The 133608-nt window shown below is 34.2% G+C and overlaps 1 protein-coding gene across 1 annotated transcript; it reads left to right on the forward strand.

Moving 5' to 3' along the window:
* The first annotated feature begins 30054 nt into the window (after positions 1–30054).
* LOC143239108 (protein Wnt-16-like) lies at positions 30055–101725 on the forward strand. The gene is made up of 4 exons (XM_076479939.1): positions 30055–30490; positions 58274–58557; positions 72326–72615; positions 99216–101725. Exons 1-4 carry the CDS (start codon positions 30414–30416, stop codon positions 99672–99674), a joined length of 1110 nt encoding a protein of 369 aa, XP_076336054.1. The 5' UTR covers positions 30055–30413; the 3' UTR covers positions 99675–101725.
* Positions 101726–133608: the final 31883 nt, after the last annotated feature.

Genomic DNA, 133608 nt, shown 5'->3' on the forward strand with positions numbered 1-133608 from the left:
CATTGTAGATGCTAACACTCGAGAACCTTCTACAAATTTAGAAAATAGGTGGAAATTTCGCAATATATATTCACCAGTATAAGTTACACATATGTCTAAATATATATTTAACTAAAACAAACGTTGATATTAAAATGAATATATAACAGTAAATATTTTGCGTTATAAGGGAAAATGCATATTATACCGCTTATTTTATTTAATATAATTGTTGTTTGGAATTAAGCACAAAGCTGCACAAAGGGCTATCTGTACTTTGCCCACCATGGGTATCGAAACCTGGTTTTTAGCGTTGTAAGTCCGCAGACATCCCGCTGAGCCACTGGGGGCGTTTAGTTAGTCTAAATTTGATTTTAATAATGATATTACAAAACAAAACACTATAACATCAATGCCACACTAAATGTATGTGTCATTGTGGTACTGTTTTAAAAAACAAGAATTGAAAGATGGCGTTACTTTATATTAAGCAGTAAATCACGTACACGTGTCATACTTCAAAAATTTTAAATTCTTATTCTTTACAAGTGTTTCAGCTTAAGGTCAGTTTAGTGCCTCACCTGGGTGACGATTCGTGCATACTGAAATACTTCACTTTGCAAGCAATAACTTAAGGGTAAACAAGGACAACATTTGCATGGTCTGATGGTTAGGGCACTCGACTTATAATGTGATAGTTCCGGGTTCAAATTCCATCCCCGAACATATTTGCCCTTTCAGCCGTAGACGCATTATGTTACGGTCAATCGCAGTAAACGTTGGTAAAGCGTAATCTAACGGTTGGCGGTGTGTAGTGTTTATTAGCTGCATTTCCTCTTGCGTATTACTTTAAAATCAGGAGCGGTTAGCGCAGATATCGCTCAAATAGTTTTACGCAAATAATACAAAAAATAAAATAAGCTGACAGTGAAAAACAATAACAACAAAGAATGACTAAGAGCCCTAATCTGTTCTTTGATTTGCTGCTTACGTTGTAGCAGACGATTCTCACCGAATTCATATCTTGATAATGCTGCTTGGAAGATCGAAGCAAGTAAAGTTAAGCCTCGTGCAGTGGTAAGGTACAACCAGTCTGTTTGTTTATTCTGCATAGTTCTATACTCACATATAATTTATTTTATATTATTTATTATTTATTTTAGATAATTAGTTCTGACTAAAGAACTATGCATTGTAAACATAGAAACTGTAGTGTGCTCAGTAGCTAGAAGTGATCCAACAAAAATGTGATGTTAAACACTTTTACCAAGTAAAAATAGGATTTGAATGCAATTATTCACATCGGATAATAGTGATAGGTTTTTGATTTTGTAGTGTCTCATCTACTATAATTCGTAGTCTAGTCCAAAAAATAAGGCATAAGATGCCTGATTAATATTTCATCTGGAAATTTCTCAGTCTTTTATAGAATCGTTTTTATCGTATACAATCTTGATCGAGAATTTTGGCAATTTTTCTGTACCGCAAATTTGAGATAGACATGAAGTTAAATCACCAGTCAAGCAGCTTCTTGAAATTCTATATCTCAAGCTTTTTTCTTTCTTTCTTTTCTTTTTTATTTCAAAAGAAGGATGATAAAACAGACTTACACAATCACCGGTTTCAGAAGCTACAACATTCCCGGAAACGGTATCATCAGAATAAAAACCTCCCATCTTCTTCATCCGTGGGTGGTCTTGTAATAGGCCTCATCTACCGACTGCCCTCTTTCCTACCTACGTCTTATCTAAATGTTGCCACTATGCTTTTGAAACAACTTCGGTTATAGAAGGAAATCTAGGAACGGAAAAGCATGCCTGAATTTGTAAGCAGGTGTTTTCTAAAGCTTATTGTCTCTAAATTTACAAATATAATATCGTCAGACATTGGAATCGACCAAATGACACAAATGCTTCTTCTCGAAAAAGAAAAGTAGATAATAACTTTTTAAAGAAAATTTTGCTGAGATACAAGATTGTAGAAATTAAATATACATATTTTAAAGCATAGAAGAGACGAAATTTCTGAAAAAGAAACGTTAGCACTGTTTGTGAAGCGAAAAATGACAACTCAAATAAAAATTGGATTTAGATACGTTTTTTTTATCGATTATACATTTTTTGTTTGCATAGAACGACCATTATTAGGTTTGATCTCGTAGAAATACAACGTTTGAAACATTATTAAACATCCACTTACTTTAATTCAAAATTTTCGTACACATATCATAACGGATTTACAACGCTAAAATCAGGGGTTCGATTCCCCTCGGTGGGCTGAGCAGATAGCCCTTTGTGGCTTTGCTATAAGAAAAACACGAAACACACACACACACATATCATAAACTTTGTATATATAACAATGTATACTTTAAAAATAAATAATATCAGAAGTGGACTATAGTTTCATACTATGAATCGAAGAGTCCGGGTTTCAAGATCTAATGCCTATGAACACATTTCACATACTTTCAACTATGGGTGCGTTATAAACATAACAGTAATTACGTTATTCAGTTCAAGAAGCCAGACAAAACCCTTACAACGGCAGGTATTATTTACCAGCTAACTTCTCACAGGTCAGTAGCTCAAAATGAGAGAGAACTGTACGTGTCAACACCTTAGGATTTTATGTGTTTTTAGAATTTTCTTGCAAAGCTACACACACAAAGGTGCATCTGTTCCTAATTTTAAATTGATTGACTGAAGGCAAAGCTTTGGCTACTCTTCTTTAACGGAATGATAGTATTTCATTATAAATCCTATATCACACCAAAAGTCCTAAAAGTGCGGAGGACTTCTTGTTGGCAAAAAGTGTGGATACATACACTAAATCACTAGAACACGCCCAGTCCCTATTGATGTCTGATTCATTCATTCATCCCACAGGTGCATAAGATGGCGTTTACGTAACAAAATTCCGATTAAAAAAATGAATAACTGACATGTTTTCTGTGAGACTATGGTATTCTACTGGCATACCGGTTAATTTTGCTCTCTATTAAGTTCGTCTTTGTCCAACAAATCGTTGCCAGAAGCGTCGAAACCAAAAATTGATGTCATCTTAATGGTGGTCCTTTTTATCAGCTATTTTTGTGTCATTTACGAGTAATTTACTATGATTTCTTATTCTCGATTGTTGCAAAACGTACCAGAAACCTTTTCCATTAAATACATGCAGATTCTTCTGTGTTGTATTTCAGAGCGTTGTAGATGATTGGATGGTTTTTTAAATCATTTTTATAATTGAGCTCTTCGTGATACTTTCATAAAAGTTTTATCTGCCTACTACACAGTATGTGATACATGTATATATATATATTTGAAAAATAAAGGATAATTAAGTTTCAAAGGTTTTTGATTGAAGGTATTCTATATTATCTCTAGTATATTCAAATTCAGAACCTTTCTTGATCAAAACTTAAGCCTAAATTAAAGATTTAAAACATTTTTTGGTTGAAAATATTCCATATTATCACTAGAATAATAAAGTTTAGAATATTTCTTGGTTAAAAGTGCTCTATATTATCCGTAAAATAGTTATTGTGAAGTTTCAGACTTTGCTGGTTTAGGATATTCTAGATTACACCAGATTAATCACGGTGGCTATAATACATTCGTCCAAGATATTATACATTATCACTGTCCCCCGCTGAGACAGCAGTAAGTTTACGAACTTAAAACGCTAAAATCAAGGGTTTGATTCCCTTGGAGGACACAGCAGATAGCCTGATGTGGCTTTGCTATGAAAAATTACAATCAACACATACAGATTATACCTGTAAAAGCTACGTTTAAAACATTTCTGTTTGACGTATTCTATATTATCTCAATAATAGCTTAGTCAAAAATAATTCTTAAATTGAGATATCCTCAGAAAATGTCAAGTATAATCAATGTAAAAATATTTTTTGCTGTGAGATATTTTAGATTTACCCATAAATCTAAGATCATAATATTTATTGGTTACATTTTTATCACTCTTGCCCCTAACTTCGTAACACGTGAATATGCCATGTATTTCTTCCTTCTTAAACATTATAGTATTTTTCTGACTTTTATTCTGTATGTGTCAGTGTATGTTTAACACGTAGTCAAATAAACTATTAAGTTCATTTTGTTTAACTACCTTTGCTCCTTTGTCACTCCCTGTAGACAGCAATGCTCTGTTAGTGTGAGGAGGTGAGTCATATTATTCAATATTATACGTTATGCAAGAACATTAGGTTCTACAATGGTAGTTGAATTAATATCTAGAAGCTACAGCTTCACTCACGTTGCAGTAAAAATGACCAGTCACGTCGATAACGCTAGTCGCTCTGGGTAAACGCGAGATTTCTTGCGAACTAAGAAACGTTTCGTACTAGCTGCATGGTTTGGTTTGTTTGTTTGAATTCCGTGCAAAGCTGCATGGGGACTATCTGTGCTAGCCGTTCCTAATTTAGCAGTGTAAGACTAGATGGAAAGCAGCTGGTCATCACCACCCACAGCCAACTCTTGGACTACTCTTTTACTAACGAATAGTGAGATTTATGTCATATTATAACGTTCCCATGGTTGAAAGGGTAAGTATGTTTGGTATGACGGAGACTCAAACCCACGACTCTCAGATTACGAGTCGAGCACCCTAACCACTTTGGCTGTGCCAGGATTGACCGTATGGAACAGGATTTTCAAGAATGGCTACTGAAAGCATCCAGTAAAAGCAACTGCCCATTAGATTCTAAACTAGGTTGTGAAATAGCAAATTATCATTGCTTTCTTTTTATTATGGTTGTGTTTATCGTTCATATATTATTTATTATATCGTTTAGTTTACCTATGAACATTTACTTGCATTAAAGTGCTAACTTACCTTCTATATAATTATTTGTATTTTGAGTAAATATATGCATGTGTATATTACAAAACTGACGCTAACTTCCCTAGCGGTGACGTACAAATACTGTTAATTTATGATCACATAAGGATGTACTCTCGTAACCTACTCTGTGAATAAATACCCTACCATAAACTTCACTAAGATAGAGAGTGAGAGTCATAAGGTAGTTATTAAAGGTATAGTTACTTTTGTTTGTGACTCGTTATTGATATAAAAATATTTTTGAATACTTTTTTTCGCATTAGGTTTTTCTTTATTATTCTTTTTTTCTTGATTCCTTTATTATTGATTAATTAATATTTATGCCCCCCGTTAGTACAGCGTTATGTCTAAGGATTTACAACGCTAAAATGAGGGGTTCCATTCCCTCGGTGGGCTCAGCAGATAGCCCATTGTGGCTTTGCTGTAAGAAGAACATCCACGCATTAATATTTATGATAAAGTGTGTATCAGTATTGGTGCAAAATCATTGCTAAGCACTTGATAAAGTTGTATTTTAACTGTGTTTTGTTAAGTGTTGAATTTACTTCTAAGCGTTGTTATTGTGAATACATTGTGCTTTGTTGTTGAACTCTGATTGTAACGGCGTGTTCATTTCAGCTCGTTACAAGGTACACATACACACAATGTTTGTGTTTAATAAAGGATGCACATTTTTATATTTCTCTTTGTGTCTAGTTTCATTATTGACCGAGTTACTCGAGTACTTAATATTGTTTTGTAATCGATACTTGATCAAATTTTCTGTTATCAAGCAGACCTATCCAATATCAGTCGAAAGCTAATTCAGTTTTGCACGGTCATGAAAAATCTCTATCTAATTATCTTGTCCTTATTTTGTTTACATCGGAATCCCACATTAAGTTAAACGAATCACTATTTTTGTTGGTGAAAACGTACTTGTTAACAGCTGAAGGTTTTCGTGGTTGTTTCTCTAGATTTGATTCGCAAAATTCATAGGAATATTTTCCTTATTTACATTCAGTAAGTTGTAATTAATAGTTGTATATATGTTTGATAGTACATTGCAATAAGATAATAATGGGTCGAGCGTAGCTAAATGACTAGCGTTTTCCATTATGAATTAGTCTTCCTGGCTCGCGATTTGCTGTTACAAAAGTTTCGCTACATTTCAGAACCGTGGGTGTATTATAAGAGTGACGGTCACATTTGACATTGCGACGACAACACAAGAATAGCCAAGAGTTAGGAGTGGGTATTGTTGACTAGCTATCTTCCTTCTAGTCAATCAACTCATTATTTCTTTGTGAGTGAAATTCTGACGCAAAGTAAAATAATCATATTAATTTAAATACTACTTTTCTGTCCTAATACAGACTTCTAGTGAGAAGACTGTTTGTTTGTTTTGAATTTCGCGCAAAGCTACTCGAAGGCTATCTGCGCTAGCCGTCCCTAATTTAGCAGTGTGAGACTAGAGGGAAAGCAGATAGTCATCACCACCCACCGCCAACTTTTGGACTACTCTTTAACTAACGAATATTGGGATTGACCGTCAAATTATAACGCTCCCACGGCTGAAAGGGCGAGCATGTTGGTGCGACGGGGATTTGAACCCGCGACTCTCAGATTACGAGTCGACCGCCTTAGCCCACCTGGCCATGATGGGCCTTATCGCGAAAGAAATGTTTATAACTGAACAATCTCCTTTGTTTCTTGAATATACAAACATTCCTTTTAATAGGTTAGGGCTACATTTTATAAATTTCTTTGTTAACATACTTCTTTAAAATTAACAGAGGAATGATCTCGAAACTTCAAAAGTAAAAGATACAGATAGCTAGACCTTCTGTAATGATTTTAGTTGCATAGACATAACAAATTCTACATAATTCTGGTCTAAAGACAGGGATGAAATCTAAGTGAAAATAAGAAACTGATGTATTCTGTGACGTGTGACACATAACATAGCCTATAGTGTTATCATAAACACTGAACACTTTCGATTCTGTTGGCTAATAAAGCAACAAAAGGAAAGTGTAATGCGACACCATAAAAATAGCTAAAATGAATTATATTCTATAGAAAAATGTAGCTGAATAACTTATTTTCTGTTGCCTGCAGGTTAACTTGTCCTGTTTTAACCCATATAATTAAGATTAAGCTATTGCATAAAAACGAAAGGTTTTTTTTTTGTTTGTTTGTTTGTAATTAAACACAAAGTTGCACAATCGTCTATCTGTGTTCTTTCCATTACGGATATCGAAACCTGGATTCTAGCATTTTAAACCGCAGACATACCGCTGTGTTATATGTGAATAAATCATGGAAGAAAAGAAAATTTATTATTTTGTGGAAAATTCTAGAATCTTTTTAACTAATTGCAATACAATGTCAGATGAAAACTGCAGAGATAAAAAAAACAAAGAACATTGAAGCATACAAAGTATTTCAGCAGCATGACCTTCTCAAGGTAAAAAATCCTTAGGAGGCCAACAAACAGAATAGAAGCAACACCTGCAACTCATAAACTAAGAGTTTATTGTCACGCGTTTCTGCTTTTTCTACCAAAATAAATTTTTCCAAAATATACTAGTTTCCGGCTGTCACCTATTCTTTCAGTTCTACGCGGCATTCTTCAGGTTTTATTGTTTGTTCACGAGAAATTTTTATTAGTTTTTCGAACTGATCTGCCATTAAGCTTTTCTTAATTGGATTGTTCAATATATTCTAAAAGAAAGTTCACTAAGAATCTATAAATCATTTGGACTACCGTAACAGAGATGAAATAATATAAATAATTATAAGTTACTGAACAACAACCACAAAAGCTGCACTTAATACTAGTCGTAAGTTTCGATCATTTTAGTACTAACTACAAATACAGACACTTCGCCAAATATAGCTAGGAAAGGAATTAATTCAATAACTGTCGTTTCTTCATACGTTCTGAAAGTCGTTGCACAAAAATATTTCATGACTAATATTTCAGATAGACTTCTGTCAGATTCTTGTCCAGTGTTAATAAAGAAGTAAACATTTACGTTATGAGTCTGATAAAAAAATACCTTTTTTCTCTGTCCAAGAGTACATGTGTACGCACATGGCATATCTCCCTTATTGACATAAAATGATTGGTCAATAGTTTATTTGTAGGCCTTACCTGAACTTTTTTTTTCCAATATAATTCAGCTCTTCTGTGTCACGAAAAGAACCACATTTTCTAGAGATATTGAGAAAGCAAACGTTAATTTTACAGCAATACGGAAATATGGATGACTGGACAAAATAACTACAGAAATTAGTTCTATAACTGAAGTAAACGGTCTGCTGAGTTTCAAAATAAAAAATAAAAATTTATTTTATACGTTTTCAAGAGAAATAAAGTACATTACCAAGAAAAGGTTGAACTGATAATGGACCTCGCTTTTTATTTATATACTTGTGTCTGTATGTGTTTAAATATCAGTCATTTGTGTGTGTTCGTTTGTTTTTGGATTTCGCGCAAAGCTACTCGAGAGCAATCTAGTCGTCCCTGATTTAGCAGTGTAAGACTAGAGGGAAGACAGCTAGTCATCACCACCCACCGCCAACTCTTGGGCTACACTTTTACCAACGAATAGTGGGATTCGTGTCTATCATAGGAGATAATAGTTGAAGTAATTTCCAGTTTTCTTGCTCAATGGATACAGTTTACTATGTGACACACCCAGGTCAATAAACAATGGACACATTGTCGTACGGAGACTAATATTTTCATGAAACAAATCTTCAGATACAAATTGATCATTATTTGCCAACTTATAATTTATTATAATATTATAATTTATTCTGATCATTTATTAGAAAACTTAATTAGCTCTCGTTCAGTGCATCACTGGCAATAGAATACAATACGTTTCTAAACCCAACATCAGCAGACCATCTTTGTTTGATTATTCGACTTATAATTTATTAAGCCATCATTGGTATGTCCAGTCAAATCTCTTTATTTAATTACTGTAATTCTCCTAATCTTGAACTGGTAAACTAGAATGAAATTAATCAATAACAACCACCACCAACTCATCCCCATGAATAGTGGGATTTAAACATCGTTTTTACAATGTTCCCTCGTCCTAAAAGTGCAAAAGGTCTTTTTTACAAAACGAAACCAAAAATAAGACTCTTCGGACTCACACTCTGGGCACACTAATGAATAGGTCACACTCGATTCTCTTGCAGTGCACTCTCATGATCCAAAGTCCTCTGGTTGAAAAATTAAAATTAATAATTATATCTTATAATATAATCTATGTTTGAAGTATCTTACAAGAACTATAATTGAATTAGATTAATTTAAGATAAAAAAATTTGTCCTATGTTTGGTCAGCAACTAGTTTACGGACTTACAACACCAAAATCCGATGTTTAATCCCGTGGTGGACAGAGTACAAATAGCATATTTTGTAGCTTTACTCTAACAAGCAGCACCACCATAATAACTTAATTTTAAATTATTCAAGAAATACAGATAAGTAGCAAAGAGTTAGAATATTTATTTTTCTGTATAATTCCTGTTCTCGGATTGTGTACAATGTTACCGAATTGAGGGTTAAGAAATGTTTTATAACATGGAAAGAGAGTATAAGAGTTAATTAAATATCAAGTTATTTTTTAAGGACATCAGTATTCGACTATTTACATATTAGTGAGTAAGAAGTTTATTTATACAATACTACAAGACCAATGATAAGTGATATCAATAGTTAAACATAAAACATTTCAATAACCTATTTCGAAACACTCGTTTATTTTCAATTCCATCTTCATTCTTGTAAAATAGAACGTTACACCTCAAGATCAAAGGTTAGAAGTAACAGCTTTCAACATTCTAGATTGTGAGCCAGTTATGAGTTGTGCAAGATTTGTAATTCCAAAGAGAAGGGCACAGACAGCAGGAAGTAATCCTCAGAGGTCGAAATGTCCCTGTTAAAAAAAAAGCCACAAGAAAGTAAAAATCATGTTTAAAAGTGTACAGCCCTTAACAGCAAATATCATCCGCTGAGGTTTAGTAGATTATTTGTAAAATCTAAAGAAGCGTTTAAAAATATATTAAGCCTAACAGTAATGTCGTATGATAAATGTAATTCATTTGTATCTTTGATGGTGTTTAAACAAATGTTGTTGTTTTTTATAAGGACCCTCATGAGAGGGTGTTTGTCAAAAATGTGTTTCCAGTGTTAGACGTTCACTTGCATTAACATGGTTGCATGTAATCGAATCCCCCATTTCTGACACAGTGGTGAGTCTACGGATTTAAAACGCTAAAAATCAGGGGTTCGATTCCCGTCGGTGGACACAGTAGATAGCCTGATGTGGCTTTGCTATAACAAAACACGCACGCTTATAATAGAAAATTCGTCCTTTTTTTGTTTATAGCATCCAAAGTCATTATTTTCATGCAACATTGTTTTGACTAAATAGTCGTTTACGTTTAAACCTTAAGAATGTGTTTGTTTGTTTGTTTGTTTGTTTTTGAATTTCGCACAAAGCTTCTCGAGGGCTATCTGTGCTAGCCGTCCCTAATTTTGCAGTGTAAGACTAGAGGGAAGGCAACTAGTCATCACCACCAACCGCCAACTCTTGGGCTACTCTTTTACCAACGAATGGTGGGATTGACCGTTACATTATAACGCCCCTATGGCTGAAAGGGCGAGCATGTTTGGCGCGACGGTGATGCTAACCCGCGACCCTCAGATTACGAGTCGCACGCCTTAACACGCTTGGCCATGCCGGGCCGTAAACCTTAAGAGAGTTAAACATCTTTTTAGTCGCTTTTATATGTTACAAAATAAATGTACGAATATGAAACTTTAAATATCTGATTTTTATGAGAGATAATTTTACAGTGTAACTCAGTATCTTTTCATTTCAACTGTAAACATGGATCACCTAAATTATTCATTTAGTCATTTTTTGAGACCTTCAATCACGTAATTTTCTAGGAAAGTGGGAGATTGTCTATCGGCTTGTTTCACTGTAAGAACAAGTATCATGATCACAGACACAAAACGAATTTTATTAATACAGAAGTTAGCCTTCCACTATTCAAACCCCCGCATAACGTATACTCACTAATTTCAGTTCTACTTTGTCTTCTAGCCCCAATTTATCAGTTCTCTTTCATGACACCTCTTCCTGATAACATGGTGGTTAGAGAAACCAGATCGTTAGTTCATTGTGAGGAAGTGGGCGGTAGGTATCATGGGGCGGAGCTATGTGTTCCTCTACAAGTTTCTATCGTCGGTGAATTAGCAGCTGCAAAAAAGTCCGTTTGTCTTTCAAATTTACGGCATTCTTTTCCACACCGTCCGACTCGCAAGTACACAATAAGATTTTCCGCGATAATTACTGACATTATTCACAAAGAAAACGTCGTCGGAATTAGTTCAAACACTGCCGCAATACAGGGTAAGAGCCATTCAAGGGTAGCACTGTATGCAGCAATACTACCTGATTTTTGCGACCACCCACTTTGCACCGAAGTGATGCAAATCCGCTGAACAGCGTTGTTTATATTACACTCACCTCGCGTCTCTGAATGATATGTACTAAATATTTAATAAAGAATCTACAGACTTAAACTTAGTAAGAATTAATATTCAATGAATATTTTACTAAAGCGGTTTAGATATGTCTTTTAGGAAAATCAATTAAAAGACAACTGTTAACTCTTTTCTTACTTTCGGCGTAGCGGTAAGTATGCGGACTTACTACGCTAGAAACCGGGTTTCCATACCCGTAGTGGGCAGAACACAGATAATCCACAGTGTAATTTAGTGCTTAATATCAAATAAATTCTCTTATATCGCGGGGGACTCCCCCTCTGGCCACATCTTCTGCTATATTTGGACTAGTTTCCTGAACCCATTTAAGTTTTTTTTCAATGAGCTTAGCAGATGTGTTTTCTTCTAAAAAGGAAATAAATAAAGTAATCAAAGGAAAAACGAGCCTCCCTTCTTTCTGATGACACAGCAGTAAGCTCGCAACGCTAATATTTAGGTTGCAATCCCTACATTAGACATAGTGCAGGTAGTCAATTTTGTGGCTTTGGACCTTAATAAAATAAATTCAGATGGTAACAACAAAAACCACTCATACTGTAAGAGTTAGGCAGGCTGCGGATATTTGATTTCAAGCAACAGTGAAATCTTTCATTTATGTTGAAAGTTTGATATTAACGAGTATGATTAAAACGTTCAGCTTATAATGTAAGTTAAGCCTCGTCTAAGTACAGAAAGCCACCACTAAACAGCAGCAAATCTTTAGCACCATCGACTACGTGAAATAATGAAAGCCCTTGTATGATATATATGTATATCAGTCGTTCTATTTCGTGTTTATTGTCAGTTTTAACTGTATGTTATTTGTTGATTTGTTTTTGTTACAGTTTTGACAGGATTCCATCGAAATTGAAATATCGATTGCGTATATCATAGGTTCTCTGGACCTGTGGTCAGAGATACCCAATATTACGTTTAGGGAAAACGTGTAAAGTTATATGAGTAAGTCTAACAGGTTTGACAAAGAAAAGAAATAGATTGCTATTGGTGTAGTGAAACGAAAGCATAATCAAGAAGAGTGTAGGTGCGAAACATACCATATCTTTCTGTTTGGTAATTAAGTGGTAAGTCGAACGACGCTAAAATTTTAAGTTCGATCCCTACGATAGGACAGTGCATGTAGCCAGTTGTACAGTTTTGCGTTTAATCCAAAACAAAAACAAGTAATCTCTATTCTCTAACCCACATAACAATGGTAAATTGAGGCTAACATTAGAAATTAAAACGCAAAACTTTACTTGTAAAAAAAAAAAATATGTTCTGAAGTGCCTCATCGACAATTTTGAGGGTTTCTAATGCTAAAAAGGAATTGGTCTTCGATATCCATAATAAGTATAGCACAAACAGCCCGTTGTGTTGCTTTGCGCTTAACAACAAACAAACCAAAAGCTCTATAACATGTGATTTAGAGGCAGACGAGAATAAATGTGAACTAATTTATATGAATATGTTTTATTAATTCTTATTCCAGAATGACCCTGGTATAACTGTATTATTTTTGGAGAGAAACGCTTCTGTACGAGGTACTTGGTATGGGACATTCAGATCACGTTGTTACCTTTCTAATTTAACGGTTACTCACATTTTATATCTTAAACGTCAGGACTATACCTAGTTTAATGATAAAAAGAAAAATGAGAGAAGAGAGAATCTGGACCTTTTGTATTCATAGTTTCAAAATGATCAGACGATATTTGCTGTTTTTAATCTATCACGCGCAGTCAAAGTATTATACTTGGAAAATGTAAAGAGTGAAATTTTGTTAATATGTATATTTTTGGAAGGCTCTTCTTCGAACAAATAATGAACGCTCATACTAAGTATATATATATATATATTCAGGTTTAGTTAGCTTCTTAACTTTTCATTTTTATGTGTTTCACTTGAAATCATAGTTCACTTTTTTAAATAATGATAGTATTGTTTGGTTTTCATGTGTCGTTATGTTTTGTGTCTTTTTTGTGACCAGGTAACTCAAAAGCTGGAAGTACCCCGAATCTCTGTGAATTTCTGAGAGATCCTGTATACATTGTTCTTAAAAGTAGATGTACCTGACGTTTTCCTTTCATTAATAACACTAAATTTGACTGAAAAACTTGTTTTGTCTGCCCTTTTAAGTGTTGGCAAAAATTTTTATACATTTTGTTTTTCGTTCACGTTTCAGGTTCCTTGCTGAGTTCTTTTTTAAGGTAAACCAAATGAAGAACCTGAAGTATTTTAAACATTATGAATATACAATTTCAATCCAACCTGAAATGAAAGTAGCTCTTTTATCTGGCTAGAATGGTGGTTATTCACATAGCTCTATGGTAATATATCACATAATTTTGTCTTGAAGAAAAAAAAATACATGCAGCAATCTTACAGATTGAGTGTTTACGAAGAGAGTCTCTGACGTCAGAGAGTATGTTCGAAAAGCACTCGAAACTTTGGTAGAAGAAGATTATAATCAGTCGTTTATTGTTTTTTTATTATTATTATTGTTATTATTGTTTTATTGTTATTGTCTTTACTCGTCTCACGAGACTGCTTGGCTTTGTCCTGCTTCGCTCACGAGTGTAGTTTTTTAGGCCGACAGAAACCTTCAGCTGACTTATCGCGTGTTATTCATACCTATCAAACTGGGCTCAGGCATTCACTAAGATTATTACCAGCTGACTTTTTACTTTTTTTATTGCTTTCTAACTCTATAAAATGTAAAATGTTTCTTTTATGAAAATATATAAAAATGTTTATTATTATTTATAATTCATTCCTATCGTTTACAAAAATGCGGGCCCGGCATGGCCTAGCGCGTAAGGCGTGCGACTCGTAATCCGAGGGTCGCGGGTTCGCGCCCGTGTCGCGCTAAACATGCTTGCCCTCCCAGCCGTGAGGTTGTATAATGTGACGGTCAATCTCACTATTCGTTGGTAAAGAGCAGCCCAAGAGTTGGCGGTGGGTGGTGATGACTAGCTGCCTTCCCTCTAGTCTTACACTGCTAAATTAGGGACGGCTAGCACAGATAGCCCTCGAGTAGCTTTGTGCGAAATTTCCAAACAAACAAAAACCAAAATGCGAAAAGCAGAGCAATTGCGCTTGATGTTTGTAGTGAATATCTAAAGAAATTGGCAGTAAGTGAATTTTGTTCTTTAAACGTCGAATGTCGTAGCTCAAGAACTTAGATGACAATATTAAATCCATAGAATTTCTGCAAGCAAAATCCATCTTTAGAATATACACAACCTCGAGCATTACGATGGATTTTACGAGTTTAAACAGATTACTTGTGCATCAAAATAATTAGTGACGTAATTTTTATCCGTAAGGACATCTTGAGGTTTTTATCTTTCAAATATTTCTATTTTATAATTTACATCAATGAGGAGAAGCGTTCTCAACCGGCTTCGTTCGTAAATTAAGAATTTTATTTAAAGTTACATTTTTTCTAGCGAAGGCTACCTGTGATAAAATAAATGTTAAATGAAAGATAGTATACAACTAACTAAAAATATTTTATTGATTGTTATATGTAGTTAAGCGCAAACATACCAAATGGGCTATCTGTGCTCTGTCCGCCACAGGTATCGGATTTATAACGTTGTAAGTCCGCATACATTTCACTGTGCTAGTGGCGGAAAAAAAACAATCTATGCCTAAACACTCAAATATTCCTAGTATTTTTTATACATAATTTTTAAACTAACTCATTAGTCTTAATCAAATTGTACTTATAAATATAAAATTATTGATGTATATCAATAATTTTTATAGTTATTGTTGCAATGTAGAATTTGAGGTTTGGAATTCAAGAAACACTCGACATTTAAGGAAAAAAGCTTGTAAGTAAATACAATTGTGTAACGTGAAGTTTAAAGTTGGCCTTTAAGCCGATTTGATCACAATGTGAGGTATGTTTGTTTGTTTGTTTCTAGAATTTCGCGAAAAGCTAAACGAGAGCTATCTGCACTAGCCGTCGCTAAGTTAGCAGTGTAAGACTAAAGGAAAGACAGCTAGTCATCACCACCCACCATCAACTCTTGGGCTACTCTTTTATCAATGAATAGTGGGATTGGTCGTAACTTTATAATGCCCCCATGGATGAAAGGGCGGGGATGTTTGGTGTTATGAGGGATACAACCCGCGACCCTCACATTACGAGTCGAGCGCCTTAACCATCTGGTCATGCCGAATCTTCTTAAAGTATGAAATACTGTTATTTATTAGATCATGATAAGAACACTGTGATGTGATAAGCCATCAACTAGATTACGTAAACACTGGCGACCAGATTATGTTAATTTAAAACAAATACAAATATTTTATAAAAAATATTATCAAAAATGTTGTTTGATACCAAGTAAATTAACATCTTATTTTTCCTGTCTTATTTCCACGTTTTCAACCCTTGCTATGTATATCTCTAGGTAATTAAGGGACGCATTATTGACAAGTAACAAGTAATATGTTATTTGATTAATTGGATAAGAGATAACTAGCATTTTACTGACCAGAAATTAACAAATATTAAAGTGGCGAAATTTTTCTTCTATAAATCAATCAAATGAGAAATGAAATTTATGGCAATCGCTAATTTAAGTGGTTAAACCAAACCCCTGCCAAATAGTCACACGTTTGAATCTTGCTTAGTTTCAGTTCATACTTCTTTGGAAAATATCAATAAAACATTAACTGCTAAACATTCGAACAATAGTCCAGTTTTCTTTACCTATTATGTTTTATTTATCACCTAACACCACCACGCATATTTTAGTTATTCATAGCTTAGAGAATGTGACACAAAGAAGCCTAAAGATATGTCTAAACAACAGAATCAGTAGATCTCATTGAACAACACTTCTCAAATATCGACATATTTTTCTGCGCAAAGTTTCAACTCTTCAGTGACTTAAGTGAATAAAAGCCCATTAAGAATTATAAGAAACTTATTTATTTTGTACCACAAATGTGCTATAGTTCCAAACGGTTATACATATATGTATATATAAGATAAAACACTTGCTCATTTTATAAGCTGCAATGATAAGTGTGACAATGTATACGAGCAACGTTTTCTGTAAAAGTTATATTTAATTGTAGCACTGGGAATAATATTCAAAATATTTGTTGTGTCGTAATCCGGTAATTGAAAATCTACATCATTTTCCTTCAACAATTATACATTTTTTAGCTGGTTTTGTTTTTGGAAATAAATGAAAATTATATTTTTACAATGTATCACGTCGTACTTTCATTTAAATAAAAATAAAATAAAATATAGATAGCTGTTTAAAATAATAGACTGAGGCTAAAAATCAATCGTTCATCAAATAACCGCACAGAGTAATAAAATCAACTGTAATCCTTATTATAATAGTCATGTTTATTTTATATCATTTTAGTTATGATTTTCAAAAAAAACAGAGTTAATACACAGTATTTAGTTTGTTATTGTCAATAAGTTAAACTGTCTCGTATAAACTAGAATTAAAACGGATCAAGACAGCAACTATTTAATTGTTTTTCATGATATTAAAGTAAGTCTCACTAAGTAAAGTACTTAGCTTTAATTCGATTAAATAAATCACTAAACCTACTGATGAAATGTTCAGACCTCACAAACGAATTGTGTAAAAAAAAATATATTTGGGCGTGTGTGTGTGTTTTCTTATAGCAATGCCACATCGGGCTATCTGCTGAATCCACCGAGGGGAATCGAACCCCTGATTTTAGCGTTATAAATACAAAGGCATATCGCTGTACCAGCGGGAGCGTATATTTGGGCAAAACAGAATTTGTTCTTTTTTAGATATAAACTAAATGTTAAAACTCAAGTGAAATTCTATAATAATTCTCAAATCTTTATTACACTTTTTAATTACTTGACATTAGATATTTATCTCCAAATTTTACAATCGTTTTACTTAATGAAAGACGAAAATTAATATTGAAACTTTAAAAGTCCAGAAAGTAACGTCTTTTGACCAACTTAGCAGGTCCGGCATGGTCTGATGGATAAGGTACTCGAATCATTAGCTGCGTGAGGGTCGCGGGTTCGAAACTCCGTTACACCAAACATGCTCGTCCTATCAGCCGCGGGGCATTATAATGTGACGGTCAATCCCACTATTCGTTGGTAAAAGAGTTGGCGGTGGGTGGTGATGACTGGCTGCCTTCCCTCTAGTCTACACTGTTAATTTAGGGACGGCTAGCGCAGATAGCCCTCGTGTAGCTTTGCGTGAAATTCAAAACAAACCAATTTAGCAAAAAAATGAAACTAAAGAAACTGGTAATTAGTTTGAACATTCCAGAAAGTGACGTCATGTTATCAAATGTTGCCTAAAGAATGTGATTCGTGAATTTTGAAGTGCATAAGAAGTATATTATGTTATGTACGTTCTAATAATTTTAGGAATGAGTTCGGCTATGATGGTTCATCAAAAATGAAATAAAAAAAGTCTTGATCAAGTTGAGAAAAGATATTGATTGAATTGATCATAATAAATAGAAGTGAGTAAAAAAGCTAACACCAATACTATGTTAACATAGAAGGTGGTTCGACTAGTTGGTAGTCAATTTGTTCAATTATCTTTCGCATCGAAACTATAAACATCACTAAGAGACCTACAAAATATTGCTGGTAAAATTAGTCTCTTTGTTGTATAGTACTTTTCTCAATACAGGATTTCAAGAAATATATAGATAGAAAAATATGTTAAGTTCACATGTCTTAGGCCTAACGTTAGTAAGATTTATTTATTAAATACGGCCTATATTCGATAAGAGATAAATTACCATTGTGGGTGTAACTTGTGTACGTGTTTTGCTTTAGTTTAGTTAAGTACACTTTACAGTATACTCAATGTTTTCAATAAATAAAGTTATATTGTTATTCTACGACTTATCTCTAAAACTCGTAAAACTTTGATAAGCATTTAATACTTGTGAAAAGTGTCTGTTAAAGGATATTCACATACATCATTTGTTTACATTCCTTCAAATGAAATGCGCATTGCACTTAGATATTAAGGTAGGCACACATTTTCAGTACAAACGGAAACTTTATTATTATAATAGATATTTTAATGCTCCTGTTTTATTTTTTGCCAATGTCAAGAAACACGTATACATTCAAACACGTCTTCGTAGAGACAAAAACACAGACATGTGGTGAATAACAGAGAATATCAACTTATCAAGGCTTGAAATGTTAAATTCGATGAAATGACGTCTTATATTTCTTATGAAAAAATATCTTCCAGATGGCGCCATAATCGAACAGGTCTATTGGTATTGAAATACAATTTGTTTTCATTGGATTTTAGATTATATTAGCTTAGTCCTGTTTACGAGAATCGTTGACCGTATACCTGGCATTATTCAATATTTTCTGCAACTGTAAAATTACATAAGATCAAACAGTCGAAGCTGACTCTGTGGCCTCGGTTAGTGCAGCAACACAGAAGATCAACTGAATACAATTTATTAAATAACATACGATATAAACTGTCCAAATCCGCGTTTCATCGGTGTTTAATTAGATCATCATTCACTAATAATAAATGATATTTTTCGTGATTAAAATTTAAATATGAATATTTTAAGAGAGTACAGCACATAAGTGTCACTACCATTTTTTTTTTCTCACCACTCGCTGTGTTGCGTCTGTTTAATCTAGAATTACTTCTCCCCTCAATTTAAAGAAATATTTATAGGAAGAGCGCAAAAATTCACAGAAGTGGCTACTATGTAGCAATTTTTTTCCTATTGCTATTTTGTTTACAAGTAATGTGAGCAGCCTTTTAAAATGTTATCTTGATTTAGTTTTCGTGGTGCAAAATTTATAAAGAATCTTTCTTTAGTTATTCCCTCCGTACCTAACCCTTAATGTTGGATGTACATAAAACATTTGTGCGGCTTGGTTTTCTTAACTTCTCACGTTCGAAACCTAAGGGTTAAGATAACAATTACGTTGAAAATCACACCACAATAACTACACAGTTGGAAAAGTTTAAAACATGAATAATGTTTTGTAATCATACTGTGAATACAACAATCATACAAGTAATCAACAAGAAATACAATTGTATCAACGAATTATATATTTACACACGATTGTTGTAGGCTTAGCATAAGATGTTTAGTTAGTCTGTTTTTAGGTTCTTCGAGAAGCTGAGTTTTTCACAGTGAATAATCCAACCCTTTCAAACCGCTGATTTTTAGCGTTGTAAGTCCGTAGACATACCACTGTACTAGCGTGGGCGGGAGGGGGGATAAACCTCCCTAATCATATTGCTACTAACCATAGCCACGTACGTAGAATGTTTAAAAAGGGGATCAGATTTGTGAAATTAAAAGCCGACACATATTGTACAAAGCACAATAGCCATGTAAAGCATGCTAATGCTACGGGTTTAAGGGGGCATGCGGCTATTTTTCCAGCCAAAAAAGGAAACACGAATTCTTCATCAGAACAATGTAGACTATGTAGAAAACGTAACTACCATACGCATCTGCGTTATAACTATATAAACATAATTTTCCTAAAACACAAAACTAGGGGGTTTAAAAGAACTTCCTTGCGTACGTACGTGATGTTTCTCTCAGCACTTTTTACGTTTTTAACATGTGTACCTCGACAACAACATATTCTTAAATAAAAATTTTAACATTTTTATTTTCATTGAAATAAGTGTGGACTTAAAATAAAAGGATAGTATAGTTTAAATGATATAAATCGAAGCTGCCATTACACTTCACCTACGTTCTAATGGTATGGAACTAAATTGATTACGTTGGTTTATCGAACAGCTGTACAATAGTTCATTAAACACCACCTAAAAGTCGTTCATCTGGAAGACCCATCCGGGTTTAATGTCACTTTCATCAACGCTTGAGGACTTATAAAACCTCACTTTAATCACCCAGTTTCTATACCCTACATTGCTCATAAATTAATTACTTAATTTATACACAAACATATTTCATGTGACAACTGAAAGAATATGATATACATTTTTGTGATATCAAATCCTAAAGTGGTATTGACAATTGCAAGAGTGACACATATCAAATTGTGTCATCAGATTCTTAAAATAATATCGACAGATGTAAGATCGTGATATACGTGATGGTATCGACAACTAATATACAGAAGTGATTACATCTGGCTACTAATATGACAGATACTGTAACATGAGAAAAAAACAACTTGATATAGTAGAAAATAATACACTTTTAATCTGCTGTTTCTATCTCCTGACTGTAATCACACAGTATCGAAAATATTTATCGAAACAGTGAAATAAAGGGTAAATAATGTAAATTTATCGCATGAAAAGTCATGTACTGATACTGGCTATAATCCAACCAATAATAACATATTACTTCAGAATAACGTTTACATAAGTGATATAAGGATCAATTTTGAATAATTTGAGATATATGCTTCAACGGCTCCTACTATCAACAGCACGACTTCTAATGTGATCAGAGTTTCCATGCAGTTTTTCTCAAAACATGAATTTTTTCTTTCCAATCTGTCGCATGGAGTAAGCGTCATCAATCAAGTTTATGTTTTTTAAATGATACACGATGATCCAGTACAAAACTTACCAACAGCATAACAACTGTAAGCACCCGTGTAAATATTACCTTCGAAACAGAAAGATATACATTTAAACAAAATAGGCTCAATGAATAGTAACTGCTTTAAAACTACATAGGAGAGATTACTAGACTAAAACATTGAACGAGCGTAAACATCAAACTATGGGATGAACAAAGTTGAAGGAGAGAGTTTTTTCCATGTTAATCAAACTCAAACAATAGTAAGTTGGATGGCAGAAGTGGAAAACAGCATTAAGTCAATGTAAGAAATCTATGGTTAAGCATGCTGGGAAAGCAATTCAAGTGTAGGCTACATCTTAACCAATGATGTTGGAAAGCCACATATTCACAAGCACAGTTTTATCCCTCACACCATTCCTTCAAGAACAAGACTTGTTGGATACGAATTAATCTTTCAACAAGACAGCGATGCGTAATATGAAAAGAAATAGGGCGAGCACACATAATCATGTCTTAGCCAATAAAAAGTCCTACTACGAATATTATTTAAGACTATATGAAGTTATATTAAAACTGTGTATGTTAAACGGCAAAGAAACAAATTGGCTGAATTGTTGGAAGTTGTAAAAATATTTAGAATAAGCCTCGTATTTCACAGTCGTGCACTGATAAACTTACATTGCTCTGCTCTGATTAAAGCAAATACAAAATACTAATGTAATGTACAACGTATTTCCTTGGTGTTAACCTTTGTTTGTTTTAGCAGTTCTATAGTGGATCGATTCGCAGCATCCACTACGATGAATCGAACACCGCATTTTAGCGTTATAAGGTAAATTTATCGCTGTCCCACGATGAGACTGTATTTTATGTAACAGTGAGTATTGTACTACTGTTAAATTTACCATTTTATTGTCCACTACACATTATTAGTAACTCCTGTGTGTGTATCACCTCAGCGCTTTCATAATTATTTCAAATATTTTACATAAGATCTGTTTATGGTTTACAATTGTTTCCTTGTGTTCAACACTTGGTTGCCATATAAAGTTATTTCCTTACATCCATTACCAAGCGATTATAAACACTCATTTCTGTACACCAATATTTGAGTTATTTGTTTGTCATCAAGCACAAAGCTACACAAAGAGCTATCTGTGCTCTGCCCATCGCGAGTATCGAAACCCAGTTTATAGATGTATAAATCCGAAGATATACCACTGTGCCACTGGGAAGCAATATTTGATTTAGATAATGACAGTGAAGACTGATTCATATTCAAACTTAATCTTAGGTTTTTTTATTTTGCCAATTTCTTTGAATTTTAACAATTGTTCATTATTAGAATGCCAATTTCACCGAAATGTTGTAATCTAAAGCATGCACAAGAACACTAAATCTTACATTGATAGTCTTCTTTTTGTATTCCTTAGAACGAGTCCTCAATTGGACTGTCATAATATAAGACATTCACAAGGATAATAAATCTTACTTTGATAGTCTTCTTTTTGTATTCCTTAGAACGAGTCCTCAACTAGACTGTCATAATATAAGACCTTTACAAGGATAATAAATCTTACTTTGATAGTCTTCTTTTTGTATTCCTTAGAACGAGTCTTCAACTAGACTATCATAATCAAAGGTATGCACAAGGATAATAAATCTTACTTTGATAGTCTTCTTTTTGTATTCCTTAGAACGAGTTCTTAACTGGACTATCATAATCAAAGGTATGCACAAGAATAATAAATCTTACTTTGATAGTCTTCTTTTTGTATTCCTTAGAACGAGTCCTCAACTAGACTATCATAATCTAAGGTATGCACAAGGATGTTAAATCTTATTTCGTGGTCATCATCTTTTGTTCTTTAGGATAAATCTTTAGAGTTCTTATAGTTGAGGCGACATTACTTCAATTACAGCAAGGACACATGTATACGCCTTGATAATACCAAAGGGACGGTTAAACAAATTTTTATCCGTTAAATTAAACAGATATTTTAGCATTAACTGTGGTATAGATACAATGCTTCACTCAATCTGTGAATACGCTCACTCTCAATTTATGGTTTGTTTTCTAGTTATTTTTATACTGTTAAAATGTTGTAACATAACGAGGATAGGAAAATAGTATGACGTGTAGACCAAATTATTTCAATTATCTACAGAAATATGCTGATAAATTACATGAATTACCACATGTAAACATTCCTTAGCAGATATTCATTAACTGCAGATGAAAGAAATAAACCAAAAATTACTTGAAATTAAATAAATTCTGAGTGTGTGTTTTCTAATAACAAAGCCACATTGGGCTAACTGTGGAGTCCACGGAGGGGAATTGAATACCTGATTTGAGGATTGTAAATCTAAAGACTTACCACTGTACCAGCTGGTTACAATAAATTCTGTATTAGTAGCAAGAATTAAATAATTTTAAAAAATTGAAATAAAATATTTTATGTTTGTTTGAATTTCGTGCAAAGCTACTCGAGGGCTATCTGTGCTAGACGTCCCTAATTTAGAAGTGTAAGACTAGAGGGAAGACAGCTAGTCATCACTATCCATCGCCAACTCTTGGGCTACTCTTTTACAAACGAATAGGGGATTGACCGTCACATTATAACGTCCCCACGGCTGAAAGGGCGAGCATGTTTGACGTCGGGGATGCGAACCCACGACCCTCAGATTACGAGTCGCACGTCTTAATACGCTTGGCCATGCCGGGCCCAAAATATTTTATAGTTGAAGTGCAAGTTAGTCAAAATACTTTTGTGATAACATTTGTTGAAATAAAACACTTAATTAACAATTCCAGCAAAAAAAAGATGTGAATGACATAAATAACTAGGATAATAATTATTTAAGAAAGCTATTAATAGAAACATTTTAAAACGATTCTATTATCTAAATACTAAAGCACTACTATCATCATAACTTTTATAATTATTTTGTCAAAAATTCAAAAGAGATTGTTCCTATAAATATTTTAAAAAAGAAAAACATTTAAAAACTATATAGAGGTGATGATATTTGATCACATAAGATTCTATTTAAAAATTAACTAGGACTACTTAGTGTGAAAAGTAAGTGATCTCTGAAAATAATGTTTGAGGAATATCTTATGTTTCTTTATAATTAAGCCCAAACCTACACAATGGGGTATCTGTACTCTGCACATCACGGGTATCGAAATGCAATTTCTAGTGGGACGAGTTTACAGACATACCGCTGCGCCACTGGTTGTTTATGCAAATTTAAATATTTTAAAGAATATGTTAGTTGTAAGATGTATAACGCCTTATTACGGGATATTGGCGAAGAAATATAGTGTAAAAATGTGGATGGTAGAAGTTTTGATCAAACTTTAGAATTCTGAAATGTAAAGACAGTTTAAAACTGTCGTTTAGTATTGATTAATTAAAACTTTGGGGTTCTGTTCCATGCAGTGGACAGAGTGAAGATAACTCATTGTTAGTTTTTCGCTAAAAAAAACAGATCATTTAAAACAAGGACTACAAGCCCACCAGATCATGATTACATGTCTAGACATTACTAATTGTTAATCAAATGCTTGTTTGTTTTTGAATTTCGCACAAAGCTAGTCGAGGGTTATCTGTGCTAGTTGTCCCTAATTTAGCAGTGTAAGACTAGAGGGAAGGCAGCTAGTCATCACCATCCACCGCCCACTCTTGGGATACTCTTTTACCAACAAATAGTGGGATTGACCGCCACATTATAACGCCCCTAGGGCTGAAAGGGGATCATGTTTGGAGAGACAGCGATGCGAACCCGCGATCCTCAGATTACGAGTCGCACGCCTTAACACCCTTGGCCATTCCGGGCCATGTTAATCAAATGCGATAATTATGTTTATGAAGCTAGAGCAGTCCATCCAAAACACAATTCTGTGTTGTATTGATTTATTTGTTTTGGATTTTCCGCGCAGGACCCCACAAAGAGCTGTCTGCGCATTATATTCCCTAATTTTGAAAATATGGGTTAGAGAGAAGACTTTGGTTTTCCATGACTGAGTAGAGGGATTTGACTGTCACTCTTTTAATGTAACAATCGCCCTAGAGTACGGAGAGCATTTTTAAGGTAAGAGGCCATAAACAATCAGAGCATGCTAACCGTTAGAGTACGCCTGATCACTACTATGGTAATCTAGTCTTGTACAATTTCTCTCTCTGACTGTAACACCCTTCTGAAGTTTAATAAATATCTCTGCAATTTATTCTCTCCACTTGATGTCATATGCAAATTTATTTTTTAAATTTAATCTCATCGCCCAAGATATTAAGAACTTTAGAGTTATAATTGGAGAAATTCAAAAATACAAACTATGAAACTTATAAAAATCTGACTTATTATTTAACGTCTTTCTAGATTGTTCTCCTTCATATATATAATATTATAAACATTCAAAATCATGAAACTAGTTAAAGCTAATTTCGAAATTTTAGATAAAGTTTGTGAAAAGAATATTTGTTTATCATATTGGAAAGTTCCACCATTGGTAAGTTTGTGGGCTTATAATACTACAATTCGGAGTTCAATTCCTGAGACGGGAATAGCACAAATATCCATTAAGCAGCTATTCACCCAAACAAGTAAGCAAACCATATCGAAAAACATTTTAAACATTGTAGAAATACTCTTGTGGCTCAGCGGGAAGTTTGACGGTTTACATCACTAAAAATTAGGGTTCAGTACTCGTTGTGGGCACAATTCAGAGAAGCTCATTACGTAGCCTTGCACTTAAATACAAACAAACAAGCATTTTAAGTATAAACAAATATCCGCACACATTCTTTTTTCTTTGGGGAAAGGGGTTGGAGGAATGAAAAACTTTAATCATCTTTGATCAGGCTTAACTGAAAATGTTTCAATTTGTTCATTGTTTTTTGTGCCTATTTTTGTTGTTTTAAATTAGAAAGATGACCTTTCACACCGGCATAATTTTCATAGGCTATGTGAGTTATCTACCGCAATCTTTCTTTCAAGAACTGAACACTTAAAAATAAAAAACCATCGTGTAACACATCCCCTTCCCAACTATTGAAACTAGGGTTACACCACTGACAATTCATGAAATGTTTATTGTTATCATTTTTAGTCCAGTGGTTTAGATATACTAAGCCAACAGAAATTACCTTCCTTCTTTAAATGGACTAAAACATGTTGTGAGTACATCACGTGTTTCCGTTAAATATCAGTACGAATTCTATTGAAAGATAAATTTAATCTTAAAAAAATCATTCTACTAGTTTTTATAATATTTGAACTATTTTACATTTTCCAAAACTACTACAAGATTTAGGTCTCTAATCAGTTATCAGCCGGGCTGAGTGAGACCTGCCTTCCCTCGTGGAACCTTACTTCTGATAGTCCTTGTAGTCAACATCATAAGTTATTTCCGCTTTTTAATATTATTTTATTAGTTTATTTCATTAACTATGTAAATTATATTACAAATTATGAATCTAGTGGGTTTCTTTTCAATGGTCTGAATATTACACCTATTTCGAGGAAACGTTACGTTATTTAGAAAATAAAACAAAAACAGTAATCGCACCCAGTATAATTATGACTGATGTAACATAGTGTTTTATTATAATCCTCATGTTTTAGATTGTTAAGTTACTGACAAAGGTTGTGTATCGTATATATAGTACTAGTTATGAAATTAAAAAAAGGATGCCAATAGTATATCCCCAGAGATTAATATGAAGCCTGATTAACAAACAAAGGCGAAAGGAGCAGCAACCGTCTTGTTGAGTGTCAGACTTGTAGAGAAAGTCCTGCAGTACTAACCTACAAAAGTAGCACATACGGAAAGGACTATGTTTCGAAAGACTTCAGGTTCGTTTCCATATGTGCTACTTTTTTGATTAGTCCTCCAAGACTCTCTCCACAAGTTTCACACTGCGCTAGGCAGTTGCCGTTCCTTTCGCCTTTGTTTGTTAATCAGGAAAGTTACCTAAATCATCTGTAATATATATACTTACAGTTGACATAATCAGGAAGTAGCACTTGACAACAAAACTGGTTAAACCTTATAGTTTGGAACCACAATATCAAATTGTCCTGCAGAGAAACATCCAATAGGTTAAGAACTAACACGCTTACATCACCTAAACCCTTAATCCAATATTTACCACTTACATGATTATGATGTGCAACTGTGTTCAATACCAGACCGTGACACACAGTTTTTTTTCATATGTCAAGAACTTGAGCATAATAAGGGTATGTTTGTTTTTTTGTTGTTGTTATTTTATCTTCGGTGAAACAGTACTGGACACATCAAATAGCCTAATATGTGTTGTTTATATTTCTCGAAAACAAACATAGAAAATGTACTTAACATCTGATAATTTTATATAATAGTTTCCGTGGAACTAAAATCTGATTTTGATATATGATTCTTTCCTTGTGCCCAACATCTGGCCATAGTATACACGAGGCGGAAAACATGTTCCGTGCACGAAATATTTTTGTGGTTAATATCTTGTTTTTGAATGCCCTACGTTTATAAAATGTAAATGCACAGCTGTGCATTTAAAGTAGTTAACATAGTTAAGCAACTTGCCGAGACTAATTAAGTACGTATTGTTGTGAACGGATATGATTGCCGTGCGGGCATCTCAGTGGTCGCGAGGTTAAAGTTAAACCACAAGAGGTGATACTCACCGAACACTTATAGTAACGAAGATACTTCGAACTGAACGACCTGATCAAAAATGACAAACTGATTGATCCATCTAGTAAGAGGCACCAGATCTGGTGAAGCTTTCAAACCCTGAGTATCGGAGTTCAATATAAAAACTCAACAGAACAACGGTATCAGTACTTTAATAAGTTTCTATGAACAAATGAAGAAATTTACACAAAACCTTAACACACAGACGCTAATGTCTGATATGGGGCTCTGAGATAAAACAGATCTGTTTCCCCACTACCTTTCCCTTAGCAATGCATAATATCATTTACACCCACACCCAGTCCTTACGCATATGGTGACGTCGTCCGCACTTCCCTATTCCCAGTTTCAGTTTTGCATGGTTTAATGACATTTAAAAAGCTTCCCACGCAAGCACACATGACACTCTGTTAATTATATAGATCCTTGTGCCTCATATCTTATAATGACGTACAACCTTGATGTATCCAAAACTTGATCACGTTATAATTGTTTTCTTATACTCAACATCTGACAGCGATATTCAATAATATTTTTGTGTTCATCTTTTGATCCTGTTATAAAAATAACCTGTGTTCAAAACTGGCCATCATATGTAACAATACCTTTTCACTCACACTACGTTACGACATATATATTTTACTTCTGCTTATTCTCTAATAACCCTGCTGCTCATACTGAGCAGATATTCAATTGGCCACTACAGGAAAACACATTATTGCATTGTGGAAATTGCTGCTCATTCACTGCGTTTACAATACGTCATAGTTATCTCTACTTAATTACATCTATGATAGTTTGTGGGCATTCATTTCTATCTCACTGCGTTAATAACGTATCATGGATATTGAATTTTATTTCACTGTGTTAACATTAAGAATACACCATGGGTATTCAGCTGTACTTTATTGCGTCAAAATAAATCTTTGATATTCGGTCTTGTTTCTGTGTGTAACAATAAGTAATAGGTATTCTGCTCTGTTTTATTTTGTTAATAATATATTCCAGGTAATTGAATATATTTCATTGCGTTAAAAATACACAGTTAATACTCAGATCAGATTGGTGTGTTTTAACAATGCGTCATGGGTACTCAGATTTTACTCAATGTGTTAACAGTATGTCGTGTATATTTAGCTTTTCACATAGTGGGTTAACAACACATCACAACTGTCTGTTAACGAAACATAGTGAATACTCAGCTCTATACTGAGTTGAATATAGAATAACATATTTCCAAGTGTGTTTATTTGTTTAGTTTGACGCTTTACAGCGTGATACTATTATAACGATCACATGACAACAACTTGGTTTGACAGACAGCTTATAAGGTCTAGATCTGACACTGTGTTTTGAAAAGACGTGTAATTCGTGTTTTTTCGTAATAGAAATACCAGTTATGAATCCTTACATCGCTCTCGTGGCAGCTCAGATCCATCATCCGGTGATAAAAATTCTTACACAATGCTGTTTTTTCATACAATATGCAACCAGGACGAGCTTATCTTTATCGTAATTACAGCATAGTTGAAACTATATTACTAATAATGAAGTTCATCAGCATCGTTTATTTGTATTGGGTTGATTTTTCCTATACATAAAATACGTGGAAAGAATTAGTTGAAAATCCCATTGATCGGCTTTAAACTTAGATACGTTTGGGTAGTCAATTAGTTCAAAGTTCTGAGTTTAAAGCACTGACTTGCGTAAATAAACACTAAGTGTCATCAACTACTCCAACTCCCAAATCAAGTGGCCAAAGATCAAGATAGTAAATTCATTTTAGTTAAAACCTTACTACTGGAGGTTTTAAGACCTCAAATAAATGCCTAATTTTAATTTTTTTTTTTTTGGATATGCTGGTATAAAAGTGCAGCCTAATAATTAAATAATAACAATTAGTGCTATTTACCTTTATGTTCATTGTCCAAACGATTCGTATCCTAAACACCAGATTAATCGCTGAACTCGTTTCATTAAGGAACATTAATCTTGGATAATCATAAAGTCTGTTTAGACATAATACGTGTCTGTTCTGTAGGGTATATAATGAAATATAAAGTAATACTGTTAAGGTAATAGTTTACTGCATCTGATTTAAAAAATGTCTGTTTATTTTTTTGTCTGCCTTAAAATATGCTTGCTTTCTGCGTCTGCCTAAAAGTATGATTTTCTGCGTTTGCCTTAAAATATTTTGTGTTTTGAGGATTCTAAGCATTCAGGTATCAACCAATCCCAGAAACTCTGACAATATAATGATCATCACCTGTCGGCAAGGGTCAGTTTACTAACCAATCAGAGACGCTGGTAGGCAACTTGAGTTCGTTATCTCGACACATGTAACTCGCGAGCTACACTACCTTTGTTCCAAGACTACTATCTACTTCAGACATAAGGTTCAGTAGTTAAGCATCTGTCGCTACTGCACGCGCTGGCCTCGTTGTCACACAGTAGGGATCGCTTTTAGTAACTAGCGGTGACTAGAACAAGGTAATCGACCACAGATTCTGGTTATCAGTTTCCTCAAGCCCGTGCTTAGCTGCTCAAACAACCAGAAACAGCATCGTGTCTGCTATGGGCTGAAGACGGAATGCAAACAAGTTAGCAAGCCGTGGGTTTATTGGACTGCCATAAACGAATTCTGACTGCTCTTCTCCCTCGAGTTTTGGTATCAGTCCACTTCAGAACAACACATAGGAACAAGTGGTCCTGCTTTCAGCTGTTCAGAGCCTGAAATGGGCCGAAGAAAGTGGACCGCTCATTTCGCCCTAATCGTGCTGTTTAGGGTCAACGTTGTCCTGGCTAACTGGATGTAAGTAGAAAAAAATTCAGTATTCTTCTGGTAATTTAATAATAAGACGACGAGTTATCTTCCTCTGCGAAGCTTTGACAGTCGATGTTGTATTGTTAGAAAATTTGTTTTCCCAGATTAAGCGAACTTATAATATCTTATCACTTTGTTGTTTTAGAACATTTATTTGATTGTACAAGCAATATTGCGGAAGTATCAGAGAGCAAAGAAGCACTTTCTGATTATCAGAAGTTCTGATTTAATAGAGGAAAAGAGAATCGTTTTTTGTTGACTAGTATACTGATCTAACGGTTACAGTGGATAAAATATTGTTAAAATTGGTGTTTTAGTGAATTAAAAGTAATTGTTGTCTTGTTGGTTAGTATAATGATCTAACAATTACAGTAGATAAAAATATTGTTTAAAATAGTGTTTTAGTAGATTAAAAGTAAATGTTGTCTTTTTGGTTAGTATAATGATCTAACAATTACAGTAGATAAAAATAGTGTTTTAGTAGATTAAAAGTGATTGTTGTCTTGTTAGTTTGTATAGTGATCTAACAGTTACAGTAGATAAAAATATTGTTAAAACTGGTGCTTTAGTGACTTAAGAGTAATTGTTGTATTGTTGGTTAGTGTAGCAATGTAACAGTTACAGTAGATAAAAATATTGTTAAAATTGGTGTTTTAGTAGATTAAAATAATATCGTCGATTGGTGGTCATTCCTACTGGTGTATCAGTTGTAGAAACTTAAAGCTATACATTAACATTAATAAAGGCCTGTTGTCAAATATAATGTTTTTGTACATCAAAAGAAAATCTGTCTTGTTCATCAACATGGTGATCTATTTGTGACACTAGTTAAACATATTAATAGAAGTTGTGTATTAAAACATATTTGCTTTATTGATCAATATAGTGATCTAACAGTACAGTGGTTAAACGTTTGTTCAAAATATTATATTTGTGCATTAAAAGAAAATATTAGTTGTATTTTTATCAACACAATGCTCTATCAATTACAGAAGTTAAAAATACTTCTAGAAAATTTGTTTGCTCACATTAAAGGAATTTCTAAACAGTGTTGTATGTTCAATAAGTAAACGCTGCTTGTAAATTATAAATTTCCTTAAAGCGCATTATAAATTATGTAGCATATAACTGTAAAATAACTAAAGTTGTTCTGCAGTTATTCAATGAACTTCTGAAAAGATGTATCAATTACTTGTAAAAACATACTGTCCTTAGTCACCAAGAAACAGTTCACCTAGCAACTTCCCACCAAACACGTGACATAACATTTTACCCATAATAAATAATCTTATGAATCGGTATAACACATTCTCTATATAGCACATCTTCCACTAACACAACACTTTATTCAGGTATTCATAAAGTCCTCTAAACTCATTATGGTGTTATATCTAAGAAACAGTATAACATATGAAGATGTAAGTTGGAACTGGATTATTAGCACATGAAATACGAGGTGATCTGTTGAAAAGAAATTAATGTGTCCTTTTTCACTGCCAACTACATTATCCATTCGAGAAAAAATACTGAAAACATCCCATCACATCATGTCCAGAGGAAAACCACTAACTTTTGTCAAATTCTTTTCTTCAACCTGCGTGTAACAGTTAAGTAAACACTAGCCTTGAGGTGACTCCATCACTAATAATTTGCTGGTAAACGTGAACCTTTACGCGTCTCTATATTCAGTAATTTGTCGAATTTACAGTTGCTGCTAAACATGGGTCTTGAGGTGACTATATCCAGTAATCTGCTGAGTTGAGGCCTGCCTATAGAAACAAGCCTTAAGATGGCTTCATAACCAATAATATACCAGATTTTAATCTGCCAATAAATACGAGCTTGAAACTCCACGTGCAGCAATCTATAGTTAGAATGAGTCTTCAGGTAACTCCAAAACCAGTAATCTACAAGGTTGAAATCTACCAGTAAGAACGAGCCTTGAGGCAATTACATAACCAATAATCTGTCGAGTTGAAATATGCTTTTTTTTTGTGGAGCCATGCTGATAGTTCTTATAGCCAGCATCTAAGTGATTTCAGCCTGCTTCAGTATTTATTCATTGACTAATTGTTGAAATTACACCTAGAATGGTGAATCTGATGGCAAAATTTATTAATGTATTATTAATGGCTCGTTTTGTCTCCAATGTGCCGAGAATGATATTCCACATTATTAACTTTCATAGGTTATATTATAAGCCAGCTATTGTACTAATAAGTAGTCAAAAAGCTATCCACCATTAGTATCAGCCGATTATGATAAAAATAGAACTTGTTGTATCAGTGCTAAAAATATTGTTAGATATATATAGGTAATTTTATTTAAAAAGGAGTTACGTTTTTTACGATATAACCAAACGTTTATACTTGGTTTCAGATTCCTTTGCAATATGATGGCACAGAGCAGAAATAGAAGTGTTGAAAACTTTATAGACTGTAACTGCCAGTTTAATGTGACGTTTTACATCATTCAATAGGCATTTGCAGTCCTTTAAAGTTCTCAAACCTACTAACCAAACAGCAATAATAGCAACAAGATGATTAATTACTATATAATATAATATAATATAATATAATATAATATAATATAATATAATATAATATAATATAATATAATATAATATAATATAATATAATATAATATATATAATATTTTACAAATAATCAATATTTTCTACTCTATTGTTCAAAGAGAAACTGAGAATTGCCTGCTCCAATAATCGTACGAAGAAAACCTAACTGTAAGGCGAGTTCCGTAAATTAATCTTTATATACACAACTATGGATAAAGATAACAATTACAGTAATCCAAATACGGGTTGGTACGTTTACCAAAGGTGAATTTTTCTAGAGGGGATCTTACTGAAGGAAAGCATTGTTTCTATAGTCATGTAGCTGGGTAAGAAAATTTACCTTTCAACTAAGGCTACTGTCTCAACAGTAATTGCAGTAGTTTCTAAATTATTTTAAAAGATAATTATACGATATTTATAAGTTATTGAACTCATTTAAGTTGATTTTGTCTAGCTGTCATTTCCTTTATCATTCTTATATCCTAGTTTAACTTACTATGTTTTCATTGTTACCCATAGCTGTAAGTAATGAATAAAACAAATTGCACTCTAGATGAAAAGTCCTTAATCATTCTGAATACAATAACTCCTTTTTATCTTAAAACTTGCTATATCAGCTAAGAGCTGGAAAAAGTTATGCTAAGTAAGCTGTTAAACTAATAAAGACCCCAATTTTAATAGCCCTGAAAATACTTTGATTGTTAGCACAGAAGATGGTCTTTTGTTGTTTAAATTTTAATAGACTCTCCATGACGCGCTTCGTAATGATCTTATTAGTGCCAAGCTGTTCGTAGTAAAACTACGCTTTGTGAAAATCATTCAAGAGTACATAAATACTTACTAGGTTAATGATGTATCCTCCAGTATCAGAAACCCTTCAACGTTTAAATATGATGCTTTATAACAAAGGTATTATTGTAACCTATTACTGAATATGAAATGTATAAAAGAGCCTTTTACGTGAAGTTATATCCTTTGCATATCGGAATTCTGCTAATTTAAACACCCTATGGTAATGAAGCATAATTATCTAACGAAGTTCACTTACAGGCTACAATTTGATGAAGCTAAGTAGCTTAAAAGTTATGTTTATCGAAAAACGCGATTAAAATTAATTCAAGAAATTATTACACGTATTTCATTCTTTTATTTTGGATGTTCGCGCAAAGCGGTATAATGCTTATTTGTACCAGCCGCCGTTAATTTTAAACTTGTAGACCAAACAAAAAGTGATTAGTCAACAGTATCCATCGCTAACTCTTGGACTATTCTAATTTTAAACTGCTAGGCTAAAGGAAAGGTGATTAGTCAATAGTGCCCATCGCTAACTCTTGGACTATTCTAATTTTAAACTGCTTGGCTAAAAGAAAGGTGATTAGTCAACAGTACCCATCGCTAACTCTTGAGCTATTCTAATTGACTAGTGTGGATTTGGCTACCTCTCTTATAACGAACCAAAGGCCCCAAATCTCGGAACTTGGTTTTGGGCTAACGGGTCTTGAACCAAGTACCTTCAGATTCCAAGTCAGGCATCATAACTACTAGACAGTGCCCAGTTTGTCTTGTAACTAATAAATAAAGAACACTAGATTGTCTGAAACTTTTCTACAATAATATTTTTTAAGTGTATGATTAAGAGAGTAGCGTATTACTTCTCTGTTTTATTACTGTCTTCTGCTTCCAGAACCATGAGAGGACTACTTTGGATATTGTTTTTTATTAAGATAATTATACTTAGACCTTTAGCGGAGTTTAATGTGAATAGATATCCAGACTAACATAAAAACACATCTAGTAACGTAGCAGTTAACCCATAGCACCTCTTCCAGTAACATAGATATTCATTCACTCCATATAACAGTACCTCACCCCGTAATGGTATCTTTACTCAGCATTATAGCACGTCGCCTATATTACTATATCTTCTCACACAGTAACGTGGCGTCTTATCTAATACTAAAAGTACCTCTTTCAATTAAACAGCATTCCTTTCAATAATACAACACCTCACTTAGAAACAAAGAAGTTTGTTTGTTTGTTTTAAATTTCGCGCAAAGCTACTCGTGGGCTATCTGCGCTAGCCGTCCCTAGAGGGAAGGCAGCTAGTCATCACCACCCACCGCCAACTCTTGGGCTACTCTTTTACCAACGACTAGAGGGATTGACCGTAACTTTATAACGAACCCACGGCTGAAAGGGCGAGAATCTTTGGTGCGGCCGGAATTCAAACCCGCGACCTTCGGATTACGACTCGAACGCCTTAACGCGCTTGGCCATGCCGGGCCTAGAAACAATAGAAACAAATGACTTTATTGACTGGTATGGTACCTCTTCCTGTAACATGCATATCATCTCATAAGATAGTGTCTAATTTACTAATATAGCCCTTCATCTAATATCACAAAACCTCACCAAACTCACCTAGCGACTTCCCACCAAACCTGTGATATAACATTTTATCCATAACAAATCACCTTATCATGTGGCATAGCACATTCTCCATATAGCATATCTTTCACTAACACAATTCTTTATTCAGTAATATATTAACGAATCTAATAACACAGAACGTTTATCCACCACTCATCCAATGACATAGTAGTTAACGGAGTGACATAGTACCTAACCGTGACATACCACTTCATTCAGTTACATATTTAACTCGTCCTGTAATAAAGCACGTTATCTTGTCCCAGGAAAAACATCTTCCACAAAAGCGTATCATCTTATGCTATAACAGAGTGCATCATCCAGTAAAATAGCAACTCGTTTAGTAACGCGCTACCTCATTCAATAAAACAGTAACACTTCTAGTAACGCAGCGCCTCATTCAGTAAAATACTAACTCGTCTAGTAACGCGATACATCATTCAACAAAATAGTAACTCTTTTAGTAATGCAGTTCCTCTTTAAATAAAATAGTAACTCATCTAGTAACGCAGTGCCTCATTCTATAAAATAGTAACTCGTCTAGTAACGCGGTATCTCATTCAATAAAATGCTAACTCTTCTAGTAACGCAGTTTCTCGTTCAATAAAAAGTAACTCGACTAGTAACAAGGTACCTTATTCAATAAAATAGTAACTCATCTAGTAACGCAGTGCTTCATTCAATAAAATAGTAACTCGTCTAGTAACGCAGTATCTCATTTAATGAAATGCTAACTCTTCTAGTAATGCGGTACCTCATTCAATAAAATAGTAACTTTTCTAGTAACGCAGTTCCTATTTTAATAAAATAGTAACTCGTCTAGTACATCATTTAATAAAATAGTGCAGCAATACATCATTTAATAAAATAGTAACTCGTCTAGTAGTGCAGTACATCATTTAATAAAATAGTAACTCGTTTAATAACATGGCACCTCTTTCAGTAACTACCGTGTTTCTCCGAAAATAAGACAGGGCTTATATTAATTTTCACTCCAAAATATGACACTAGGGCTTATTTTCGGGGGATGTCTTATTTTGATATATTAAAAAAATGAAGTTACAAAGTAAAACTATTAAACTAACCATTTAAAATAAACTATTATTAAACTATTAAACTAACTGATTAATACTTAAACAAACTAATTAACTAACTATTAAACTAATTAATAAATTATTTTTTTATTTCTTTCCTCTTCCTGCCACTCTTAACTAGGGCTTATTTTAAGGGTAGGGCTTATATTAAAACTATCCCCAAAAATCACACTAGGTCTTATTTTATGGGTAGGTCTTATTATCGTAGAAACACGGTAGTAACAAATTATTGCATTCAGTAGCGTAGTAACACGTCCACAAATACATTACCTCATTCAATATTATAGTTATTAATCCACGAACCCAGTATCTCATTCATTAGTATAATAACTCGTTGACTAATACAGTATCTCCTTCAATAACATAGTAACTCATTCACTGACACATTGTCAAGTTTAATACCATAGTAGTTCGCCCACTGATTCATTAGCAAGGCTTTTAACGTGGTTAAATCAGTAATTTAGCACATTTATATGACAACGTATTTTTACGGGTTTTTATAAAATGAATACAAATTATTCCAAATATCTCTTTTGACTGTTAAAAATTCGTTTTTCATATGTAATCTACCACGTTACTTATTATAACAGTTTTTATACACAAGCAAAGACAATATGCCCAAAATATTATAATCGTTATTGCGAGAGTTTGAGAGAAATCCATGTATTACAAGTAGCACGTGAACAACATCGCTTGACTAGAATCCACCTATAATTAGAAAGAAGTTTACTTGTAGTGTAATTCCTTCTAGGCTTTTACAGTTGGACCTGTAAAATATAATTTAATCAACTAGGAATTATCTCGGAATCTCGCAAGAAGTTATTTTTTTAATGTATAGATTTTATTGCTCCAATGATGCCTAAATATAGCTCAGTCAGTAGGGGTGATCACTAAGGGTACTGACGGTTGTGTGTGCTTACTTCTGGCAAAGCGATATTGGGCTATTTTCTGTGTCTAACGATGGGACTCGAACTTCCGATTTTTGCATTGTAAATCCAAAGATTTACCTCTGTCCCAGGAACAGTACTGATGAGATGTAATTTGAACCTTTGTGTTGCCACTGGCATTTTCCTGAAAAGAAGAAAAAAAAACTTTTATAAGCTTGTTGTCGTACATTGCACGCGTACATCTGCTGGTACTAATAAATTAGGAAAATGAAATGGTGATAGTATTAACCAGTTATCAAGTGTTTAAAAAAACTAGAATACTTTAACTTTAGATTAAAACACGTTAGGATGATAAGCAAGTTCGGCATATGTTACACTAGATCACGTATGCTACGAATTAACCCTGTTTCCGAAGTAAAAATTACCTCATTTAGTCTACTTGCAATTTGAATTTGTTTTTATTTTAAGATTTAAATATTATTCAGTTATGTCGTGTTAAAATTACCTTGTCACCAGGAATACAGAAAACCCTTTGCAGTTCAACAATATTTGTCCAACACTACACAATGATAATATTAGTTCATTTTGTATTCTGTCTTCTACTTGTTAATAAAACGTTAATAACGAACACTGATTCTTACCTTCTCTCTTTATTGCCATAAAACAATATCGAATTATTTTTAATGCTAAATCACGTCTACCATGTCCACCGCGAGGAATCAAACCCGGATTTTTGGGTCGTAGGATATTTGTTTAATTTGATGTTATGAAGTAGACGAGAGAAGCCCACCAGTGACACAGCGATATGTTTCTGGACTTACCGCTAAAAAGCTGGTTTCGATACCCTTAGTGTAGCTGTGTGCTTAATTACAAACAACGACAAGTGAATCCGAAAATATACTTCTGATAAGTAAGGCAACGGTGAACAGTACTTTATATTTGAAGTTCAGCCACGCTTATATGGCACATATACCAAACGTGCAAACACTCAAGACCATCAGTTATCGGTTTTTGTTCTGTTTTATTATTATAAACTTTCAGCCTCAGGAAGAGGAAGTAAAAACAGTAAATATGCAAATTCATATACAACAACAAAGGGAGTTTTAACACATTATCCCTGAATATCCACACTGTGAAGACTATATTTATAAAAAATAATCCACTAACCATAAAATACTTTTGAGGAAGAAGCTTTGTATAGCTTCTGGTATTTTTCATAAAATAATAAGCAAGGATTTGAAGTGGACAAAGGCTCAGAATATTTCAGCTGCATCACAAAATCAATGGCTATTTTCATTTGATAGATTCCCAGTGAAAATGGGATTATAGCAATCAATTTAGTCATATTTCCTCTCAGGTCTCCGATACAGTTCTAATACACTTTAATATCTTAGTTCTGCGCAAACTATTTTTGAGGGGAGCTGAGTACCATATATACAGAGATTGTTTGTTTGGTTGGTTTTTTAGAATTTCGCGCAAAGCTCCTCGAGGGCTATCTGCGCTAGCCGTCCCTAATTTACCAGTGTAAGACTAGAGGGAAGGCAGCTAGTCATCACCACCAACCGCCAACTCTTGGGCTACTCTTTTTACCAACGAATAGTGGGATTGACCGTCACATTATAACGCCACCACGACTTAAAGGGCGAGCATAGTTGGTGCGACGGGGATGCGAACCCGCGACCCTCAGATTACGAGTCGCACGCCGTAACACGCTTGGTCATGCCGGGCCAAAAATACACCTAAAGGAAACAGTAAAATAAATAAATTAAGATAATATAGAGATATTTAGTGTACGATTGATGTCTACATCCTCCCCAGAAGCTTTTTTACAATGGATTAGAAAACTGCAATATTAGTGTAACAACGGTTATCAGTTTGAGCATGATCAACAATAGGGGAAACAGTTCCAAGAGTAGCAAATGGTCTGGAACCTCGTTCTTTTTAAGTGTGATTCGTTTCAAAATTTCCTTGTAATGTTTGAATAGGAAAACTGCTTCTATAGCACTTTCTTGGCTTTGTATGAAACGTTGCTTTTATTTTAAATTCATTTTTGTTTGGACCACGAATTCCTCTACAACGTTGATTTTGGATAATTTGATTACAACATAGAATGCTACACTCACATTTATCACGTTGCTTTCTTAAGCGGTCATTTATTATAATGTGGAAAATCAACCTTCGAGTGCAATATTTGTCCATTCTACGGGTGTTGTTAGCAATGTCTGTCGAAAACTCGAAACCAAAAGGATATGTTAAATTTCACTATATGTATATTTCATTTCTGTCCTACAACATCCAAATACTTCTATTGTGGTAAAATATAGAGTAATAAATTGATGTAAATAACAAATACTTTATAAACCTTTACAAAAACTACTCTTAAAATAGCCGGTGTTGTTTAACATATTCTAAGAATGTGATTTTTAACTTGGTCCTTATTGGTTATAAATCGACTTATGCGTTCTTTAGTAAGAGAATAAGTCTGAATTTGATAAACAAATTAACTTCAGTCGCTAAAAACGATACATAATTTGTTTTACTTTTAATATTTTAAAGCTTTGAACGTGTTAAATAAGTTTATACTCAAAGAAAACAATATATATTAAACATACGATTATTTTGATTTGTAGCAGAGCCAAATATTTTGTTTTAACTTTCGCAACCAGACATTTTGTATCCGTAGAAATCAGTGAAACTTAGAAGTTTTAAAAAATATATATCAAAAGTTGAATATTTGAACTATTTGTTGTATGTTTTACTGAAAAAAGCCCTACAAACTACGTCACTGATATCAGTTAGAGAAACCTTTATCAAAGTATGTCGATATGGTTTCTGATAAAAGTCAATAGGGTGTAACAATCACCCTTTATGGTAAGCAAATGATCAAAGAAGAGCTGAAGATAGTGGAACGAAACTCTGTAACACCCTGAAAAACCTCGTTCTCTGTCCTCGTTTAATCCCTAAACTTTTTACAGTTCTTTATTTTAGTACTATTTTCATTCAGATTGTCTTAATCTCTGTTCATTCAAGTGTATAAAACCCTAAACACTTTCATGTCTGAGAAAAAAATTTCAAAAACGGGTAATATAAAACTAGAATGTGCATAATATTATGCTGATTCTTTCACCTCTTTGTCATTTGTGAAATGAAATCGGTTTTGTGCAAGTTAAACATACCGAAATAGGAACCTAAGCCACGTGATGTTCACATGTGCATTCTAGTGTCTGGTGTGATGCTCAGTACTTACTTTATTAAATAGATTTGTCATGATTTTTAATTTATTCTCACACTACTGCAACTAGGTTTGTTTTTCTGCTTAGCTTAACATTCTTGTTGAAGCACTTTATTTATTCTAACATTTTGTTTAATTTACAGGCATGTTTCACCTTTGACTATTGTTACCTAAAACCAGGAAATCATTCAAGTTATGATCTATGGGAATCTAGTTATCATCAGACAACATCTATATGCTTTGACTTACCATCACCCATCACGCGAGTTATGCACACACTCACATAAACACCCAAAATATTCATATTGGCTACTCACAACCCTTTGTTTCTTTGTTTTGAAGTTAAGTACAAAGCAAAACGATGTACTCTGTCCAACACGGGTATCGAAACCCGCAATTTAGCGTCATAAGTCCGCAGATACACCGCTGTGCCACTGGGGGACTCTAAGAACGTTCTAAAATCAATAACTTGAAATAATATGTAATGGTAGTAAAAATCTTGAGTTGGTTTTTCAGGAGTCATTGAACGTTTAAAAGCTGAAACATCTAGATTCTACAACCTTAATATGGGAACTTTCAGAGTTTTGGAATATTTATGATATATGAACGTCGGTCACAAAACAAGAACACACATTTCTTTAGTTTTCATTTGTTCGGTAGATGAAGAGCTAAATACAAATAACTGAAGAGGATTAACTGATAGATTTTGTACAGAATTCGTGAGTCAGAATATCAGTAGCTTAGCTTTCATCGCTAAACATGCCAGTCGCTATCTCGTCTTCACAGGCGGGCTCGTAACAATAATAAGGCCTTTGTGTCAGTCTTCGTCCGTCATCACCAACTGTCCACACACATTTCCAGTCACGAGGATCAACTCTAGAGTCCGTTCCACTCTTGAAAACAGATAGGCTGGTTTTGTTAACATAAAATAGCCTCGGCTTCAAGCAGCTGAAACCCGGGAATGTGGCTTTTGAAGCCCATGTAAACGAATCTTTTGCCGGGAAGCAGGTCCTTGATGGTTATCTCAAGAATCTGGCAAACACTAAAAGATTTTTGCATATTTCCAATAGAGTGCAAAATCTGTCCCGTCATCGTTAGTCGCAAAATGTTTTTGTGGCTTTTGATTGAGCGTCTCCTAGAGGGGAACATAATTCTGAAACACCCTGACGGCTATAAAGAACCACAAACATATTGTTTAGGGAGATATTGTACCAGAATTCTAGATTAACATTTTTGTTGTACCTTTACTGAGGCAGATTGTTTGTCTTCTCACTAAAATATCAGTTTCAGAAACAACTCATATCTCACTGAAGATCAGCTCATAAGATCTATTACACTACGTAACAAAATTTTTACGTTTTCTTGTTCCTGGGCAGAAAGTGTTATTTCCCAATTGCTTATGCCTAAAGTAAATGGAAAAACCCATTTTTTTCTTAAAACTTTGCTTTTGTGACCTTGGAGCGTATAACAAAAACATGATGGGAGACTATATTTGGGGGCTGATACGTGAAAGTGATTTACATTACTGTCGCAAATCTCGAAACACTATTCACTTCTAAACATTTTTGTGTAACTTTAGTATAAATACATATAAATTTTGATTCATATGTTGTTTTATGCAAACCTTATGTAAATGAAAATGTGCAAATTTGCCCGTTTTCACAAAGAAAATACGATAATTTCTAAATTTCATTATCCAGGTCACAAAAGCAAAGTTTGAAGGGAATAATGGCCATTTTCTGTACGTTTACAACATAAGCAATTAAGAAATAACACATACTATTCAGGAACGAAACTTGTGTTACATAGTGTTATTTATAGCATGTTGTTTCTTGTTAAAACTGCGTGATAGCCTGACTGTATTGTAGCCACCTTAAGTATCGAACCCACAATTTTAGCGTTATGAGCTCGCAAGATTACACATAAACCGCCGTGGGGACGTGCAATAAATATAGTGAAATTACATTCGATATTTCAAAATAACAAAATAAATCATGTTTACTGAGGAGAACATTCCGTCTTTAATCAAATAGTTCTTGTCATTAAACACACAAGATAAATTTACGTTCCTTCAAAATACTAACAAATATTCTCTTGAACATACACCAATGTTGAAAAGAAACTGTGCCTATATCGCTAATTTGTGAAAATAAATTCCTTTTAGTTCTTAAACTGTAAGAAAAATTAAAATCCAAATTTCAGACCATGTCTAAAGATTCTGTGTTAAATAAAACCTAAAGAATGCCCATAAAGCCAGATATTTACAGATCAACATTACCCTGGAATTATATTTGCTGGAATTATGCCTTTTATTTTCGTAAGTTTTGTATATTTGTGAATATTTTCAGAATTTTCATAAAATTATCGCAATCAGAATGCCTCTTATGAACTGTACAACAAAGGACTTCTGTCAATTAGCTAATGATTCTCAAAGTTTAGTCAAATGCTGATGAAGTTATAGGTAATCAGTACCGACGAAACAGCAGTGGTTTCTGGAAAATATATACTGTAGAAACTAACCAACGATTATTACAAATTTGTTAAATAGTTTCAAGATTGTAGTTTTAGAGAAACATGTAAATATAAAAATACTTAAATCACAACTTTGTTTCAGAAATTTGTACAGAACTACCCAGTGACTATCTCTACATAGCTATCCCTAGTTTTGAAGTGATAGATCAGAGGGAAGACAAAAAATCAACAAAGGTGACCTTGAACAAATGGGTTACTCTTCTGATCAAACATGGAATTTAACTGTCAATTTTATAACGACCCCAAACTGTTGAACGTGATTTTGAAACAACGAATCGCGAACCTTGAATCCTCGCAGGTTATAACCAGCAAAATATCTACAGCTTTTGTGATAGAATTTTCCATGTTAACGAGTTTTTTTCGGGGACGTTATGTAGAAGTATCTAGGGAAAAGTTTCACTTTAATTATTGATTTTTAAGGGAAAAACAAAATCCACTGTTGAAGACAAAAACAGGTGGCGTTATGAAGAACATGAAATGTGTTTGGTGTTAGGTATTATAATTTATCTGGAACGAGTCCCCGATTTATTGTGTTACGTACGTTACTTATCACGATTTTGAACAGCCGGAAATTTTAATTAAGAAGTTATATGAATTTCGATATGTATCAAATTTATGATATTTACCAACATGTTTGATAAACAAAATTTTCTTTCGTATCAGCAATATATTTTAATTATATAAAAAAAATTATATACAAGACTTTTACAAACTTACAAATAATATTCAGTTTTCTCTCTGGTCTGAAACTTAATATTTTATCGTCGGTCCAGGCTCAAGAGGCTTTGTTTGTTTGTTTTTTTTAATTTCGCGCAAAACTACTCGATGGCTATCTTCACTAGCTGCCCCTAACTAAACAGTGTACGACAAGAGGGAAGACAGCTAGTCATCACCACCCATTGTCAATTATTGGCTACTATTTTACCAACGAATAGTGGGATTGACCGAAACATTATAATGCCCCCACGGCTGAAAGAGCGAGCATGTTTGGTGTGACGGAGATTCGAACCCACGACCAAAAGCCGCAAATTACTTTAATGTTGATAGACAAATATGCTTTACTTGATGGGAATACTAGCTAGCTATATCTTCGGTTGGCCTCACGCGGTTTATAAACTCCCTTTTACCAAGAAAATACCGAAGTTAATTCACTGAATTTGAACGTTTATAGTATTCGAAATCTATAAACGTACCTAGTCAACTTCTGTAGTTTTCCGATTAATAAATGTTAATCACAATTATAGCTTTTGAGGTTTACAGTACACTGACTGTAGCTGAAAATCAATAATAATAATATTACTGTCTTTCTGCTAGCTTTTATACCTGTCAAGCGAGATTCTCGAACGTTCATCAATGTTCGAAAACATTTAGTATTTTCGTAAACCACGTATTGTTGATTTTTGCTCTCGAGTATCTTCTATAAATTTAGAGAACAGGCGGACTTTCGCAATACAAATCCAGCAACACACATGTATCAAAAACTACACTCAAACACATGTAGGTATTAAAATAAATGTATAATAATAAATCTGTTACATTAGTCCTTCAGAAGTGAAGACTTAAAACAAGGTTTATTGATATATAAGTACAAACAAATTGAAGTCTGAATGATATCGGAGAATATGAAGCTAAGAAAACTTAAAAAGGAGCAAACAATAAGATTAACACATGTAAACTGTGAAGGAAACTATAATACAATTAAAATAATAAACTTAGTAAGATTAATTAGTTATATTTTGAAAAGTTCGATGAATCAAGTTAATCAGATTTATTTTGAAAAGTTTTCAATGAAAAGTCAGAAGTATCTGGAAATGAAGTTAATTTTTGTCGAGGAAGGAAAGAATTGTCTGTTAATAACTTCTAGAATTTAATTTAAAAAATGTTGGAGTTTCATTTGGGAAAAGCATCTAAAAATAAAGTTAATCAGGTCCATCCCGAAGGTTTTCAAGGATACTTTTTGAGAAGTAAAGTTAATACGTTCGCTTTTTAAAGAAAAACCATGTAGTTCTAAGAAAGTGGCATTAAGAAAATATACTTTATTTTATTTAGTCATAACATTTTTTCCTATATGATCAGCTACTTTCTTCTTTCTTTCTGTAAGAAAGACTACAGAACTTTAACTTCAAAGGTTATTTACAAAAGCTGATTTAGTCGTTTTACCGATGCCAACGCAAAAAAATGAAAATTTAGCTTTGTAAACCTTTTACACCGTGTTACATCTTTAGAACACTCAATGCAGATTCGAAAAATAATTTACATTTTAGTTAATAAAATAATTTTGCTTTGTATTTCTCAGAATTATTCTGCTTGCTGGTCCCTAGAAAGGTTTTGATTTTAGTTTTAAATCTTCCACAAAGCTACACGAGAACTATATACTCTAGCCGTCCATAATTTAGCAGCGTAAGTCTAGAGGGAAGGCAGCTAGTCATCACCGCCCGTCACCAACTCTTGGCCTAGTCTTTAACCAACGAATAATGGATTTATTGCACATTATGACGTCCCCACTGCTGAAAGGGCGAGCATGTTTGGTGTGATGGAGATTCGAACCCGTGTCCCTCAGATTGTGAGTCTTCACCCTAACTACCTGGTCATGTCGAGGTCATGTCGATCTCTCATGAAAAAGCTTGTTTGCCAATCCCCGACGACTTTGCTTGCTACTCATCAGGGGATTTTTATTTGCTATAGTCAAGAAATAATTTTAGGTTACTAGTCATTCGATGACTTTTCTTTTCTACAGTCAAAATATTATTCTTGGTTGCAGTACGGTGGCTAAGCAACAGGAAATGGCTAAATCGTTACATTTCTGACGAAAGTGATTGTTCTGGCCCAGAGATCATCCATCTTTAGAAAGCTACAGAATTCTCTGTTAATAGAACTGAATTGTACTTAATATTTGATGAAACAACAAACAATGTAAATTTGAAGTAATTGTCGAATTAATTTGCAAGGTGTGTTTGTGTTTTCTCATAACAAAACCACATGAGGCTATCAGCTGAGCTCAGCGAGGGAAATCGAACCCCTCATTTTAGCGTTGTGAATCCTTAGACATAACGCTGTTCTAACGGGGGCATAATTATTAATTAATCAATAATAAAGAAATCAGGAAAAAGGATAAAGAACAAAATATTGAAAAATTAAATTGTTTTACCACTTCACGGCCATTTTGTAATAAACAATTTTGGCGAATATGTTTGTCCTCATAACTTTTTTGTTATCACGAGATCATTACAAAACACTAAACAAAACACGGCATTTTTGTCCAGCCCGTGACGCACATTTCACTAAGCCACTACGCGATGTTGTTAGCTGTTCAATGATTCGTCTTTGCTACAGTCAACAGATCATTTCTGGTTGCTGGCTGTCCGATGATTCGTCTTTTCTCAAGTCAGCAGATCATTCTTGGTTGATACTACATAAATAATTTTTGGTTTTCACTCTATAGAAGAATTATATTTGCTAGAACTCTAACACTTTGCTCTGATAGTTCTGAGAAGAATTGTTTTACTATTCTACAAAAAAATGTTTCCTTCTAGTTCCTGAAATTTTGCTACTAAGTTTGCAGAAGAAAAAAATGCCTGTTAGATCCGACTATACTTGTCAGTCCAAAATTAGATTACGCTTACTTGCTTTCAGAATAATTTTTCATGTTACACTCTAGAAATATTTTGCTTGTTACGTCATAAAAGATTCTTGCTTGGTAGTAAGTCCCCATAAGAACTTTCTTATGCAGTGAGTTTAGACCCTGAATGATCTTGCTTAATAATACTCAAAATAACTTTGTTCTCTAGTCCCTAGACGATTGTTGATTGAAGTCTACCAGACATTTGTTGTTTATTAATCGCTAAAACAATTTTTCCTGCAGTCGATTTCCAGACAATGTTTGTTTGCAGTACCTAGGTTAGTTCCTGAGCGATTTTTGTTTGCTAGACACAAGTCGATTTTTGTTTCCTAGTGAGTATGTGTGTTTCGCTTCCTAGTCCCTAGATAACCTTTAACGTCTAATGACCAAAACATTTGCGCTTACTAATTCCCAAAGCATTAAACCAAGTTTGCTTATCAGTCCCAAGACATTTTTGTCAGTCAGCTGCTAAATTTTGTGTGTTGTTGCGGTTGCTGTTAGCCGCCAAACGATATTTCTTCTAGTTCCAAAACATAGGTGTAATGCGCTGAATAATTCTGTGTTGGTTCTAGGACGAAGGATTAACCTGACATCTGCTGTTCGTTAATCGCTTAAATAATTTTTACGCGCTAAATTTTTTACTTGCTAGTCTCAGTTTAGAGAGTATTATATGTACGATTATGTTTGTTTGCAACAATTCTCTCTGTTTTAGTTTGTACATGAAACAGTTTTGTACACATGAAAGACTAGCTTTTGTAGCTACTACTACTACTAACTAAATGTGCTAATAATTAACACTGTGACTAACTATATTACTGACTACGTTACTGGGTAACATTTTGACTAATTATACTAATGATTGACATTATGACTAACTGTATTACTGACTACGTTACTGGGTGACATTTTGACTAATCATACTAATGATTGACATTGTGACTAACTATATTATTGACTACGTTACTGGGTGACATTATAACTAATGATACTAATGATTGACATTGTGACTAACTATATTATTGACTACGTTACTGGGTGATATTTTGACTCATTATATTTAGTGAACAACATTTTAACTAACAACACTAGTGACAAACAAAATCAGTTACGGATTCCTAAGTTATATTTTGTTTTTTATTTGTTTGTTTTTACTTATGCTCTAACACCAAACATTTTATGTTATGGCACTGGTATTAACTTTATCAAAATCGGTTGTAGATTACCTCTTTGTATTACCTTTCTCAAATAAAATCAGTTATGGATTCTCTCTCTTGGTATTAACTTTCTATATGTGAAAATCGATTGTGGGTTTTTGTCTTTTAAGTTCGACATAAAATACAACAGTTTCCTTAAATTAACTGCTCCAGTAAACAAAGTCTTTGTTCTTAGTTAATAATTATTAACTTGTGATTTGCTTTTAATAATAGGTACGTAATCGTTGTCTAAATGTTACAGAAAAGTTAGATTATTACATAATTCACCGAAAGTTCTTACAATCTTTCGATTTTGCCATGCTAATATAAAATTCACGATCCTCTTGCTGTAAAGCTCTCAAAGCAATGAATGTAAATCTCTAACAAGAACATATAACTACAAAACCTGTGAATTTGTTTCTAATTATTTTTAAGGTTATATAAAGGTTAACTACCTCACATTCAGTTGGTTAAAAACAGTTAAAACATGGCACTGATTTCAGGTCAAATATATCATTTAATTATTTCTAAACCAATGCCCTTTGTTTGTTGTTTGTAATCACAAAGCGATACAATGAGCTATCAGTGCTGTGCTTACCACGAACAATGAAACCAAAATTTTAAGGCTATAAGCCTTCAGACTTAGCGCTGAGTCACTAAAGAGGGGAGGGGTGAATCAACATGCATTATCGCTTAGCTATGTCGCCTAAACAACGTTGCATTTTTATAATTATTTCGGGGATCTGTGACATAGTGGTTAGTGTGTCCAAGTATGGATTCGTAAGACCCTGATTAGGTCCTGTTGCCGTAACATTGCACTTCGCACTTTAGCATTATGAATGCGTCATAAGAATAGCGGCCAAACCTCACTATTAGATTACAGTAGTCCAACTCTGATTGCGAGTGAGGTTAAGTACCTACCTTCCATCTAGTCCGTCCATTTAAAACAAATAATAGTTAGCATACATAAGCCTTTGTGCCTCTGTTTTGCGTGAAAATACTGCACTTATTGTTCTGACGCACATGTAGTATTTACGTGTATAATATCTTAATCACGTTTTTCTATCTTGAGTATAACTACAAAGGATTAGCGCAATTATTTCCTTTCTGTGTTGAATATGGGGCTGGGCCCCCTTGTTCTGAAGCCTATGTAATGGTTACGTGTATAATATCTTAATCAGTGTTTGTTTGTCGTGATTATAATAACTACAAAATCTTAGCCAAACAGCCAACAGATTCCAATCAACACCCCGATGTTTATGAACACCTACCAATAAACAACCAAGAAAAGACTTTACTCCCAAGCCGATTAGTCACGTGCACGCTGGCCATCCTATAAAGCGTATAGCAATTAAAAAAAACATCATAAGAATTTTTGCGTGCATGAAATATAAAAGGAAACTGAGTGGAGATGAAACAAAATTTTTGAGATTATTGTCATTCGAGGTTTCAAAGTTTTTTGTTTTTTTTTATGAAGTTAGAAGTTCCCTTTCATATTCTCTGTATAGGAAGAGTTATCTATTATTCATCTAGTTGAATAATTGAGTAATTTTCTATCTATCTAAATTATTTCTTCTATTCTATTGTTACGTGTTCCAATAGTAGAATAATGAAGGTTTATTGTAAAATCCAGGTGTCATTTCTTTCACATAGAAATATTAACAACGTTAATCATTACGTTCTATTCTACCGGTAAGGAAGCTCTAAAGACAGATACATAAGTCGGCGGGTGGTCCCGCTAGCGCCCTGTGGCTCTTTCGGCTTCTCACAGCTGGGTTTCAAGGGCTCATGAACCTTTCGAAACCTGATAGAGTTCTGCCGGCTCCGCTCCGGTAGTTTCAACATTAGACCAACTATGTCGCTGCTTAGCTAAGCCTTATCTATTAGTCGCTACCCAACATAACAAGTACCGCCAACTGAAAATTGAAACTCAGTCAACTGTAAGAACAACGGCGTAGCGTTTACCTTCCAGTCTAATGACGTCACGCTTGGTCGAGAGAGCGCTACCAATTACTGCTTACGAATATGACGTTCAAGTAAAAAAATTATTAATCGATTATTGCATTTACACAACGTATCTTCGTGGGTTTTGTTGTAGTCAAAGTGAAATGTACACGAGTTTTTTGGGTGTTTTTTTTATCGCTGTCTGTTTAGAGCTATGAGAAAAGTACTACAATCCTGTTATTAAGAAAACCATGACTTTGATCATTGAAATATATCAAAAGTCATGTTCGGTGTATTCAGTTACATCCTGTTTTTGTTTTCTTAGAATATAAAGTTGTAACACTCATTTATAACTTATAATAACATTGAAGTAAAATAAAAAAAAAGATGTAATAATATGTCAACCAAGATATCTGCTTTATCCAGAACTGATGAGGCCTTATCAGGCTGTCGTATGTTTGTTTTATACCATCTATTACTTGAACTACCAACTGTTTTGTATGCGCTAGGTGAAATTGGTAAACTGTAATTTTGCAGTTTTTTAATTAATTGATTACACATCACAGTTAGTTTATTATTTTAATTAACACCGAATTGTTTATTTTGTTTAAATTAATCTTACTTATTATTCAGAAGAAGTGATGAGCTATGGGATAATCATTTTTAATCCTAACAGGTCTAGTGACCACAGCGTTATCGGAGAGAGTTTGTTTTGAATTTTACGCAAAGCTACACGAGAGTTATCTGGGCTACTCTTTTTATCAAATAATAGTGGGATTGGCCGTCACATTATAAGTTCTGCACAGCTGAAAGGGCAAGTATATTTGATGGGACAGGGATTCGAACCCGCAACCCCCAGATTGCAAATCAAGCGCCCTAACTATTTGGCCATGCAGGGTCAAAATAACTGGCGGTGGGGGTGGGTGGGGTGGAGACTACATTAGTAATTATAATAATACATGAGTTAAATCAGGGGTTCCCAACCTTTTGGCATTCGCGACCCCTTACCTAAAAGTTTGAAACCCATGTGACCCCCTACTTAGGGCTTACTATCAGCAGCTTAATTTTTCTTTTATTTTCTGTGAAGGAGAGGGAAAGAAACATCTAAAAAAATATTTTAAAATTCTGTAATTATTTATTAGCAAATTAAATCACATTGGTCCAACCTGAATTCACAAAAAGAACATATATTTCTTAAAATAATATTAACATAGGTTTGAACAGCTATCCAACCCAGCTAGTGAGATGCCTGATGTTGCATTTCAGCAGCAAGCTTTGAAATTCGTGGCCGAGCGTTTGTTAGAGCCAGTCTCATGTCATCTCCAACATCCAATCTGTTCCTATTCTTTGTTTTTATATTGATAAGAGTGGAAAATTCTGCCTCACACAAGTAGGTAGAAGCAAATGGAACAAGGACACGTAAAGCTATCATGCTGACTTTGGAGTATGACTGATACATAGCGCACCAGAACTGAGTCACGGATTTCACCTTGAAGAGATCACGAACTGAAGAGTCGTTCCTTAGATCCAGAAATTCATCTTGAATATCATCTGGGATGCTGCATACATCAAGTTCAGTACAAAATGGGTTCCTTACCAGGGCCTCCTGTTCCTGTGATAGCTCAGGGAAGTAACGCTCGACTTCCTTTTCTAGAGACTGAAAATGTTCGGTAATCTCATCCTTGAGGAACTGATCCAGTTGGATCTGAGACTCATCCGTCACTTCACAAAGTTTTTCAAACATAGCGATGTTTCCAAGATTAGTTTTCCGACGCCAGTTCTGCAGTTTGAAAACAAAGGCCCGAAGACTATCTTGAAAAAGGAGAACATGTGTTTCCCTTCCTTGAAGCTTCAAATTGAGCTTGTTCAGCTGGTCAAAAATGTCGGCTAGGTACGCAACCCTTTTATTCCATGCTTCATCTTCGAAGTGAGCTACAAGATCTTTCCTTTCTTGAGTCTTCAGGAATAGCTTTATTTCATTTTTCATTTCAAAGACACGATTAATAACGTTTCCTTTCGACAACCAACGTACTGCTGTGTAGAAGAGAAGGACTTCGTGGTCAGCATTCATGTCTTTACATAGTTCTTTGAATAGGCGAGTGTTGAGTGCTTGAGTCTTCACATAATTTACAATTTTGATTACAGATTCAAGCACTTCCTGCAGAGAGGCAGGGAGAGTCTTACTGGCGAGAGCATATCGGTGAATCATGCAGTGGATGCCCTTTGCTTGAGGTGCTAGCTTCTTCACTCTCGACTGGAATCCTGATTTCGATCCTAGCATAGCCGGTGCCCCATCCGTACAAACCCCACACACGTTTTCCCATTGAAGATCTTCGTCTTGAAAAAAAAAAGTTGAAACTTTTTCCATGACATCATCAGCTTTTTTTGTGGTTTCAAGTGCACTGCAGAATAAGAATTCGTCTTTGATGTCACCTGAATTAATGTATCTCACGAAGACAAACAACTGAGAACATGAACTTACATCTGTTGACTCGTCGAGTTGAAAGGAGAACAAAGGGGAACCCTTGATTTCAGTCAAAACCTGTTCCTTCACATCCATAGACATTTTAGAAATGCGCCTCTGTATAGTATTATTTGACAGGGATACTTGCTGCATCTTCTTTGCACTGGCTTCTCCAAGAATAAGATTTACTGCTTTCATCATGCAGGGTTTAAGAAGTGTTTCTCCAATCGTTTGAGGCTTTTTTTTGTTTAGCAATTTCGAATGCAATCTCATATGAAGATTCCACTACGGCTGCACTCTGCTGCTGAAACGACCCACTTCTATCGATTCTTTGGCTTTTAAGACACCGTTCATGCCGTTTGAAGAAATCCAAACCCTTCTTTGCGTGTTCTGGATGTTTCAAAACACATTATGGTTTCTCGATGCCGTCGTTGGCGAGCACAGTGGTGAAGCCAATGTTGAGGTAGCATTCTGAGTATCTGCGCCGTTTAGCCATGGACACAACTCACCTCTACTGCTTACTTATCTCCTTGTTAAAATAAAATAAAAATGTTGAATAATGAACGCTTTGGCAACTGTAGATCTTACACTGACTACTTGTGGGGGGGGTGCAGGTAGAGTAATGATGGGGTATGTATTGGGAGCACACACACTTAATCACAGCTAAACAGACACACAAGCATACGTACATGCGCGTGCACTCGCATACTCACTACTCACTAGTACACACCTACATACAGTTGCAGACACATACACATTCACACAGGCACTCATACATACACCCATAATATTACCTAATGACATTGAACTAACGTAGCACACGTTTTACTTTGCACCAAAACAAAACAAAAAATGTAAAAGCATGATAATGTAATTGATGAAATAAAATTAATGTTATCCCAAGCTACTTCTAACAAGGCTACGCGACTCCCCTGCCAAGGCTTCGCGACTCCCTGGGGGTCGCGACCCACCGGTTGGGAACTCCTGAGTTAAATAATACACTAACCACACTCTATTTATATATTTATATATAATGTGACGAGGTCTATCGCCTAATAACAGGGTGCATCATGCTGAACGAGATACGACAGACACATACTTGAACAATTGTTTGGGTGTTAACTGGATTAAGTTGTAAACTGTGATGTTTTTCATTTAAGGCATTACACAAAAAAATTAGTTTTAAACATGAAAGTTAGCCATTTTAAATCTATTAGAATTTACATTAGAAAACAGAAACTTGGAGCTGTTGATGTTCTGAGGTATCAAGAACCTTGTACACTTAATTATTTACCTAAACATTCGTTCTTAAAATTGTGATATTGCTGATTCTTACGAAGTTTGTGGCTTGTGAATTTCCAATAAATGAAAACAACTCGCGATTGAATGATCCTACTTTCAGCTTGGTATGTCTGCAGACTTACAACTTACTTATCCGGGTTTTGATACCCGTGGTGGGCAGAGCACAGATAGTCCAATGTGTATCTTTGTGCTTAATTTCATTAAAAACAAACAAATTTTCAGTTTGAGAAGCATCAGTTGAACCGTTAATAGCGCACTCTCGCGTAAATGTTAATATACGTAATTAGTGACGGGATGCTATCAAGATTTATCCTGTAAATAAATAAAAAGTTAGAGCTTGTCTTTCAAGCTCAGTTAAAGACGTGTATCTAGTATGACTCAAAACTGTAGCGTCTACTCGTCAAAGGAAAGAAAACTGAAACCTAAAGAAACGACCTTTTTTTACCCTATTACTAATTAGCACTAATTACTATATTATAATACAGTGCTAATTATATGTCGTAAACAGTCATGCTCTGACAGCCTCTCTCTCTCTCTCTCGTTGTTTGAGTATATGTGCACTTGACCTCTTCCTCCTTCCTTTTCCTTGTTGGTGTGAACTGCTTAGTATGTTAATAATTGCTGCATGATTGCCAGAGTAACCCACTTTTACTCGGGCCCCTATCAGGGCAATGTCCATGTATTTTGCACCATCAGTTCTTCCAGTAATGCCTAGCTCATAGGTGGCCTGTTATTATTTTATTAATTAATTATTACTATTATATATATATGTATATAACTTTTATTTATTTATTTTATTTTTTATTTTTTAATTATTTGATATTTTATCTTAATGATCTAATGTATAAATTCATCGGGGAGATGTGCTTAGGACTATCTTCATCATACATGCAGTACCTGTTGAGTTCGCATATTAGTTCATTTTTTTCTCCAATTTTTATAAAAACATTTTATTGTACTATGTAGGAGACTATCTGCTGTTACTTGTGTATTTGAATATTTATGCATAAACGTTGAAGAGATGGTTCTAGGTACTCGATATGCTATCGTAAGTAGTGTATTTTGTAATGACTGTAGTTTGGTCTTCATTTGTTCTTTGCTTACATTAATCCATGCTGGAGCTGTACAGTCTATTACAGGTCTTATATATATTTTGTATATTTTGAGGACGTTTTCAGGTGTCGCTCTACTGTTTTACCAGTTAGACTCCTAGCATAGTTTGTTCTTCACAAAATTTTAGTTTTTATATTATTTACTTGGTTTTTCCATGTAAGTTTAGAATCATACGTTAATCCTAGAAATTTTGCAGATGTAGCAGTCTGAAGAAGTGCTCCATTTACGTGAATCTAAAAATAAACAAGTATTATCTTGTAACAGCTTGTTTGTTTTGAATTTCGCGCAAAGCTACACGAGGGCTATTTGCGCTAGCCGTCTCTAATTGAGCAGTGTAAGACTAGAGGGAAGGCAGCTAGTCATCACCACCCGTCCCAACTCTTGGACTACTCTTTTACCAACGAATAGTGGGATTGACCGTTACATTATAATACCCCCACGGCTGAAAGGGCGAGCATGTTTAGAGCGACGGGATTCGAACCCACGACCCTCAGATTACGAGTCGAACGCCTTAACCTACCTGGCCATGCAGGGCTGCCTCGGGTATTTGTACGTAAAGTTTGAAATAACATTTCGAGGCAAAAATCCTCTCAGGCGTAATAATTGTTAGTTGAAAATGAATTACTGACATATATCACTTTTCCTTCAGTCTAAATCTAATAAATGTTAAGATATACTACCAGGTAGCGCTTTAATGGATGTACAGTTGATTTCCTGGAACGATTAATATTTTAACATGCTAGATGATAACAGGTATGTTTTATTATAAATACGTAAAGTTAACAGTTCGTGCCATGAGTCTTTAAAATACAGGAAAACATTGCCGTTGTTTATCATTTATTTTTGGCAGTGCAATGAGTGAGTGCTTACTGTATTTAATTACATGGATATTGAACATTCTCCTTGCATGTTATACGGAACAAGCCAAACGGCACATACGTTTATTATTGTTCAGATTCGAGTCTTTATTATTAAATAGTTCCTTTTTTTTTTCGTTTTCCGGTAATGTATTCCATTATGTCCCCAGAAAAAAAAACATATACTCAAAAGTGCAACTAGACTGAAAATCAAAGAATTCATTAGACGGTTGCTTTAGAAATTGCAGTAGATTTGTAGTAGTTTCATTTGTTTTTGTTTCGTTGTTAAACGCAAAGACGCACAATGAGCTGTGTGTACTGCGTCTCTGCAGAGACTGAATCCTGGATTTTACGGTTATAATCCATCAAAATAAACCACCAGGATAGGACCATTCAATTTCTTCATTCAAACAGTAAAACCCTCGATTGTCGTTGCACAATTTTAGAGTTCAATCTTGCGCTCGATAGGAGTAAAAATACGATTAACACATACGAAATAAACCATTTTTTTTTCTTAAACGAAGAGTAATTTCACATGAGAACACAGAACTATCATCAGTGTGTAAGTTATCTCCGATAGGTGCAACTTGAAAATATGATTGTGAAATAAAATATCCGCGTTTAGGTTTAGAGAGAGCCTTAGAAAAAAAGGCCGTTATTTCTGTCTGCCATTGACGTCCGCTATTACCACACGTCATTATTTAATATTTAATTTACTTGTACATTTTAATGTTGTATAAATCGTACAGACGTTCAGTGTTAAGATAGAACGAACACGGTTTTATGTTTGTTTCCTTTTTTGTCTTAAGCGTTGTATTCTTGAATAGAATCACGCTACTACAACGGTTACAGTAGTTTTTGTCTTTCCATGATATATACTTTTTTCTTAGATCTTGTTTGTTTGTTTGTTTTGGAATTTTTCCTACTGAGGCTATCTTAGCCGTAATTTTAGAGGGAAGGCAGCTATCATCTTGAATAGAACTCTTGGGCTACTACAACTAAAGTGGTACAGTCACATTATTTGGCGAGCATGTTTCTTTCCATGACCCTCATAAGCGCACGTCTTAACGCGCTAGGCCATGCCGGGCCCTTAGATCTTGTAAACTCTCAAGTTATTAAGTAAGTAATCTACCTACTTGAGGCTCTATACACAATAATACCACATGCTTTTCTTTTGAAGAAAAGACGAAGTAAAAGACATTCAATTTTCTCAGTTCATTATTAGTTCCATTAGTTTTAAGTGCAGAATGTCATATTGCACTAGAAATATAAAAGCTGTGTTTCTCCTTATATGTATCTTATAGCTAAAAGTCTCGTCCAATAATTGTATGTGTTTGATTTATTCACTATACTAAAAAAAGAAACGGTTTTCAGTCACTTTCGAACACACACATGTTTAATGTGTAACATACTCGCCCTGCCGCACATACACAGTGTGTACAGATTCATCTCTATAAATTCAGTTATCATCGATATACGGTTGAGTTGATAAAAGTCAACTCAACAACTTTAGTTCTCATCAGATCGATTTACAGAATGTGTAATCAATTTGAGTGTTTCATATTACAGCTTCTACCATCTCAAGAGGCTTAAATGTTTATCTTCATAAGCCTTACGGCTGACTAATCTAAATATATGTTTTCAAATAATATTGGTTTTTTTCCGATAACAAATATAAATATGAAAATACATAGACTAATATTTTATCTTTCTCGAGTTTTTAGTAAAACAGCTGGATGTATGGCAAATCACCTTTTCATTACATATCCGTTATTAGACTTTATAAGTCTGAATAAAGGTATTATGTTAACATGTCATTGTTATACTGTATATAAGTCACTTTGTAAACTGAATATAGGTATCGTATTTACATGTTTTAGTTATACTGTATATAGACTATTTTATGGTCCCGAATAGAGGGTATCATGTTACGATTTCTAATATTCATTTTCTAGTTTTACAGTATAAAGCTACCTAGTTTTATATATATGCATGTCTCTGTTGTACCATACATTTCTGTTATACTATATATACGTGTGTATGAGTGTGTTAATTTACAGAATAAAGGTATCGCGTTGCGTATTTACGTTACTTTGTTGTACTGTTTACGTGTTATTTTGTAGGCCTGAAAATGGGTACCAAATTACTTATTTACATTTCTTTGGCAAATTTTTATATAGATCACTTAATACTTCTGAATAAAGGTACCATGTTACGTATTAACATTTATGTGTTATATTGTATAGACATATTATGTTTTGTTATAGTGTTTCTATAATGCGAGTTACTTTATAGGCCTTAAATAGAAGTATGACATTACCTTTTCGTATTTTTCTTTACCTTCATTATTATTACGTATGTTTCCTTATAGTAACTAGAGCGTTTCGTGCTGTAATATTTTAAATAACAAATCACTTTCACAGGGTACTTTGTGAACTCCCAGTTCTGAAACAAATGAAATATTCCGAGAGGGAAAATAATATCAAAATTTAGTTTTTAATTTTACAGCTACTTTCTTGTTTATTGCAGGTATCTGGGAATGTTAGGGGCGTCGGTGCCCTCCGAAGGTCCCAAGAATTATGACATTCCAAGGTCTGACGAGCCTGCTAACTACGGTACGTCTATTTGTTCCAGCGTTCCTGGGCTGGTGACCAAGCAAAGGAACGTGTGTGAAGAACAACCATCCTCCATGAGCGCTGTTATCCTTGGAATCAGGCGTGGCATCTTAGAGTGTCAAAAGCAGTTCCAAAGTGAACGCTGGAACTGTACACCAGAGGGAGATGACAACGTATTTGGATACACGTTAACTAGAGGTGGGTTTAAATATTACTGTATATCAAATTACAGGTGTACATGAACAGAACCTGCCTTAACCACTGCGGGGTTTAAACATCATACAAAGTGTGGATTTACGCAATAATAAAAATAATACTAAAAATATTATTTTCGCACTTGCAATCTTACTCTTTTTAACGCATTTTCACTAATTAGAAAACAAAAAACTGGAACATTGTTCCATATACAAAACCCAGAAGTCCATTGTTACTCTCTTTCCAAAGATCAAGGAAAACAAACAAATATTTATCATTATTTTATTGATATGTACTACAACCATATATCATATATAAAAAAATTCGGGTTATGACATGGGCTATTGGTTAAAGCACTCCACTCCCAACCAATCTGTTCGTTGTGGGATCAAATTCCTTCAGTGGAAATACTCTCCCTTTTAGGCGTGGGGGGTGTTATAAAGTTTCGGTCAATCCCACTTTTCGATAGTAAAAGAGTGGCCCAAGAAATGACAGTGGATGGTGTTGACTCGATGCATTCCATCTCTTCTATCACTCGAAAAATCAGGGGTAAATAACACAGCGGTACGGTAGCTATGAGCGACATTTAATTCAAGAAACAAAAAATATAATATATTGAAATGCATATATGTATTCTTAATTGTACATATGTATATGTACGTACTATGTATATTCTTAAACGATATTATTTGTTCACTGAATCGCTTTTAATGACGGAAATTATTGAAAAAATAAATGGAGTTTGTTATTATTAAAGGGTAAACTGTGTGGTTAGTGGATTTTGCAGCTTCCTTTGTAAGATTGGTTTGTTTTGTTTGACATTTTGTGCAAAGCTGCACGAGGGGTGTCTGTACTAGCCGTCCCTAATTTAGCGGTGTAAAATGAGAGAGAAGGCAGCTAGTCATCACTACCCACCGCCAACTCTTGGGCTACTCTTTTACCAACTAATAGTAGGATTGACCGAACTTTATAACGACCCACGGGTGAAATCTTCATAGGAAGCAATAAAAAAGGTGTATGGTTTTTTATATATTTACAAAATATATATATATATATATAAGTATGCAGATCACCTTATCAACAGTCTTAAAGGCAGCCACATGCCTTGCCTTAAGCCTATCTTTATATCGGAATGGAACAAGTTAAAATACATAAATTATATTTGTTTATTTCTATATCTATATGTATTTCTTAAGGTGGATTTTAACAACAACTCAAAACTTATTATAATGTCAATGTTAAACTTTGGATCTAATAGGATTGACACAATCGAAAATTTGAAAATGGATAAAACGATTTAAAAAAGTTTGTACTGTGTCGGAATAACAATATAAAAAGCTTTATTTTCACACAGATCGGATGCAATGTTTGGAGTAAAGAATTAAGGTCATTAGTTGAAGATACTGTGATTCATGTTTAACACCTCTTATCATCATGTGAATGATTTATTAATTATTTTCCGGACGTTGTGCAAGAAGAGGTTATTAATGATAACGCATTCCTTTTTATGTCTTGATTTAATGGCCACAGGAAAACCAAGTGCGAAGCTTCTACATTTGTTCCTCTGAACTTTACACGTCTACAAACATTTATTTATACATGACTTGGTGGTCAAAAGCTTGATAAATATGAGGGTCGCAGATTCGAATCCCCGTCACCAAACATGCTCACAATTTCAGCCTTAGTGGTGCTATAACAAGATGTTAAATCCCACTATTCGTTGATAAAAGAGTCGTTGGTGGTGTTGATTTGCAGCTTTTCTTCTAATCAATCATTGCTAAATTAGGGACTGCTAGCGCAGATAGTCCTCGTGTAGCTTTGCGTGAAATCCAGACAAACTGTTCCCTGAATTTCCTAAGCTAGATCTGAAAGCCCAGTTGGTCCTGTTCAGTAGAGATTATATTGTCTCACGTATGATTGGCGTAACACATCTTGAATTTGTAAAATGTAAAACAAACCTTTATTCTACTGCACACTTAATCTGAAAAATGTCAGTTTTTTCGGACGATTAGTATTAAATTTGAAATTTTTTTTACCAAAACAATTTATTTTATACTGATCTGTTAATTTGAAAACTAGCATATGTTTAATTTCCGTATTAAAGTTTCAAATATATTAAGCCTACAATTTAGAAAAACAATATTTTAATATTCCCCTAACATTATCAACTCCTTAACTAAATGGGTTTTTAATCCCCTAGCATCACAACCTCTTTCACCGTTATCAGCAACCTGTGATGACTTTCTCGGTTGTATATCTATTTACACACTCATTGCAAATTTATACCAGTTCATGTAATTTTCAAGCAGACAAGCTGGATCATTATGAAAGCATTATTTTCGAAACAGGCAGATAGGGTATATATCTATAATCTAGTATTTATCTGAGGGTCCACGCGTACCCCATAATATCATTGACAATCACTGTGCATGCAGTTTACTCGAAACCATATAAAATAAACTTCTAACCGTTTATTACACTGAATACGCTTTTTCAGAGGATAATTTATCAGAGTAGTACAGTATAATGTTTGATTATAACATCATTATGGTAATCATGTACACACAACTTATTCTCTTATCTGTGAACTACCGCTTGTTTGATAATTGTTGTAAATAATCTGCTTATTGGATTTTCAATCCTTAGCTTACTATAAGGATACATTTGTATTGGGGTCTGATCGGACCCAGAGAAACCCACAACGTACACTTTCAGTTTTCTTTAAGTTGAAATTTGCAATGTTATGGTAATCTCATCATAATGTGGTCGATAATTACTTGAATGTGATAAAATATTGGCATTTTTTAAATCACTGTTTGTTTGGTCTAACACTACTTATTTCTATACTGGAAACAATGTAATTTTCTAATTCCTGATTTATCAATATAATTCATCTAGGAAAACATATGATTTTTATGTTATTTACATTGCATGCTAACTCTAATAAAAACTTGTAACGCAATTAATTTTTGGAATTTCAATTCATAACTTACTGTGATGGTTTAATTTTGTTTGTTTTGAATTTCTCGCAAAGCTACTCGAGGGCTATCTGCGTAAGCCGTCTTTAATTTAGCAGTGAACTAGAGGAAAGGCAGCTAGTCATCACCACCCACCGCCAACTCTTGGGCTACTTTTTACCAACGAATAGTGGGATTAACCGTAACATTATAACGCCTCCACAGCAGAGAGGGCGAGCATGTTTGGTGTGACGGGGATTCGAACACGCGACCCTCAGATTAGGAGTCGAGTGCCTTAACCAGCTAGCCATGTCGGGCCTACTGTAAAGGTAATTTTGTGCTGGGGTGCGGGTGAAACCGAGATGTTCCCAAAATATAACTTTTGAAAGGTATGCTGATGAGGGTTGACCAGATTGTCTTTTTTAAATTCCTTTAGCGTTAGATGTTTTGAACTACTTTGTCATTTTTATCATTTAATCGTGCATACAAACTATTTGCTTATATTTTTAATGTCTACTTAAGTTGGCAAATGCCTTAACAGGTTAGTCTTCCTTAATTTTCCCTTAGCTTTACAAACGTCTTAACTAGTTGTTTTTTAACATTTTCTAAACATTATAACAGAATTCCACTAAAGTTCTAACCAAGTAAAGCTAGCTTAATTTGAACTTGTTTTAATTAATCGCTTATTACAGAACTAAGCGAAGGAAGATCTTGTCCTAAAGCAAAGAATGCTGCTAACAATCCTAAACGATTATATCAGACTTAATTATTTCATTATGAAGATTGGTTAGTTGGTTGGCGTTTTATGTCGCAAAACAACTGGGCTATCTGCGCCAAACAAACGGTAAAAATTAACAATGAAGTACAATTATTACAATTTGTAAAAATGAATCATGTTAAAACAAAAACAAAGTCCAATTTTTGATTTAAAAACTTAAATAGCATTAAAAAGGCCAATGGTTTTTTAAAAAAGTTAAAAACATTTCTAAGGTGGACTGTGTCACCATCGCCAATGACACTGTCCAGCCTCAGAGGTAAACCTGTGGATAAAACAGTGTCATCGAACAGAGTCTTAAAATGTGGGCTATTGTGACTTGAGTGTCACATAAACCACACATTGATGCATCAGTACCAGTTAAAAGAAAACGATGAGTTAAAAAACTGAGACCAATGCATAGTCTAGTTAGGACAGCTTCCTCTTTCCGATACTTACGGAAACGAGACGGCCAAAATCCAATACAGGGTGTTATTTGGAAAAACGTGTTATCACGTTGCTCACTCCAAGCTGACTGCCAACTTGCGCGAAGCCGAGCCTTGAATACAGGACCGTAGTCCATGTATGGAACAGGCACAGTGGTGATAGCACCAGAGCAGACAAACTTAGCTGCAATGTCAGAGAGCTTGTTCCTGCGAATACCAACATGGCCTAGTATCCAGAAGAACTAGACAGAAGTAGATGTTAAAGATAAATGGGCCAGTTGGTTTTGAATATCGGCGAGAACAGGGTGAAAATTATGCATCCCAGGATGGCTGGTATGAGTATTAACACTTTTACTTATAAAGCAGAGGGGCCCAGCATGGCCAGAAGAGTTAAGGAGTTCGACTCGTAATCTTAAGGCTGCGGGTTCAAATCCCTATCGCACCAAACATGCTCGCCCTTTCAGCCGTGGGGGTGTTATAATGTGATGGTCAATCCCACTATTTGCTGGTAAAAGAGTAGTCCAAGAGTTGGCGGTGGATGGTGATGACTAGCTGCCTTCCCTCTAATCTTACACTGATAAATTAGAGACGGCTAGCGCAGATAGCCCTTGTGTAGCTTTGCACGAAATCAAGAAAAAACATAAAGCAGAGAACAACGTTTCGACCTTCTAAGGTCATCTTCAGGTTAACAAAGAGAGATTTTGCAACTAATCATTACCGGGTGCATGTCTTACAGACGAGGCTGTAAACGGGTACATGATTGTAGGGGTGTTGCAGTTAGATGTTAGGTTATTAATTAGTATAGGTTTAAAGGTGCTCCTTTATATTGATTTAATTTTGGTTTTAGTTGCTGTATAACTAGGGCTTCTTTGATTTTGCATTTATTTATATTTGTTTCCCACTTAATAAATGAGTGTTTTTTATACTTATGTTGTGTTTATTTGATTTGCAGTGTTCAAAAACATGTGAAGGTATTGTTTATATTTTTTTGTTTTTTCAATCTGGTTTCCATTTTTCTGCTTGTTTCTCCAATGTAAAGTCGTGACAGCTGTTGCATTGTATTTTATAAATAATGTTGGTGTTATGTTTGTCAGTGTAGTTTTTACATAGTATGGACTCTAGTTTTGAACCTGGTTTTTGAATAAATTTGGTGTTTACTGGAATGTTGTGTTTTGTTATAAGTTTTTTTCCAAATATTGGTTATTTTTTCACTGATGTCGGGAATATATGGTGTGCAGCAATGCAAGGTTTTGTAGTTTGTTGTATCTTGGGATTTATTATCGTTTGTTTGTTGTTGATTGTGTTGTTGATCTAGGTGTTTGTGTATAATTTTTTCCACGGTTTTTGGAGGAAATTTGTTGACGTTGATGAAGTGTTGTTTTATTTTGTTGAATTCATCATTAATTTTACTGGGTGAACATAGTTTTGTAGCTGTATTTATTTGGTGTCTTAGTATGTTAAGTTTTTGGTTTGTTTCATGTGCTGAGTCTCAGGGAATATATAGTCCAATATGAGTGATTTTGCTGTGGATTTCTGTTTTGAATTGTACATCAGTTTTAGTGATTTTGAGGTTAAGAAATACTGTTTGGTTAATTTTTTCCTGATCACAGGTGAACATAATGTTGGGTTGTATAGAGTTAACATGGTTCAAAAACTGTGAGAGTAGTAAAAGAGGTCCAGTTGACTTGGTCCAGCTTCCACCAAGACACGTGGGTTAGGTGGCATCGACCACCTTCAGTAAGTTACTGTCAACCCTACATATAAAGTGGGGGAATAGTGAAGAGGAGCAGACCAAGAGATCAATAACAGTAAAGGACTGACTAGGTGCATGAAAGTAAGTATAAACACCAGTATTGAAAGGCGTAAGGTTGTGATCAGAGAGCATAAGGTCTACACAGCGACCCTTCCAATCAATATCAGCACCTCCACAGAGGGTTCATGTTTATTAAAGCTCCCCAGGATTAAAAAGGACGATTGCAACTGTTCAACAAGAGCATCATAGGTCTCTCCAGGAAACAGGAATAGAGAAGAAACAGTGATGGTAAGACCCAAGGAAACACGAGTGGCAAAACAAGGTGGGCACATGCTGATCAACCAACAGTGCCACCCTTCCATGCACTCGTCCATCCCACAACCTTTCATTTCTGTACAAATAAAATTGCCGAAAGGTGACTGTGTTGACAGATATCAGAAATGTTTCCGATAATAAGAGACACACAAGATGATAGGAATCAATCAATGCCTTGATATCATCTTAATTAGAATGGATATCTTTACAGTTCCATTGTATCAATGTAGCCATTTTTATTTATGTGGGGAAAAATGGCGGATAGCCCTTCTGTTTTCGACAACGTCTCTTCTCTTTATTCTCTTTATTGGAAGGAGGTCTATCGACCTCCACGGATCCAACCATGGGTCGAGTGGGCAGGTCTCTGTCATTAGAAGAAGATTCCAGCGACTGAAGACGTGAATGAATAATCGTTCTGCATCTCGGGACCAGAAAAGATGGAACTGAGGAAACGACAGTACCCAGAGTCAAAGGAAGTGGATTCAGAGAGCCACTGGAAGAAGTGGTGCAGACAGAGATGGGAGTAGACGTTGACTCGTCTACTCTCTTAATCATGGAAGTCAAAAGACTCTTGAGATGATTTTAAAATGACTCTGTTGAAGGTATGAAGAGATCTTTTTGCACTCCCACTAGAGCTGTAAAATCGAGTGCAGCAAAACATGTACGAGATGGAGTGAAGGACATTAATTTCCGAGTCTGTTGACACAGTGTGGTTCAAGTTTGCATTCGTAGGCATCGTGGTCCTTGCCACTACAACGAGCTCACATTAAAAACAAGAGGTATTTGAAAGTCCAAATCTCTGGCAATGAAAAGATCAGAGAGAGTTTGGATGATATGGCCTAACTTTACAAGTTAAATTTCCTGCTTTGATAGTGGCAGGTTGACGTGGCGATATGAACGTTCAAATTATTAAATTTGTAGGTATAATTATTCCGTCTTTGCGAATGGAGATTTGGCACACCACAGAAATGCCTTGGCTGGAGAAAACAGTGAGGATCTCCATCTCTGGAATTATCTCTAAACCCCTTTAAACTATAATCTTTCTGGAAGAATTCTAAGTTGCAAGGGGATTTACCTGGATGGGTATGTTCCCGATGTTCTTCGAATTCAGGAAGAGTTTAGTATAATGTGGTGAAGATGTTTTCATCAAAATGTCTCCGGATGGTAACTTCCTTACTGACTTGGGGGAGCCAGCAATCCCCTCTAATCTCTTTTGAATAAAAGAGGGAGACATTTGCCCTAAGGATTTCTTGGATGAGTTCGTGTCTCGTTGTTAAAGACTTGCTTTTTGCTCTTTTGTGATCATGTGTGAGTTATAAGAGTAATTAAATCTCACTTTTCTATTAGAACAACTCTAGAGCAGTAGAGCTGTTGACTGGCTGTTTTTTATATTAGTTTTTTATAGCATTGCTAGAACATCTGGAAGCAAATTATCTAAGCTAAGATATTGTTTTAGAGCAAGAAAATTCTTTTAATGGTCGCAGTCAACTATACTCGATTTGATTTGAACTGAGAGTTTTTCTAGTGTAATAAATTATCCTTCATATTTATATATAATGATTTGTAAGAAACTGGCTATTGCTAAATTAAAATCAATCTTAAGTCACTAGAATTAATTCAGGGATTCTATTTCTCATCCCATCTTAACTTTTTCCACTTTTTCACTTAATATTTACTTCTTCACATCTATTATTACATTTACATAGAATGGTATTAACTTTCAAAGTCACTGACATTTCAACAACATGTATTTACAACGTCATACTTTTCACTCACAAGCAAGCGAAAGCTTGGAAGTTCTCTGCCTTTTTAACCACTATTTTGAATATTTTGTCTTCGTGTAATCTACGCTCTTTCTATCACATAAGATCAACTCTCGGCCTTAAATTCGACAAAACTAATCTAAACAAAATGATGCATTTTAATGAAACTGCGCACAAACCTTAAATAATACAATTTTCTTCATTTAATTAAGATCGACCGCGTTACGTTCATCATAATAGGAAGATTTATTTGTTTGTATGTTTCCTTCACAAAGTACACAGTGGGTTATCTGTGCTCTGTCGAGAAACAGAAAATTAGTCTCGGCATAGCCAGCTGGTTAGAGCGATCGATTCGTAATCTGAGGGTCGCGGGTTCGAATCCCTGTCACACCAAACATGCTCGCCCTTTCAGCCATTGGGGAGTTATAAAGTGACGGCCAATCCCACTATTCGTTGGTAAAAGAGTAGCCTAAGAGTTGGCTATAGCTGATGATGATTAGCTGCCTTCTCTCTAGTCTTACACTGCTAAATGACGAACAGCTAGCGCAGATAGCCCTCGAGTAACTTTGCGCGAACTTCGAAAAAACAAGCACAAAGCAAAAACGACAGAAAGATGTGCAGTAATCTACACGTCAAATAACAAATTGACTAGGAATTAGTTTCAATGTTTCAGAAGATATGCAACATTTGGTATTCCCACAATAGCTTATATAATATTCCAACAATAGCTTATATAATATTCCAACAATAGCTTATATAATATTCCAACAATAGCTTATACAATATTTGAACAATTGCTTATATAATATTCCAACAACAGCTTATAATATATTCCAACAACAGTTTATATAATATTCCATCAAAAGCTTATATAATATTCCAACAACAGCTTATAATATATTCCAACAGCTTATATAATATTCCAACAACAGCTTCTAGGTAATGTACGTAAAATATATTTACATTCGCTTCTAAACAATACATTTTCTAGCTGCATCTTTATCTTTTTCAGTCACGGGAAAGACTTTACTTTCTTATTTCAACTATTTTACTGTAAGCTAAGTTAAATGTTTGTTATACAACAAACAGATCGACTTTGTTAACAGCCAACTCTTGACTATGAGAAAGAATTATGAAAATATTCGCATTTTCGCTCAATGTATATAAACAAATAACAAGCTATTTAAGTTGTCTGTATATTTTTAGAAAAAAAAATAGTAGTCACTCCCGTCAAATGACATAAAATACGAAGAGAAATTTGATATTTTCAATAAGGGTGACATCTTTTGCGACAGCGCACTCATCAGAAAATCCAAGCTTCATGAAGAGTAATCTCTAATTTAAAACTGCTGACCAGAGAGATGGCAGTAAGTCTTTGACATCGCTTCCGACATGGCTACCCTTAACCAAATATATAGATTAACTGTTAACTTTATGACGCTGAAAGTGCCAAACAGGGTCTAACTGAGATTAAAACTATATATCTCATCTCTTAAAAAAAGACAGCACCTTAGCATGTTTGAACCATTATTTTCTTTCTGAGTTTATTAAATAATTAAATGTCTAAATCAACTTATTTAAACAACAAATTAAAATGATTAAATCGGTTATGAAACTTTTCTCGCGTTTGTACAAATACTGTATATAATATTGTGAATTAATATAATTCACAATTCTAATTATAGTATATAATATACTACATTAATTAATAAATACATTATTTGTATAATTTACTACATTAATTCATTCATTTTTTACATAATGTAATTTAAACTACACCTTCCTGTCTCAGCAGTAAGCTCAATGAATTTGTAACCCTAAAATTCGAGGTTCAATCCCTGCGGCTGTCACGAAACAGATATTCCATTGGCCATCTTTGTGCTTAACAGCAAACTCATGTCTGGACTAACATGATTAAATTAAAAGCAAAACAAATCCATGAGTATATTAAAACAGTAACGGAAGTAAAAATTGCCGTCCTGTGAAAGGTTCGAATAACTTCAATTTTGTGTTGTGTTTCGTATAAAAACGTTAACTAATTCAAAAAGTCAATATCTTATCCCTATATACATCATCATTAGGCCTAGTGGTTAAAGCGCTCGACTCGCAATGTGAGGGTCGCAAGTTTGATTTTTATGTCATTGAAGATGCTCGTTCTGTATGTTCTGACTAAACTAGCTACTCGTGTTTAAAAGTTTTTGCTGACAAAATTACTGCCGACCCATTATTTGGTTAGACTAAGGTCGAAATTGATGTGTGTGTGTGCATATATATGTCATCATTAATACGTTTTCAAAGTTCATAAGCTTGAAAAAGTACGTTTTTCTCCGAATGCATGACATAATTACTGGTAATATCTTAGTCAATCACTAGATGTCTTTGAATAATTATACATTTTGTTAAATTTTATAATCGCAAATCTATTATTACGACAGATTTGTATAATACTAAATTTACTTGTTCAGTTGTTTTCCTAAAACATTGATAATTAAATTCAGAACATAGAAACAAATGTGATCACAAAATCAGTTTTGAATCAGAGTCTATCAGATCACACAGATCTGGATGTTTTTTTTAGTATCGTTGCATAAATCTACACAAGGGTTAACTGCGCATGACCATTCTTAATTTTAAACTGATAAACTAGAAGGATGGCAATTAATCAGCAGCATTTACCCCGAATTTTTGAGCTGTTCTTATTTAACAGGACAGTGGAATTTGGCTGTCACTTTTATAATGTGAGCTGTTCTTATTTAACAGGACAGTGGAATTTGACTGTCACTTTTATAATGTGAGCTGTTCTTATTTAACAGGACAGTGGAATTTGACTGTCACTTTTATAATGTCCCCATGACCTCAAAATGCAAACCAAAGTTTTTCAACAATGCAACTCAAGCCTCGAATTCTCGGATTCACAATCCGGTTGCTGTGCCATGCCCTGTTTCACACAAACCACTATATCAAACACTGGAGTTAAGGAATAAAATCTTCCAGTATACGTTAAACTTCCTGACTGATGAAAATAGTGTTAGTGAGTAGAAGTTGAACACCAGTTTGGAGAATTCTCCCATTAACGTTTACATTCTGCACTCAACAGTGTTATATAAGAAGTTATATGATGTTATATAAGACGACTTAATCACTATAGGAAATACACCAATAACATCTGAACAAAACAAGCTATATCTACATGTGTCACAACAAAAATAAATTATCCAATAAAGAATGTAGCTCATCTAATATATAACTCTAAAAACTTATAATAAACGTTTTAGTGCATTAATGCATAAGTTAAGCAGCCTCGCTGTTACAGATATTTTCCGTTCATAATCACAATAATTTCACAAGATTGGTCCACGTAAGGTTCAAATCAGCCCCAAGTCCATATAATAAGCTGACGGTGTAAAGCAATCCTCATAATATGTATATATGTATATATATATAACTGTAAATATATAAAAAATATTTATATATTAGCGTTTTAATAGATGTACTTAAAATTAAACTAATATTATAAAAGAGAGAGCTTTGGTATATATATATATAGACAAGTGTAATAAAGCCTTGTTTGAAACTCCCCTGTTATACTTGGAAACAACATATTTGTTTTCGTTGTTTGTTTTTTTGGATTTTCGCGCAAAACTACATGAGTGCTATCTGCGCTAGCCGTCCATAATTTTGCAGTGTACGACTAGAGGAAAGGCAGCTAGACATCGCCACCCACCGCTAACTCTTGGGCTACTCTTTTACTAACGAATAGTGCGATTGACTGTTACAATATAACGCCTCATTGGCTGAAGGGGCGAGTATGTTTGGTGTGACGAGGATCCAAACCTTCTACCCTCAGATTACGAATCGAGCGCCCTAACCAGCTTGGCATGCCGAGACTAAGTTTCTGTTTCTCGATGGGTTAGCTGTACGTTTATCGGCAGAGCACAGATAACCCACTGCGTACTTTGTGATGGAAACATACAAACAAATAAATCTTCCTATTATGATAAACATAACGCGGTCGATATTAATTAAATGAAAAAAATTGTATTATTGAAGGTTTGTGCGTAGTTTCATTAAAATGCATCATTTTGTTTAGATTAGTTTTGTCAAATTTAAGGCCGAGAGTTGATCTTATGTGAGAGAAAGTGCGTAGATTAGACGAAGACAAAATATTCAAAATAGTGGTTAAAAAGGCAGAGAACTTCCAAGCTTTCGCTTGCTTGTGAGTGAAAAGTATGACGTTGTAAATACATCTTGTTGAAAGGTGCGTAACTTTGAAAGTTAATACCATTATAACACCCCCACAGCTGAAAGTGCGAGCATGTTTGGTGCGATAGGGATTCGAACCCGCGACCCTCAGATTAGGCGTCGAATGCTTTAACCCACCTGGCCATGCCGGGCCGGAAACAACATCAACCGCTGTCTCAAAGTTTGATATCTTGATTTTCAACATTAGCTTCTTTGTACATTTGAAACTGTCACTCGCGAGCTTCCATCCTTCTTCTAACACGTTTTCTTCTTTGTAAAACCTTGTAGCTTAACGCTGGCTGTGCATTCAGCTATTCTCGTTTCGCAGTTACATGTCAAACAGCAACAATAGAGAGTTTGTAAAAGACAACATCTAAGAAAGACAGTTTACCATTATTTACATGTGTTTCTTACTAATCTCTGATGTATATGTGTTCGTGCGAAAACTCAGCGTACTGCTCAGTATTAGACAAAACAGTTTGTAGCCCCTCTTGTACATTGTTCTGGTTGTTCTTGCAAAAGATATATAGAGGGTAAAGAAATGCTTCAGACTTTTAACAATACCAAGCTGTTTATCTGTCTTTATTACTAGAAACCCGGTTGTTTGCAGTTCTGAAGTCCCTGGTTGGTTTATGATAATGGTCCCAGGTTGTAACTACGCGAAGAAATCACGCTCCCGGTGGTCGAAGAACCAAAAATCCGAGCGTGACAGATACAGACGGCCGAGAAATCCGAGAGGAGCTGCTGAGGGTTACAAAAATAATCGAATCCGAGAAAATGTCGCACGTGAAGTGTGACGAATTCTTTGAGCCATCTAAACTGCCCCTGTCCTGCGATTTGTCAAGCCAATGTAGGACAACCATTTCTCTAACAAATTTGGAAAAGGCATTTTTTACTGTCCTTCCCTACCCCTAATGCAAGCTTTTGTGACAGCGCACAGTTAAGAACGCGGCAAAATAAGGAATAGTTATGGAAGAGAATGTTAATTTCTTACAGCTTTTGCATGGCGTTGATGTGTCCATTTGTATGAAATGCACATCAGTAGATTTGAAAATCATTGTCTCGGTTTCTACCTTTATTAAAGTTCTAGCTCTACAGGACAGTACAACACTCTTGTAACTTCCATAGATTCAGTAACTAAATGGTGTAAATGTTTGTTTATCGTCAAATGAAAAATTACACAATGGGCCAGCTGTGCTGGGCCCACCACAGTTATCGAAACCCAGTTTTTGGCGTTATAGATCTATAGTTTTATTTCTGAGTCCCCTGGTGAAACAGTGATAAGTATCGGAACTTACACGATTAAAATTCCGGGTTCATTTCTCCGCGGTAAACACAGCAGCTAGCCCCATTTTCTTTCCTCTGAAACGAAAACAAACTTACCACTGAGCCACTAGTGTAATTAATTCAACATTTAAACACGCATTTTAAGTTTTATGATTGTTTCGTTTTGTCACTAGCTACCGACTTTGAAATGTAGAGTAATTCGGGATGCACATACAGTTTTCCTAACTGATATATATGTATTGTTTCGTCTACAGGTAGTAGAGAAACGGCTTTTATCCACGGCATCCTGAGCGCAGGTGTCGTCCATGGTCTGACCGAGGCTTGTAGTGCGGGAAACCTAACAATGTGTTCATGTGACCGCTCTCTGGAAGGTTTGTCCACACCCGAGGGCTGGAAGTGGGGCGGCTGCTCTGACAACGTGCAATTTGGAACCATATTTGCCAGGCATTTTGTAGACGCTCCAGAAAAGGAATCTCGTAAAAGCAACAGAAAACGAGATGTTAGAGATATGATGAACCTACACAATAACAATGCCGGCCGACTTGTAAGTATTGTACTTTATTGGTTACTTATTTGTATTTGTAGAACATTCCTATATCATTTATTTTTGTGTTAATCTGTGAAACATCTTTGTATATGTGCAAGTATCTATTTCCAAACACTTCTACTTTGAACGCTTACGATCTTTTATTACAGCAAATTATGCATTAATTTTTATTCTTGTTGTACATTCTACACATCTATTTTATTTATAACAGAACTCTCCCACTTTTATTTTTGTACATTAAATATATACTTATTATCCATAGTAGAATAATTCCATTATTTTGGCGGGGGTTTTGTGTTGGGATACTTGACAATTTAAATCATTTATCACTAAAATCATCTGCGACAGTGTCTTATAGTTTGGCAAAAATATTTCGTAAATAAGAATTCTGGTAATCTTTGGTGAATGTAAAACAAACCTGTCTATAAATTCCTTGAATGCGACAGCGATAGAAGTACGAAACTTTTATATTTCTTACACACTCTGGCAAAAAATAATCTGTAATCATAATTCTAAGTATATTTAGTAAATGGAAAACAAATTTGTCCGTAACTCTTCAGTAGATCCATTTATGACTTACATTTGCAGAACCGTTATAATGCATAATTTAATACATGCACTATATTTTGTACTTTTTCTTCAATTTAATTATCATTACTTATTATTAATTATTATTGCCGTTATAATGCAAAAATAATTTATTTAACGAAGTTACGAACGTTAATTATTATGCACGTGCTCTAATGTTATTAATGCAAGATTTAGAGTTTGCTTTCAGGGAACCTCCCTAAGAATGTTTTCGCGAAGTACCCGGACTCCCATAATAATTTGGTAAACATTTTTATATTTTTGCAAGCCTCATAGTCGAGACGCTTTATTTGGCACCGTTTAGAAATTAATGAGTCCAGAATTCATAAAAAGGAGTTTTCGGAATATTCTTGGTTTCTCCAAGATGTGGGGGAGTTTTAACGTTCGTGCAAACCTCGGGACCACGACGATTCGTTTTGGTATCATTTAGAATTCAGTGTGACAGTAATTCAGGAGGAGCTACGTAAAACACACTGAGACACTCATACATACGCTAATGAAGTAGTTCGTTGTTGCAAGTGCGAACCTGACGCCACCAGCAACAATATCAGCATCTATGTATGTGGTTCAAGCAAATTTTCAACCATTTCACAAAGCATGCCGCGATGGATAGAGTTACGGCTTATTTCACAGTCCTTTCTTCGTACAGGAAGGTTATTAACGGTCTTAAAACTAAATGGCACAACATTAAAAAAAAAAAGAACACTCGATGTTTTAACATAAATGAAGAATTCAACGGGCAAGTGCTTAAAGCGTCCATGAGCATCACAAAACCCCAAAGACATTCAAATATAAAAGACGCCCTCATCTACAAAATGAAGGCTGTGGTTACAAAAGATAATCTTTCGAACCAAAACACCATTGTGATGAAGGTGGAAATATCTTCTGATACCGTTAATATGATAATAAACAAGTTTAGTAAGGGGTCACAAGCCAATCTTTCAGAAGTTATACCAATAAATCATCGGCTGTTTCTATGAGAAAGATGACTAAATCACTTACATATTTGTCAATGAACCTTTGAGCCTTTATTCTATTTAAACATGATTGTGAAAGTCAGCTTCCACCTACAGGGGTGACTTTCTTAGGGAAGTTTGTCCGAATGTGTCGTTTACGCAGGAATGTAACAAATAAGATGTGTTAAGTGGCTTCAAATACCTTCACTTGGTATAAAAACAGTGTGATGAAAAGCCTGACTGACTAATGCAAGGTACCTAAAGAAAGACAAAACTTCAACATAAAGACACTACTGGACTTACTATAATTTGTACTGCGCGTAACATTTTATTAATATAATGGAGTGAATGAGCAAATTACTCCATAACATGAAACATGGAATGTTTCTTACCTGTCGAGAAACTTGACAAGCTACAAATTTTCAACCTATATGAGTTATTATATACTGCACCTTGACATGAATAGACCTTTCATCCAATGTGAGTCCATTGCCCGATTTAATAAACAAATAATACACATACATTTAAATTCATTTGTCACCTCAACGTGTTTGTATCCAACAAACAACGTCTGTCTGTTATATGTAGGATATAACGAAATGACATCTCACTTCCATCCAACCTTCCTCGTTTTCAGATTAAAGTTATACATCTACATCCAAGATTGACGTCTTTTACAGAAGCTATTTTACAATAGAAAATTGTGTTCATAACAGTGTGTTAACCGAAGTAACAAACTGCGCTCGATCGAGAATAAAACAGATAGTTTCAAGGGAAGCGCGAAACCTGTAACATTATTCTTATAACGTAGGATTAACCATCAATGTGCGTTACAGTTCAATAGATTTACAAGGAAAATCTATGTAGATTCCTCTCAATTAAGCTAATCTAGATAAACGTTAAAACCAGTCAGTCACTAAAATATGGTTTGATGTCAATTAAAACTACGGTTACAGGAACATGAACTGTGTAATGAGAGTCACAGCTCACGAAATATTTCATTGGTATAACGAACAATACATAGTATGAGACAAACAGACAGATATGCTTCATCTTTTAACTGATGCTAAAACCGATTTAATACAATTATAACAAAGTAGCTCGGGATAATCCGATATTTGTATCTATACCGGATTGATCACCTTACCTCTTGAGCTAAAAGAATAGCCCCCTAAATGTTGTTGATAAGACACTTTTTAACTGGCCGCTATGATTAATTAATTAAAACTACTGGTTCAAAAAAAATTTAACGTTTTAAGAAATAACTAACTATATATTCTCTGGAAACGTAAAAGAATGTATAGTGGTTACTAAGTCATTCTAAAGCTGAATATTAACGTATGGTACTGTAATATTTCTAGTAAGACCCGCCATCTAGCTACCACGTTCATGTATCAAATAAGCATGTCACGTCCCAATACTTTCTTAATTTGTGTTACCATACTCATGTGTTAAATAAAACAACTACGTCAAAATACTTTCTTTACTTGAACTATCATTTTCATGTATCAAATAAATATATTACGTCCCAATACTTTCTTTAAATGCTTACGTTTCAAATAATTGTATCATGCCCCAATTCATCACGCGAACTATAATGTTTATGTTTTACTACCTTCTGCATGGCATGGCCAGGTGGTTAAGGGTCTTGAGTTTTACTCCCCCTCACACCAAACACTGTAGGGGCGTTATAATGTTACAGTCAATCCCACTATTCGTTGGTAAAAGAATAGCCCAAGAGTTGGCGGTGGGTTGTGATGACTAGCTGCCTTTTCTCTAGTCTTACACTGCTATATTAGGGACGGCTAGCGCAGATAGTCCTCGAGTAGTTTTGTGCGAAATTCAAAACAATTCAAACTAATTACTTCCTTCTTCATTTTTACTACCAAACCGGTTAAAATACTTTAAAGTTTATTCATAAAACAATGGACATTAAATACATTTTTTGTTTAACTTTAACATTTCTTTCATTAATATGATCTTATTTTATTCTGAAAGAAACCAGTTTCAATTTAAACCTATAGCGCTCTTGAGAAATTATTGGGGAAAAAGTATAGATAGTAACGAAAAGAAATGGATGAAGCATTATTAACATTTTCGATTTTGAGAAAAAGTTAACATATAATTTCAGATAACTTGAATACAGAATTACTTCAAAATTGTAAAGCCCACTATGTATCTTTTAAATGAGACAGGAGTGCAAGTTTTGATTGTGAATTCTGTACTGTGGTTTGCCTTATAAGCTTACCTAGTGAACTGAAAAGTTGCATAAAGCTGTATAAAGGAGTATCTGTACTCTGCCCACCACGGGTATCGACACCCGGTTTCTAGCGCTATAAGTCCTCCGACATACCACTGTGCCATTCGGGGGCGAACTTAAAATAGGTTTCATCTTTCAAACTTTCAGAATTAGTTTGGCTATAAAAGAGTTTCCTGAGACATTACATGGTTTGTTCTCATTTCACATTCGTGAAAACAATGTTAGGAATTATTCCAAGTGTGGAAAATGGATTTTAAATAACTGTCATTATTCTGTAGCTCGCAGGAAATGAAATGTACTGTCGTTCCCGCTATATGTCTTGTCTGGCTTTGGGACCCTGCAAGCTACTTCAAATAGAATCATTTACGGACCTCTAGTGAAATTACTTAATATCTATAATAACCAGGATAGTATAACAGAATGGTACGGTACCAGTTTCTTTTTTTCAGATGTCTGACTTCACTGTTATTTTATAACTTAATTGAAATAGCGGGCTGTTACTAAGATTTTTCCCTCTGGAAATGTGCATTTTTATAGTTGTTTCTATACCAACAGTAACTGCGTTACTGAATATCAGACAAAAAAAAAAACTGACTTTCTCAGATTAGTTTCTTTTTACTATTATTATTATAATAACAGACTGGAAAAGAAAATTATTCGGAGAACGCACTCGTGCAAAACCTTTGATAATTCTTGAAATTAAATCACGTGTAGGTAGGCAATAATTTTATACAAAAAATATGTAATACTTTAACCTGTATTTGTAAGGCCGGAAACCTGTAGCTTCCCTTAACGAACCATTCAGGTTGCATTCGTTTTAACATTCAGAGCTTACAAAATTACAAGGTTTATGTATAAGAATACGTAATGATATTCTGTCACGCACTTAGAAACAAGAATCTATCATTTAAATCAGTTTTTAAGACAAAGTGTGGAACTTGTTTTACTTTCTGTCCCTGTTCATCTTTTTACTTTTGTATTTATAAAAACCGAGGACGTAATTCTGATTTCCGTTTACAATACATTTAGTTGTAGTACTTATCATAGGCCTGGAGTGGCCAGGTGGGTTAAGGCGTTCGACTCGTAATCCGAGGGTCGCGGATTCGAATCCCCGTCGCACCAAACATGCTCGCCCTTTCAGCCGTCGGGGCGCTATAATGTTACGTTCAATCCCACTGTTCGTTGGTAAAAGAGTAGCCCAAGAGTTGGCGATGGGTGGTGATGACTAGCTGTCTTCCCTCTAGTCTTACACTGCTAAATTAAGGATGGTTAGCGCAGATAGTCCTCGTGAAACTTAGCGCGAAATTCAGAAACAAAAAAAAAACTAGTACTTGTTTTCTTTGTTCTTGTTGAATAGATGGTGTATCTGTTAAATCTAGGCTGCATATTCTACTAGGTATAAATTAAACGGCAAAGTCAAATACTCCAGAGTTTATAAATACGTATTCCTAATTTATAACTACCACCAAAAGAAAAAAAAATAAACAGTCATCAGAACGCGCTACGTACGTAACTACTCCTAAACGAATATTGGAATTGATTGTCTTCTTATAGCACACTCAAGGCTGAAAGTGCGTAATATGTTCAATGGTGTATCAAGGCTCGAACCTTATACCTTTCAGTTTTTAACCAAGTAAGCTAAACATTAGGTTACGTCAGATATTATTTGAAAAAATTAGTATTTTTATAAATGGATGCCCTCTCCATGTAACTTACAGTTTATAAAACTAAAAATCAGCGTTATACATCCACGGTTGACAGAGCACATTTTAGCTTCGTGCTTAACAAAAAAAAAGTCTAAATAGATATTTAACGCATTTTGAAGATGGATTTTAATTTACATATACAATTTAGCACAAAATCATGTTTGTGGTAATTAGGGTATACCTACCTTATACAGGAAATCTAAATATTCATAAGGTAAAGGTAATCATTTTAAATGGTGCTTTCTCTCAAAATATCCAAACAAATGATCATCACAAAATAACTTTATGTATACAAAAGAGGACACAACCCACTCAACATAACTTAGGAGGGAATTCTTCACAAATGGGACATTGATGTTCCGCATTTCCGCGCAACCGCACAAAAGACCATATTAATATACACTAAAAGAAAATACCACGCAACTCATTTGTGTAAAGACAACATTAATAGAGTTGAAGCCATATATTAACATGTATAAAGAAATATCGGTACATAAAAAAGCTATGTAAGGCTCGCTACTGAACTTGAAAAAAGATTTTTTTTTAATTTAACGAGAGCTATCTGTGCTAGCTGTCCCTAATTTAGCAGTGTAAGACTAGAGAAAAAGCAGTTATTCATCACCACCTACCGCCAACTCTCGGGCCACTCTTTTACCAACGAATAGTAGGATTGACTGTCGCATTAGAACGCCCACACGGCTAAATGGGCGAACATGTTTGGTCCGATGGGGATTCGAACCTGCGACCCTCAGATTTCGAGTTGAGCGCACTAACCACCAGGCCATGCCGTGCCCCTTGGAAAACATAACAAAATAAGACAGGGATGGAAGTAGACATATCACTTGATCAGCTAACGATCACAAAGTAGACTAAGCCGTCTCGATTTTAAATGGAGAATAAAATTATTACTAGTTTTCCCATATCGTCTATCTAAAGAATGGTGTTTGAATAGAACCTCATCTCTCTTCGTTATAACTTTAGTTAACTTTAGAATATTACTTTCATAACTATTCTGCAACAGAGTAATATTTTACAATTTGAAATGCTGTTTCTATTTGTTTTGCCAGTGAGTAAGCCAAAACTTTGAGATTGTATTTTAATATCTGTTAAATATGTACTCATACATATTGATGTCTGATCTGTAATTACTCAATAGTAAACTTGTGCTATATCGTCTGAAAACATTTCTGAAGTGAATCTTTGTCAATGTCTTCAGTCTTATTTTATTGTTCTTATCACGAGTAAGTATTAATACGAATATTATAAAATATTTTTGTTGTTTTTTTCACTTTTAATTAATTCGCTACCCAATATTTCTAATTTTTATCGTGATTCAAAGAAGATACGTAAACACGTAATTCAAAAAGTATTAGAACCAACCACTTAAGACTTTAAATTCATACATATTTCTAGACATATCTAAGTGCATATATGTTTTTTTATTTAAAAATGTGTTACTTTCTAGACTGCGTTTTGTTATTGTAGCCTCTGGCTAAGTCCCCGTACTACAGACTACTTCTGTGTTCACATGGGCTTGTTTAACTTAATGTCATAGAAATTCTCCTTCTGTGATCGTCTGTTTGGTATTTTCTCATGGGAATACAGGGCTTTCTTAAAACTTTTTTTAAAAAAAAACTTAAATAAGGTAGAGTTATCCAAGTGCAGTAGTGTAACTACTGAAAGATGTATTTGTTCTAGATCTGTTTTGTAATTAGGTGCATGTTTTTCCTTATTTAGCAGTGTTTTGTTTTCAGTCCTTAACACTAAAATATTTTGTTTCTATATTTTTTTAGTTTATTTAGCCTCCGCTAGTTTATTTTTGTGTTAACTGTTAACGTATTTAGTTAAAATTGTGCACTTCTATATTGGTGTCGCACTTGAGATAACTGTTAACCTCACCATTTCATAAAAACTTTAAAATATATATATGTTGTATGATGAACGCAGCTGAAGAGATGTCATAGATACTTCTACAAATCAATATGAGTTTAGGGAGAAGTGTCTTTCTCGCATATGTTACTTGGAATGATTGTCGTTGTAGCGAATCTATAAATTACGAAATATTGAACTTAGATTCCTTCCTGTGATTTGAAAGCTCAACATAAAATCATCATTTCTGTGCTTGTCCTGTATAAAAAATTAGGAAAGCTATCCTAACCCAAAAACTAGTGAGAAGTCACAAAGAAGTTGGCAGTAAACTATTATGAATAGAGTTATTTTATTAGTTCACTTGTGATTGCGTGTGTGTTTGTTTTTCTTTTTATCCATATTCGATTTATTTTCTACGTAAACATTTCTTGAACCTACATTTTTTTGTTGAAACTTTTAGCTATCAGTTGGAATCAGTGAAGCTCAATACCATACATATTCGTGTTAATATCGAAGTTTAACTTTCGGTTTAAAGATAAACTTCAACGATAATCGATGTCCCTAGAGTAAAAATCACTTGCCCATTTTGTAGTACTGGAAATGAGAACATTTCTGCGTTGTTTTCTGAAATCTAACCAAAATCTCATTTTTTGTTTAAAAATATATACAAAATTTTAATCTTTCCATTGAAGGTTATTTAAGTTTGATAATCATTAGCACTTTTTTAAGTTCTAACCTGTTATGTTGTCATCAGCTAAGCCTTCTTTTACTTGTTACTTGTGATATTTTACTGTTTGCCTGTTCACTCTTCCTTCTTTGAATGTCATGTACAGAGTCTGTGACTGAACCCACTGAGTCACGTATATCTTCTATTATTTGAATTATTCACAATGTTTATCTAGTAGTCTTATATATCATAATCACATTTTCAGTATACAGCAATTATGATTTTTTTACTTTTCTAACGTTCATCATTAATAAACTAAATTTGGATTTCTTCTTTTGGCTCAGCTAGGTCAGGTGGCTGAGGCATTCGACTTACACTCTGATGGTTGAGCGTTCGCATCCTCGTCACATCAGTTATGCTCGCCCCTTCAGCAGTTATAATGTGACAGTCAATTTCACTATTCGTTGGTTAAAGAATAGCTCAAAGTTGGCGGTAGTTAGTGATGACTAGCTGCCTTCCCTCTTTCTTTTACTTTAATAAGCTACAAGTTTTAAAATAATAACATTCACAAATCTAAGTATTCTGTCTGAGAAAAGCATTCCTATCTTGTAAGACTGAATCCGTCATTTCAGTTTTGAAAACATACTGACCTTAAGAGATTAAATCGATGGATTCAAAGATCGTGTTGTACTTATTATCATTTTTAAAATGTTTCTGTTAAGATTTGCTGTTTTACTTCCCGTTACTTTTCTTATTTCAATCATACATGTAGGCCCAAGGATACATTACTATACTTTACTAGATGCTATTAGTTTAATGGAAGTATTTTTAAAACTGGTTCACTCACGCTGGTATCACCCTGAAAAAAAATAATCCAGCGACGCCTAATGCATTCATGCAGTGATATTTTTTTCAAAGATTGTAACAATAAAAGGCTTTCACTTGCAATGACAGGGTGACTAGCAGGAAATGAGAGCAAAAGGAGTGCAGACCTGTAGAATAACATGAAATTGAATAAGATGGCGACCCCCCAGTAGACGCATATTGGACAAGATGATGAATGTTGAACAAGGACAGTTGCTATTCTTTGAGGCAAAGAGATCGCGTGTCCCGTGACGTTACAGTTTCACAGCATGTTGCTAAAGAGTGAATAGTCTTATAAGGTGACACCAGAATGCGCCCATGATGTTGGAATCGATTGATCTGTAACCACGTCATAATGCACTTTTACTTCGATTACAAAATTTGTAGGTGCGACTAGTTATTTTGCTTGATTAAACAAATGTTTCAATGTATTTCATACTAATCTTATTTAGATGTGATATACTTACATGCATTTATGATGTTTGACTAGTATGATATTCACATGTAGCAGTTTGAGCTGTGATGATGTGGTTAAACACAATAATGAAGAAATACTAGAGGCGACTTGAATTAAATGTTTTAGAAAAATTTGTTAAAAATGTGGAAATCAGATCATAGTATCTATTTAAGTAGAAGCATGGTAGGGATTAGATAAAGTATAAAAAGAACAGAGGTAGCAAGGTTAGACTTTGAAAGACAAGATTTAAATTTGATCATAAGTAAACTATCGTCCATGTTAGGGTTATAATTATGTGAGAAAATGATTCAATACTTGATAATATTAAGTTATTTCAAACATTTGTTGATTAGGTTGAGTTGATGGTCTTTGTGGTTGCTCTGAAACATGAGGAGTAATAAGAATGAATGATAACGCGTTAATTATGTCCTTTATCATATCTCTGTTACTACAATGAGCATGATATGCTAATAACACAAACAAGGAAATCTAAGACGAGGTATCATACATGTAAGATTAAACACAAAATAAGCTGTTTGTATTGAGTTCAAAATTAATATAATTAACCATTAAAGTGTTATTATTGGTACATCAACAAAGAAAGTAAATGGTTCAGTCTATAGAAAAGTATATAATGTATATTTAAGAACTGCCGGGCAGTTTTCAAAATGTAAACATTGTTAACTTCCATAAATCTTATTGTAATTTCATTGATGTTTAGGTTGGAAAAGTTCTGTTGTTGTTGTTCTACGAGAATAATTTTATATATATGTATGTACTAAACTTTAAATCTAATAATTTTCTCTTGAAGCATAAAGTAGAAACATTTTGTAACGTGAAAGAGTTAATATACTCGTTTTTCTGAACGTTGAAAATCAGTGATGCACAAACTTCGTTTGACATTAGTTAGTCTTAATTAATGTGTAGTGAACATGAAATATGTTATTCATAACGCATATTTTATAATGATAAACTCAGTGCGTTAAATACGATATATATTAATCGTGGTTTTTAAACTGTATTATATCATAGGGATTTGTAAGTACACAAGACAAGCTCTGATAAACCACCTTGGCTGCCTGTCACGTTAACATATCGTAGAAATATATAAAGGTCTGTATGGAGGTTGTCACTAAAACATTTCAAATAAAACGAACAAAGATCAACCATAACTTATTAACTGCTAAGTATTTCGTTGACTGACCTTTATATGAAACAGCTAAGACTGACACTGCTATGTTAGTGAAATAATTTGATATATTTATTTTTACCTATATAAAATAAATAATCTCGTTTTTATTATATACGAAATGTCTGTTCAGATAATTTTTATGTTGTACTTATTGAAATGCAAACACTAATTTTGCAGTGTAAGACTAGAGGGCAGGCAGCTAGTCATCACTACCCACCGCCAACTCTTGGGCTACTCTTTTACCAACGAATAGTGGGATTGACCGTCACTTAATAACGCCCCCACGACTGAAAGGGCGAGCATGTTTGGTGTGACAGGGATTCAAACCCGCAACCCTGAGATTGCGAATCGAGTGCCTTAATTACCTGGCCATGTTACACCCTTCTGCAAATTAGTTGAAATAAATTGTCATTTTACAATATTTTCAGCATGGCGGCCGGTGTAGGCTCGCTGGACCCGCTGATTTCCTTTAATAGTCATTTTTTCACACAGACGGCGTCATTAGCTGTGTTTTGCAGTACGGTCGATCTATTTTTGGGATATATGACGGAATTTTGAAAAATATTACGTTATTCGAAATTGCGTTAGAATGGTATATCGCATTATTGCATGGCTGACTTTAGCATGATTAAATTAGTACAAGTTACGTCATGAACTAGTTGATAGTGCTTCTGTCAGTAAGTAATTTTTAAGCAGTTGAACAAAGTTTATAAATCTCAAATATTGGGTATGGATTTTTATGTCTTAGCACAAAAATATATATTTACCTATTGTCTCAAGCATAGAGAAGACAAAATGTTTTAGTGAAGAGATTGAAACTGTGATGGTAAATAAAACGAAAGAGATAAGTTTTACTATGTATTTATCCCTGTGATTATATAATATAAAAATCTGTTCGTGAAAAGTTAACATAAACGATTAGCTTTCTTCTACAGCGAGTCATTTGTTTGTTTGTTTTAGAGTAAAGTCATTGTGGGCTATCTGCTCTGTCCACCACGGGAAATCGAACTGTGGATGGTTAGCATTGTAAAATCGTAAACTTTATAGAAAGCCATAGAAGAAGAATTTTCATATAGAATTAAATAACTTGAGGGTAAAATCAGGCGTAAAAGAAAGAAAGCCTGACTATGTAGGGCATATCAGACTCAATACTTGTTAAAAATCGTTTTACCTATTTTTCGTTTCAACATTCGTTACTACTATTAGGTTACATGGTTCGAGAAAAATTCTAAGCTTTGAATGCTTTGTGTACGATTTAACTTAAAACAGTCATTTTCACGACTATGTAAGTCATGAATGAATCAGCTCAGATCTGTTTATGTCACGTGATTAGTTTTATGCTGTAGTAAATAACATTTCTGTATCAAAATGTCATATGTATAGATTAAGAAGAGTTTATACAATAAACACAATCACGTATATTGAGAGAGTTAAACTTTACAAGAACAATATTCAATGTTCCATTCTACCTTTAAATCTACTTCTTCCATCATCGATTTTGATGGCTGTGATTATATCTGCTATCGCTAATCATCAAAATTGTCAGTCACGAGCTCTTGACAAACTATCCACAGAGTGTACGTAGATTTACAGTGTGCAGTTTAACTCTCTATCTGAGGGTAAACCAGTAGTGACTAAAAAACCAAACAAATTATTTTGATCTTTTTACATTCTATGCACCATATACATAAAGTCCTTACTACGTCTTGGTCAGCACAAGACCGTTTGTTTCTTGCTGCAGTGGTACAAGTCTGGCCACATTTTGTCCAGTGTTGGAACAACCTTCCAACTGTCACATATAAAACAGTTTTTTTTGTATCGTTGTTTTAATGCAACCATTTTTCATGTTTCTTTAAAAGGTTAATTTTTTTGTGTAAATTATCGTGTGTACATTTTATTGCAACTTGTTAATCATTTTCTGAGGATCTGGATCCTGGATGACCAGTGTTCGAGCTTTGGCGAGGTAGAATGCTCTTTATGTATTTCTCATTCTCTTGTAGTAACACCAATCTTCTCTTTATGACAATATTAGCTCTGTTATAGACAACTGTATTTAACGTTTGTATAACAATATTATTTCTCTAAAACGGCTGTGTCATAAACCTCAAGTCATAAGCATATCATGGTGGGTTTGCGCTATCGACTTGTCGCGACTTCACCACGAACCAAACGTATGTGTTGGCTAAACATGCACATGACACCTCTTACGTATTATGTAACATCCTATTAGACTTTGTGGTCTTCCTTCATTGAGAATATAGGAATAATTCCTCGTGATGGAAACCTTTACCGTATCATAAAAAAAAAGAAACAACATAAAAAGGTTTCCATCACGAGGTACACTCTTTCATGCTGCCTTTCTGGTGACACTGCAATAAACCTAAAGGCTTATAATGCTTAAATTCGGGGTTCAATTCCAATCAGTTGCGCAAATTTTCGCTGAAAAATAAACATTCGAGTCTAAGCCATCCCCAGCATCTTGATAAATTATTCGTCCATATGGGGCATTACAACCTTTAATTTTGTTAATATAGCGCTGAGATGATGGACACACATCTAAGTGTGACAAGCACGACTCGGTGAAATTATCATTCATCGAAGAAAATCCAACTGTACAAAATCACCACCGATAAAAACTGCAGTTCAATAATGAGTTAAAGGCTATAGATGTTTGTTTAATGTATACTGTGTACAAAATGTTCGTTCTTTTGATAAAATTATATGTGCATCTCTAGAATACGAGAAATCACTAGCCTTTATTTAATTTTGGAATTTCTGTAATCCATAAATTCCGGTGAGCTTCTTATGTTTATATTCGGATATATTCGTTTTAAAACTATTCAGATTTCGAACAAATCAAGTAAATGAGTTATTGTTGTTATGATGACAAACGTATGGATAAAGAGAATGCGGCGTCACTAACATCCGGAGAACAATTTTATTTTCAAAATTAGTTGGGAAAAGTGTACAAAAGAATAAAAGGTAATTTAATTCACTTTTTCTCTTAACCTAACTGAAAATGTTGCAATATAAAATCTTAACTATAACCATCATAACACATTCGATCTTTCACTAATCGCTATATAAAAATATATTGTTTGGAACACGCCTTTAGCAAAAAAAACTCCGAAAACCTTCCTTATCGAGAAAGGCAAAGCATGGCCAAGTGGTTAAGGTACTCGACTCGTAATCTGAGGGTCGTGGGTTCGAATCCCCGTCGCGCCAAGCATGCTTGCCCTTTCAACCGTGGGGGCGTTATAATGTTGCGGTCAATCCCACTATTCGTTGGTAGAAGAGTAGCCCAAGAGTTGGCGGTGGGTGGTGACGACAAGCTGCCTTCCCTCTAGTCTTACACTGCTAAATTAGGGACGGCTAGCACAGATAGCCCTCGAGTAGCTTTGTGCGAAATTCAAAAACAAAACAAACAAACACAGCATAGATAGCCCATTGTGTAGTTTTGCACTACACAAACAACGAACAAACAGACAAAAACATCCAGTATTTAAAATAACATCGTATTCATGGACTACCAAACAGCCCCTTTCTAAAAACAATTACACTTTGTAACCATCTCTGCTGACAACAAAATCTGAATTTGGGGTTTCGGGAAAAGGATTCATTCGAACAATTATTGCAGAGTTAAATTGTTGATGAGCTACACGTTTCAAAGGTATTTTTGTGCTAAGAGTGATGTGGCACAGATTGTTTATATATATATATGTAGAGAGAGAGAATATTAATAGTAAACAGTCAAGTAAAATAAAGGTAAAGAACAGGATGGGTAATGGGTGGTGGTTGGGAGTTCTTCTGGTTAGTTTAGATAATTGGTTGGGACCCTCTATACTAGTATAATTTGTCTACTGGGTTACTAATTAGTAATGACTTACCATTATAATGGGTGCTGGAATACTAGCTTCAGTAAGTAAGTTTATTTAACTTACTTACTTGCCCCAATTGGTAATACCTTATTACTTTCTTTATTATTCATTTTATTTTTTCTTATTTTTTTGGACAGCAGTCACCTTCTCACAACTGTCTGCAAGCAGTGATGGGTGATATAGATGTGGGACGTTGTGGGCTTGAGCACCAACATCTCGCTCTGCTAAGTTTTATTTCTATTCTTTTGATTATTTTATTATTCTTCATATGAGACTAGCGAACAGAAGTTAAGATTGATAGATGGTGTATCCCCACCGTAATGTGGGTCCTACTTCTGCAGTCTCCTCCATAACCTAGGTTAATTTTATATCCCTCATTATAGCCTATATACCCTGGGGATCTTTTCGATTAGTGCAGCGTTTTTATTTTTGTTTGGGTTTATTTTTGTTTATAACAATATATATGCAAATATGTAATGTGATATGGAGTTTAAAATATTTACTTGCAAATGAAATGGTGAAAAATAAACAAATTGAAGGGTAAATAATCACACAACACATTTTTCTGTTCGCTTCATCTAATCATGGTCCCTTTAAAAACAAGTTAAGCCAGAGGCTGATTGTCACAAAAATCAAATAACGTAAAGGTATATCCCTTAACTCTCAGCCTTGGTTATATCTATCATAGCCTTATGTGTTGTTTGTGTTACCAAGTGTAGTAATTTAGTTTTCTCGGCTGGATATGTATTATTATAAATCAGCCTAATGATGCTATTGAGACTGTGTGCGATAACTGATCTGTGTAGAGTTTTTGACTTTGATTAGAGAGTTCTAGAATAATCAACTAATATCGTTAAAAATGTGTTATATATGGAGAAGCGTGCCGAGGGCTTGCGGCTGTTGGAAAGAAAACATTAAAGTAACCCAGTTTGGGAATTGCCACGAAAACGTGAAGGCAGGTGAACGTGACCAAGGAAACAGTTCGCAACGTAATCACGGGTGTTATCAGCAAAACTTATAAAAAAGCCTCTTTTTTATTGAGTTTGTAAGACTAAAAGTTATCCAAGTGAGTCACCAGAAACTGTAAAGAATAATAAAAAAAAACTACATATATAATATGACAGTGTGCCACCAGTCTTGACAATTGAGATAAAAACCTTCGCTCGCGTCAAGTAATAATTTTCGATTCTGCTGGTAATGTGTTAAATAATGTTATTTCAACGGAAATACAATGGGTAGTAAACAGTTTACACTGTATAAGAACAGTCACAAGTGCCACTTAGAACATTGCTTCGTATACAATGTTTCATTAGCTACTGCGTACAAACCATTCTATACAAATGATGAGCTGATGAAATCATTTCCACGAATGCCACAGATCAATGAATTAAATAAATGGGTGCATATCCATTCACCACAACAGAACTTAAGCACCAATAAAACAGTAAGAAAAAACAAGGAAATATTTATGGAAAAATAAACAAGCCTACACTTGTCCAAATTTAGGTGTGAGGGAGAGTTTTAGAACCAAAACGTTCAAAATTAAACAATTATATAGATTCAGACACATTGGAAAGTCCAGAAATAAGGTTTTCAAAAAGAATCTTTTACAATGATTCAGGTTTAGAGATGAAACAATTTTTTTAAAATTAGATGTTCACTTAAATACATAAATCCTAAGTAAAAAACACATACATGATTTTTATATTGTCGCATTTATATAAGTTAGAATTATTGTCAAAAACAAATGTAGAATGTTAATCTAATGCCTAATGTTGAATAAAAATTGTTAAACAGTCTCGTGTAGTACAGACAGTACAGCAACATTTACAGTTACAACGATTGACATATACATATGCAAGCGTAGTTCTATGACAGTACTTGAAGTCAAAAACTAGTGTATGGGTGTTCCGTAAATGATGTTTATCTATTTTTAAACAAAAAGAATCGATATCCCACTTTTCATGCAACAATACATGTCAAGTACATAAAAGTATTAATACTGAAAAGAAAGACTTGCTGTTTTCAAGCACTCTATGGATATGAAATTAAATGGGAAAGATTCTATCTATGTATTTCCCTTTACTGGGCAGATGGTTAAGGCAGTCGACTCGTAATCCGAGGATCGCGGGTTCGAATCTCCGTCACGTCAAACATGCTCGTCCTTTCAGCCGTGAGGATATTAAATGTGACGGTCAGTCCCACTATTTCTTGGTAAAAGAGTAGCCCAAGAGTTGACGGTGGGTGGCGATGACTAGCTGCCTTCTTTCTAGTCCTACACTGCTAAATTAAGGACGGCTTGCGCAAATGACCCTCGTTTAGCTTTGCGCGAAATTCAAAATCAAACCAAACCCTTTACTAATAAACATTGCGTATGTATTTACTTTTTTTTCCAAATTTTTCTTGAGTGGTTCAGTCTGAAGCTCTCAGGTATTGGTAATACCTAAAAACTATAAAAATTGAACATCAATAGTTAGGTGAAATTATTTACTTTTATTATAATACTGTATCAGTGAGGTTTTTTTGTTTTAATTTCGCGCAAAGCTACTGGAGGGCTATCTGCGCTAGCCGTTCCTAAATTAGCACTGTAAGATTAGAGGGAAAACTGCTCTTTTACCAGCGAATAGTGGGATTGACCATCACATTATAACGCTCCCACGGCTAAAATGGCGCATATGTTTGGTGCGACGGCGATTCGAACCCGCGACCCTAGGATTAAGAGTCGAATGCTTTAACCCACCTGACAATGCCGGGCCCTGAGAATTCCAAATCAATATTTATTACAGAATTTGACCACTTTTTTAATAAATGTAGAGCTTCGGGACAGACTATGTTACACGATTTTTTCATTTGGTACCAAGATGAGAAGGTTCTTGCTACTTGGATTAAACACACAGCTACATAATTAGCTATATGTGCTCTGCCCACCACGGGTATCGAAACTCGGTTTCTAGCAGCGTGAGTCTATTGACATACCTCTGTGGAGCTATGAGAAAAATATGGACTTTGTAGGTTGAGGTCAAAAACTTTGAATGATTGTTCTTTTACCTTGAAAATAGTTGCTTAGTAAAAACGAACAAATATTTAAATATAATCATTTCATGCGTTTTTTTTATTGTTATCACAAAACCTATTGTTTTATATTATTGGTGAAAATTATAATATGAATTATAACATCTTTATATGTGGTTTCATTTTTTAATGTAAAATAATAAGAGTTTTGCAACAGCAGGTGTTTTTTTTAATGTTATACAGGATAAAACCTGATCACTTTTTCAGCCCACGATCACTCTCTCAGCTAGCCAAACTACTCAACTTAGTTAAGCATAATGGAAAATATCGCAAACCTTTTTGTGGTACTATTCCCGAGTCAGTGTTTCCTCCCCTCTAACGTTTTGGTGAAACTCACAACTTCACCGCTGGTTCAAAAAATATTTCTATGAATTAACTGAAGAAAAATTTGAGTCATTCGTATCTCCTTCAATTTTCATTTTTGCTTGAAATCAGGTCAAATATGCTTTTTCGTTGCACGGTAGTAACGACTTTTATTTTTAAAAAATTTGATCAATTTGAAACTCAGAAATACGAAAGAACAAATATTTAAATACAATCATTTTCGCCAATAACATGAATTGTAACACCATTATACTTATTGTTGTTTTTCTAACATATTATTATTCCCTATCAATTTGTTGTACAAGCGACAGATGGCAGCATATACATCTCTCCTTTTATGGTTTAAGGGATATAGAGCAAAATTATATGCCAAAATGTTTTGAGATAGATGTAATACCCAGGTACACACCCTATGAATTTTCTTAGCACGCGTGAAAATTTTCAGGTCTCTAGGTTTTTTTCTTTTAGAACTATGGCGCTGACACACACTGTGTGTGTGTTTTTCTTATAGCAAAGCCACATCGGGCTATCTGCTTAGCCCACCGAGGGGAATCGAACCCCTGATTTTAGCGTTGTAAATCCGGAGACATACCGCTGTACTAGCGGGGGGCGACACACACACTCAACGACTGTTCTATTAATATGAATTTAATGTTCTCTAACGTTATTGGTTAGGCAATTTAGACTGTTCAATATATCTAATTTTATTATAATTTATTCGTATTATTGTACTGTTATTATCGAAATTATTTTGCATAATTAACTTATTATACATATATTTATGCTTAACCTAGATTCCGTAAGTTACTCGTATCTCGTGAGATATTACTGAAATTATAGCCGAAAATACCGTTAACAACAAGGTTACTCAACTGATAAAACGTTGCATTCTAATCTTTATAAGTAAAAACGTAAGAAAAGTACAGTTAATTATCAGTTTGACTTTGTAATTTAGCTGAAAATAGGTAAGTTGATTTGCTTGGAAATTGGTATTAAATAGTTTAAAATCTGAACAAATTAAAATGGCGGGAAACTAGTTGTTGGTGAATTTTTTCAGCCTCTAGAAAAAAGGTATCGATCAGAGGATAACACAACAGAGACATCTATCGAGCATAGAATGTTTTTTCTTTCGGGTTTTACCCCTTCATGATATAATACTTGATTGGTTTGTTTTGTTTTGAAATATACATTACCAAGTTTATTTTAACACATCTTTGTTTGCTTTTTTTAATTTTGTGCAAAGCTACACGAGGGCTATCTGCGCTAGCCGCCCCTAATTTAGCAATGTAAGACTGGAAGGAAGGCAGCTAGTCATCACCACCCACCGCCAACTCTTGGGCTACTCTTTTACCAACGAATAGTGGGATTGATCTTCACATAATAATGTCCCCACGGCTGAACGGGCGAGAATGTTTGGTGTGACGGTGATTCAAACCTGCGACCCTCCGATTACGAGTCGAGTGCCTTAACCACCTGTCCATGTCGGGCCATAATACTCGATAAAATCACATCAAAATATTAGTACAATAAAGCTTAATATTCTTTATTTAGAATTATGAGTGTTCTGGAGAATAACAAATATAATGAAAAGTTATTTAATAACAGTTGATACATAAAGTAAGTTTTATGAGTGTCCGACAAACTACACAAAATATTTCGTCCGTGTTTATTAATAAATTAAACATTTGTTTTAATTTTAAATAATATTTTAGAAACTAATCTTTAAAAAGTTTGAAATCAATCGAATATTCGTAAGTACGCATAAATACGTCAAGCTATTTCAAATAAACACATTATATACATAATTTCAGTGTTTATTACCAGTTCTTTCAAATATCTTCATTAACGAATTCATCCTGCAGAATGACTAACAAAAGCTCGGTTAACATACATGTTTCTTCTACATATACCACTACATTTAAATGTACAAAAAATAAAAAGCAAAAGAAAGACATCTCAAGCAACCAAGAGACCAGTCACTTTTTACTTATTTATTTTTGTTGTGTTACTAAGCAATTGTCAGGTACGTATGCAGAATATTTGAAAGAGCGATTTTTAATTTGTAAGATCAAAAGCTAAGTACAATCGGCACGTCAAAGCTATGGATGTCTGAGGACATCCCATACCCAGAAGAGGTGTAAAAAATAAATGCTACGAAATTAAATCTGAAAGCAATTTTCCATGAAATAAGGGTTAAACGTTGTATGACGTTTCACATAAACATCCAATGAAAAGTCGACAAATCATCATTCTGTTATTACACTGGTTGGAGAACCAGACTAAATTAGCCTAAATATATATGTTTTATTGTAGTGAATCATTGTACTGTATACATGTAGAGCAATTATTAATTATTAAAATATATTACTGATTTAAACAACTCTGTATAACAATAGTGTATTAGCTATTTCAGGCACTGGCTATCATATACGTACCTGTATATTCTACTGAAATAACACGTTTATATGTTCCATTTTTCACGGGCGCTTTTTCATAACTAACTTACATTCACTTTCAATGTTGATAGTAGTGTCATAATAATTATGTATTAAAATTAGAGCGTTTACTTGTTCTTCGGTTTATGCTTACCGAGGACCAGATGTCGAACGTTCACATGTGTGGCAAAAAGTTGCAATCACATAGATATTTGGTAGATTAACACACGCTTTGAAGTAGTCAGCCAGTATCTGTGGCCTGCCCTGGAGAGGTGTATAAAAATTAATTCAAAAGATTCCAGTATTTTTAGATAAGTCATAGCATTTTGTTTTAAGTGAGTATTATTGCATAAGAATATTTATTATTGCGTGCAATGTTCTAGACTTATGTTGGGGTGTGAATACTCATTGAAAGACTATTATTTAAATTATACTGGGGTGTGAATACTCGTTGAAAGATTATTATTTAGATCTAGACTGCGTGATTGTGATTTTAGTAATAAATAGGGTATAGTAGCGATTTTTTAAGTGAAATTATCATAAACTGCATTGTAATAATATAGCAGACAAGAATAACTCTCTTGTCAATTACATTCTAAAATAATTGAACCAATCTGTATAGATTTTGACGAAAAAGACAATGATTTAAAAGTCTGGGTACAGTTATGATAACTGAAAGTTATAGTGGTGATTTTAAGGTGAAATTACCAGTTATTTTAATGTGATAACATAGCACGAAGAATAATTTGTTTTGCCAAATTGTGTTCTAAAGTAACTGAATCAACTTGTGTGGACTTTGACAAAAAAGGGACACTTATTTAAAGCTCTGAATACAACTGTGATAAACAGTAATGTAAGGAATATTTATGTATACATTTGCTTTGTTTTGATGCATTATTTTAAAACAAGTGGACTGAGTTATTGCTTGTTTATTGTTGAAATTGATCGCCAACAAGTCAAAGAAACCTACTGTAAAGAATCCGGCCCACAGAACTGACAGTAGAAATACGATTACGACTTCCTATTACAAAATATCATCAAAAACTATTGCATGTGATTACACTATGTAACAAAATTTTTACTTTTTCTTGTTCCTGGGCAAAAAGTGTTATTTCCCAGTTGTTTATGTCTAAAATACATGGAAAAGATATATTTTTCTCTTCAAACTTTGCTTTTGTGACCTGGGAGCGAATAACGAAAACACTATGGGAGACTATATTTGGGGGCTGATACGTGAAAGTGATTTACATTACAGTCGCAAATCCCAAAAAACTACTCACTTCTAAACATTTTTATTCATTTTTGAATAACTTTAGTATAAATACATGTAAATCTTGATTCATATGTTGTTTTATTCAGACCTTACGTAAATGAAAATGTACAAATTTGCCCGTTTTTACATAGAAAATAAGTTAATTTTTTTAAATTTCATTATCCAGATCACAAAAGCAAGGTTTGAATGGAATAATGGCCATTTTCTGTACTTTTACAACATAAGCAATTAAGAAATAACACGTACTATTTAGAAACAAAATTTGTATTACATAGTGTTATTTCAAGCCATAAAAGGCTAATACTTCATTAGTAGAATAGAGACGATATAAAATATGTTAAATACTATAAATAGCTACGTCATAACAATGTGTAAAATTAGGGGATTCGGCTGAAACCCCTTGACCCCACCCCTCGCACGTGCGTGAATTATTTATCGTCGGCACTGGATAAAACATGCTCACTTACGGGAATTTTCTAGTAATCTAGTAACTTCAGATTAAACACAATCGTTTTATAACGTTCTTTAAACATTGGTAAACAGACAAAAAAATCGAAATTTTCAAATAATATAAAACTGTATATTAAAAAGCTAAATTGTATTCTTGTCCGCTAACTCCTCACAAACCATTTGACCAATCAACACCAAACTTAGCAAGTGACTCCTACGGCCTCTAGAGGTAACGAGAAGAGATATTCCCACCATTATTCCCATAAAAATAGTTTATTCAGTAACCTAAACTCATTTTTAGATTTTATTTCGGTTTATGACTTCGTGACACGCTCCTTTTACTTAGCAACAAAACAATCACAACTGTGCTGTTAGGACAACAGTGCTGTTCATATTGAACGTATAATGCACATGTTAATTTGTAATGTATCTTTATTTTCTCTGTTTTTAACAACTTCGATGATATAAAAGCAAACGATTTAATTTAGAAACTTCTTGTTAAAATAGTATTAGAAAGTTTCCAATCAATCAATCAAAGAACTACATCACTATTCCAGACAAAAGTGGCAACTTACGGATACAGAAGAGCTAATTGAAAAGTTGTTGTTTAATATTTATCAAACTGTTAAAGTTTGTGTAAAAGAGCAATTATTGCCAAGAAACATTTAGTATCTGAGCTCATTAGCTTCCTCCACTTTAGTGTTACATCAATAGAATTGGCTTTAAATTCTAGGATGATGTAAAAAACTCATCTAAAATGTCCCAGCTAGTGTTGAATGACCCCAAATGTTATTCTAAACTATTGATCGTGTGACAGAGGTTGCAATGTTTTCTCTCTTTCTGGTCCAGCAAATGCGCTAAGCATGTCACACCTGGTCCATGGAAGAAATTCCAATAATGCTGTACATATATGTCTTCCAAGAACAGCAGATGGTTTTGTAATGTTGACAAGCTTGACAAATGATTTGGATCCACGTCTTATAAATATCTTGCTGTTAGTCTCCAAACTTAAAGCTAAGCAGATGATTTTTTTAAATGCGTCTTCAGTGATTTAAAAAACAGAACAAATTATTTTACAAATAATGTAACGCATTACATGTGTGCGTTACATGCAGAAGACATATATCATCCTCGTCTTGACTAGATACAAAACCTTAATGTTCTTGCCAACATCTTCATGTAAGTTCGATCCAAGTATCACCACGTGTAACACACATAGTTTTGTTTCTAACTTCTTTCTCCGTTGTTGTTCTTTTGAGCTCCCTGTTAGAAAAGCTGTCAGTTTGCTCTTGCTCTCTGTAAATGTCAACAGAGATCTCCTTTTTTTCTCTTTTTTTTTTTTTGTAGCCTAGCATGATCCTAATGAAGCTAACTCATTCAATGCCATAATGAATATACTCAGCAGATTTTACAGAATGACCTCTATACACAGTAAAAACCACATAAAGTCTGTTACTTTCCTGGCCAGTACACATGGTCAGAAAGTTCACTGAATGTACTATTCTCTCCCTTAGGTTTCTGTTTACGTTTCGTAATAGAAGATGGATAAGGGACATCCTCTGTTTCAAAATGTTGTTGATTTATAAAGACTAAAATAAACGTGCATTTCATTATTTTTAGATGACATATACAAAATAATTAATTAGAAACAGTCCACGAGCCAGACCAGATCTAACTACAAATTCATTAAATAGATGAGCATGTGCATGTACCTATACTTGAAAATGCAGTAACAATCATAATTATTTTGGCTGAAGATTTATTTGTTAATTGTCAAGATATATTTTTCACATATGCTTTGTAGTTAAATGTGCTCCTCGGAACAAAATACAAAAATGTGTCTTAACTTTCAGTGGTATTTAGCGAAGTAACGACCATTTTCAATGATGGCCGTCAAAAAACAACCCTATTGAACTGTAGATCCCAAAATGTATAGAACTTTCGACAAAATTATCGTGCGTTTTCGTCAAACAAGTATTGTTAATTCCTACACTTTCAAGAATTCTCTACAAGTCTCGTGAACAAGCGGGACTAGCGCAATACGTAGTCAACAATATACATCACAGGCAAGAAACGAAAAACCATACGAAAAAAGTCGAAGCCGTTTTATAATAAACGTATAACGATAAATCCGTTACAAGAGCTATAAATGAAAATATCACTATTAATTTTGTTTTGCTGTTAAAGTTATACAGTCATCATAAGTGCACAATCTCCAGCCATTATACTTTTGCTAACGTTCGTGAAATTTCATTTTAGAAACAGAGTCAGATTCGTTTTTATAAATACACAGATCTAAAGTGGATGAGTCTAAATTAGTTATTATTTCCCAAACACTTAGAATTCACCTAAGCTCCAAGACCTGACCTCCTCCTTTGCAATATTGTTGGATAAAACCTCTTCATCCTCATAGGTTCTAAGAACCCACAAGTGAAAGCAAATGATAATGAATTAAAATTATATATCCACACGAAATCTGCCAATCAAATATCGACGAGGCTTTTTGTTAAATACCACGGATTGTCAAGCCGGCTGGAATACGGCAAACACACTAGTGGTTCAGGTTATATATATATATATATATCATCAGCATTGCAGAACAATAACTGCTTGGGTGTGAATCAGATTAAGAAAGTATATTGTGTCGAAAAACATTGGAGACGGTCCCTGCAACTGTTTTTATGGATTTTATAAATAAACATATCCTCTTATAGCTGTTGTTCAAGATCTCAACTGAGAGCTTATTGGGGGGGGGGGTATTCTAGAAGTTTTTTCAACTCTGTTCATGTACTAACATGTAGCTGTTTAACCTTGACTTTTATTTTTCTTCGGTAAACTTTTACCTGTTCAATGTTAATTTACTTACTTTTAACTCCATTTCAAACTATTATCCTCAACAACGGACGAAACTTACATAACACATTGTTACAATATATGTGTTATGCTACATTGAAGCTAATAAACTACTGAAAGTAATATGTATGTCCATCAGATATTGTCATCAAGCTTTTACGAAACTTTATCGTTTTATGTTTCTGTCCTTAAACTTTAGAAAAATAATGCCGGTGGACTTAAGTATTATTCTTGAATAACATAAATGATATGAATTTCAAATAAGACCGAAAATCGTTACTATTTGACACTAACATATTTCTAGTTGTCAATTTTTGATGCTCAGTAACAATGACTTACATATATTTATGTATGCTTCTCTTGTTTAAGCAGTTATTACCCATATTCAAAATTTTGTGATATGTGATGTCACAATAAGTTGTGCATTGGCCATAGCAACTCTAATAACGAAATGTTTAAGTCAAATTATATTGACTCCTAGTTTGCCCTGAAGAAGAAAGGTCCACCTTTGAAAGTGCCCGGGTTATATGGTTTCTATTTCATTTTTATCAAGACTTTTTAGACCTACTTGTTTTAGTACATCATGAATTGAATGTAAATGAATAGGCACGGCATGGTCAGGTGGGTTAAGGCGTTCGACCCGTAATCTGACGGTCGCGAGTTCGAATCCCTGTCGCACCAAACATGCGTGCCCTTTCAACCGTGGGGACGTTATAATGTTACGGTCAATCTCACTATTCGTTGGTAAAAGATTAGCCCAGGAGTTGGCGGTGGGTGGTAATGACTAGCTGCCTTCCCTCTAGTCTTACACTGCTAAATTAGGGACGGCTAGCACAGATAGCCCTCGAGTAGCTTTGCAGGAAATTCAAAAACAAACAAATGAAATGAATATTAGTATTTGTGAAATTAGTTATTATACATTATTATACTTATTTTATATTTGACGCTTTTATTTAACTAAGAGAACCAACTTATTTCTGGTGAAGTATTTTGAACGAAAAATATCCTAAATGTTCAGAAAATAATTATGTGTGTAGAGCGTGACGAAAAAATCGTGCGTCATCTTAAACATTTATTGTAGCGAAAGAAACAGAGACAATGGAACACAAACAAGATTTCGAAAAAGTAAGGGATTTATTTATGTGCTTCATTAAATGTCCCTTTCTTTCCTTTGTATTGTAACAAAGTTTGTCATTAATCTTTCAAGGACATATGAGAGAGATGCCGTAGTGACACTGTCTCGTTATATTAAAAACTGTAGGACTGAGACCCACAAAAAGTATGGTGTTGTGTGATGCTTGTGTCACGCTGTATAAGGATAAATAAGTTTTTATCGATCGAGAACGTCTTTATAATTACTATCAAAAGTACAATCAGCTTGTCTATTTTAGTTGTTGATGTCAGTTGCTCTTGGTTGACATTCTTAATGGTCCAAGTGAAACGAAATATAAGTTTTAATAAAATGTTATACTTACTAAGAGTATAAGATATACAAGATACAACTTAAAACGTAAAGTACTAAGATGTATTTACTGAAAATAAAATAAACAAAAATAATCTTAAAACGCGTCTCTTACTGAAGTTGAGACATACAGATGAACTTAAACCTCAAAAATCTATAAGTTGTTTCTGCTGACGCTAAAAGACATAAAAGTAAATCTTTTGATAAAAGATTGTATTCACATTTACAATACTCTGAATTATTATTGTATTGATTTTAATAAATTTTATTTATTTTTCTAAATCATTTCAGGCAATATCGCGTTATATGCAAAGGAAGTGTCGGTGTCACGGGGTCTCTGGATCATGTGAGCTGAAAACGTGTTGGAAGAAGTTACCATCTTTTGTGGAAGTTGGAAATTATCTCAAAAAGAAATACGACGAGTCTGTTCTAATCTCCTTGAAGCCGAGGAAAAGACTTAGACGACGGGGAAAGCGAAAGGTGCCTGTGAGGAAGGACGACTTAGTGTACATCAACAAGTCTCCAAATTATTGTATAGAAGACCCAGCCAATGGAATCTTTGGAACAAGTGGAAGGCTTTGCAATAAAACGTCAACAGGTCCAGATGGCTGCAACCTGCTCTGCTGTGGACGTGGTTACAACACTCAGGTGGTCATACACGTGAATCGATGTCACTGCAAATTTCACTGGTGTTGTTACGTCACGTGCCGCAAGTGCACAACCGAAATGGAAATCTATACTTGTAAATGAAAACGGGAACTTAGTGACTGCAGTTTCTGTCAGGCAGTGTATTTGTGTACAGACAAAGTATTATCGGTTTCGTTAGATCAGCTACAAACTGCACCTCAGGCTGTAATACGGGTTAAACAGCACACCTTTTCGTTTGGACAAGTTCAGAGAACGGTCTAACAGTTTCTCTAAATCATCTAACCACTGCACCTCAAGCTGGAAAACGAGTTAAACAGCACAGTTTTTCGTTTGGACAAGCCCAGAGAACTGTCAATACAATAAGCTATCTCCCTTGTTTTCTGTCCTGTTTATTCGAATAAACAGATTTGCAGAAAGTTTTCAGTGTAAAGCCAGGAAAAAAGCAACCATTAATAATTAATACACACAGTGTTCGTCCTTATAAAATCCTAAAAGTTGAAAAGGAAATTGTTACACCTTACAGTTCTGTACTTTGCTGTTGTGAGAAACAACTGTGATATAAACGAAGGAAGGTAAAAACAGGAACTTCCAATAACATTGGCACTTCTCGTAGAGTTTATTTAATTAGAAAAAAAAAACATCTTGTGAACAACAGGAAAATATTTTCTTCAGAAAGCTAAATTACCAAAGAAGTACCAAATAATGTTTAATGATCCTATTAAAGGTGTATTTGTTAGAAAGGGGCGAGTTAACTATCGCATTTTGTAATTATAAATTAGTATTCTGTATAAAAAAAATATTCAAATCTAGAATATCATTCGGTTTCTTGAATCGTTCATGTTATGTCAGAGAAAAAAAAACAAAGACAGATATGCGAAACGAATTAGTTGTTATTTTATCAAATATATTTAAAAGATACCAACAAACACGGGAATATGGTTAATCTGCATTTATGGAGTATATAATTCTAGTAATAGTGAAATGACCAAACAATTTTAAACCCTAAAAAATAATCTGATATTTTACAGTGATTCGCACAGAAAAGGCTTAAGCCCCTGATTAATTCTCTCCTGTAAAACAATTAACTGTTGACGATGGCGTACCAAGAACGACGTTATGATGGTTCATCCACAGCTCTTAATAAATAAAATAAGATAATTTTTCATTGTTTCGTAACTGATGGTAAAAGTAGACATTAGTTTCTTAACATTGGTGTAAGCGTAAACAACAGTTGAGGGGCTAGTGTAAAAACAGCATTTTACTTCACAAATTTAACAGTGTATACATTAGGTTTCCCGAGCCATGAATAATAGCTTATTGGCTGATTTAGAAGTGACAACAGTTATCTGACTGAAAAGGTTATAGTTTATTTTGTTTTAATTGTAGTTTAAATACCTATTAAATGTTTCATTAATTATTTTTGGAATCGGGTTGTATATGTTTATTAGTAATTTTCAACGGTATATTTGTTAATTAGTTTTAATGGATAAATAACATAAGTTCCAAAGTTAAGAGATTTGCAAAGTGCAATTTCTTTATTTCCTCCTCAAAAAAAAAGTTTATATACACTGATCAGTCGTCCTCTTGTGTTAGAAACATTCTGTTAAAGTATAAACCCTCAACAACTCCAAAAGACAACACTGCTTCTTGTTTTGTACTAAACGAGACGTTCATAGTTTGTAAGCAGCATGCTAAACACCTGGGGTTGACTTCATTTTAAAAGATACAAGCGAAATACTGTGGTGTTCAGTTCAGCTACTTTTAAGCTGACTACAGTAGTCGCATATAATTCAGGAAAACCTAAAATATGACACATTCCAATAACAGTTTTTGTTTTGACTTTTCTGAACAAACAAAGAAGTCTAGCAATTCACGATCACGACTTTCAATTTTAATAGCATCCGCGGAAAAATCCGAGAAAAAAATGCCCTTGAGTACCATAACTACTAAAAGCTTCGTCGAAGGGAAAAGAAAGAGCAAAATGGGTTTATCAAGTACTTTGATGTTATAACGTATGTTCGATATTCTGTTTGTTTTTGTAATTTATGTGTAATTTAAATATTTTAATTATTAATTACCTTGATGTATACACTTTATGTATTAACTTATTCGTTATTTTTAATTGTTTTCCGCAACATATTTTTTTTAGTCTTTCTTATCAGAACGTAGAGAGAACGTAATAAAGTGTTGTGTAAATGTTTTACTTGGTTTGCTTTTATCAACGTACGTTATAGCACAGACTACAGTAGTTCGAAGTAAATAAATATAAGTTTTTATATCACATATCTGTGAACAAAAAGATGATAAAAGAGTCCTGAAGCATCTTTTTATTTGAACAAAATTTATGGTTCAATTCAAAAGGTTTTATCTCTATCCCGTCATTAGTTTAACTTTGTTTTATTTGTGTATATTACGCTAATACAATAGTAAATCAACAAACTAAGGTTTATACGCACAACAATATTTATTGTAGAAAACGTACTATGTGTTGGGAATATTAGGACGCAGTTACTATGAAAACGATTACAGCAGAAGTTGTATGTGCCTTCCTGTCTGGCCCGGCATGGCCAAGCGTATTAAGGCGTACGACTCGTAATCTGAGGGTCACGGTTCGCATCCCGGTCGCGCCAAACATGCTCGCCCTTTCAGCCGTTATAATGTTACGGTCAATCCCACTATTCGTTGGTAAAAGAGTAGCCCAAGAGTTGGCGGTGGGTGGTGATGACTAGCTGCCTTCCCTCTAGTCTTACACTGCAAAATTAGAGACGGCTAGCACAGATAGCCCTCGAGTAGCTATGTGCGAAATTCAAAAACAAACAAACAAACAAGTCTTCCTGTCATTCCCAATCAGTATATCAAGTCTACCCCTAAGTTAATCTCATTTAAACACCATATGTTATGAATAGTGTTCATTTATTCTCATGAATTGGTGGGAACGTGCTATGTAGTCACTATGAGATAAACAATACACTGAATAAGTGAAGTGGAAAAAAATGTCATTGACTACTTTTTAATTATTTAAGTTATATAGTCACACAATAGAAAATGTAATAAATAAACGTAGTGGTAGTTAACGTATCTCTTTTTGGTTAACTTGTGTCTACGGTTACTGAAGAGGAGTAGAATTCTCCGAAACTAGTATAACCCAGTAACACGTGTTGATCAAAGTGTAGTTTGAACTGGACACCCCTTGATCCTAGCTTCGAAATATTATCAATCTTGTATTGGTAATTTTATGTTCATTGTTTGCTTGTTTGTAATTAATCACAAAGGGCTAACTGTGCTGTAATTATTAGTATTAGAAGGCTACAGATTTACAACTGAGCCACTAGGGAGCGCATTGGTAAAAATGGAGAGAAACAGAAGAGAAACAAATTCAATGCTAGGTTGCTATGAAAGCTATGTAAGTATGTAATATCAGATGGTTTTGAAACACTGAACTCAACTTATGGTTGTCAAGTGTGCCACTAATAAAACGTTGTTTCCTTTATAATTACCGCATAGTTAACCTTTCAAAACATTATTATTCGAATACACAACTAATTTACTATAATGATTCGACCTTGCCACCTACCTAAAAGACTGATAGAAATTGTTTTAAAGCAAAGCCACATTTGACAATCCGCTGGGTTTGAATCCCAGCGGTAGACCACATACAGTTAATATTTATTACCAAATGATAAAACATTTCAAGAGTCTCAATGATAAGTTTATTTATAATTAACTTTGTTATAATATTTTAGAGCAAAGAGATTAGCACAGATGCCCGGCATGGCCAGTTGGATTAAGGCGTTCGACTCCTAATCCGCGGGTTGCGGGTTCGAAAAGCCGTCGCACCAAATATATTCGCCCTTTCAGCCGTAGGGGGCGTTATAATGTGTCAGTCAATCTCCCTATTCGCTGGGAGTAGTCCAACAGTTGGCGGTGAGGGGTAATGACTAGCTGCCTTCTTTCTAGTTTTACACTGCTAAATTAGGGACGGCTAGCGCAGATAGCCCGCCCTCGAGTAGCTTTGCACAAAATTCAACAAACAAAACAACGTCAGCACAGCTTTACTCTAGTATAACATAGAAATTAATGAAATTATTTATTTAAGTAACTTCTTTAAAAAATAAAAACAATAACATTATAACTAAACTTTTAGGAAACCGACTTCGTTCTTCAAAGACGATTATGTTGCTCTGAGTTGTCAATAATCACGCAGGTAATAAAACTTCCAGCGTTCCGCACGATTTCGATTATAGTTTCAACATAAACGACCTCTGACTAAGACCAGATGGCCGCAAATTTTTGAACTGTTATGTCCGATGTTATGAGCGGAACACCGAGGTTTACTTACTGGCAATAATAATGGGAACAATCTTGCAAAACATACAGATGGTAGGAGCATTCATTAGGAGTTATCATACCAAAATGACCAGAACAGCAAAAAATAAACAATTCTGAAACGATTAAAGTTCTAAGCTATTAATCGATAAAACTTAAACTAAGGAACTTTGTGCAAGTTGCATTAGCCTCCACGACAAAGAAAAATGTTTTATTTTTCCAGATTACTGATTATTTCCTTCGGGTGAAATATAATATTAAGATACAAACAGTTCTACATTGTTATTGTTGTTTGAAGTTAAGCACAGAACTACACAATGGGCTCTCTGTGCTCTGCCCAACACGTGTATCGAAACTTGGATTCTAGCATTGTGAGTTCACAGACATACCACTCTGCCAGTGGAGGCTTCATTGTTGTATCTAAATACAGTATCACGAGAGAACAAAGGATATAGTTTAACTCGATTTAATTATACTATTAAAATATTCGCGATGGAAAAACTGCAATTTTAAAATCTGTATGATGTGACCTTATGATTGTGGAAACCGTAAGAAAAGGCAAACATATTTCTCTAAAACGGACAATTTAACTGAAGTAATTTATTCATCTTTCAGTCATTTTGGTTATTATTTTGTCTTTTCAAAGATTTGTAGGATTATGAATTTGTTAAATTTAGAGCAAAACCACTTGGGCTATCTGCAGCGAATCGAGCCTCGGATTTTAGCGTTGTAAGTCAGTAAACTTACTACGCTCTCTACCGAGAGAAAAGATATAAAATTAATTTTCTTTAATTTTGAAACATTCTTGAAAAATATTCGGTACACTTTGGAAATGTTGCCGATTTTACATAGTAGAAAAATTAAACTATAATGCTCTTCGGAAGAAAAAGTACTTATCAGCAGTTTGTACAAAAGTTATAATAATACTAATTTATTATTGAGTATTCTACAATTTTTCTATTAAAATACATGTAAAAATATATATTTAGTAAGTTATTACTGACGAATTATAATAAATTAGCATTATTATTGAGTATTCTATAATTTTTCTGTAAAAATATAGATTTAGTAAATTATTATTGACGAATTATAATAATACTAATTTATTATTGAGTATTCTATAATTTTTCTATTAAAATACATATAAAAATATAAATTTAATAAATTATTACTGACGAATTATAATAATACTAATTTATTATTGAGTATTCTACAATTTTTCTGTTAAAATACATATAAGAATATAGATTTAGTAAATTATTACTGACGAATTATAATAATACTAATTTATTATTGAGTATTCTACAATTTTTCTGTTAAAATACATGTAAAAATATAGATTTAGTAAATTATTACTGACGAATTATAATAATACTAATTTCTTATTGAGTATTCTACAATTTTTCTATTAAAATACATGTAAAAATATATATTTAGTAAGTTATTACTGACGAATTATAATAAATTAGCATTATTATTGAGTATTCTATAATTTTTCTGTAAAAATATAGATTTAGTAAATTATTATTGACGAATTATAATAATACTAATTTATTATTGAGTATTCTATAATTTTTCTATTAAAATACATATAAAAATATAAATTTAGTAAATTATTACTGACGAATTATAATAATACTAATTTATTATTGAGTATTCTACAATTTTTCTGTTAAAATACATATAAGAATATAGATTTAGTAAATTATTACTGACGAATTATAATAATACTAATTTCTTATTGAGTATTCTACAATTTTTCTGTTAAAATACATATAAGAATATAGATTTAGTAAATTATTACTGACAAATTATAATAATACTAATTTATTATTGAGTATTCTACAATTTTTCTGTTAAAATACATGTAAAAATATAGATTTAGTAAATTATTACTGACGAATTATAATAATACTAATTTCTTATTGAGTATTCTACAATTTTTCTATTAAAATACATGTAAAAATATATATTTAGTAAGTTATTACTGACGAATTATAATAAATTAGCATTATTATTGAGTATTCTATAATTTTTCTGTAAAAATATAGATTTAGTAAATTATTATTGACGAATTATAATAATACTAATTTATTATTGAGTATTCTATAATTTTTCTATTAAAATACATATAAAAATATAAATTTAGTAAATTATTACTGACGAATTATAATAATACTAATTTATTATTGAGTATTCTACAATTTTTCTGTTAAAATACATATAAGAATATAGATTTAGTAAATTATTACTGACGAATTATAATAATACTAATTTCTTATTGAGTATTCTACAATTTTTCTGTTAAAATACATATAAAAATATAGATTCAGTAAATTATTACTGACGGATTACAATAATACTAGGCCCGGCATGGCCAAGGGCGTAAGGCGTGCGACTCGTAATCCGCGGGTTCGCGCCCGCGTCGCGCCAAACATGCTCGCCCTCCCAGCCGTGGGGCGTTATAATGTGACGGTCAATCCCACTTTTCGTTGGTAAAAGAGTAGCCCAAGAGTTGGCGGTGGGTGGTGATGACTAGTTGCCTTCCCTCTAGTCTTACGCTGCTAAATTAGGGACGGCTAGCACAGATAGCCCTCGAGTTGCTTTGTGCGAAATTCCAAAACAAAACAAACAATAATACTAATTTATTATTGGGTATTCTACAATTTTTCTGTTAAAATACATATAAAAATATAGATTTAGTAAATTATTACTGACGAATTATAATAATACTAATTTATTATTGAGTACTCTACAATTTTTCTGTTAAGTACATATAAAAAATATAGATTTAGTAAATTATTACTGACGAATTATAATAATACTAATTTATTATTGAGTATTCTACAATTTTTCTGTTAAAATACATATACAAAATATACATTTAGTAAATTATTACTGACGAATTATAATTAGTATTATTATAATTCGTCAGTAGTAATTCACTAAATCTATATTTTTTATATGTATTTTAACAGAAAAATTGTAGAATACTCAATTCCTAACAGATAAATCTGTTAGCTCTCTTTCGCCAACTTCTTGTTTAAGTAAGAAATTTTTTTCGGGTGGCTACCAAGGGAACAAAGAACTTTTTAGGATAAATTTCCAAAGAAATCTCTTGCATTTTTATTATCTCAACTGACAAGAGTTTGATCAATGAGATGACTATTTAAAGATACTTGGTGTACAGTCCAAGAGGAAGAGTGCAACTTTGTCTCTTTTTTTTTATTCCTAAGCTCTTACACACCAACGAGACAATGAAAGATTTGGAACTCAAAGCTCTGTTTCATTTTAAGTGGTTCTTATACAAAGCCTTAGGCACTTCAACTGCTGCCACTTCCTAAAGTCAGCTCTAGCGATGTATACAAGTAGATGAGTCAGCAGTCCTTCCAACTTTCTATAACTGTGAGTGAAGACTATTAGAACAAATCAATAAACAGTCTTGCCCTCAGTGAATTAAACGCATATAGTATAAATACATCTAATTTGTGTTATAATTTATTTCCAAGCTTTCTCTTTATTAAAAGTATCTTTAATTTTCAAGTAAGTGTTGATTTAAGATTGCATTTTCTTTGCAAATAAAAACACTTAAAATAATGTTTTTTTCACTACATAAGTATTGATTTTCTGTTGTGTTTAAAGCCTGGACAAACACAGAACAGAAATGATGCAGGTGTTGGTAAAACTACTGTTTACACACGTTTAAATCCTTTGATAGGAAAACAAAGTTTAAGACTATCTAGTTTTACAATGGGCTTCATTTAGCTTTCATCTTTTCCTATATCATATATAAACACAAGATACAATTTTATTCCATTCTAAAAAAAATATAGAAAAAAGCGTTATTAACCAATATGGAAACTTCCGTTTACTGTAAAACGACAAAGAAACCTTTCCAATTATATTACCCACAACGTTCAATCTTATGATCAAAACTTAAAATAAATTTGAATATCGACAGAGTATTTTCATGGTAGTCCGTTAGGTAAGTAACTTGTAATTTCACGGGGATTATTCAGTTCACTTAGGACATAGGCTATTTCGTAAAGTTATTATATCTTTATCGAAATATGTACTAGTTGTATAGATTAATTCTTTCACTGCCACATTTAGTTTTAGATACTCAAAAATACACTTGTTTTAATACCTTGTTACATATCTGATATTTCAAACTGTACCCCATTGGCTCAGCTGTAAGTGTGCAGGCCTACGACGCTAAAAATCGTATTCTGACACCCGTTGTGGGCAGCAGACAGATAACCCATTGTGTAGCTTTGAGCTTCATAGCACTCAAATTTGACTGAAACTGGTAAAACTTTGAAGAGAAATGCCCTTTCTTTATGGTGACACAAACTTCCAAAACATAGCAGTGTTCTAGACAACAACAGTATATGTGTTCATAGCAGTGATAAAAGTTAGACACAACGTAATCAGTGATGACGAGAAAACCCACTTGTAGAGAAAAACATATATGTAAAAACGGCTGGTTTGGGTTGAGAAAATTTTTATGTAGAGGAGCGAACAACGTTTCGACATTCTTCGATGACCTGACGATGACCGCAAAATCAAAGTTCTACTTATACGACAACTAAAACCAAAAATAAAACAATATAAAGGAACACCTTTATACCTATACTAATTAATAACCTAACATATAACTGCAGCGCCACCTACAATTCAGTACCTATTTACAGCCCCGTCCCTAAGACATGTGTGGGGCAACGGTCAGTTGTAAACTCTCTCTTTGTTAACCTTAAGATGATCTAAGAGATCGAAACGTTATTCTGTGCTTTATTTTAATTGAAGTACTAATACCTATACCACCCGTCTCGAAAATACAGTTTTACTTCAAGTGAATTTCTCGTCATAAGAAAAGTTAGTCACAGTTCAAAGTATTATTTGAGTTCTTAAAAACAAAACTTATAGTTTTCGTGTTAACCCTCAAATCCCCGATTTATTTTCATACTGTTCACTATTGCTAGAGTCCACATTGCATAATATTAAATAATTTTACGTCTTTGCATGTTTCAAAACTCAGTGTAAAGAACTGACTATAAACAATTTTGAAATCATTTATTTTCTAAGTACACTACGTTGGAACACCAGCAATACTTAGTGTGACTAATTTCAATACTTAAATTTGTTGTTTAATGTGTATGTTTTAATATATTATGAAACGCCATAAGCTCAACACATCAATGGTTTCTCAACAACTTGGAGCAAAGAAACAATTTAGACAATTTTGTTTCAGAAGCTGGTTTTTGTATCGGTTAATAATAAAAAATGCTAATGGAGCATTTATGACCAAACAACTTGAAGACACGTTTTTACGCTACGAAATACCAACTCATTATTGAAAAATATTCTAATTTTTATACATATCGTATTCCGTTAACATTTTCAGAAGCAAAGCTGACAGTAATTAATTTTAAGTAGAATAGAAATAAACAGTTTGTTTTAGCACAAAGCTATATAATAGTCTCTCTGTGCTCTGTCCACCGCAGGGAATCGAACTCCCTATTTTAGCGTCGTAAGTTCTTGAACCTTATGTTAACCCAATTGAGGACGAAATGAGCAGACTCGGGTATAAAAATAAACAATACGAATTAGATAAATAAGTTTCTACTGCAATGCTCGTCATGGCCAGGTGGGTTAAAGCGTTAGACTCGTAATCTGAGAGCCGCGGGTTCGAATCCCCGTCGCGCCAAACATGCACGCTCTTTCAACCGTGGGAGCGTTATAATGTGACGGTCAATCTCACTATTCGATGGTAAAACAGTAGCCAAAGAGTTGGCGGTGGGTGGTGATGAGTAGTTGCCTTCCCTCTAGTCTTACGCTGCTAAATTAGGGACGGCTAACGCAGATAGCCCTCGTGAAGCTTTGCGCGAAATTAAAAAAAAACAACCAAAATACAAGACATATCTTTCGTTTGATGTATTTAGTAGTTGTTAAAAAGGAACTAATGTTAGTGAGATCTTGGGAGGCAATTTATTCAATACTTTTTTTTACATATTACGCTTTCCAGTTGTAATTCCTAGGGTCAAAGACACCGCAGGAAATTTATTTCAATTTAAGTTTGTTTGATGTTGTTGTTGTTCTGAATTAAGCACAATGGGCTATCTGTGCTCTGCCCACCACAGGTATCGAAACCAGGTTTTTAGCGTTGTAAGTCCGCAGACATACTGCTGAGCCACTGGGAGGCTAAGTTTGTTTGAAGTTAAGCACAAAGCTGCATAATGGGCTATATGTGCTCTGCCTTCTACGAATATCGTAAACCCACTTTCTAGCGTTTTAAGTCCCCGGACATACCCTAATGGCCGAATAAAACAATAGAGAACGAAGTATTTCTATTGTTGTCTTGATTATTCCTTGCAGAGGTTTTCTTACTATCTTATCCTTTATTTCACAACCCTGGAACGTCTGATTCAACCCTTGTGGAGCAACACTTTAGTTTATTCAGATTAACATATTAGACCCATATTTTTCACTCCATTATTCTCTTCTGTTCTTCTTCTAGTCAACACAACAGCTTGTTCGACTGGAGAGGGCTCATTATTCTGGCGAGTTTTGCATTTTCGGAAGCTGCAACACTCAGGAATTGAAATACACCCACAACTGCCACGAACAAAAGCCTCTACAAAAAAAACTACTTGTATTAAAACCGTTTTAAATGTTATTTAAAATGTGAAAAGGAATCTTTCTTCAGTATCTAAATCTTTCAAGCACTCCGACCACATGGAACATACAATTAAGATAAGACCTTCCATAGAAAGATCGGAACGGCGTTCACTACTGCAATTCTGGTTCATGCTGTCCAAAAAGAAACTTCAAATCCAGCATAAAAAAGTTCAGTCGAATCTGTCTACAACTCATTTAAAATAAAACTTTTTCATTTAATAAATTTACATATAGACTAGAATATATTTTGTTAATTCCAAGGTCATCATAGCTGTGTAGCGACATTATATTATAATATCAACGAGTCATTTATAGATACTAATTTTCCAATATCTTACTTCCTAAATGTATCATGACCATTCATATCAGTGTAGTTTTTACAAAAGCTGCGTAGTAAATGATTTATTTGAGACTCTTTTGGCTTTATTCGTTGGATATTCTTGTATACGTATAATGTCAAACCAATTTATTTTTCAAAATTAAAAGGACCAGTCACATATTTTTTATTATCATCACGAGGCTGGGCGTGGTCTAATTATTTGCGTCTCCTTGCCGTAATTTTGCTCTCCGCACTTTATAGTGGTGATGGCGTCACGTGAGTGGCGGTTAAGTTCTAGTGTTTGATTTGAGTTAACAAGAACTGACGGTGAGTGCTGTTTTCTAACTGCTTTCCATCAGTTTGAAATTACGGGCGACTGGCGTGTACAGGCCTCGAGTAGCTAGCTATGCGTGAATATCTGAAAAAAAATAAGTGAATAAAAGTCCAGTGACTATCATGACAGTTAAAATTTAATAAACTTGGTAATCATGATCATAAAGATAAATTAGACAAACTAGAGTTTGTTTATTTGTTTTGAATTTTGCACAAAGCTACTCGAGAGCTATCTGTGCTAGCCGTCCCTAATTTAGCAGTGTAAGACTAGAGGGAAGGCAGCTAGTCATCACCACCCACCGCCAACTTTTGGGCTACTCTTTTACCAACGAATAGTGGGATTGACCGTAACATTATAACGCCCCCACGGCTAATAGGGTGAGCATGTTTGGTGCGACCGGGATTCGAACTAAATTAGGGACGGCTAGCGCAGCCCTCTTGTAGCTTTGCACGAAATTCAACAAACAAAACAACGTCAGCACAACTTTAGTATAACACAGAAATTAATTAAATTATTTATTCAAATAACTTCTTTAAAAAACAATAACATTATAACTAAACTTTTGGGAAACCGTCTCCATTCTTCAAAGACGATTATGTTGCTCTGAGTTGTCAATAATCACGCAGGTAATAAAACTTCCAGCGTTCCGCGCGATTTCGATTACAGTTTCAACATAACGACCTAAAAAAAAAACAACAAACTGTCTTGTATTTTCTTAAAATGTGACTAACTCTGGTCATGCGATTTACAAATTCAAACAGAGAAGTGGAGGTCGCATCAAAAACTCAACCCTATAAATAAATCACTTGACAACTGAATCAGTTAACACTGATAACATTTAAATGTATAGTTTTAGATAAATTTATTTTATTGACTCCAGTTTTTGACTGTTGCTGCTAGTTTTAATAATCCTCGGCTTCACTCGTCTCTCAGAAAATTGTTACTTCAACAGTCAATCAGTTTAGCGTTATATATGATAATAAGAAAGGGAAAATGTTCAAATGTTATCTTCTTTTTTTTCAAACTTTTAATACCTAAATAATGCTATTCACAATACATTTCTTTATGCAATCATATCAAACGTATCTTGATGTTTTCCTTGTAAATGTAAAATTAATATGTCACTGTATACGACAAACTAATCGCAAATTCTACTTGGAAAGTTCGACATGTTTCCGTCGTACAAGTTACATCACACGCTTTTTTGACATGCATTTGGCACCCAGTCCAACACTAGCGTCAAGAAAGGTTGTTGTAAAGTTTTACAGGCGAAGTCTTACAAAGACCCAAGAGGAAAAGTGTCACACAAGCACAACAGGAAATGACAAGCTCAGCTGGCATCCTGATATGCCTATTGGCGGTAAGCCTAGATAGTGTAGAGTTCAGCTTGAAATTTTAGATTTATTATCAAATGCGCGTACTGAATGAATGGATGGACATAATGAATACTGTGGTGTTATATCACGGCTATTATTTTCCTATCTATGTTCTGTACAATTAATGTGTCTATCAAATTGTTAAGTTAAACACGTGATGTACTCGTGAAGGGAATGTGCTGGTATGTAAAGTTTTGATTACACAGGCCCCCGATGATTTTACTGTCTTCATATTCTTAGGTGCTTTATAGCAAATCTTGTACGCTGAATCCAAAAATGATATCCATTTTTCTCAATCATATACAGATTTTTCACAAAATGTCATATGCACTTTAAGATAAGTGAATTATTTCCATTGACATCTAGTCACATTTTGTTATGCTTAAAATGTTGACAACCACTGGCTATAGATTTCTCTAGACCAGAAGCGACGTGAGTGTTTTCGATTGTTTTAGAACTCAAGCATAACAAAAATAACAATAATAAAATGTTCATTGTGATAAACGAAATAATAATTTCATTCAAGCAAGAATTCTTTTTCTTCCGGATTTGTAAAAAAAATCCTTACGTGATAAAAAAGAAATGTTATTTTCGGAATCTGCGTACCTGAACTACGGAAAATTTGTTATTAAAAACAAAATATTATCAAGTTTAAATTCGAAGACCTGCGTTATTAAAACACAGCCCATCATAGACACACTTTTGTATGTACCCATAATATCATGAACACACACACACAAAAACGAAGTAGACGTGGACAGGCTGTTGAACACGCCCCCTTGTGAGATTTTACAGAGGAAATTTATGCATCATTTGTTAATTTGTGTTGATATTTTGTGTGTATATCATTGCTATGAATGTGTAACATAGGATCATGGTATGTGCAGATAATGGTGTGTGTGTGTGTGTGGTGTGCATTCTCTTCCTTTATGGTATGTGTACACACTTTAAATGCTCTGTGTGATTTTAATGTGATGATACACACTCTATAAGGTGCAGTGTCATTTGGTTGATGTAGTGTGAGTTGTGCGCATATACTAAGAGTTGCTAAGTTAGTTACTTAATTCTAATTAACTACTTCATGCTAACACTGGCAAGTGTTCCTGTGCTATTGTTTTATTTAGTGCACTTATAACTATGGGAACTCTTCTTTGTTACGCAGCTGGAAGCGGTCAACAATTTCAGTCAGTCAGTGAGATTGAGGAGTTTGTGGTTTTGGGAATTTTTGTATTTACTCTTCTGACTTTCTCAAGTTTTTCTATGGCTTGTAATTGTGTATGTGGTTTGTTTATCAGATATGAGTGTATTTCAAATACTTCTGCAGATTTATTATTTGGTTAGTCAAAATGTTTTTCAGTAAACAGTTTGTATTGCATGTTTTGTGTGTTTGTCCCATTTCTACTGTAAATATTATCATACTTATTATACACTTGTGTTTGACTGTCCAGAAGGCCCGGCATGGCCAAGTGGGTTAAGGTGTTCGTCTCGTAATCTGAGGGTCGCGGGTTAGAATCCCCGTCGCACCAAACATGCTCGCCTTTTCAGCCGTGGGGACGTTATAATGCGACGGTTAATCCCACTATTCGTTGATAAAAGAGCTGGCGATGGGTGGTGATGACTAGTTGCCTTCCCTCTAGTCTTACACTACTAAATTAGGGATGGCTAGCGCAGAAAGCCCTCGAATAGCTTTATGCGAAATTCAAAAACAAACAAATAAACAACGGTCCAGAACATTTCCCGTTTAAACACTACAAGTCTCATATCGTCAGAAAGACCTTTTTTCTTCTTCTGAGTAATCCAGATTGTATATTAGCTTTTCAATTCTGAATCACTTTACCTGTTTTTTGCTTCTTCAAACATTTCAGTGCTGTAAGTATGTTACACGATAACATAATGTTATTGTCATCACTTTCCAGCTGGCTTCGATTTCAACTTTAATTTCTTTGTTTAGAAACTATTTCACTCAAACAACATTTAAGTCATATGTAATTTCCTGAAAAAGATTATTAAAAACAATTTATACGGGCTTTTTGACTTATATAAGTCTAAAATACGCATATACACTTCGTTGGAAACCATAAGCCTATTACTTTTACAAAGTCAAAACACACAATTAGACGTTTCTACAAATCAGTTAATGTTTGCCTTCATTACAAACTTTATATTTACTTTACTCTGCAATAATTTAACGCCGGTATGTTCCATCCCCCGCTGGTACAGCGGTAAAAATCTACGAATTTACAACGCTAAAATCAGGGATGCCATTCCCCTTGGTGGACTCAGCAGTATAGCCTAATGTGGCTTTACTATAAGAAAACACAGATACCGGTTCGTTTCATAGACTGCTATACGTTTAAATACTTTTTTTCTTCGTAACAGATTTATTTTTTGTTTTTGAGGGTTTCTTTGTTTCAGTTTGCAAAACTGTGGCATACACTGAACACTCGTAACTGTTTCGTTTTCTGTACTGTATTATAAATGTGATTAATTTATTTTACTGTTTACTGTAGATGTATTTTCGGCCCAGCATCGCCAAGCGTATTAAGGCGTGCGACTCGTTATCTGAGGATCGCGGGTTCGTATCCCCGTCGCACCAAACATGCTCGCCCTTTCAGCCGTGGGGCGTTATAATGTAACGGTCAATCCCACTATTCGTTGGTAAAAAAGTAGCCCAAGAGTTGGCGGTGGGTGGTGATGACTAGCTGCCTTCCCTCTAGTCTTACACTGCTAAATTAGGGACGGCTAGCACAGATAGCCCTCGAGTAGCTTTGTGCGAAATTTAAAAAATGCAAACAACAAACAAACGTGTATTTTTATTCATTAAAATTACGTCTATCTGAGTTTGTTTGCCTGACGTGTATATTTTTTCAAATTGGCCAGGATTTATAGATCTAACACATAATGCCTGCAAGAAAGCATAGCTTAAATTGTGTGCATGAAAATGATAAAATAAGGGAAATTCAAGCAAAGGGCATGAAACTAACGTAAATGTTTGTTTGTTTTTTTGGGGGTCGCGGCTATTATAAAATCTATTTGCTATCTTGTCATTTTTTATCTAACTGAATGCTTTTGTTTATTTGTTTGTTTTTGAATTTTGCGCAAACCTACTCGAGAGCTATCTGTGCTAGCCATCCCTAATTTAGCAATATATGACTAGAGGGAAGGCAGCTAGTAATCACCACCCAACACCATCTCTTGGGCTACTCTTTTACCCACGAATAGTGGGATTGACCGTAACATTATAACACCCACACAACTGGAAAGGAGAACATGTTTAGTGCGACCCGGATTCGAACCCGCGACCCTCGGGTTACGAGATGAACGCCTTAACATGTTTGGCCATGCCGGGCCTAATTTGATCCAGTTCTCTACTTTAAGAAATTAATAAAGCTGTCACGTTTTAACGCAAGATTGAAATATTGTATTAATCATGAAGAATATATGTAGAATGTAGAACAACAAGTATTATAATTTTTTTTAAGTTACGATAAGTTGAATGCACTTTATCTACAATGCATCAAGTTAAATATTATTACACTCTCTCTACAGTATATTAAGTTAGCTGTAATTGCACTTTCTCTCTACATTATTAAGTTAAATGTTGCTGCACATTTATTCATAAAATTATCAAATTAAATTTTGCTACATATCTTCTATGTTATGTCGTTAAGTTTGATGTTACTAAGCTTCCTCTCTGCATTACATTATGAAGTTAGACTTTACAACACTCTCTTTACTTTGTATTGTTAAGTATGATATTATAAAAAGTTAAAGCATATGTTTATAATAAAATAAATTGTTTTTATACACCTGCATTCTAATTTTTTACAATATCTCTTTCAATAAGTTTTCCACGCATTGTGGTCTTTTTTTCTTCAGTAAGTTTGGCATTACTCTGTAGTTGAATAAAATAATAACGCACTTTTCTAAATACCGAGAAGACATGCTTTCATACAACGTGATTACACGAAATAATAATCAGTAACTCAACTTAATTTGTCTACATTATAAGATTTAATTATTTTGCATCTTCTGAGAGGGGCATGGAGACAGATTGATGAAACAGGATATTAGTACTGGAGGAAGGGGACACCGGTTAGGAAATTTAATTTAAATTGCAAAGTAGCCACCAATAGACGGATCAAATGACCTGCGCGACTGATGCAGGCAATCGTCTGGGGAACAAACCTTTGGTAATTTTTTATATCTGAATCTCCAGTAAGCCCTGTTAATATGTCCAATTTTGTGTTAATGGAAAGCTTTGATAAAGCGAATGTTAAGTATTTTGAATATTTATATAAAGATCTACGAACAAGAATAAAATATGACATTTACTGAATTTTGAAACGTTTAATATCCCTGTGTATTTAAATATTATGCAATGTCTAATCTCTATGTAGATTGTTAAATTGTTTAAGAATTTTTGTAGAAAGCTACACAAAGAATACATGGACATCACTATTTTAAATTGTTAAGAGTATAAGGAAATCAACTACTCATAGTACCCAACACTAATTCTTCGGTTACTGCCGTTATGTTGTCTGTATGAATCGTGGGATTTAAATGACAGTTTTTATAGTGTATTTCCTACCCCCAAAGTTTTTGGGACAGTGGAACACAAGCCAAATTCGTAGTTCAAACACACTAGTCACTTCTTCAATCGCTTCAACTGGACTGTGTTTAGCTCCACAGTTTGCTATTTCTCAAAATTAACATTCGCCTAAATAAAACACGTTGTTCTTAAGAGTGATTTTTACTTGACGATTTTGAAGTAGAATTTGGCTAAAGGAAGCGCAACTGAGTTCAATAAGTAAACTCGCTTTTTTTTTGTCCATTCGACAGCATCACCTCGTAACTTTTATTTATTTTGTTCATAGCGTAGATAGCCTAGTTGCTTTGCGCCATGAAACGCAGCTTAGGTTGACTAGCGTCATTTCAACCAGTAAGGATAATATAAGTGTTAATCCTTTCAGCTCGATTGCTAACTGTTACTGCAATAAATGTTATAGAAAGAAAAGAAACAAAGCAACTAAATTAAGGCAAACTCGACGACTTTCTGGAACACACATTGGGACACACATTGAAACATACATTGGGACACACATTGTCGCCACTATAGCATGTAAATTAACTAATTATAAAATTCAGACTTTCCGTATAACTAAAGCAGGAAGAAAATGTGTGTTATGCCTGCATGTCACAAAGGTTGCAGTTTGTAATGATGTCTCAGCTACTATAACGTGTGGTACAAATGTTCTACCATTTCTATTCATATGAATAATCATTTCATATGAAAATCTAAATAATAAACATTTTAGTTATATCCAAAAACATTCGTGGACACACGAATAACTTATAGAACAAATATAAAAAGCATCATTTTTGGTGCAATTTTTATCCGTGTCATTGTTACCTGAGCAATTGTTATCGGACAACACAAAATCTTAGGTTTTGTACTTGAATATTATCATTCGTGATGACTGCATATCAGTTAAACACAACATAACCATAGAAAACACTCAAATACCAAGTAGGGAAACAAATAGAAACAAACGTAAAATCAAAGAAGCCTTACTTATACAACAAGTAAAACCAAAATTAAACCAATGTAAAGGAACACCTTTATACCTTTACTAAGTAATAACCTAACATCCACCTGCAGTATCCCCTAAAATCCAGTACCTATTTACACTCTCGTCTGTAAGACTTGTGCTTAATACTAGCTGTCTTTGTCAATCCTAGCACTATTGTACCATCAGTGAAAATTCCAAAGCCTAATTTAACGGTGTTTTTCTTTAAAATATTGTAAAAAAATGAGAAGACACTTCCTTGCAAAAAAAAAAACAGCAACACAAAACCTGAAGCATAGGAACGAACTTTAATTAAGAGTCGGGACCGAAATCAACTTGGTTTTAAAAGTTGATCTTTTGAGGAAAGAAACTAATTACGCTGTCACTGTCAAAAACACACACTTAACACATACATAACAGAAATTCCAGAATTTATTTAACTGAAATACTATTACTGGACTGATGAATGTACAGTGGAGCGCCATTAAGCCACGGACCAGTAAACCGCGAAATCGCTTAAGACGCTGTAGCAAGTCTTGTGAGCGATGTGAGCGAGGATTATCGCGGCTCACCGCTAATTTAAGAACGTGTAAAAACGCGGCTTACGAATTTAATCCTGGCTTTATAACTTCAAGGGGATATTTAAAATAGATTTGCTTTAATTTGGGAAATAAATAAAATATATTACAATAGAAATCGACAGTTAATCTACCTTATCCGCTCTCTATGTCAGCTTTATGGAAGCCGCCATTGTTACCGAATCACACCTCTCCATACATTAAAGTTAATCCGCGGTAAATCCGTGAAAAAAGTGATCAATAATTAAAGTATTATTTTTAATTCGATAATCCGATATAACGATCACGCAATGGTCCGGATGAGGCTCCTCGGCGGAACTGTTGGCGACTTTGGCTTTTCAGTCACAAAGGTTTAAGCCGCGATTAAGCAGGATGACCCCCCAAATACCGCGACTTAACGGCGCTCCACTGTATGTATATCGAATATTAACATATTCACAAACAGCAAGAGCAATGTTAGAGGGCAACTTATGTATATCAAACAATAGTTAACATTATTCAAATATCATTACCTCTAACAGCAGTCTTATCATCCATATGTTCTTTAAAAAACGTATAATATTATAATTATTTAAACATAAACTGTGATTTTATTTTATAAGAGCAATCTCTTTCAAATTTGGCCTGGTATGGCCGAGCGCGTAAGGCGTGCGACTCGTAATCCGAGGGTCGCGGGTTCGCGCCCGCGTCACGTTAAACATGCTCGCCCTCCCAGCCGTGGGGGGTGTATAATGTGACGGTCAATCCCACTATTCGTTGGTAAAAGAGTAGCCCAAGAGTTGGCGGTGGGTGGTGATGACTAGCTGCCTTCCCTCTAGTCTTACACTGCTAAATTAGGGACGGCTAGCACAGATAGACCTCGAGTAGCTTTGTGCGAAATTACAAAACAAACAAACAAACAAACTTTCAAATTTAGGTCATAGTCAAGTGTTGCCATCTAGTAGTCAGATGGGGAAATAACCTTCTCTATCTCTATCTCAATGGACGGAAAACTCGAAAATGCGCCAAAAGTATTTCAGGTTTAAATTGGTTGTTACTATTACGGTAGGACTTTGCTACACTACAAACAATGAATTTCAACCTCTGTATTGTCTACAAAGTATGCAAGTTTTAAGCGTTCTGTACAAATCACCTATTTTAAAATCCCAGTGTGCAAATATAGAAGCTTATGTATTTCTTAAAAAGGTGTATTTGTACAATATAAACACGACTGTAATTGGATGTCCCAGCTACAAATAACCTGTAATACAAATATAAGAAGCACCACATCTATCATTAACGATTCACAGGTCAGTAATTACAATACGGCAAACCTCAGGTGTCGCTGGTTAAGCAACTTTCACTTGTAGTATTCTCGAGTGCGCCGTTAACTTTTGAGATAAAAATAATAACCTTGTAGTACCAGATCATCAGAAAATCTCCAACAGAGTTACAATTAATTATCTGGTAGAGTTCAAATCAGAAAAGAGACAGAATACGATTAAGAAAATGAAAGGAAATGAAAATCCATTTAATTGTATTAATTAAATAAACAATCACCGGAGAATTAACGGCTCTTCTAGGTGACAGATAGAGGGCTCTTAATTCTCTGTCATATTCTGAAAATATTTTGTTTTAGATAAAGAGAGTGTGAAATACACACGAAAATAATGACACCATCCTTTTCGGAATAAAGGTGTTATTTAAGGCACTGTTGGTCATTTCATGTCCTCAACGAATCACCAGATTTGTCTCTGGAAAAGACCAGTCCAGTAATTTAAACAGTGTGTTCAGTTATATAGCAATCTTCCCACGAGAAGGTTTATGATTATCAAAAGAAAATGACATTGATTACTGGATAATTAAGTCAAAAGCACTGAACCAACATTCCTCAGGCCAAGCGTGTTAAGGCGTGCAACTCGTAATCTGAGGGTCGCGGGTTCACATTCCTATCGCGCCAAACATGGTTGCCCTTTCAGCCGTGGAGGCGTTATAATGTGACGGTATATCCCACTATTCGTTGGCAAAAGAGTAGCCCAAGAGTTGGCGGTGGGTGGTGATGACTAGCTGCCTTCCCTCTAGTCTTACACTTCTAAATTAGGGACGGCTAGCACAGATAGCCCTCGAGTAGCTTTGTGCGAAATTTAAAAACAAACAAAACAAACCAACATTCCTCTACTGAAACAATTCTCATGGCTTGAAACGTGTATGTCGAAGAATGTTGAAAATTCTATGCGAAAATCAAATTGTGTTAATTTTGTTTACCTGTTTTTAAGTGCAAAGCTGCACAATATGCTACCTACTTTGTGCACACTGTGAATATTGAAACAATGTGCTAACTACTTTGTGCACACTGTGAATATTGAAACATTGATTTTTAATTTTATAACCATTCATCTTATTGTTGAGACACAATGGTAAAAACGTGAAACATTCGCAATGCGAAAATAAACAAGATATGAATCACTAAATGTACTTTAAATACATGCATTTCCTTCCTTCTTTACCTGCAGGCCTTCTTGACTAACCCTAACGTTAAGGTTATAAATTCAAAGAAATGTATATATACATATAAAACCTTGTGCATTGGTCATAATAAAAGTGTAGTAAGTTGTTTTCACCCCTAAACAACGCTACACAGAAACGAGACAGACACCTTGAACTTTTAACAAACATTCAACTGAAGTTCTCAACAAATGATCAGAAATACTGTTTAAAAAAGACATAGAAGTTACTAGTCAGGTGATTAGGATATTATATAAAACACAAGATTAAATGGGCTTGACCTTTATCAAAGAAACCTTTTAACTCTGAGGATTCTTTAATTGTATTATAACATAAACCAAGAGAATATTTTCGAGGAAAACCATTCAATGATGAAAACATTTTTATTGTACCTTATCTCAGTATTGGAAAAAATCACTTTAAAAGTATCACAGTATTGGTAACCTTAGTACTTGGTGAATATAACCATTTGATAATGTATAGACTTTAATCGTATTACAACACGCTAGTTAAATGAAGTGCTAACTAACAAGTTGTCGATATGAATAGAAATGCCACTTAAGTAATACTATAAAAATGAATTATTTGTCGAATGTTAAATGCAGAAGACTTTCTGATGTAGTAAAAATAAAGTGGTAATAATAGAAATAAAAAATAAGGATTAATACTAAATCTCATTGCAATTTCAGTGGTGTAAGGGCCATGATGAATTTGTGATCGAAAGAGTGGTCTGCTGAAGTGTCTGCTTTACATGAACTGGGGTTCTCAGTCTACGCTAATTTCATATAGAACTTAGTAAATCTTCTGGTCTGTTTTACAAATCTTTGACTTCTTACAGTACCATTTTCATTTTACCTTCCTCTAGCACAAATCTCAGGTCTTTCACAAGGTACCTATCTATTCCTGACAGTTATATTTGAGGGCATGGATCTTCTGGCTAGTAAAATTCTTCAGAACTTCTTTTGTAGCATGGTAAGGAGTTTTATGTTGATGGGTTGTTACGGGAGAAAATTAGCTTACATGGATGTTGATAGTGCAGTCGTTGACACAGAAGCCCTAAATTATGTCCATCAACAGAATCAGGTCCTTTCAGTAGTTGTAATATTTTGGACTAGACTTAAGCTTCGAGAAGGTATTGTTAAATGTAACGGTTTTAATAAAAGTGAATATACATCTGACGTCACCAGCATTTTGTTATTCCATACTCTATAATTAGACACTTCATGGGTCCATTGTGATCATTTTTAGTCTTTGTCAGCTTTGTGTTTTATAGGTAATAGTGGAACTTTTGACTTTGATACCAATAGAGTGGGTGGTAATGTTTTAATAGGCTAGGATTCACCAATAAATCGGCCCCCAAAGAGTGACTGGCATTTCTTTGAGACATGGGGAATATTTGGAGTTGGGAGTGGTCTTGTTATTTCTGGAGACACCAGAGATTATCTGCTCATTGCTTTTGCAAGAGCCTAAGTGTTTAATGAGTCATTAAATATCTCATCTACTTCCATCAAATCTATGCCAGCTGAATCAAACATTAACTTAAAACCAGAAGTTTTGAGGACTACAGAAAAGTTCTTTTTTGTTCAGTAATTTACAATAAAAAAACATTTTTTAATGATCTTCCTTCATGTTGGCAGTGAAAATAAAGCAGAACACCAAGAAAATGAACTTTATATCTTCATTGACTACTTGAGTTAACAAAATAATGAGAAGTGTTGAGAAGTTTAATTTACCTAAAAAAAGCGTCAGAATAGAAAATATAAAATCGGAAAAGTAAGAATTTCAACCATAAATAGTTGTATCAAAGTGGTATCAACTTATTTACAACTACAACGTGTTTAAACTAATTACTCCGGTCAAGTGCCGTTTGTATAGACATACACATATATAAATGTGTATTGCCTATAGGAAAATATTCTTTGTTCCTTCATACATCATTGTCCACTATGCTTTTCTATGATCCTTCACTTGACCAACATGTAATTGTACTGTCCACTTTTATTGTGACAAGATAAAACACAGCTATCTTTCTCATATGTGAAAGTCTTCTCCCATTGTCTGGTTGTTAAAGTAACAATGTTCAGGTCCAATGGGAAGGAAAGGTACTGGTTCTTACACACCTAACTGAAACAGGTTAGCCATTGCTCAAATGTCAATTTCTAACCTTTGAAAATACCTTTAATAACTATCACCTAAAACATCAGGTGAAACCATGGTTCCACAAATAGAATGAGTTCATCTTCAATGATTGTTTGTTTGTTTTGAATTTTCGCACAAAGCTGCTCGAGGGCTATCTGTGCTAGCCATCCCTAATTTTGCAGTGTAAGACTAGAGGGAAGGCAGCTAGTCATCATCACCCACCGCCAACTCTTGGGCTACTCTTTTATCAACGAAAAGTGGGATTGACCGTAACATTATAGCGCGACTCGGATGCAAACCCGCGACCCTCAGATTACGAGCGCATGCCTTAACGGCTCGGCCATGCCGGGCCCATCTTCAATGAAAAATCCACTATCTGCTAAGCATCATAACTGAAAATATTCTTTCTCCCACATATTTCACCAATGTTGCAGGTTAATAGGATACTTTTTCCCGTTGTGGAGCAGCACGGCTTTGAGGCTTCTGGATGAACTATCAATGAAGAGGCGCCACTCGTTCGGGTTACAGAAAATTCCAATTGTCTCACACAGACCGGATACATTGTGGCAGAAGCTTGAAAAATGTCGGTGACGCTTCCTCTGACTTGCGAATTACACACTTTCAACTAACAAATCCCACTCCTTGAGCCAATATGTCCAAAGCTTGGCAACGACTTTGTTCAACCAAGATCTCTGATCAAGTCATTGAGGTCTCTTTGGTTGGGGTTTTATGTGTTTCTCTCACCAGCTGCACCTCTGAAACTGTAATCTGGATCTTTAACGTCTACCTCTTTTTTCTACAAAATTCTAGAAAGTTCTGGAAAATGGGTAAATTTGTAAATTTCATTAGCAAGATCACAAAAGCAAAGTTTGAAAGAAAAATAGGTCTTTTCTATTTACTTTAGTCATAAGCAATTGGGAAATAACACTTTCTGCCCAGGAATAGGAAAAAATAAAACTTTTGTTGCATAGTGTTATCTACCCCATCTATGAGTGTTGTGAGTATCAGAGGGTCTGTTCTGCAGACATTGTGCTACTACTCAGATTAATAGTGCAAGTAGTGATCTCAATATATCATACAAACATCTTACTGCCAAAAATCTTCAAAGGTACGAAAATAGGGTCTATAATTCCTTCCAACATAGGTTTTTCATTTGTGGTAATCGTATTCATTCATACAAACTGATGAGGTTCTATACGTTATATCTGTTAACATCTGCTCTAACTCTATAATAATGTAACAGCTATAACAATGTTCTGCAGAAATCTTACCATAAAACATTTATCAAAATCTAAGAAAGTAAGAAATACCATTATCACACAGTGGCGAATTTTTTAATTAACATATCATCTTAATTAGAGGTATAACAGTTAATCTTTGTTATTTCAAATAGAATGTCAGTTTTTCGTCTTATCTGATCATCAGAACCATCACAAAATTCTTCCTCTGGTGCTTGCTTTGAATCCTTCTGGACAGCCAGATGAGTACTTTCAGCATCTCACTACTCCTGATCAGCCCAATTGAAATAAGATATAAAGCAGTAATTTCAACACTCTTTGACCTGGTTCATCACTCTAAACATCTATTTGTTGGTCTAACTAATACACAAGAGGATTATCAGCGATGTACTATTTTAGACTGTCTCCATGATAAGGTTTGCTTACATGCACCAAGTAACCACTGTTCTTCATATGTGTTTAACAAAGCTGCCATGTCGTTGGAAAATAATATACAGACCTGTCCAACTAGAACCAAGTTCATGTGCCGAGATCATGTCCAGTCTCCATCATCGTACATTCATTCTTTAACAATTTTATAATATCTCTTGTGCCAAATGGCAGTCTTTTTTTTTTTAGTTTTTGATACGCAGATTCATGTGCTTTAGCTAATCCAGATCCTAGCCACTCCACACATGCTTGCTAATCCTGTGAAACACCTGATGTAATGGTGGACCATATCTAAGATTATTTTCTGTATGTTTTACATCACTGTTGTAGAAATGACTTCAAGGACCACATAATATACAAGAATAGGACATTCAGTGAATTGACAAGCTCTCACTGCTTCAAATATCAACATGATCAGGTTTGCTTACACGTACTAAGTGACCACTGTTCTTCATATGTGTTTAACAAAGCTACCAAGTCGTTCTGTGTAATCGTGTGAGATGTCATCGTAACACATAAAAATTTTATCCCAGTAGGTTATATTTAGATCAATAACTAAAGGTTTTAATGGCTACTAAGTGCTACATAGATTCTAAATCCCGTATTGATGAGTTATAATAACATTAGCGTACGTCTTTCTTCAGTCATACTTGCTTCTTCTATTGTCACAAGCTATATGCATCCAGACAATACTCACCAATTTGTGTTAGCCATAGTACTTTTATGGCCATGTTTAACAAAGATAGTTCATAAGTCCATGAATATAAATAGTCAAGTGACTTCAGTGGTATGCCTAAGAAAAAATAACAAGGGCATCGATTTATTTTCAATAATAGCTTGCTGTTGAAGATTTTTCTTATTCCGCGTGATTTTTTTCAAGAACCCCAAATCATAGCATCTAGCTCTCTAATAATAAATCAGTGATAGACTTTGATAAAAAATCAACCTTCAATACACTTTGATGCAGTATGTTTAACCAAGGTAAAGTGCAGGAAACCATGGGTACATAATCAAGTGCCTTCATTGTTATACCTGAGAAAAGGATAACATGGACATCAATTTATTTCATTTCATTATTATAGGCTTAAACCAGTGACTTGACATTTTATTTTGATGAAGTTGTTCCTTCTTGGTATCCCAAGTATATATATATATATAATACAGAAATTATATTTGTATAGGTTATATTAATTAATACATTATTTTGATATTAAATAGAATTTATTTTGTCTATTTTGTGCATTTTGTATGACTAGATTTCCCGTTAAACAATAACTCTGTTTTATTTGCAGGCATGTCATGCATATTCTATTTTCTTATTTTAATAGAGAGTTTTTAAATTATTTTCGTTTATTCTAAGTCAATGCAGTTTTTACATAGCACGTTGTCCCGAAACTATTAAGTTTACTAGAGATAACACCTTTTCTGTTCAAGATTTCATAATTTATCCTGCTGATCCTCTGCTACAAAGAGAACTTGGCTAATACTCTTTATAAAAACTAGTTTAATCTGAAGAGACTACAGAATAGGTAGGAAAAAATAATTTTGTTTCTAAAACAACAGGATTTAATAACAGATTTCTGTTTTTACAAACATAAATATTGCCCTTACTTGAACTTTTGAGCAATACAAAGTTAAGAAAAGCTTCTTACAGAAAAGCTACCTTTACTTTAAGAATACAATCTCCTGATCTCCTAACCAAGAGAAAGAGTTTGTCGATGCTCCAAAAATCCCTGATGTCGATTTCTTTGCAACTGCGAACCCAAAAAGATCAGCCGGGTTTGGTGCAGTCAGAATAGCAGATAAGAGTTTACTCCTGAGAAATTATCTCAGCACATGAGAAAACAGGATGACTGAGGCACTTGTAGAGCCCGTGACTATATGAGGTTGTCTCTAAGACTATTGCTAGTCAGAGTGAAATAATTCCATCTTTGGCCTAGACCAGCCAGGAATGACTAGTCATGCTATTGATGAAAAAACTCTGCCAGTCATAGTTATTACCCCAGCATCATCTGACCGTGAGCACCAACAGGAAAAGGTCTTGAGCCATTAGACAGTGGTGACTTCTCTGAGCCAAGATGTACTCTATCAGAACTAGCATGAACTACATAACATAGGGTTATGCAGAGCTTCAGGACGAGCTGCCAATGTACTTCACAGAACAGGGGACTAACTGCTCATCAGAGAGTTCATGAATGTGTCTAGTTCTCTCTATCAACGCCAACATATGATTACTCAATTTTCGAAAAATAAATAGTGAGAGAGAGAGATAATACAGCCCATTTACTGAAGCACACCAGGTAGCTAACTATTGTAATGGATGGACTCAGAAGTAAACTTTGATATTCCAATTTTGAATTCCATTATGCATTTGTATAAGAGGTAACAAAAAGGTAGAGACAAAGTTGAACTGATTTGTGCTTCTAGTTCAACTCAGTAGAGAATTAAAGATCCATTGGGACGAGTTCAAGGATCGGAGGAGAAATGCTGCAAAGAACCTGTCTACGTACATAGATAATCTTCGCCATTTGTATGGTAAAGTTTATCACGAGTAGGCTTCTGCAATTCAATGAAGATATATTGGTGGATCAATTCAGGAAAGACTTTATGGTGAGGTAATGAGGTAGTATCTGAGTGTGAGGAGTCTTTATCTTAACCAAAACAAATTCGATTCCAATCAGGTATAAAGAGGTAATTTTGAGCCAGTGCTGGAGAGGAAGTATGCTGAACAAGAAGTTGTGTCCACTTCTCATAGATACAATCCTACTTTAGTACTTCCACAACTTCAACATAAGCTATGCTAAGGGTTAACCAGTTGCCCATACATATCAGCACTATAATGCGACTACAATGGTTTTCAGAGGGAATAACTATCCCAGTTCCCTATGAACATCATCTGTGACAAGGGGAGCGAAGCCCTCCTCTACTAGCGGTATATTAGATCACGGAGAGATAAATTGCCCTTACTTTACTGGGAAGTGAATGTTGCAAGGCTATTGGTTTCAAGTTATTAAACACTAGGTGGCAGAGAACGCATAGCTTACCAAATAATAAAGTGCGAAAGGTTGTTAATTCTGACCAATGTAACAGCAGGCCCAGAAGAGCCAGAAGCAAATAGTTAATGCTGCCACTACAATCCTGTAAAACTTATAAAGCCGCTGAATTGGGAAATATAGTATTCAAAATGAAAAGAAGGGTTTGGTGACCATCCTAGATATATAGAGCTAGGTGGAGCTTGGTACACGTCTGAAAGACTAAAATTGCAAGAGGATAAGTTTCTGGTTGGCACAGGAACAGTCAGAACGGTGATAGATCTGGCAATATAACAAATCCTCTAAGTGAGTCCACAACTCCAGCTAGTGGATACGAAGTTTGTTTCGAAAAATTGTGATTAACTAAATGTAAGTGGAGGGTGGATATCCAGCTATATCTAAAAAAATTCCCTTCAGAAACTGATATTAATAACTTCTAACCTTGTATCTGACATTGGCGAGATGTACATACTGTGAAAGTAATTCATCGCTTTTTCTTGTGCAACTGACGAACTGATGCTCCACAGAAGAATTATCTGATGCCAACCAAATAGATTATTTATTGTTTGTTTGTTTTTTGGAATTTCGCACAAAGTAACTCGAGGGCTATATGTGCTAGCCGTCCCTAATTTAGTAGTGTAAGACTAGAGGGAAGGCAGCTAGTCATCACCACCAACCGCCAACTCTTGAGCTACTCTTTTACCGACGGATTGACCGTCACATTATAATGCCCCCACGGCTGGGAGGGCGAGCATGTTTGGATGCGAACCCGCGACCCTCAGATTACGAGTCGCACGCCTTAACACGCTTGGCCATGCCGGGCCTAACCAAATAGAACTGGCTACATAATGCTATATAGCAGAGGAAAGAACAGTACCTCTGCATAAAGAATTACTGTTCTGTGTTTTATTTTTGATAAAGTGTAATATATCAGTACAATGTAATGTAATTACAGGAGCTACACATTAAATGAATTGTCTATAACTATCTCATATTTGTTGGCACCCATACTTGATTTTGACTATGGTGTGACAGATAACATTACTATAACCTCAGTTTCTTCCATTTTACTTATTGCATCTATAACTACTTCAGTGTAGAAAATGAATAACTGACTGCCCACAGATACAAAACAATGCCAGTTCTTCATCGCACCATGGTCAAAAACGAGTAAGTGACTATCAACAAATATAAGATAGTTAATTGAAGATCCAATACAGAAAAAGCAGTTTAGTGGCTTGTTGGTTTAATATGCCAATGCATTCATGGGATAAGATGACTAATTAAACTGAGTAACAGTGATTCTCCACAAGTGGGTTATGTTCAATAAACCAACTAACTCACTGGCTTCTTTGGAACACTAGGAACATAACCAGTATTGAAATACAGTAGCTTTGGAAGACAAAGTGGTTGTTCGTCTGTGGTAGTAATGGTCAAAACGGTCAGCAATATTTCATGCTGATTTTGTATGGAGAACTCGATAACTCACATTGCCATCTTTTCCTTACCTCAAATAGATGACTGTTTGGATGTAAAGAGATTCTCGTTGAGTCAACACTTTAGAACTGGAGTCCAGACACCTAACGCTTCATCTAATGTGACATATAGCTTGTATGAATTCCACATCATGTAGCCCAGCCTGTGTAATGCTCTTGCAACATTCCAGGGGCTAACGGGTCTTACATTGAAGGGGCTACTATGGAAAAGGTGTTTTGAAGTTTGGTTGTATATTTGAATCTACAGCTGAGAATCTAAGAATGATATTCCAAACTCTAGAAAAGTAGGCTTGAAACTGAAATTAAGAAAAAGCAAATTCGAGCACACTGAAATGAAGTTTCTCGATCACACTATAAGTACATAGGTAGTCTCTACAGATCCTGCTTAGATAACAAAAGTTTTTCAACCTGTAACAAAGCAAGAAGTTTTCTCAACTTTGTGTCATATTACCGACAGTTTGTGATTAGCGTCTCCAATAAATCATCAACATTTCTTGCTCTCACTAAGATATAGATACAGTTTGGAATGAGTAAGGAATGTGACAAGCATTCAGAAACATATAGCTTGCTATATATATAAGTAACTTTGTGTTCCTTCTTTATACTTAATATTTATTTTCTTGACATGGAATATTTCACCTTGCGTTTGAATTGTGTAAAGAATTTTTGAAACATACTTTCATTATTATCATCTAAACATCATTTCTTTAACTTGTTCGATTTTTGTTTGTGTTTGATTATATTCTATTTCTGATTGGTGAAAAGAGGCTTTCATTTGAGTGTAGATTTGTAAGTTAAATTATGAGTTGTGCCGTTTTGCTAATATAATTTAATTTTTATTTGTTTTATGAAGATTCATTTTTGAATTGTGTAGATGTCCAAATGACGTAAATTAGCTACATATGTTATACGGACTATGTCAGTTCTTTTTACTGAGATAAAGGGATCTAATTTTATGTGTGGCTGTTGTCTTTGTTAAAGGGTTATTAATTCTTGTTATTGTTTTTTTTCTTATATGTGGTGTGCTAGACTATATCCTCGTAAAAGAATAGGTTATTTTCGTTAGTGACTTTTCTGTTATATATGATTTTTAAGGTTAAAGGGTTTTGTTTCTGGTAAATTTAAATGTGTTTGTGTGTTTTTCTTAGAGCAAAGCGACACAAGACTATCTGCTGAGCACACCGAGAGAAATCGAACCCATGATATTAGCGTTGTAAATCCGGAGACATACCGCTGTACTAACGTGGTGCAACGAATTTAAATATGACGGTCATTCTTAATGTTCCTTTTTGCATATATTCAATTTTCTTTGTTTCATTTTTTATTGGGATCTTTGTTAATGAGTTCTTTTTTGTATTGGATATCCTTATTTGTTAAATTTTAATGTTATTTAAGACATGTATATATTATTTCATTGTTTAAAGGATTTTTTTTATTTCGTATTATTCTAATAATGAAAGTGTTTTATTTCTGTATTAATGAGCAATTTTGTCTTTATTATTATAATGTTTTCGTTAAAATATGCATTTTTCTTAGTTGAAGGGTTTTTCATATAAATTATAATTTTTGTTAAAGCTGTGCTGCATGTAATAATTTACAGACAAGAGAATATTAACGAATTTCAATTTCTTAATCATTTTGTGGCTGTAAAAGTAGTTGATTATAAAATTAATTGACAGCTTGAGAACAAGCCTTGGAAAAGAGGGAAAGGAATAATATGGTATACACACATACCACTCTTTTTCTAAGTTCTCATTTTAATATAAAATTTCTCAAAATTTTCAGTACAATAATCTAGACAACAACAGTATCCTTCACTGGTAGGGCAGACGATGTCACTCTGTGTTTACTAAATAGCCGTTACGTGAGGGACTTTAATAACTATGAGTAAATCTGACTTTCCCATTAAGAAATATTATACTAAAACACCACTACTAATGAAGATAAAAAAGACATTGGTTAATTTATGAGACAAGTAGAAACGATAATCCAGTGTCCAGAACACAAATACACACACACACTATGTTTATCATCCATCTAATAAAGATTGCTTTTCGTTTGTATTTGCACATTATGTCTATTCTGTTTACCTCTGCTTTAACCGAGTCACCTTAACTAAATTCAGCATTATTTCGTAACTTATTTTGCTGTTTCACCTATTTTAAAGTGCACATATCTAATACAGTTTGCAGAAATCAGATTAACCAGAAAATACAACAAGAGGAATGAATAATCACTAGAATCTCCCACTTTGACTTTTTCACGAATCTATACCTCATAAAGCAGGAAATAAAAAGCGTTTTTCAAGTCGTATTGTTATTTGCCTTCTGATCAAGTTTATCTAAAAAATTAAATACCAACTTTCATTGGTTTATATTTTGAAACAGATATTTTCTGTATTTGAAAATTTTGGGACCTGAATAATTTCTTATGAAAATATGCTATTTCAGATCATCTACATAGAATATTCTGTTCTACTTTTATTTCTTTTGTAATTCGATGGTTGAAGAATGAAGCCTTAATTTCTTCGTTTAAATATAGAACAATGCCGAATGATTTCTATTTTTTGTATGATATCAGGGTTGTTGACTTACACCAAGAACTTAGTAGGTCTGAAATGAATATTGTAGAAACTTACTGAGAAAGATTATGACAGTTATATTGAGATTTATAATACGATCATCAGTTTTTTCTGTAATGAGTTGGCTATGTCATATTATCATTGGATTTGAACATTTTCCCGGAAGGACCATGTCAACAATCCTGCACCATGTTATTACTCCTATTAATTTAAACACACAGCATCTCATTGACGTGCTTGTACTACCTATTCCCAACGTGAAGATTCTTATAAGCCTTCTTAATTATTGTAAAGTTCATTCTACTACTTTTTAACAACGTTAACTTTGTCCAGAGGCCAAAGAATAAAATTTGTCTTCCAATAATTTATTATTCTTGTTCAAAAATGTATGTCCCAGGATTAACTATTTTGCAGGAGTAGGTAAACTAACAAAGTGTTGTTCATTTTTTAATTAGTATTTTAAATATTTCTCTTCTTGAACGATTGTGTGCTTATGTTGTCATAACTTCATTCAAGGTTGTTATTTTCTCTATTTATATTTTTACGATTTCTTTAGTTATGAGCACCTACTTTAACTTGTCCTTACAAGAAAATTTCGAAACCCGTAAAGCCCTATAAATGTAAATGTTTGTGGTGTTGAGGTCTTTCTGGATATGTGTGGATTGATTTTTCTTAATGACGATTTTCCTATTAGGCTTGGTATTTGAAATGGCATACTAAAAACTCTCTTATCTTGACTTTATAACAAGTCGCTTAAGCAATAACTTGAAATGTTGTGTTTTCTGGCTCCTTTGGAATTTATTAATTTTTTTTTTTGTAAAACCTTAGTTTCACTGTCCCTTCAGTTTGTTTCCTTTGTTTTCCAAAACGTTTTGGGGGTATTTTTTGTTATAACTCAAAAACTCCTAGTATCATATTAACGATGTATTTCCTGAACTGGAATTGTAAAATGTTCTTCTCCAAAGACACTTATCTCTTGGACGTGATGAGATTCCTTATTCTTAATGATAAATATGCAATTGTTGTCATATTACTCGCTGATTTATTTATTTAAAATAGTTTTATTATAACTTATTTAGCTGTTTGTACAAGTGTTCACGTATAACACTTGACAAGTACAGGTCTTGGAAACATGAAATTTACTAAAAACTGTATCAGAATTCTCTTGGGAACAAAGTTCCCTGTTCTTTCTTTGCTATATCAGTTTAATTAAGTTTAATCTGAATGTTTTCTGTATGTTTCTATTCCCTACTCTGTCTTTCAAAAATTTGATTGTTATTCAGAATCCCTTTTTGTGAACCTGATGGATGTGATGTGTTATACCACATATGTATCTTGCAATTAACGGCCTATGAGTTCCCTTTAGCTCTTAGCCGTCACTGTTTTATCAGTCAGCATAGTTATACTGGACAATATATCTAAGTTTCCATTAATGGTTTGGTCTTTCCTGATAAAT

Source organism: Tachypleus tridentatus, chromosome 13 (genome assembly GCF_004210375.1).
Source record: "Tachypleus tridentatus isolate NWPU-2018 chromosome 13, ASM421037v1, whole genome shotgun sequence".
NCBI lineage: Eukaryota > Metazoa > Arthropoda > Merostomata > Xiphosura > Limulidae > Tachypleus > Tachypleus tridentatus.

Coding starts and splice junctions, on each gene's coding strand:
- LOC143239108 (XM_076479939.1), top strand. CDS start 30,414: ATGGGCCGAAGAAAGTGGACCGCTCATTTCGCCCTAATCGTGCTGTTT. Junction 30,491..58,273: donor GTTGTCCTGGCTAACTGGAT/GTAAGTAGAAAA, acceptor TGTTTATTGCAG/GTATCTGGGAATGTTAGGGG. Junction 58,558..72,325: donor TGGATACACGTTAACTAGAG/GTGGGTTTAAAT, acceptor TTTCGTCTACAG/GTAGTAGAGAAACGGCTTTT.